Source organism: Dicentrarchus labrax, unplaced genomic scaffold (assembly GCF_905237075.1).
Source record: "Dicentrarchus labrax unplaced genomic scaffold, dlabrax2021, whole genome shotgun sequence".
Taxonomy (NCBI): Eukaryota; Metazoa; Chordata; class Actinopteri; family Moronidae; genus Dicentrarchus; species Dicentrarchus labrax.
Window position 1 is genome coordinate 5,384,800 of NW_026136722.1, and position 142,336 is coordinate 5,527,135.

The window sequence follows — 142,336 nt, forward strand, 5'->3', positions numbered from 1 at the left end:
GCATTCTCAGCCTTGTGGCCAGCACTGGGGCCGGGGCAACGTGGGAGGGTGATGAGGGCCGGGGGATGGAGAGATGGGATGGAGGTTAGGGTCAGTGTCAATGGCAGCCTTGTTGTTTCGGTCCCTGCAGACGGGACAGAGTTTGGTGTGTGCATGTATAAATGCGTGGTCTAGATGTGCGTGTCTGAGCAGAATTAGTGTGTATGTTAGAGATTTTCTGGGGGTCATGTTGTTGTGACAGTCTCACGCACACACACACACACACACCAAGCCGGAGCCAGAGTGAGGACCACCCTGCCTCAACAGAGAGAGAAAGGGGGGAAAAAATCAGCTTAATGTGGCATGGTTTCAATCTGACACGATCTAACATACGACATGGCTGGACTTCAGCAGTCTTAGCTTCCTAGTTAAATAAATATGACAGCCTCCAGAGATAATTACGGTGCTGTGACCATGTTGAGTCACAGCATCCGTTAATTATTAGATGGGCCGTGTGAATACGTGGATTCATTTTTCAAATCCCTGCTGCTTGTGAGTTTCTGATGTCTGTAATATTTCAGTGAGTGATGGTGTATTCAGATGTTGGCTGTGACTGGGGTCTGGCATCGTGCTAAAAAAATGAAGTAATCTTAGAATTTAGATTGAAAAAACATTGACGTTGCATTGATGTGCTTCATATCTGCAGGATCTGTTTGCACTGCTAAGCTATGAGTTTTAGTGTTTGGGCCCATTTAGACCCGTGGTTCCCTTCTGCAGTTGCCAGGGGTAGCTCAACTAATCTCAACAAAATAAAACTTACATAAAAGGAAAAAAAAAATCCATATATTGAGTCAACACCAGAATTTAATGATACAATTTCCAGTATGTGAAAACTTGTTAGCAAGTCAACTGTCTAAACAGTTAACTAAAAGTCATTAAAGGTCCAGTGTGTAACATTTAAGAGGCTCTATTGGTAAAGGTTTTATACAATATTAACAGGTATGTCTTTATTAGTGTATAATCACCTAAATATAGGAATCCTTGTGTCTCCGTTACCTTACAATGAGACTTTTTTATCTACAGATGTAACGGACAAACCAAACACTGGCTCTAGAAAAGGGAGTTCAGGTTTTTTTGCCAGGTGATCGTCCACCATAGTTTCTTATTTGGGCTTGGAACTACAACCCCTAGATGCCACTAAATCCTACACACCAGTCCTTTAACGGTTAGCCAACAGTAATAGTTGACATAGTTAGCTAACAGTAATGGATAAATGTTGACAAAGCTAAAAGTAGTGGATATATTATGAAATAGTTAGTTTAAATAATGGATATAGTATAGTGGAAAAACAAAAGGCAACAATAAATGGTCGAAACAGCTAAATGTAATGAATAAGCAGTGGAAATAGTTAGCTAACGGTAATGGATATATACTGGACAGAGTCACAGAGTCAGATAAACATTTGATATAGTTGGCTAAAAGTATTGGATAAATGGTGAAAAAGCTAAAAGTAGTGCAGGCTATACATGGAGAATGAGCCAGGGGTATTTGAGATGTGGTTGACATAGCTAAAAGCAATGAATAAACATAGTGTTAAACAACATCCTGTTTAAAATGAAATGAACATGACTAGTGGTGTTGATGAAGGGGTGCTTGAGTTCATCTAACAGAGCTGTGGCGCTGCATCAAACAAAGAAAAGGTTTGGAACCACTGCTCCAGGCCCTATTTTCCTAATACTGCTGTGTGTGCTATTGATAAAGAAATCCATCACTTCGGTGTAAAGTGACAGGCTGTCAGCATTCGCCCAGAGTCAGCCCTCCCATGATATGCAAGATACATATAGTAAAGAACAGATAAATAGATATGTATTCCTCAAAAAAACTAAAGAGTGGACTTGGACATATGGGGAGCATATTGGTGGCAGAGTTCTGATCACACAAGTTTCTTCTGAGGAGAAGAGAATAGAACAAGATTTAGATGTGGTAGAGGCTGTTTTGTTTCCCTTTAAAGGCGTGTCGGTTGTCTGCCCCGCTTGAGGATATTGGAGGGAAAAAACGTCTTTCTACTTCATCACTCCCAGTGATTGACATCTCGGTAGTCTGCACACATGAATGAGTGTGTGTAAGCCATTTGTAACTTATAGCACCAACCAGGCACACAAAATCCTACACACTCTTCTACTGTAGTGGTTTCTCAGAGAGACATTTGTCCTGTGATATTGCTTTTTTTTTCTCCACCTAGTATCTATTCTGAGGACCGAGCTCCGAGCGCACATCAAAGCCGCCACAATCTGTCTGTTTCTCTCACGATTTGTCTCTCACACACTCTCTGGCCCACGCCTGTGCACAAACCATGCACAAACTAAAACACATTTGTGTAAGAGTATGTTATGGGAGGGATTCGACATATTCTTTGATCACTGTTCATCTGACAGAAAATCCCCCCTCCAAAGTAGTGTTCAGAAACATTTGTGATTTATTTTTTGACATTGAAGCCCTTGATTTTAACATACTTACCATATTTATTTTTCCTTGACAGATAATATTGTTTGAGCTTTAAAAGAAATGATGAGATGTATGAAAAAAAAAATAGAAAAATCCCCATTTTTTGACACTATCTTTATTATTTCCACATTGATTCCACTGCCCTCTCTGGGACAAAGTAAAGCCACTGCAGCTGCACATCTTCATCCTATTTCTCCTCCATCCTGCCTGTCATGTTTACTTGATGTTTCCCTCTCTCCTCTCTTCTGCAGGATGCATGGTTTCAAAGGGACCACAGAACAAATCAGAGGCCCATCCCTGTGCACCAATGGCCTGTCTCTCATTTCAGATGGAGATTGAAGGGCAAGTCTTCCCCTGTGGGGGATCAGGGGGCCTCAGTAGCACCCGCCGCCCCGGGGCCTCTGTGTTTCCACTGCGTGGGAGCTGGACCGTGACACACACCAAACATCGAGCCCACCGCAAGTGCCGCTGCCCCACGTTCTGCTGTCTGGTGCGCGCAGTTGTTGGAAATGCTTCGCCTGCATCCCTTGTTAGCTCAAGGTCTTGTGTGAGTGGAGTGTGTGTTTTGGGTTTGGCATCCTTTGAAAAGATATGACAATAACGGGCCCTTGAGGAGGAGTTATTATGTGTTTGGCTGAGAGTGGGAGCTCGTGTTGCCGTGATGGAAGTTGGATGCTTCCCAGTGTTGTTTTGAGGTGCTTTGGGTTTGTTAGTCATAGCTTACTGTAAAGTGTCTTCTAAGACGCTCCTATTTAGAGATTGTTTTGTGCACAGCGACTCTGAAGTGGTGTCACGGGTCAGTTCCTCTGGCTTTTCCTGGCGAAGGATGTGTGGGGCTTGTGGATCTGTGAAAACAACAGGGAAACAGAAGATCAATTCCAGGTTGACGGGGCAGCACTGTATCTGTGCGAGACGTGGCTCCAATCTTCCCGCTCGTCTGTCTCCAGCTCTGGTCTTTCTAGGCCTCCATTAAGCTCCCTGAGCTTTTCATATGACACGGCGATACCCATCAGAAGCTGTATGACAGCATATGGACCTGAGTGACATTTGATGTATGTGGCAGGAGTGAGTGCAGCTCCTCTTTGTGTCTCCCATTCATGTGGTGAGGGCAGGATTAAGACTTGATCCAATAGAGCAGAAGTGGAGAAGAACGAGCTCGGGTCAGATCTGCCTTGAATTAAGTCAGTGTTGCAGCAGGAATAATACACCCACCTCCCCCCAAAACCTTGTAATAGTACTAAGGGGTAACGTATGTGTGTATTTGTTTGTGTGTGCTTTCTGAGCTCGGCCTATGCTGAGCCTGCGACCAAACCACAGACTGGTGTCCTTTACAGAGAAGAGTGGTCTCTGTTGACGGTTCAAACACAGCCCACGGCCCCAGCTTCAAACGGGCCCCCAATCATCGCACCCACTTACAGCCAACGGCGCATGTCACTTAATGTGGACCACACTATTCATCAATTATGGTGAGCTCAGGGGCCATCCAACACCCGCACCACAGCTCCACAAGTAGTGAGTTGTCTTCTTGTCTGACTGAAACCCCCCCCCCTTTACAGTCCTTAAAGCCCATCTGTTGCGAGAGGTGTGGTGTGAGACCGCTAACTCCTCAGAGCTGTCACACAAACAGAACTCCGGCTTTGCCTTCTTCTTTCATGCCGTGTTATCTCGCTCCTCATCCTCCTCCTGTGAATCTGGCTTCCTGAAGCGCGCTTTAAGCTTCATAATAGCTTACTTCTTCCCCCTTCCTAATGTAATTGCCACCCTCGTCCATTCTCACCCCTCCACTCATCCTGTGCACTTGCTTTGAAACATCCCGCAGTAGGCCAATACACACGCCTGTTAAGACACACACAAGTCCACGACCTTAGCCTCTTACTCGCTGTTTATCTGTCCCCTGGCAAGCGAACTAAGTCAAACTGGAACTCATTTAATGTCATTTGATTTTGACGTTTCGCCATAGGGTATTAGTTAAGCCCGAGTGCCTTTTTGGTATCCAAGTGACAGAACGTATGTTAAGGTTGTAAGAGTGAAAATAAATGACTGAGAATGAGAAATGTGGCGACCATATTTAGAATTCCCTTTAAACAGACAGCTGACGGCAGGGCGTGCAAACCTGAACCAGACCACACAACATTATCCAAGTCTCATTCCTCCTCTCCTCCTCCTCCTCCTCCTTCTTCTTCTTCTTCTTCTTCTTCTTCTTCTTATCCCCAGTCTCTGTCCATGAGAGAACTTCCTCCATCACATCTGGACAGGGCTCAGGTCAGGCCAGCCCGGTGTGAGGGGATGAAAGGTGACTCTCATGCTGGCCGGTTCACCCAGCGCACCTCCACTTGAGTTGTGTCTCTCTTATCCCCAAAAGCGGTTCAGCTGCTGGTACATGTGAGGCGGGTTCAGTGTGTGTGAGAGTGTGTCCATCGGAGCCCTAACCTCAGCAGCTGTGTGGGATTTTGTATTCATGTTATCTGGGGGCTTCTTTCCTGGTGTATTTTTTCCTGTCTGTCCTGACACCTTGTTTTCCGTGTGGTGGAGACACATTCTCGCAATAATGGAGGTGAGCTGCTTTATGTCAGCTGCAGTGCTTCAGTATCTGAATTTTCATTCAGAAGTCTGACCAGGCAGATGCAGATGCCTTTTCTTTTAGTCTTTAAAATTTTGGAGAAAAAATGCATTCATGCCTGTTTTTTTTAAGAATAAATAAAGATATTTTTGAGCAAGTTAATATATAAATCCATGTTATTTTTGCCTATTTGTTTTTGGTGTTATGTGGCAATACTTTAAATCAGTGATTAGGAGCACCTAAAGTAATTTGAAAGAAAAATATAAATTGTGATTTGATTTTAAAAAAATATATATATGTACACATATTCAGTCAGACACCCAAAAACCACATGTAGCAATTAATGGTGCATGCCTGAAAACTAGTTAGCAGGTGAGCAAAGAAGTCTGTAGATGCAGTTAGCTGGAAGTAATGGATGAATGGCTAAAAATGTTAGCTAAAAGTAAAGAATAATTGGTTGAAATTGTTAGCTAAATGTAATGAATAAATGCTTAAAATCATTAAAAGTAATGAATACAACCAGTTCAAATAGTTTGCTAAAAGTAACAGTTGACCTCTGTCACTAGTAGTACAAATGCAAACTTTGAACAAACCGGCCCAAACACTGACGGTTCAATTGTGTGGAAACAATTACTGTAACAATATCCGATACTGACATTATAATAACATGATATTAACAGTGTAATATAGTTAATAGTGTTAAATAACATATATTAAGATCAGCTCAAATGAGCACATTTGGAAAATGGCTGGTGGTGTTGATGGAAAAAGGGCTGTGTGGGTACAGCTACAAAAATAATTATTACAATTTTACATCTCATATTCTGGCTGTTTTAAAATGATTATACATTTGGACCACTTCTAAATGATTATCTTGTGCACTATAATAATTACATTAAATACAATTAAACCTACTTTCATTTTTCCATTTCCTTTTTTTTAAAAATGATATTCTGGGCAATTTGTTACATAAATCTACGTTGGACACACAGACATACACAAACACAAAGTCGGATGGGGCAAGCATTGCTTCATAAACAATTGCAGCCACACACGCTCACGCTAGGAAGGAACATGAAAACAGCGCTAATGGGAAAAAGATGAGAGGGCTCACAGCGAGCACACCCAGAGAGAGGAGGAGAGAGCCGGCTGTTGGACACCGCTGTCTCAGCCCTGCTGGCACACACTAACAGCCTGGGATCAGATAGAGAGATTGCTGCCTGAGGTCACATTGTTAACAAAGTCTACTTCAATTGCTAGGTTCAGTTTTATGGATTTTGATCTATGGCATTTGTGTGTTAGTTTAATTTCTGAATCCCATTTTTTGGGGTTTCTTTTGGGGTTTTATCTGTTATATAAATACAGTATATTCCTGATATTTTCTGTATAATTTCTTTTAAAATTAAACACAAAAGTTAAAACAAAGTTAAAAACTAATTATTTCAGCTATCAAAATTAGGTTTCTGAAATATTTTCATTTATTTATTTTACTAAAAAGTACTGCGGAGCATATCATTGTCCTTTAAAAAAAAGTCTTTATTTTGTTAGGAGTTTTTAATAGTTTGGACTCATTTTGAGGTTTTCTGTATTTTGATTAATTCAGTGTACCCTAATATTTCTATATTTATAAATTCAAGTTATTATAGTATTATGTTCCGATTCAGTTAGATTCATCAAACTAATTTAGTAGCTATAACTCCTCCTGTAACAAATAGTCTGAGTCTTTAAATGTTAAATATTTGATGTTGTCTGTGACAAACCAGGTCAGTAAAAATATGTTCAAAACTAATTCTGTTACCATCCCTCTTAAGACGCACAGTTTGGAGCCTTTAATGATAAAAGTGTGATGTCCGTGTAAACCAGCAGTGAGAGGAAACATCCCTGTGCTGTTAAGGAAAAAGTGTGTCATCTTGTTTATTTTCCTTTGGTTTTGCTGTCTTTTCCAGCCCATAGGGCGCGATGATAACAAAAAAATATTGCAGCGTCCACGTCTCACAAGCAGACTGCCCCTCCAGTCCGACGAGGAACCGCAAGGCCCTTGGAACAACATTTTTGCTGTGAGGGAGAGGAGCAGAAGTTACAGCCTGTGTGTTAATGATGGCTCACTGGTGATTCCCTCACATGTTTGTTCAGATTTTGTCTCTCCTTATACATACAGGCACAAATCAACCCTGTCCTGATGATGTCTCATCTTCCAGGACTGATATTTGCCATCGCTGTCGACGCAGTACTGGCCTTGATTTGTGCTATTTTCTGATCTCGGATACTTTTGTGTCCCATATCTCCCTGAAGAAACAAATTTGCCTTCCAAAAAAATTCTCATTATTTTTTTCTCCATAATACCAACTCTATCATTGCTCTCTCTGTGTTATCCGTGATGTGTATCCACTAAGACTGAATAATATTTGGACAGGTGTTCTTTCATATACATTAACTTCAAGGGGTCCAGTGTGCTATTTCATTGCAGTTTCATAAAGAGGGAAAAAAAGCTGCATATCCTGGCTGGTGGACTCTTAAGCCGGTATTATATACTGTAGTCTATACTGTATGTATAATCCCTAACAATAAAAAACTGTTTAGCACCAATTTTCCTTTACTTTTAAAACCTTCTTTTTTCCTGTTTCAGACAACTGCGGAGGCCACATCTGGAAGACAGATGTAGTCCCAAAGCTCTCTGCCTTTGACTCTCGCTCTCTCTCCTCTCCCTCACATTCACTGCTTCTCACTCACTCTCTCCCCGCTCTCTCTTTCTCATGTCTTTTCCTCCCTCCCCTCTCCTTTTGGGAAACTTGAGAGCTGGGCTAATTCTCCCTCTCTCTCTCTCTCTCTCTCTCTCTCTCCCTCTCTCCCTCCCACCCTGGCCGGACCACCCACATTCGGAAACGCCTAGCTGTTCCTGAGGCAGAGCCGCCGGCCGGCAGTTTAGGGAGACAGAGCGAGAGCAACAAGAGAGAGAGAGATGTAAGGATGGGTTATGACTGACGGTTTTAGCAGAGTATCAATTACATCAATGTCAGAGCCATAACCTGCCATTGTGTAAGGAGGAGAGAGTCTGGGAGAGACGTCTGCTTTAGTGCTCTGCTGAGTTTATGAAGCATGAATCCTGAGCTCTTGTTTCTTGCAAGACAACTAACTTTATCAACTCACTTGATTCTACAACATATTAGATGCTGCTTACAAAAATATGCAGCTAAGAAAATAAGTGCTTTTATGCTTAAAGCCTGCCTGCAGTAAACGCTGGACATCCTCAAATAAGATAAAAAAAATACTCCATTAATTCAAAGAACTCAGACAAATAACAGTACAACTTCCTTAAAACAGCAGCTTTTATTTGCTTGGTAAGCAGTAAATAAGTATCTCGCAGTTCACCTCAAACATTTAATCTTCTCCAATATAAAAGTCAATGTCTCCACCATGTGGACGTTTCGTAGTATTGCCTCTTTGGAAAAGTGTTACCATCTGCATTACCACAAAAAGTCTAAAAAAAGGGGTTTAAAGGTTGATACTGATAAGATTTTAATGGTTAATAAATAATGTATTTTTTCCTTAAGGGTCGCTTATAATCACTAAATGACTCATGTTGCCAAGTTTTGAAGTATCTATTTAGCTGCATTTTGGTTTTTAGTTAAAGCTGCACTACTCAATATTTGTATAAGAACAATGGATAAAACCACTACTTGTATGCAAAACGGTTCGCTCATAATGACGATCCCACCGACTCTGCAGTTGCTCTCAGCTCTATGGAGATTTTTGGTGTTTTTCAGCTCATTGTTTTCTTTTTTTGTGGCCCACAATTTTATGGTTTTGGTTCAATTTCACTGCTCTCACGGCTTCTTTTCTGGCCACAAAAGGCACTGAAAACCAACTGCACATTATCTGCTCAACACTGAACACCAAAAAAGCTAGCAGGTGGACAGAGTGGAGCAGCCATAGGGTGAATACTGTAATTACGTTAATCAGATGGCCAGAAACCCGACTCCAAATGGACGCTAATGTTGCTACATATCTGCTGAATGTTTTAATATGCAGCTGCTTACTAACAAGTCATATCAACATAAGAGGGTTATGTTGTGTTCACACAGCTTGTTTCTGCTGCCCCCAAGTGGCCAAGTCCAGGATTAGATCTGTGGACTGAATGGATTACTGTAGTGGAAGATGACATAATTAATCATTTACATTTATACCTTGTTCAGTAAGTTAAACCATAAAGATTAATAACTAAGCTGAGCAATTTATACTAGAGGAAAAAGTAAATTGTCAAACCTGTCAACCCAGCTGTTGTTGGGTTATTACTGATCTATGAATCATTATTTATTAACCATTAATAAAAAATATTTATATATATATAATTTTTATTATTTATTATTATTATTAAAAGCCATTATACAACACAGTATGCTTTATTAGAGTTCAACCCATTCTGAAAGAGAAAATAAGTGCTCAGTGGTCAAGCATAAACACTTCTTTGACATGTGTTAGCTTGTAAGCTAAAAGCTCATTGGTACACTGGTGCTCTGAACACAGTGGAATGACTTTAAGGTGCAACTTCATGCATGATACATTAATATGAGATTATCTCTCATTTATTTTTCTCTGCTTTTCTTCTCCCCACCTCAGTAGCCACTGAGCCCACAGTGGCCCCCATCATACCTCCAAATGGCCCTCCCACAAACAGGCCGACCAGTGCTCCCAGCAGGGCCTCTCTTCTCACAAGAGTGGGCAGCCACCTCAACCAGCCTGTCAGCCTTTCCCACAAGCCCCGGAGAAAAGAGGGAGCAGGGGAGGAAGGTGAGACACAGGCAGAGGGGAAGATACTATCTAGATCCACATTTAGGTCATCTACGCTCCTCTCTGCCTCTTCCCGGACTGCTTCCTTTTCTTCTTCCGTCACGTCTTCCTCTGGTGGTGAGTCTGTGGGAGACACCTGGTCATTGAGCTCCTTTCCTCTCCTCTGTCTCGCTATCTCTACCTGCCTCTCTCTCACTCTTTCCTCAGCCTCCTGGTACAGAGGGCAGCTGAAGTGTTGCATCCCGCTCTCTCCCACAGCCTGCTCAACCTTCTCCAGCAGCTCCTCAACAGCTTTCCTCTCCTCTGGTTCTCCGCTGCGGGTTTCCAGGGTGTGGTAGCGGTCGCCACATCTTTCCACCAGTTCCTTGAGGTCCTTGCGCCATGTGACAAGGTATTCCTCCAGCTGCTCATCCTCCTCCAGCTCCTCGGTGTGGGTGAAGAGTATGATGGTGTTTGTGCTGACTGCAGAGGGACCGAACAGCTCCTGCAGGACGTCCAGCGCCTTGGCTTCTTCATCAGCTGGCTGGTTCACAGGGACACACAGCAGGAAGGCATGTGGTCCAGGGCTGGAGAGGGTGATAAAGGAGGAGATGTGTCTTCTCCTTTCCTTTGGGTCGCAGCCTGAGCCGAACCAAGCTGGACTGGAGACCACCACCACCTAAAGAGAGGTGGCAGACGCATAAAATCAGGGTTGAATAACATTTGCACAACTCATATATTGCTTTTGAAATACATTAATGATATAGACTGTTAAAAGTAATAGAACATTGGATAAGTAGGACTTAGTATAGATCACTGATTCTCAAACTATGGTATGTGTACCACTTGTGGTAAGCATGCTCCCTCTAGTGGTACGCTGAGGAATCTCTGAATTTAAAAAGAAAATTCAATGAATTGATTTAAAAACATATAATTCTGTAAAAATACTACAAAATTTTGAAAATACATAAACTATAATATTTCTGCAATGTAAGCTTTGCATTTCGTGTAATATTATCTTTCAATATCAGCCTGCGATATAGGGACGTTCATGCACGTAGCACACGTATACATCCAATGTATAGTTACAAGCTGAAATGGTTAGATAGTAAGCGGAGGTAAAAGGAATAGTTCAAAAACACTTCAATCATGGCTCCAAACAGGAACTACTGGGAGGAGAACTGTGAACCAGGAGTACTCTTTTTACAACAAATTAGCTGCTTCTTTAAAGACAGGTATCTATAAAAAAGTGGGACAATAAATACTTGTGCATGCAGGTATGTTGATGTATGCATGTATGCATACAGATGTATAAGTACTTAAGTGGCTATACCTTTCTTTCTTTTGTACTTTTTGAACTTTTGTATTTGTGTATAGAGCAGAATCCATAAAATATGAAATAAAAGTACACGTGTATTGATTGCATATGATGTATACTCACAGTAGGCCCGTTAAAATAAAATAACATTATGTGAAGTTATTCACTTTTTAATTGCTCTGTAACTGTAATCATCACTTAATATAGGTCTGAGACCATTGACAGTGTATATAATGGACAGAGCTTCCGGGTCTGAAAAGTGAAGCCAACACTGAAGTGTCTTAAACCTGCATTCTATGTAAAGGCCAGCAGGGGGAGCTCCACTGGCTGCAATAAAAAAAAACAATACCATTCTGTTAATTCAAAATGGAGAAATGACTTTTCACTTGATTTATCAGTAAACAGTTTCCTAATGAGTTTATGGTCTCAATCTCTAGTTTCAAGTCTTCTTCCACACAGCATGATGTTCATTTAGTAAATGATGGTCCAATTTAGTGTAAAATAGACCACAAAGCTGTGTATGCTTTAGGGTGTGGCTACCTTGTCATTCTCAGTGAGTCCGTCCAGCACAGGGCATGAAACTCAGATCAAACTGTCAAACTAGGCAGTGCTGATCAAATAAGAAGCAAGATTCTGTTACTGTGTTGTCTTTTTCTCACCTAAAATATTTTCAGCAACATATTTCAGTGTACTGTTCAGCTGTAATACATTGTTTCCTGCTACGGACGAGTCGAAACTGCACAGCCAATGAATGCAGCTTCAGCTCGCAGTACGTCACATCTGCTGGCTCCGTCTAACTGTCATGGCGATGGCCAAAATGCAAAAACTGAAGCTTTCAAAACAGTACTTCACAAATCTATGGGTGATGTCACAGTAGGTTCACACTTGTCCCAGAGAGAAGATTTATATTGCTCATTGCATTCCTTTATTGTTATTAAGTTATTATTCTTGAGACTTTAATATCCAACATCATTTTTAATACTATTTCTGGCTGGCATTTATTGTTCTGTGGCCATTAAATGTTTTTACACTCATTAGTTACCACTCTGTACCGTCGTTTACATTGTCAGTGGCGGGGTCTGCCATTCCCACACTGGATTCAAACTGTCTGGAGAGAGAATTTACGCATACATGCAGGATTTTAACACGTCAACCAACCGGATAAGATTTTGTCTTTTGGCCCTTCTTGTTCGCAGTTCCCTCCACAAGTGATTGCACTCAGGATAAAGACAATGTTTATAAACTTCTTTATCAGAGATGGGAGTGATGAAGGGGTGATTGTTCAAGACAGATTCAAATCTAGCAGCATTTACTGTCACTATGATGGAGACAGTAAATATCCAAACTGACTAATATGATTTTCTGGCTGTTATACGTGAATTCCTGTATAGCCTCTATGCCCTATGAAACATTCACCCTTGCCTTACTGGCCTCAGTAAGGCAGTTCAACTTTTAAAAAGATACTTTTTCCCTTCAGTCATTGTCTCCTGATGTTTTCCATGTGTTTAATTCCCACCTGCCTGCCTGCAGCCTCTCCTCTGTGCTTGCTGCACTCCTGGGTGACGGTGGCATCAGCGCCCTGCTCGAAGTCTTGCAGGCCCAGGATGTTGCAGACTGCATGTCTCTTTCCTGCCCCAGACCGACCCAGCACCACCAGCCTCAGCTCTGCTCAGCAGGACACACACAACAGTAACCAGAAATAAAATACACAATTAAGGTTTTCATGAGAAATGACTGCTGTCCAGAGAGAGTTTATTTAAGTGCACTGGTGGCATTTGATGACAATAAAACTTGAATTATTATATCCACAAGTGACAGATCACTAGCCTCCTCTCTGCTGTTTACTTTGCGTGCTGTTTCTACTAATAGTGATCAGCTGATATGAATGTTATCGTCATGTGTGTCATCAATTTCCAAGCAGTGGCAGCGCCCTTTGCAGCTGCCGTGTCTTCTCATCTCCAACCGCACAAATACCGAAAACACGCACAAGAGGAGCCACCGCGCCTATGACTTCCCCCCCCGATCATGTGTCACAAAACACAGCTTTAGAAATACATTGAACAAGAACTACCCAGCCTACCCGACTGTGAAGCAGATGCGGACATATCTGCTCCTGTTCGCTGCCGTATTTAGTGTTGATTCAGGGATGATCGCACTTCCTAGTTCCTGCAGGCTGACTCAGTCCTGCTGCTGCTGCCTCTGATCCCGGACTCAACTTGACTGACTTCAGCAGAGGTGAACACAGCTCCATCTGTTGTGGTGGCTGATGAACGCTAGAGCTTCTCAAACCGTGGCCCCGGGGCCCGCCCAGGGTCTGCTGGGAAAGTGGCAAAACAGTTTTCTTATCATTTGAGCCCACCAGTGTTTTGTCACATTAGATATGAGTCGTTCGGACTGCACGGAATATTTTGATGCAGTGAGTTTATTAATGTGACTGTTGTATGCATTTATTATTTAATAAAACCAGTGGTGGAGGCAGTATTCACATTATTACCACACTGCTAAAATACTTGTGCAAGTAGAAGTATTGCATTGAAAACAAAAAGTGAGTATAATCAGGAAAATGTACCCAAAGTATGAAAAGTAAGAGAAAATGTGGCTTGTGACTATTAGGCTATATTACTACTCATGCATTCATTTAAAAGCAGAATTTTCTTTTGTAGTTGGTTACGGTGGAGCTTATTTTTAAACTATTTTTAAACTATTATTTTCATTATGGATTGTTCTGCTGATTATTTTATTGATTAATTGTTTTTGTTTTGTAAAAAGTCTGTAAATAGTGAGAAATGACTTCACAATTACCCAGAGCCCAAAGTGAGGCCTTCACGGTGCCTTTGTCCAACATTACAGTCCAGAAAATGACAATTATGATGAAAATAGTTATAATAATAAATGTTCTATTGACTGATTAATAGACTAATTGTTTCAGTTGTACCTGTACTGTTTGGTAGTTCAATCACAATAACAAAGCATAATATTTGATAAGCTATTGGTTTGTATGCAGGCACAGTGGCGCTTTATGAGCTGAATGCTAACATCAACATGCTAACACACTATAATGTTTATCATGTCCATCAGCTTATTTTAGCATGTTGCCATTTGATAAGTAGCACCAAACATAGAGTACAACTGAGGCTGAGGGGAATGTCATTACAGTTCATCCTGTGGGTGAACAACTGATGTGTGTACCACATTTCACAGCAATCCATCCATTGTTGACACATTTCCACTGAAAACCAAAGATGTCATGGTGGTGTTGCAAGAACACGCAGAGGATCACCAAAGTAGTTAGGATTCATCCTCTGGGGATCATCAATGTGTCAACTACATTTTGTGGCGATCAGTAGAGGTTGTTGAAATATTTCAGCCTGGTGATGAACCTACCGACCAGCATTAACCCTTAGAGCCACACTGCTAGCATGGCTAATTCATAAAATAGTAAGGGCTGAGTCGGCTGCAGCGACCCAGGTTCGATGTCCAACCTGCAGCCCGTTGCTGCACGTCATCCACCCTCTCACTCCACACTTTGCTGTCTCTCTTCAGCTGTTACTGTCTAATAAATGACATTTTAAAAAAGCAGAATTTTGGAACAGATCATATTTTAATGGTGCCATTTTGTTAAATGTCTGACAGTGATTTGTTTTGAACAGCTCCTGATTACAACAATATTGCACCTAAAGATGTTTTCATTCACTTTTGAAATTCTACAGTACAGTCAAAATCTAAATGCTGTATGCACAGCAAAATATCAAATGTATAAAACAGCAAGGCATGACAGCACCTTTTTACATGGTAAAAGAAAAACTAAGCAGGTGTCATATATATTATGTTATGTTGTTGATGACCAAAAGACAACTTAAATGATCCTGAACATTTCAGTAAAAAAATTTAGACATGTGCAGAACAGTCTCACACTAACAGTCAAACCCTCACAGCTAAACAAATGCACACAAACCTTCAGTAGAGCACATACAAGCATACACCCATTCATACAGCACACTGTACAGTAACAGTAAAACTAAGCTGACATGCCAAGAAGATTAACGTGTTCAGTAAAATGTTTCATTTAAAAATATAACAATTAGAAAATTAAGAGAACAAGGTTTTTAAAAAAATACTTTAAAAACATGTTGACGCTAGAAATATCCGAGTTTTCAGATGCCAAGCAGTGGCTTAAATTAAAGTCCAAGGGTCACTCCTGTAAGGGACCACTCAGTCAAACATTGTTGACTGCCGATGCCAAATCCCTCCACATAGATGATCATCCTTCACTCACAGCCCAGGCATGATGTAGGCAATGTTGTCCAACGTGTTTGACTGACAGAGAAAGAGAGAGGGCTTTGTTAGAAAACTGAAATAAAGATGCACTTCAATCACTGGCATGTGTGTTGAATGTACACTTGAATGTACACAGAGACACAGTTCATACAGTACAAACATTAAGCACTATTATAAAGAATTTATGATGCTAAAAACACAAACAGTTCATGACGAATAACACATTTATAAATACTAATACCATACCAGGACGTTTCGAGGACATCCGTTTAACTGTGGTATCTGTGCTGTGAGACATGTCAGCGGTCCCAGCGCACACAAGATGGAGTCCAGTAGTACAGATAGACTCCCAGACACTGCCACCATCCCCTAACACAAAGAAACATCACTCACAAGTGTCACTTATTCCACTGCATAGTAATAATCATGTTACACACAAACAGAGAAGGTGGTGCTAGACTCCTAAGCTTCTTTTATATTATGTCTGTTTCAGATATTTATTAATTTACTAATATGCTGTCTTTATGTTGCAATTGTTGTATAAATGTTAATAATATGCATGTGGAAATGTACCTCTGTTTCCTGTAGCCGATGCCCAATCAAGGACAGGGACTCTCCCAGTAGCTGCAGGTGAGCCGCTGCATCAATGGGATCCACATCTGGGATTCGGGCTGGGGATAGGGACACAGTGCTGGGCGCTCTGTTCGGTGACACCATCCCTGTTCCCGTTCCGGCAACTTTCATGACTAAACACAAACAGTAAGGAGAAAGACGGTGAGAGGACAAAGAGTTGATAGATGATTGAGTTGATAACATTTTCCTTATCAATCGGTGAAGACTTTCATGGTTCAGTCCAAGGTACCTTTGCTTTTGGTCTCAGTGACACTCTTGTGTTTGACTGTGGTGGCCACAGCTTTGTTCTGCTTGTGTTGCAGATACTGAGCTTTCTGTCTCCACACCTGCACGGGAGAGCAAACAGAAAACACAGGATGTCTCTGCATCACTACTCCAAGCTTAACAGTGATATTCAAAAGCTTTTCCAGCGTCAATTACAAACAAGAGAAAAAAAACCAACAACTTACTAATTTGTCTTTCTCGGGCATCGCCTTCCACACCTCGGCCAACTTTTTGCTTAGCTCACCAAAGACTGCAGATGAGACATACAAACATACTGTTTAATATGTGTATTTTAGTGATATTTGAGAAGACAATATGCCAACCAATGTGAGTATAAGAGTTATACTTAATACATTATAGCACCCACCTAGTCCTGGCTGCTCTGCATTTATGTTGACCCTGTACTCCTTACAAAATACGTGATATGCTGATGTGATCTTGGGCTTCTTGGGCTGAGAGAGGACGACAAAACTCACCAATAATGCAACAAACACAGATGCACAACGTAATACACAGATATGTTAGTTTTCTCAACAAAAACTGTTGGCTAGTAAAATTGGTCAAAGTGTGTTTGCATAGTCAGCGAAACAATACTGCTTTGACAGACGTTGGTCTCGTGTAATAGAATCCTAAAAGCAGCATTTGCAGGAGGTTCAATAGGGTGTTTGGTTTAATGCCAGTTACTCAACAATGCAAAGCTCATTTTCCAGTTCTGCAACTTTAACTACCAACACTGCAAGAAATGTGACAGAACTTTGTCTCACCTTATCTTTATCCTTCTCGTGTTTTTCTCGATCTTTCTCCTCTTTCTTCTTCTTCTTCTCTGTCACTACATCATTGCCTTGATGGTGGTGGGGAGGGACGGGCGTGCCCATGGCATACATTGGACCAACAGCGCTGTGAGTGACAGTGGGGTGGGAATGGCTGTGGCCCCTCGATGAGTCTGATGAGATATCAGAGTCATACAAAGATAAAGCAGTAGTAACGACAAGTATTGTACTGATACGTTCAGCTAATGGTTCAGTTTGATCTTTCATTCTGGGTTCAAAGAACAAAAAGCCCTTATTTGGTGGCCCCTATTTTTTTTGTTTCATATTTTAAAACTACGACTTGTCCTTTACACTTCACAGTATGAACACTACTGAATTCAGCTGGGCTCAGAAGAATGACACTAACTTGCAAGTCTCTAACTTTCTCTTGTTCATATCAAAAACTGAAATGTATAATTAAAACAAAACAAAATATTGTGATACTCAAGTGTACGGATATTTCCTTCCACCCATAATCAGCTGTAAAGACAACTACAACACATTTGTTAACAAACTGTAAACTCACCACCAAGTCCTTTGCTGTGCTTTTTGTCCTTTCCACTTTTCTCCTTGTCTCTGTCTTTTTCTTTATCCTTCTTCTTCTTGCTTTTTTTGCTCTTCTTCTTCTTTTTTGACAAGTGTGTGTATGAATCATCTATAACCAATTCACCAGCCTCCAGTTCACCCCCGGATGAAGAGCTATCATCTCCCATGCCACCTCCATAATGACCTGTATGACAAAGAACACAGCAATGAATATCAACATACAAAATATGTTTGTCTGAATAATTTATAGTGGTATGATACACTGGGACAACAGGTGTACCAATAGTATATATAGCAGCAATATTTGTGCCAATAAAGGTCCTTAGTACTTGTTTGATCGGCTAACAAACCAGCCTGATTCAGATACAACAAGTTTTAATGGAATTATCAATAATTGATCATTTGCCCCTAATAACTCACACAGAAACAGCATTATAATCAAATATTATAGTTATGCAGAGATGCCCTGGCCTACAAATCTTATTCTCCAGATTTCAGAAAACATACTACAGACCCAAAGAAATTTCACATCATCATGAATTTAATAGTTTTTTTCAGTGAAAATTAAATTCGTAATGCAAAAATGCTAATTCCCATCTGTCAAAATGTTTGCAATATGATATTTTACCATATATATATATATATATATTGCAGCCCTACTAATAATGCATGGGGTAAAAGCTGAAATGCACTTATTATTACTTCATAGTCAAGATTAAACTGCATCATTTTCTATCAATGGAAAGGTATACTGATTGTATTTTATACACTGCCAGTTTAGTTCAGTTTTATTAACTGGGGTATATACAGTATATGAATGCCTTTTAGCCTTACTAAGAGAAAGTTAACATAACTTGCATCCCCTGGAACATATCTTACCTTCCACTTCCACCTCTTTCCCCACTACAGGCAGTGGATCACGACTCTGCTGTAGTTTCTTCTTGGGCGACTTTGAGAGCTGCATCCTGTCTCTATCCTTCTCCTTCTTTACACCTCCTTTGGAAGAGTGGGGCGTGAACGGGAAGCTCTCTCCTTCCTCTTTCTCTGGCGACATGATGAGCTTCATCTTCAGCCCGTCAGCCTCGCGTAACGTCAATGGTTCCTCTTTGGGAGCTCCACCGTGGAAGAGAGACGACTTCGAGGAAGAGGAAGAGTGCTTCTTGGAGGACGATGACGATGAAGACACGGGACGGGAGTGTGAGAAGGAGTGGCTCCCTTTGCTTCCACCGCTGCTGCTGCTCTCACGTTTGCGGTCCTTGGAAGAGTGCGAAGAGAAGGAGGGGTAGGAGGGTTTCTTGTGCAAGTGGGGACTGGGGTCCGAACCTGTGGCGAGCGGAGAGGTGATAGCCTGCAGGAGGCCCATCGCTGTATCTGTCGGGTGGGAGGATGAGGGGGAGGACAGAGGAGGGGAGCGGTCTGTAGACTTGTGCTTTTTTTTGTGGGGAGGTGGACCTGAACCATCATGGTCTGACACAGGGAAAATGAAAGAAAAGAAAAAAGTAAATACAGCTGCAGAGTCATTTTTTGGTGAAATTAAAAGATTATTACAATATATCAACTTCCCACCTCTGTAATAATAGTCATCACTATGTTTCTTCTTCTTTTTGTGCGAGTCCCCTCCAAGCATGAACAGCTCTGAATCCTTATTTGGAAAGACACAATAGCTTTACATTTATCAATTCATAAACACATAGGTTCAAAATATTAAAATGTGTAATAACACCATAAGTAGCAGTACAATATATAAAAAGCTGGGACATTAAACCATGAGGTCACGGTATTTTGGGCAGATAATTTACCTTGGGCCGTTTCTTGGAAGACTTTCGGACCTGAGCTGCAATCTCTTCTTCCTCCCTTAGCAGGTCCTTGTACGACCTCCTCTTCTCTCTCTGGCTACGACCAGCCACAAGGCCCCTGTCTCCTTCCATTCCCACGTCTACAATACATGAAATGAGTATCTTAATTCTTATTTAAATATTTGAAAACATTGAGAACATTTGACATTGCATATACATGATGGTTATTACATCTACATCTCTTTGACAAGGAAGGGTTTAAAGTTACACTTAATGGTTATGTTATTACATATCATTATGTTTCTGAAACTGTACATGTTGGATGAGAATATATAGGTGGCAGACATTACCCAGTCCTTTACTCTTGATCTCCTCAAAAGCCATGGCTCCTCCTTTGTCAACACGTTTATTTATCACAGTATGTCACTGACAACATATGGCAGGATACTGACCTGTTAAGTAAAGGAAGAAAGAAAAAAAAAATCAAATAAATGCATGTTATGGTATTGAATATATATATATTCTGGACAAAAACGAGTGAGAGCAGTTTAATGTTACACAATAAGAAAGTAGAAACCTTCAACCATCATTCTTTCGCATCTTGTTACGTTACTTACACCAAAGAAGGTCTTTCTACCTAAATAGGTACTTGGTTGCTACAACTGTTCCTGCTAGTCCTACCCTGAGCAGTCCAAGCAGCACTGGAGCTGCAGGTAACCTGGACATCTACTCAAAAGTGGAGAAGTGCTCGCTTCTTGAGGAAAAATACAATTTAACGTTATATTACTATGATAATGTGGTCTGTCACCTACAAAAGACTACACAAAATTTGTGAGCTAAACAAATTCCCGCCTACTTTCATAAAGATACACAAACACACCCCCTCTCCATATACTTTGACTCCCTATCTTCCCAACATTTCCAGCACTCGAGTCAGTGTCGCCGAGCGTGCTCTTCGCTCGCCGGTGTAAGCGGCTGAGGAAAGCCCGAGGCTTTCACTCACAGCTAGGCCGCGGTCGCATCAAGTGCACAAAACACTGTGGCGAACATGCATTCAACTCTGCTCATGTCTTCATCTCCTCTGGGGTGGTAGCCTGAGCAGTTTATACACAACAGGAGGAGAGGAAAGAATGTGTTTATTAAATATTACTACCTCTATGGGGTCTCCAATTTACGCGGGTCCGGCCGCCATCTTTTATTATCGGCGAAACAACAATACGTGTCCGTGTATGGGAGGGGCTTCGGTAATGCAGCCAATCAGGGTAGAGGAAAAGTAGCCATATTAGCAATATATTCGTACACTCTGACACAAAGTATCCTACTATCCAAAATGACAACTACAAAAGGCCCTCTCATATCTTGATATTAATATTAGAGTACAAAAGAAAACCACACAGATGGACCATTCTTTGTCACACTGTATAAAAAGACAATATTTCACAAATATAGCCAAACATATTGATTTATTGATTCACATATATTCCTTTCCAACAACAGCCAGATCAATTTTTACAGTACAGTTCACATACAAATATAACATGCAATACAAGAGAAAAGGCAACGAGATACAAAGATGCTGTTGATAAGAAAACCAAAAATACACCAGTGAAAACTATGACTTTGTGAGAAATAGCCTATGTCTCATAATTATCACAGAATTTAGCTAATAATGGCAGGCAAAGAACATATCAGCACACAGCTGTGACTCCTTTTTACACACACGCACACACACACACACACACACACACACAATAGAAAGCCGAGGTCCCACTGCATTTCTGGGTTAGCTTCTGTTCCACTACCTTCATGTTCTCAATGCATTTGTCCCTTAGGGGGTTTCTTTTGTCCTTTTTCTGAAAAGCCAATGTGTGACACTCTTTCCTTGTCTATAAGCTCAATGGATTCTTACTACACTTTAGTCCTGGTCATTACAATTTGATTGTTTTTTTTCATTTTAAGCAAGATAATATTTTATTAGCATTTGTTTTAGCTACACACACACTATCAAAACCTCACAAGGTCTGTAAATGCTAACAAAATAATCATTGTTTTATCTTGATTAAGGTAACACGGTGTAGCATGCTTGTCCGGCCAAGGCTAGTGGAGCAGAGGCCCGCCTGTGAAGGAGCAAGACCTCCGCTCTCTATACACTTTATCTTCTACCTATCTCCCAAATTCTGTTTCTGTAGACTGAGTGATGTAAAACTGGCCAATAAATCGGTCACCTCATCCACCTGAAAAACACATACAGCCATTTATTAGTCAATTACATTAGTTGAAATGAATCTGAGTAAATGCATTAATAAATAATCAATGCATGCAAATCCAAAACATGTGAATCTGAGACTCACTCATTGAGTATGAAGGTCTCACCTGCTCTTTGGTGCGTGTGTGCTCCAGCTGTGTGGAAATGTGCTCCAGCCTCTCTTTAGCTTCACTCTGGCCCATTAAGTTCAGGTATTCCCTCAGCATTTGAATAATCTGAAAGAGAAAGTCAGATAAAAAAAATCTTCAGCAATACAACACACACAAAAATGAAGAATGCAGTTGATCTATCCAACGCCCCAAGTCTTGATTCCCTACGCCAGGCAAGTTAACACATTATCTACCTGTGTGACCTCCCCCCTCAGGGTTTCTAAGCTGCGTGAGTCTCCCTCCTGCAAAATATTAAGCTTGGAGCGTGCTAGATGAAGAGGGGTCCTGCCTGCACGGTCGAGGGCATCCACACGGGCTCCTTAATAGAAACAACAAACGCACAATAAATTACATTATAATATATATTATAATAAAATGATTAAATTGTTTTGATTAATCCTCGATTCTAACTGAATAATAATCATGTTGTCTATAGTTTAATAACTCGGATTAACAGAATCAATGTTGTTATATTCATATCTAGCAAAAAAAACACCCTGTTGCCGTGGTTACACTCTGAGATTACATACATTTATTTAGAAAGTATAACGTACAGGCTAGCTACAGTCACACACTTTATTTTTTTGCCATGGTCAGCGAAAATATTAGTTTCTGATTGGTTAACAGGTATCAAATGAGTTATACACAGGGCCACTGAAAAAATAGTGCCATGTAACAGTTAAATCACCTTTCTCAATCAGTGTTCATGGTTGCCTGCATCTACAAGCAACGAGGGCGACGCTACCTTTGCTTTATACAATGTTATACTCACTAACCTACAGTTAAAGGTAACCTGTGGTACGTGCTGGATTTTAGTTTCTTGGCAAGTGATCATGTTATGGGTAGAATAACCTTCTAGAAGAAGTCTGTTTGGGAAATTTTTTACAAAGAATAACCATCTTTTGTGTATTATGCCTTAGATATGATCATCAGGGTAGAATAACTGGGTGGGTATGGGAATGGTGGCAAACTGAGCAACATGTATACACACCTCCTCTCAGCAATGTGGTGATTACAGGCACGTGGTTGGTACAGGCCGCTGCAGAAGCACACAAGTTAAAATTGACAAGTTTTAACTAAAAATACGAGAATAAAACGGTTCAAAACACTTAAAACGACACAAAATCTTTGTTCTATGTCATCCTGCAGTATACCTGTTCATTTGAACACGTGTGAGCCTAAAGCAGCTGCACTGCTGTGTGTCAGAATGAAATATTCATCGCTGACCACAATGCTACAGGTTTCACAGCATGCTGATTGGTCTCTCTTACCCAGATGGAGGGGAGTATTCCCCAGACTGTCTCGCTGGTTGGGGTCAGCGCCGTGGCTCAGCAACAATTGCACTACAGTCATAAAAAAGAAGGACATATTACGGTTAAAATTTAGACTGAAAGGAACGAAAAAGTGCAGGAAAAAGATTAAAGATTAAAAGATTAAGGAAACTGACCAAAGTTAAAGCTGCATAGTGCATGACTTCTTGACTGATACATTAACTATTACTACTGATTCTCAGGGGCCGCTACAGAACAGAGTTGTTCAATGTATTGTTTAATGGCCCTATAGCAGGATGGATTGTTGCCAACATGGCGGCATTATACATGGTTTCCTATGACACTGTCATGCCATTCTTATCACCAACCTACCGATGCTCTCATTGCCGTTGCAGGAAGAGAAATGGAGCGCAGTCCTTCCCTTGTCGTCTGCTGCACAGGGGTCTATGTCCTCTTGCAGGAGCTTACGAACTGGAAAAACGCAACTTTATTAGCAAAACACGGTCTCCAATCATCCTTCCCTTACTCGCAAGTCATTTTACTGCATCCCCTCACTGTTTATACCTGTGTCGATGTCATTGCTGTTCGCCGCTTCCCTCAGTCTTTTCACAGCTGTGGAGATAAGACATTCAAAGTGACAAGTATGTAAATATTGATTTATTATTGGATGAATGGGGTCCAACTGCATGATATCACAGCAACAAACAAAGACATCAGTCACAAGAGCGCTAGCTTAACACTAGTTTGAACAGCAGCTGTATATAGACTGTTCATCAGTGTAAGATAGGAAATTGTGACAGTGATATTAGGACATGAGACCAGATAACTTTAGTTATTATAATGCTACATAGTTTAAATGTTGTTATTCACTGTATTACACTGTGATACAACTTTATCGCCTTTACCTGTTTGGTAAAAGTAGCCTATCTTTCATTTTGTATAAAAAGCACCACACTCTCACACCTACAATATTGTCACACTGACATATTGAGATACCAGCTCTGAATGTTACTGAATGTTAACTTGTGTTTTGTAGCAAATGTAGCTACCTTCACACACTCACTCACACACACACACACACACACACACACACCAATGTAACAGTCTCTTACCATAAATATCTTTACCAATAGGACCGAGGTTCCGTACAACTCTGTGCTGCCGTCTGGCCCTGCTCCCCGTCATCTTCCCCAGCTTGCTCGCCACACCACCTGCGCCGAGCTCTGCACGTCCGGGCTCCCACAAAAGGTGCAGGTACCTGAGTTCTTTGTCGTCTCTCTGTCCGACCCGACCTAACACCACCTTGCCTTCCCCAGTCCCACTTATCCCGAACCCGACAGCAGCGGTACCCCCGTCGTCCATCCCCTCCACGTTCCCCCGCTGCTCTCTGCCCACCGCCGCCGCCTCCCGGGTTTCATCTTCGGGTCCAGGCTCCACCATGTACTCCCCCTCGGAGCTGGAGCGGTCGTTATCCGAGGCTGTTGCAACGATTGGGCTCCACCCGTCCATACTTTATCGTGGCATATGGATGCTGTGTTTATACTACACTCGCTACATACGGTCCTTAATACTCCTGCTGAAGCGAAAAGGAAATAAAGCCGTCAGTAGTAGTATCGGGAGTCAACTTTGAATATGGCATCCGCTCCGTCAGCGACGCCTGGGGCCATTGCACGGCACGTCAACTCAGAGACGCCCCCATTAAAGTCTTTCCATCCTGGGTAATTTGCAGTGTTTTAACAGCAGAAGACACCCTACCTTTACAACACCAAAATGTCCCCCTAGTTCACATTTTCCATATCATCAGATACAAGTAGTAAAAGGCACACCCATTGTGTAGTCAACAGCTTCACAGCACTGAAAACCAATCAGATTCCGTTTTGTTTATTAGCCCCTGTCCAATAAGGAGCTACGCAAGCGGGCAGCCAATCAGTGCCCGTTCTGATCTGGACACATTTGCTCCGCGCATGCGCACAGTGGAGAACTAATAATATGGCACAAAACGTGACAAATGGTTGTTTGATTTAAATAAAAGACAGTATGTATTCCCTCTTTAATGTATGTTTAATTAGGTAACATCATGTAAAATGTATTATGCATAATAATTTTGTCACACCCACCCTCCACCTATATAGCTTCATATAATATAGATTTCCATGATATGAAAATGGCATATTATAATGTATATAAATATTTTGTGGGGTATAATTATAAAGGGAGCTTTCAAGGGACAAGGTGCCTCTCCAGTGATAAACAATAGTTTCCAACCTGAGGGGCCGTGAGATGATTACCACAAGCGGGAATACACAAAGTTATGCTTAGTCTTTCAAACTTTCCTCTACTCTTTGCTCATTTTTTGTGAATTACTTCTTTGGACACTATTAAAATAAAGAAAGTAAAATCACTCTTTGGTTGAAAAGGTCATGTGTCATGTAACATTTACATCTGGTGACAAGGTGTTGCAAGTAGAATATCTTAACGGGTCACAAGCCAAAAAAGGTTGGGAACTACTGATCTATAGGACGGCATTCTGTCAAAAATATTTGGTCTTGCGGAGGGAATTTTTATGGGTGCTGGAGGTAGCAGGTCTGAGGAACCTAAACAGCATTATAGGTATAGCTTTAACACACTTAAGTAAAACAATCAGAAGTCAAGTTTCAGTCCTGAAGACATGGAGGCTCCAGCTTGTGCCAGGTAGTTGGGGAAAGCGTGGTCAGCTCCTGATGTGCCTGCCTCTTGCTCAGTAGGCATCTGCACAGCGTCATGAACATGCTGCCACAGCTGACTGCTGTGAGCGACACCCTTCTGCTTCAAGTATCCTTGCTGACAAAACAGTGGCGGCTTGCGGTGAGTAAGGGATGAGCGGAAACATGATTCTAAAAGACACAAGAAAAGAGGAATGACTCAAACTACCATCTGCTGTACAATCAATACATTTCGGGTATTTCCATCAGCTGTCAAAGGCACAAAAAAACCCCTGCTGGGGTGTGGTTTAGAAGTGCAACTTAAATGTTTCACAGATAGCAGTGCAATAACAGTATTCTGCCCTGTGATTCAGCATGAAGGTAAAACTATGCTGAAATTCATATAAATCTGCACCAAAGGACAAAAACAAATGCTGCTGGTCAGGATATAACAAACCAAAAATGTTAAAACTTATTGCTACATACTAATCAGTAGTGTTAACCTTTATGATGCAATTTCCCACACTGCTACTTAAAGTATCTAAAATGACACCTACACCACAAGGCGTGGTTTGTAACACCTTAGAGTTCAGGTTAATAACAATAATAAGTTAGACGTATTAAAAACGTAATATAACTCAGATTCTAATGCTGTAATTTACCGGAGTTCCCCTCCTATTTGTATAGTCACAAAGAGAAAATAGGTTTTAGCTAATACACTGTGGATGAGATCTCAGGAATGTGTATGTCATTGTATAGGAATGTTTATTAGCCTAATTTCTTAGCACAGATACTGTAAGTTGCATTGGATTGTAGCATGTGACGTGTTAGTCAGCACAAATGTTCTTGATCTTGTGTTTCTGGGTCCACTTTGTTGTTTATAGCCTTTTTCTTAGTCCTGCTAATTACTTACTTTCATGTCTATTTTCAAGGAGTTCTATAGCAGAAATGCCCCATAGACCCAGATGGTCACCCACACAGGTGTTTTCACTTATTTTGACTGACCTCTTCTCAGCACTGTGTGGGTATGTAGCCCACTCAACAGGCTATGAATGACTGGCCTATTTGTTGTACCTATTAAGGCTGGACAACCTTTGCCAATTTACTAATAAAATAAATATAAATAAATACAGAAATTAGTGAAAAGTTTTATCTTTTCACTCTATCGCTGGAGGCATTTTCTGAGCTGAATTATGGGGCAAGGAAAAGCTCAGGTGGAAGATGTGACTTTACCCGCATAGAAGGCCCTGAGGTCAGTCTGAACACAGTGCTCCAGGAAGCGCCGCAGTGGCTGAATATGAGATACGGGACTCTCCCATTCTGTGAGGAAGTCCTCCACCATGTGATGAACTGCCTTGGGCCTTGGTAAAGGCCAGCCATAGGGACGGAGCTTCATTTCTTCCTCTGGGGGAAAAAAAAAGCTTTCATTTGAAGTTTGTTCCCTGTCAAACTGCAGGTATTTATACCTTAACAGTACAGTTACTTTTTAATGTGGGAGCGTTTATTCTCACCGGTAGGAAGTGTGTCATAGTAGTATAAAACAGGGTGCAGAAAGTTCGATTTCCAAGCTTTGGTCCAGTCAGTCTGAGCTCTGCTCCTCCCCAGATAGTCTATCTTCTTCTTCCCGTACTGCATGACTAGAACTATAAGTCCATGGTTGGAGATCTCATGGCCCGAGAGAGAGGAGAACTGAGGCAAGGCCTGGACTGGAAACTCTTCCACATATTCACAGTGGGAGCTTAGAGCAGAGGAGAGAAGAGATGACCAAAATATGAGGATCATAATAGGGATTAAATGTATTTTTTATTTATTGTGAAAAGGTCAGGTAATGTCATTTCCAGCAACATAATTTGATGATTTTATACCAATGAAGAGTAATGTAATGAGTATACACAGGAAGTAATTAAATAAATTACCCAGTGTAATAATAAGCTGTCAATTCTGGCATTGCCTGGACTCACTATCATTGCTTGTTAAAACTACAAATTTGAAAACAAATTCTTATTTTAATTCTTATACTTATCATTAAGGTAATGTGGGTAAAATATATTTCTTGAAAATGAAACACTTATATACAATAGCTTATACTGAGGAAGGATGTATTTTTGTCGAGACTGCTCACTGAGGATTTATCTCTCTTGGCGTCCAGCCACCGGCCTTTCACATTAATCAAAAGGAGCCAGGAAGAACCTCCTGGCCGGTAGCCACGTCCATTCAGAGGTGTTCTGGACAGGACCAACTGAGAGGAGACCCCTGAGCAGCCCCCGATGGCATGTAGGAGGGATTACATCTTCCAGCTAACCTGGCAGTGCGTCGGTGCTTTGGGATTTACCAGGAGCAGTTGAAAGAAACAGCACATTAAACTTAAAAAGGGTGGATAGATGGATGACCTGAACTCGGCAAATGACACAAACAAATGAGCTCAGCTGGGAAAAACAAGTTATTACTGGTGATAACAAAATAATGTGTGCTTACCCTCTAAGAACTATAACGTCCCCCAGCACCTCAAACATTTGGTACGGCCCAGAAGCCTCCCCGACCCGCTTCAGAATCCAGGACTGCAGCTGTGTTGTCAACAAATTTGTCGATGGCCACTGGTTGCTATGGTAACGTTGTTCAAGTACACGATGTACAACTCGAGCTGTGGCAGAAAATCCATACAGGTTATTCAAATATCACCTTGATTATAACACTGGCACAGAAAGGGGCTGCTTTACTTAAATGCACGGCTGTCAAAGTCCAATTTGTCTGCATTCCAACTGCGACCCATGAAGCTCAGTGTTCATACTCCACATTTGTGTACTATCAACTACACGACCACGTACACCCAGATGTGAAAGGATGCTTTGAACAAATGAGCACGAGCACAAATAAGAATCATTAGTTGAACTTTCACCTGTGTAACGGAACCCATGGATGAAGCCGCCAGCAGATGAGCGGTAGTCTCTGGAGTGGGCAGCGGTTCCCAGCACAAACAAGCCAGGGGTGTTCTTCCCTTCATACCAGGCGGTCACCCCCGGCAACCTCCCTTTTGCCTTTTCACTGTTGGGTGGGCAGGTAGAGCTAGGGAGATTTTTATAAGAAATGTTAACATTATAAAACAGCTTGTCATTAATGCACGGATACTGACACAACCCGATGAGCCAATGTTAAATCGATACCTGTCAAATATGCTGAAGTTGAATCGGAATCCAAGGCATCGAATCACGCGGTCGTAGGGCTTTCGGATGGAGAAGTTGTCAATGTGATACCCCGGCAGTTCTTCTCCTGTCACATCAGAGCTGTTCTTCTCTTCCTTGTGTTGTATGTACTTATTTAATGTCAGGTACAACTGTACCTTCTTCTCTTTCTTCTTTCCACCTGATCTCCTCTTGCTTTTCTCCTTTCGTCGAGCGATAACTATTTTCTCCAGACGTGCCTCCACCAACCCGTCAAGGGACTTCAGTTGGTACGTGTCTATTAGCTCATTATTCACAGCTCTGAAAAACAAAAACAGTAGGTCAGATTACGCTAATGGAGTTGATAGCTCCAATGCAGAAGAGTTTTATATATTCAGAGTGTCATTGTAGAACAGTTATTCACAACCGGGGTACTTGTCTAAACAGGTAGCTCACACATTTAGAAATTCTTGAATAAATGGTGAAATAGCTAAAAGTATTATGGATAAATAGCTAAAATAATTAGCTGAATGCTTTGGATAAATGGTTAATTAGCTAAAATTAATGGATAAACAGCTCAAACATCCACCCTTGCTACTCCAAGTGGTAGTAGTATGAAAGCAGATTCGACCAAACCAAAAAAACGGACAATTCAATAAAAAGAATAATATAATATTTTATACAATCAATACTGTAATAACAACTGGTTTAAAATCAGTTTAAATGAATGCATAAGGACATGACTGGTGGTGTTGATGAAGGAGAACTTGAATTAATAAGGCTTTGGAGCAACACCTAAAAACAATAAAGGTTGGGAACCACTGAACAACTCGAGCAAAATCATAGAGAGAGAAAAAATGAGGGAAGAAATCACCAGATCTTTAGCATTACCTGAGATCTCCAACATAATGTGTTTGCCAAGCCAGTCGAACGGGACTGGAACTGAGCATGTGCACCCGGCTGGCGGTTCCCAAGATGCTCTGGGCCGTTTCGAAAGCCGAGTTGCCCTTCCCCAGGATAAGCACAGCCTGGTCTTTGTAGTCCTCGGGGTTAGTGGAAATGGACTCATAGCCCTCAACCAGGTCAGAACCGACAAACTCTACCTTCTGAGGAACCCACAAACCCGTGGCTACCAGAAGAACACTGAGGGAGAGAGGACAACACGATGCAATCCACAATCCAAACAAATGAGAAATTATCATCTCAGGGTCAGTGTGAGGCAAAATACCTGCACGTGTAGTCCGACATGTGCTGGTCGGTCAGGATGTAGCTCCTGCCAGTGGCCGACAGCACCGCCCTGACCCTGCCGATGTCCACACCATACTGGACCCTCAGCCCAAGCTCCTTCACAAACATGGACAGGTAGAGTGGGAAGGCATCAGCCGGTGGGTAGAACTCACTGCTCACTCTCTTGAACAGGAGGTCAGCTTTATCGCTCAGCAGCGAGTTCCAGTCGTGGCGCAGGTTGAACTCTCGGTTCTGCCTTCCTGTGTGGATCTTGTTGATGCTGATGAGCTTCCGGTGCCTGGGATACCTTGACACGCGAAGCAGAGCAGAGGAGGCAAAGATGATTCGAGGGGGGGTTAAATAAGTGCAATATTCTTATGCCAATTCATGTGTCACATAGTTTCCTACTTGTTAAAGAAGCTGCCCGGCCCTGAGTTCCTCTCCAAGATGATGTAGTCTCTTTTAGCCTTGGAAAGGAAATATCCCATCTGCAGTCCTGCAGGCCCAGCTCCAAGCACACAGTAATCATAGCGGCGGGTGCCATTGTGGTGGTGGTTATCAAAAGAGCATTTGACACAGCCAATCAAGATGAAAAGGATATAACAAGGAAGGCTCGAATCCATAACCTGCTGGAGAGGAGTCAGAAGTGTGTGAGAAATGATATGAAAACAGACTAAATAATAATAATACATAAACATAAACATATAGCATATTGTAGTAACATAAAATCTGTGTGAGTATTGTTTTTAACATCTTGCTGCAAAGACATAAGATTTGGGAACATATACAGTCTAAAAAATAAAATGTAATCTGCTTTTACCATAACATCCAATATACCTACAATTTATAAATGATATATTTAATAGTTTAAATACACACTGATTTTGTTGTGTATGTACGTCATCATCATCATTGTTAGATATAAATCATGCACATACTGTACATATCCAACTACCCCCATTTAGCACCAATGACCTCTCATAGTCTTGTTTGATATTTACAGACACACTTGACTTTCATTTAGACATCGCATGCTGTTGTTCATTTATGCTTTCTTTATGTAGGCTATTTACATACGCATAAACATTTTTCACCAACTTGCATGCACATAATAGTTAAGTGTTTAAGTTGAAACTGTCTTTGTTCAGCTTTGTTGTCCTTGTTTTTTTTAGCTGTATGTCTATTTCTATCTATATTCCTGAAAATTATTATTGGAACTGTGTGTAAGAGCAACTTAGAGCCAGAGTTCAATTCCTTCTGCACACATACTTTACCAATAAAACAGATTTATGATAGTGTTGGGGTTACTGTGGTGAAAATAAATCTGCATTTCATCATAAAACAACTTTTTAAATGTGTCTGAAACATTCAAAAATGTCTTGCTTCACTTCGAGCCTGCATGGGTATTTGGGCCATGGTTAGGCAACTGGCAACACTGACTACATCCTGTGGCTCGATCCTCTGGAGCTTATACACATTCAGCACAAAATGATTACAGCGTCAAACCAGACAGGTATATAACCTGATACATGATCGACTTTAAAATATGTGTCGACGTGGTTAGAGACGGCAGGCTCAGGATAACCCCCCCGGCTCTCCATGAACTCTCCAGCCGATGTTATATCACTGTGCTGGGGATGCGGCGGCTGCAGATGTTATAAGACATTCATGAACGTGTAGATCTACGTTACCTTTTATATCAGTCGATCCCTCCCGCGCAACATCTGTGGCTCAGCATGTAGCAAAGCTGTCGAGATTGCTACATGTTTACTAGTTAGCATTTTAAAGCGTGTTATGTGTGTGTGAGTGTGAGTGTGTGTGTGTGTGTGTATGTATATGTGTGTGTGTACTCCCCTCGGAAAATCCACTAGCACAACCCACTTCCCCCTTTGGATAACAAAAACCAATGGAGGGCTGCTTGCATAAGGGGGCGTGATTAGAAAATACCATAGAATATGGTAGAATAGAATAGAATAAAATAGAAGAAAGCCACTGCAGGATTAAAGATGGCTCAAATTGTGAGGATTGTTTATGCACTTAGTTTATTTTACCTTAAAGACTCTTGGGAAGTATTCCAGATTTATGGTAAAATACAATATATTCATAATAATTAGTGATAAGACATGCATCCCCCCAAAAAACAAATTGACAAATTAAAATGTAATCTACACTTTGCCATTAAAATGAATTTGATTGCTTTTTAACTACTTCCTACTTCAATGAAAGATCCTTTTTGTGCACTGGAGGCTTCGAGCTTTCACAACACACTTAAATGTAAGTCGCATACTGGAACAGGATTGGTTTCTCTAGTTGTGATGTCACAAAATCCTGCTGATACATAGACATCTTTAAACTCAGTATCAAGGTGAGCACAGAGAAACGTTGAATGTGAAAATATGTGTCTAGTGTCAAACTCTGCGCAGACATCATTCTGCACGGTGAAGCTCAAACATCACACTGCAGGAGCAAGAAGAGAAACATTTTGAAGAAGAGGGGGAGGCTTTAATTTGCTTGAACAATTCAAACAAATCCATCTGCATTTTCTTTATGGCTGCTGAGAGTAGCAGACATATTTCTCAGAGAAGCCTATGCTGTATTCTCATTACAAACTTTAACAATTTAAACCTGATGAGTCTTTGCTCATTTCTTGCCGATAAAGACCCTTTTACTCACCTCAAAATGTGCCAGAGCCTGGAAGATCCTTCTATCTAACTGCTCAAATTAGTTGTTTTTAACGCCATCCAGTTGAGACAAACATAATTATTTGGTTGAACACAAAAACCTTCTATTAAGTGGTCTCTGCCGAAAACATAAGCCCTTCCTCCTCTGTGGTATGTCTGAAGACAAAATGTCAAGAGGCCTGTTTTAAAGTATCTGTTTGGACCTTTTACATGAACATTTTCTGTCAATTTTATCTGCAGTCACTGTGAATGGAGGAAACAAAGTGCTGACTTTACCCATGTGTGGCGTATCTCTTGTATTCTCAGCAGTGGTAGAAGTATTGAACTTAAATAAAAGTGGAAAAAACAGGCTCAAACAGGGCTCATCAGCAAAATGTACTTAGTATTAAAGTATTCCTCATGCAAGCGGGCTCTTATCTCTCTGTTTAATTAACACATTTACATTATAATACTGATTAGTACATGTAAGTAGAATTTTAATGTAGTAATCTGTCCATGCGGAGACAATTTTAGGTACTTTCAGCTCTGCGTCATATTATAAGATCATATGTTTTGCATGTAAACTCTGAAAACTAACTACAGGTGTCAAATACACGTAGTGGACTAATTCAATATTTCCCTATGTGACATAGTATAAAATGAAAATAGTCAAGTAGGAGAAAGTACTGTAGGTACTGTATTTCACCCATAAGACAGAGTGAGTGAGTCCCTTGGCTGTTTTGGAGCTTTTGATTTTTGCCATATCATGTTTACAGATTTTTCCACCATAGTCACATGTTTGCTTTGTCATGTTAAGCCCCAGCAGCCTGAGTAATGTGACTCAGAACTCTCACTTCCCATCTAAGCGTCCTCCGCTGTATAAAAGAGGCAGGACAGAGCTGAGAGGACACAACCGATCGTGAACTCAGAGGAGGTGACAACTGTCAGAGGACTGGCCAGCATAAAGAAGACTTCAGCTTATTACAGGTGTGTGATAGACATTTTTACATTCAGTTTTTTTGTATTAAATGTATTTAATTAAACCAAATCAATAATTTGTTACAGTCTGAGATGGAGACCACGAAGAGTGCCAGGAAATATGATGCAGGAGAAGTCGGCAGGTATGACAGTTCATCTTTGTGATGCTTTCAAATGGTTTTAAAACAGCTTTTGTTACACAGAACAGTTTTTTCGCTTTAACGCTTCCTTCTGATTAATTGTGTCCTTTTTGTGTTCCCCACCTTCCACCAGTGACTTATCAGAGCAGATTAAAGCAGCCACTAAGGACAGTCACATTAGAGCTGAAAACACACAGCTGATGCTGAGTTACCAGAAAGGACAGATCACCCTGCCACAGTACAAGGTAAAGTCTACCTGCCAACACATATCTGGGCTATAAGAAAGAAGCCACAACACTTTCTGCTCTATTTATGTTTGCATTGTCCTGAAAAGTGAATATTTGTGCTTCCATCAGGTCCTTTTGTGTTCCCTCTACGAGATCTACAAGGTACTAGAAGAGGAGATGGACAGAAATTCCTCCCATCCAGCTGTTGCACCAATATACTTCCCTCAGGAACTTGCCCGTGTGGAATCTCTCGAAAGAGACCTGGAGCATTTCTTCGGCTCAGACTGGAGGAAGAGGGTGATCGTTCCCGCAGCCACACACAGATACGGGCAAAGACTACGAAAGGTGAGTGGAGAGTTTAGACGTTGCGTTAATTCAGGGTAAGCCTGACCTGAGATTACAGCTGATATTTCCCTAAACGTTTCAGATTGGCAAAGAGAGCCCAGAGCTGTTGGTGGCCCACGCCTACACCCGTTACCTTGGTGATCTGTCAGGCGGTCAAGTCCTGGGAAAAATTACCCAGAAATCTCTTGGCCTGAGCAGCAAGGATGGGCTTGCGTTTTTCTCCTTCCCCGGCGTGACCAGCCCCAACCGCTTCAAGCAGCTGTACAGGAGCCGGATGAACAGCATCGAGCTGACAGAGCAGCAGAGGGCGGCTATGCTCGAGGAGGCCGTCGCCGCCTTCGAGCACAACATCCAGGTGAGAAAGGAGGGATTAAAAGAGCAGATTTACTAGACTGACAATGTGGCGCCAGTGAGCAATAATGGCTTCAGAAGAAGCTTTAAGTCACACGGAAACTAGTGAAAAGAGGAAGTGAATCTGTCTAAAAACAGCAACTTAATCATTCTTATGCTTTCTCCCCCGTCAGGTTTTTGATGACTTGCAGAAAATGTTGAGTGTCACAACAGAAACAGTGCATCAATCAGAGGTCAATGCTGTCAAAACGTCCATGTTCCCATCTTCACCCATCATGCAGTTCACCGTGGGATTATGCGTCGCACTGACCACCATCGGAATGGGACTCTATGCCTTGTAGGCTTTAACCAGCAATTGTAGTTGATGCGCACTTACAGCACTTTACTGATCAACTAACGCATCAGATGGAATCAAGACTGAAATTTGTGTGTAGAGATATATATAAAAATGTAATCACAGCTGAAACAGTGATTTCCTTAACTTGTCATTTGTATGAGCTTTATTAAACAACCCTACACTGTGAAAACTGCCTCCAGAACTCATCTTTTTTTATGATTTGTGTTAAATAAAACATCAGAATTAGAAAACACTTTAGTCCTAATATGATTTCAAATACTTTAATCCTTTACACATCATGCCGACACTTGAGATCTTTGTGTAACAGTGAGACCCTAAACATTTTTTCATTGTTTTAATACAAATTCTGTATTAAAGTTTTCACCATGACTGAGATCAGAAATTATTCAAAAGATGTCCATTGGCAAATACAGAGTAGCACAAAACAGGCAGACCAAAACTATTTACATCAACAATAATATGGATATGTATGAGAGCAGTTCGCTCTACTTGACTCTGTAGAGCACTTTCCTCTGCATGCGGTGCTGAAGTTCACCCCTCCTCAACATCAGGTGGAGGACTTTGTAGATGGCGTGCTCTGGATACTTCTGTAAAAAGGGAGGTACAGAGGGACAAACGGACAAACAGGAGGTTACTCATAGAACTTAAACCCTAGCCCATGATGCTAATACACTTTTGCTTTACAAGTTTATTCTGTGTTACACTTAAAAAAACAAATAGGAACAAAACCTGCACATTTTAGGGGTAAATGTATCAGCTCAGTATGGTCAGTTCAAATACTTAAACACAGGATTTGTTTCATTGTATAATAAAAAAAAGAGAACTGTTTTTATTTACTTTTAACTTTATGATTTTGTCTGACTGACCTGTTTGGTGAAGTCTTGGACGATGCTGTGCTCGGACACCTGGGAGCCGATAGCAAAGCGTCTCTTCAGCTGCTTCTCAACACGCGAGATCATTTCCTGGTCCTCCACAGAAGTGAAGCCCTCCACTCCTAGGAACAAAATGTGGTTGGAGAGACGTTAACATTAAATGAATTCAGTCCAGTTAAAAGAAATGCTTGGTAGATATAGGTAGATATTAAAACTACTCTTAACTACAGTAAGTCATAACCATAGACGTCTGTATGTTCAAATAAAATAAATTCATGATGGTTCCAGTCCCAAGGACTACACAACACACCTGAGAGGCTGCCAGACATCGCGGCGTCCAGTGTGGAAACCTGGAAGAGCCGGAGGGCCTCGTCAACCTCTTCCTCTCCAGCCACAGCCTGCAGCTTCATCTTGGCCAGGGACTCTGCGATACGCACAACGGCCTCCAGCTGCCTGGGAGCGCAGAAACATAAAATGACTTAAAAAGGACATTCAAGAATCAAAAAGGTGGAGTAAAAGATACGTGTTCATCAGCGATGTGTAGACGTGGAAGACGGCGTAGAAAAATACCTGACAGTGATGGGGATGGAAGGTCTTTTGTCTGTCTCTCTTTCATGCTCTCTTGCTCCGCTCCTCATCACCACATATCTGTTTTTCAGCTTCTCGGCAGCCGCAGCAGAGAGCCGGGGGCCACATTTACTGTAAGCAAACATTCAGATCAGATAATGAGCACAAAGTAACCAAACTACGAGTGAAAGAAAATGCCAAGTTTTTGTTTTATCAGCAGACAAATGTAGACTGACTCACGTTCTGGCATAGGCAATGTATTTCTTGAAGGTGTTCAGTGGAATCTCGCCCTCAACACCCTCCGTCTGTGTCTGAGCACTCAGGTGAACGTTCATCACGTGACGAGCCAGCGTCTGCAGACAGACAAGTATTACATTCAGCATTCGTGTTCGTGCTTTAATGGATTTAAAAGCAGCAGATTTCCAGTCAAATGCATCAGTCCTTACCATGTCCCTCTGCTGGTCATGGTGATCTTTGATGATGAAGATCATGTCAAAACGGGACAAGATGGTGGGCATGAAGTCAATGTTGTCCTCCCCCTTTGTGTCGTCCCAGCGACCAAACACAGAGTTGGCTGCAGCCAGCACCGAGCAGCGAGAGTTCAGGGTGGTGGTGATTCCGGCCTGCGAGGAGTCGAGACGTTAGTTTGCGTTGTTGACTACTCAGTACAGCAAGGACATTGTGTTTTTTCTTTTTAAAGAACACAAACAGGGTCATACCTTGGCGATGGAAATGGTCTGTTGCTCCATGGCCTCGTGGATGGCCACTCTGTCATCCTCTCTCATCTGAACAACAAAAGCAGTTTTGTCTTTAATCCCGGGACACAAATAAAGTTAAACATAAAATAAAAACTACACAAACTCCATTTACCTTGTCAAACTCGTCGATGCACACAACTCCGCCGTCGGCCAGCACCATGGCGCCGCCTTCCATGATGAATCCACGAGTGTTGGGGTCCCTCAGCACGGAGGCGGTCAGACCGGCTGCACTGCTGCCCTTACCGGATGTGTATACCTGCCGGCACACAACGGAGGCTCAGCATCAGAGGGTGAATCTACATGTTAGCACGACAGCTCCCACTGAGGTCTGCTTTGTGTGAATATAAAAAGGGAACTCCACAGTGGATAACTACCCCAATAGGTGAGCATCTCTCCACAAACTTGAGCAGCTGAGACTTTGCTGTACCAGGATCTCCCAGCATCAGCAGGTTGATGTCTCCCCTACGAGTGAGACCGTCAGGCAGCCTAAAAAAGGACAGGAGACAAAAGCATTACTACACACGTAAGAGGATTTACACTAAACCACAGATTCGGAGCGCAACTGCCGACAGCCTCACCTCTTCCTCGAACCTCCGAACAACAGACAAGTGATGGCCTTCTTCAGGTCGTCACTGCCGTAGATGGAGGGAGCAACAGAGCGGGCCAGAGAGTCATAGATGTTAGCAGTAGAAGCGAGCACTCTCAGTTCCTCCTCCTCCTGTGGAGAGACCGAGCCAGTAGCACCACGACCTGGGAAAAAAAAATCATCATCAGACTGGGTCCTATATAATCACTCCTTCAACTTTTCCGGATCGTATATATCACAGCAATTACATACAGCGTTTTAATGCACACGTTCATCTTTACCTGCCCCTTCTGTGTCCACCTGGATGCCAACCACCCGCAGGTAGGACGCACGAATGCCCACACCAGCACTTTTCTCCCTCCCTTTGGTCTTTGCAGCAGCCATCTTCTTGATGGAGTAGATACCCATGATGGTCACCCTGTTGCCTGGGACCACGCGGTCACAGAGATACCTGAGAGAGTAGGAGGAAGAGGAGGATAACAGTTACAATCCTTTACATTTCTAGTTATGTAAAAGCCCAGCTGCAGAAAACACTCCCCTGGGTTTAATGTGTTTCCTTCAGAACGTGATCCTCACCTATCACAGTAGAGCTGCAGGTGGCGGGGCATCTCTCCATGAGGCACAGCATCTGGAGATTCCTGCAGGCGGAGAGTCTGGAAGTCAACACAAACACAGCGGTCCGGGATGATGAAGTAGGGATCCACGGGACACTTCACCCTTCCAGTATTGTCACTGAGGACACAAGAGAAGTCGTTACACATGATGTCTGCATCCTTACGTTTAGAAATGCTCATTTATTCCTATTGCGTCCTCGATCCAGACAGTCATACTCACGAATTGCACTTGCGTGGCAGAGCGTAGCCCTGTAGGCCCGGAGGCAGGGGGATGTTGTTGATGACGGCACGGCAACCGCGACACTGCAGACACACCCTGGTGGCCTTTGCCTTCACCGGTGTGGCCGAGATGATGATGCCGTTTACCTTCACCAGACGAGACACCTGCTCGGACTGCAGGGGGGAGAGGAATGACAAAATGAGATCAAGCGGTCGATGGTAACGATGAGAATATGAGCGTTAGGGAATGGGTGTGTAGGTACCTTAAGGCCGCGAATTGAAGCGTGATGCGCGTCACTCTTCACCATGACCTGGATATCCTGGACCGTCTCCTCCCCTACAGGCCGGGGACGGGTCACTTCATCGGCGACCTCCTTCGCAGCTTCCTCCAGCTGTAAATTAGACCAAAATTGTAAGTGATCACAGTAAACATGGCAACAGCGGTGTGAAATTTAGTTTAAGATTTTTGTGAAGGGGTCAGACAACTTGAGGTAAGTGATGTTTCACGCTGTACGTTAGTTTTAGTCTCACCAGCGGCAGGTTCTCAGTAGGCAGCTTGTAGAGACAGTCCGACAGGTCCTCGTCAAAGCTGGCAAGGTCCTCCATCTCCACATCCACCCAGTACTCCCCCATGGTGTAGTGTCTCTTGAGCTCATCTCTGATTAACAAAATAAAAACATTAAAAAATGAACAATGTTCTCATACCCCAAGAACCAGGGACATTCTGAGGGCCTGAAAAGGGGGCGAGGATGCTTTAGTGTCACATGACAGGGGCACAGGGCATGTTTAGCCCAATTTCTGTGTATCAAAAACTAGTAGGATGATATAATAGTTTGGATGATATGGTGATTTAATTGGGTTTAACTAACTAGCAATCATGGGTTACTTGTATTTATGCACTCACAACAGCAAAAATTGAACAATTACTAATGTTTTTCCTCTCCGGAGGGGCCAATGAGGGAAAATGGGCTGTTGCTCTGGCAACATTAGTCTGGCCTTGTACACATCCTTGCTCAGAACAAAAGAACAGCAGGTATAAAGTCATGTCAAATACAGATACTGTAGCTTTAGCTTAAGTTTAGTGACAAAAGATCAGAAAGAACAGTAAAAATATTCAAAGTTAGACGTGTTAATTAGACAAAAGCAGCCAAAAGACACAGAATTAGCCATTTACTACTTACTTTTAATGGCAGATTATTAGCTAACAGCTCATAAGAGACAGACGATGGTATTATAATAGAAGCATATGAAGCAGAGATGTGACTTATTCTGTGCTGCAGCTCAAGCTCCAGAAATGCTGGATCCTACATTTCCCATAGTGCCAATCCATAGCTTCTTTCTTTAGACCCTCTGCTCTGTACTGTAGACCGAATGTTTTCAGTTTCAAGCCTAAATTAAAGCCATCATCAGGGTTATTTTATCACTTAAATGTCTCCCTTTAGATCCACAGGCTGAACTGCACATATAAAATAGGTGGGCTCTAATATGGGGTCTGCTCCATGAGGTCCACACATTCACACACTTGCACTCCCTTTTTAAAAACATCCATATTTTAAATGTTTTGTGTGGATGAACTCACCTGTATTTATATGTGAACCCGGTTCGGTCGGTGCCCACTCTGAACTGCCGGAGGAACTCACGGAACCGTTTCTTGATCTGGACCCTCTTCAGTCCGCCTTCATCCACACCGGGTCCCTCTCCCCCTCCGAAGCTGTCACTGTAGTACACTCCCGGGTCGTCAAAGCCAGACATGTTGAACCAGGTCGGTGGACGAGTTTCTCTTAGTTAAAAGAAACAAACACGATGGACGTAAACTGCCAGAGACAAAGCTGCTCGGAGGATCCGTTTCGCGGCAAAAACTGAACTCCTTCCTGTCTGTTTCGCGCGAGTCGCTTGTCGACACGCCCCTCTCCTGTCCTCTGATTGGCTGGAAGCAATAATCGCCCGATGCCATTGGTCACAACGACTCCACCGGGGGGGCGTGTCTTAGATGTAAAGGCGGAGTTTGTGAGCACGAATGGCGCGAAAAAGACAAGAGGAGGAGGAGGAGGAGCGGAAGTGTCAGCAGCAGTGTGCCACAATGAAGAAGCATGGACACAACGTTAGATTAAAGTCCTCACTGCGATCAGAGCTGAATAAAACACAGTTGTATCGCTCTCAATAAGTGTTCACGCTGTGTTTCAGGCGAGCTCTCTTTGTGGACAGGGTTTATAGAGTACTCTGTTTTCACAACCGGGAGTTAAAGGACAATAATTGTCAGATAGGTCAGTTTTTTGTTTGTGAAACGACAGATGGTACACAGCCATAGCTACAGATGATCAGACTGTGATTCAAAGTCCTGCAAGATGTTTTCAGTCAGAACCACTGGCAGTATATAAAGGTCAGAGCTCAGCTTTGAATAATAATTTGTGTACTGGCTTGTTTATATTTACCTTCTCTCCACTACAAAAATCTATGAATGTGCAAATATTCTTCATAACAAAAGTTTAACCAATAGATACAACATGTCAAAGGCCATTCTCAGTATATGCACACTGAAGGTTTCATATCTCCACATCACACTAAGTTTCATATATTGGACCACGATTTGCTTCCAAACTAGTTGTAACGTCTGTGGGCGCACGTCATAAACTCAGATTTAAGGTGAGCACAAAATGTCACAAACTTCTGGATTCAAAACCCACACATATATCATTTTGCACAGTGAAACTCAATCAAGTGAAGAAAGCAGAGGCAGAACATATTTCTGAGTGAAGGCGGACTTTAATATTTTATATTCTTCCATATCCAGAATTTACAAATGTGTGGTTGCATCTCTTGGGGGAGAAAAGGCAAAGCAGCTCTCCTACAGAGGAGAGCATGAGTTGAGAGACAGCATATGATATTTGGCTGCTTAAACGTTATTAAAGTCCATACTGTCAGATTCCTGAAATGTTGGGGATGAGAACATAAGCATTTTCCTTCACTCCTAAAAATCTTTTCTCTCACAAAAAAATTGTAAAAGCCCAACTAGACAAATGAGCAAAATCTATAAACTCCTGTTTTGGAACTATTCTAAATTGCATTATCCCTCTCAAATAAATACATTCACAATTTAAATTCAAATTAACTAGTAAACATAAGCAGAGTCCCAGTTCTCACTGGTTTTGATGGATGAGTTATTAGTTGATTCTAATAAAGGCTGATAATGTGAGTTATATCACTAGTTGCATTATTAACTTGAGACTATCCTCACAATCATTAAAATCAAAATCTGTTGATGAAATAACTAACCTAAAAAACTATCAAAAGCATTTGATAGAAACATTTTCTCGCTCTTAACAGCCCTTTTTCTCCAAATATAAACACCTCCACATGTTAGCAAAAGTGCTTTATTCAGCTAAGCAAACACAAAAATAACATTAACCTCTGTTGAGCTACAAATGTAACTAATATTTCCATCAGCGTGACTCGTAGGTCTCGTAGGTAACAGGCAACATGATCTGTAAGAGCAAGCGGTTCGGTGCTGTTCGGTAACTCATCCCGGTTACTGAATCTTTCTCATTCCGGATTGTTTGTCCTATTCAGGAGACGACTCCGTGCTTCCTGCCGGTCTGGATGAAAGCGTCGACACAGTGGTCGATGTCCTCGTCGGTGTGGGCGGCTGATATCTGAACGCGGATTCTGGCTTTGCCCTTCGGTACGACTGGGTAGGAGAATCCAATCACATACACTCCTGAGGAGGGAAGAGATGCGTCAGCAGAGCTTGAACATTTTCTATGGTAGCCAAGATGGTTCATCAGCTGTTCTCAAGTCCAGCACTGATGTTGAAGTCATTTAATGTAATGTAATCTTCCTCTAGTGGTTGATATCTAATTCAAACATCATTTTACCAATAATTGCTGTATTACCTGTTATGGGAAATAGATCTCTACTGCTATGGCTTGTAACCTCTAGTGGTAAACATGATTCACTTTTTAAGTAAGAGTATGTTTCATAGGTCTATATCTAGTAATAAACATAATGCAGTTGTAAATGCACTGAAGACAAATCAAAAATTTGTTGGAAATGTTATGGCCAAAGGCTCACTCAGAAGGATTATAGCTAGAAACTATATCTGTACAGCCTCATCCAAGCATCATATAACAACTGACTCTCCTCTGATGCGTGTCTCACATAGCTGCCATTCAGGATCAAACTAAAAGAGAAAGCGACTTCACAAACACAAGCACAGGAGACATGCTTGGCTGGACCATAGACTATATATAAACTATATTTCAGCCATTTATGCATTACCTTTTAACTAACTACTTTCACCTGTTCCAGTCATTTATCTAACTAATTCACTGGCTAACCAGACACACATCTTACTACCAAGTCTAAATGCAGTGTGTTTCAGTCACATCAGGACACAGTGCAGAGTAAGGCTGAATTTAAGGGCCAGGTGTAAATGGGGACACATAGGTTCAGGTGTTCTCAGCCCAGTGGATCCGGTTTTCCCTGCCGTCTCACCTAGCTTCAACATATCATCGGCCATCAGAGAGGCCAGCCGCGCATCGCCCAGCATCACAGGACAGATGGGGTGAGCTGAGCCTGCAATGGTGAAGCCAGCCTGCGTCATCCTGTTCCTGAATCTGAAAGGATGTCATACAAGAAATATTACAGTGACAATTACAGGAGGATGGCTGTGTAACTATACACGCACCAATCGCATTGTTCTTTTGTGTGTGAGCAAACCTGAATAGTAGAATGTTTTGGAACAGCTAAACAGGGATATGTCCAAGTTTAGGTATAGGCGCTCTGTCTCAGTATAAATAAACACATGAGGCAGTAACATGTGTGCTTGTTCCTTGGGTACAATTGATAAACATGTGATTTAATATGTGTGCTTTATCTACGGTGTAGAAACTGCATAATATGGCCAGAAGGCAGCATGTGGGCGTTACTGAACAAGGTCAAAAAAACAAGATGGGAAACGCCTATTTAACAACCCTGCTGCCAGAACAAATGTGATTGCTGTTCAAGAACAAGATAAAGACCTTTGATAGGCAGTAGCTCAGGCAGTAGGGACTTGGACTTGAAAAACCAGTGGGTGGCCAGCAAAGACCACAGTATGGAGAATGTACGCTACGTGGCAGCTCATCACTTTTCCATCTCTCCACATTTACTTGTCTATAAGCCCTGTGTGTGTGTGTGTGTGTGTGTGTGTGTGTGTGTGTGTCGGTGAGAGATTATATTTCAGGACTACGTGTGTGAAGAACAGTCAGCGCTGGCTATAAACAAGAAGCCTGCTAACTGACACGTGCATGTTTTCAATAAAATCACACAGGCAGATAACCCTCACCCCCCCTCCCTTAGAAGAAATGCACCTCATGGTTTTCGCTGTCATACTCTGTGCGATCTCACTGGAGGCGAGCAGCAGCTCCACAGCCCGGGTGGCACAGCCCACCACAGGAGGGGGGAGGGAGTTGGAGAACAGGTACGGCCGCGAGCGCTGCCTCAGCAGGTCAATGAGAGGCTTAGGGCCGACTGTGTAGCCACCTGAATGAAAATATTTATATGAAAGAAAGACTGATTTGGCATGGAGCAGTTACATACTGTGTAGTAGTACCATAATAGCACTTAGTTTGACATTTTGGTAAATTCAAGTTTTGTTAACCCCATTTTCAGCTGATAAACCCACTGTGCGCCACCCGCCCAGCACCAAACGGCAGATCGTCACTAGCCACTCGGAAGTGAAGATATTGTGTTTTTTGTCTTGTAGTAGAATAATCAATGCAGCTTTAAAGCTATAGGTTATATATGTACATATGTATATGTTATCAAAGTCACACAGATGGAAACATACCAGCTGCTCCTCCCAGTGCTTTCCCCAGGGTGGAGTTAACAATGTGAACTCTGTCCATCACTCCCAGGAGCTCATCTGTTCCTCTGCAAATCACAGAGAGTAGTACCATTAGTTTATCCCCTCATAATGACAGTAAAGTATAAAGCTTGATTTTACTAAAGCCCCTATGCTTAGGACTTTTTACTTTGGTGACACCTACTGGTCGTATCAACACACTGTTACAACTGTGTCAGATGGCAACTCATTTTCACTGGGCATGACCTTTTTCATGCTGTTACAATAATTTGAAAGTTGTTGTAATCACAAATATCTACAAATGGGGATAGAAAGCAAACAAGCATAAGTCTTTTTTAATTTAATTATGAGGTTAGGGTCATTATTTTTATAACAAAAAGATTGAACTTAGACATGATGTCATTAACGAACTTAAATAAAACAGCATTAAAAAAAGGCAACAGAGAAATTGATCTTTCGCATTGTTGGGTTAATCGGAATCTTACCCACCTGCCCCGGGGTCCCAGGAAGCCGGTGGCGTGGCATTCATCTATAAACACCATGGCTCCATACTGTTCAGCAAGGTCACAGATTCCTGTTAAGGGAGCCACGTCTCCATCCATAGAGAAGACTCCATCCGTCACTATCAGGCGCATACGTGATGACTGAGGAGGACAAAACAGAGTCCTGATGATCTCTCTACACACACACACACACACACACACACACACACACACACACACACACACACACACACACACACACACACAGGTCCTGTCACAGTCTAATCAATACTGTAACCCTTACCTGACCCTGTCACCTCAGTAATATGGGATTAATGCACCGTGAACCTCAAACGGACATGCTATGACCTATTGACCTGTGTGAACTCTTCTGAGTCCATAAAATACTGTTGGTGGTGAGCATGGATCATTACTGCTGACACGTCTTATTATCTAATATCAGTGCTTCCTCAAGGTGCAGCAAATGATGCAACGTATGCTAATGAAGAACTGGGAATTATCAAGCCAGAGTAAGTCAGTTACTGGTTGCTATGCCCTCTAAGTCGCTGTTGCTATGTCTGTTTGTTTTCTGTTCTTGCAATGCACGTAATGCAGTTATAGTAACAGTGGAATCAAAATTCTTAGTAATGTGCACATGATTTAATGCTTAAAGGGACATTGTGTAGTGTTTTAAGTATTTTATTAGCTAAAATCAATGTCTTCATTCATAAATGTGTCCTCATTGGTGTAAAATGACCTCTGCCAATGATCTGACTTATCCTCGTAGAATTTCTTATCTGTATATACATTGGACGGGCAAGTCCATGGAGGCTTCCACGTCGTTCCGCCGTTTTGAAAAACTACAATCGCCGAGAGGGACATAAAGCACTAGCCTACCTGTCTAGCTAATCCACAACGCGTGTGCAGAGCCAGCGTCACAGGACTGAAACCAGCTATAACGGAGAAGGAGATCAGTGAGAGGCACTTGTCACTGCCCCGGCACATTTGAAAGTCTGCACTGCACTTTAGTTAATAATCGAGGATCATACTTATGCCGAGCCACAGGAGAAGGAATCCTCGTCGCAGAAAAAGGGAAAAAGGGAATTAAAAAGGCAACGTGACCGGAGAATTCAAAAAACGAAGGTAAACATCGGGGTAGCTTTTCCCAGGTGGAAAGAGCTAATGAAGGAGAAAGACTTTCAAAGGGACGCTGAAGTTGCCTGCTTTCTCCTCGACAGGCAGGCTTCTTGGTACATAACAGCTACCGTAGTTGCAATACGCATTTGAAAACCCGAGGCATTAGAGAGCACTATTCGTTTGAATGCAAAATACAATTTCACCGCTAGATGGGAGAAACTCCTACACAATGTCCCTTTAAAGACTGAAGCTTAAACACCTCCCATAGAACACACTCACAATAGTTTTCTAAAGTCCCTGCACACTGCGAACACGTTTGAATATTTGATTAACACAAGGATAGAAATATGACTCACTTCTGTCAAAGACATTATATAAGCAGCATAAACATGTAATAATATTCCAATAATATTGGTTCACGTTCTTGTGCTACTGCACAGGAAGACACACCTGAGACTCTTTGAGCTGTTTCTCCAGATCACTGAGGTCCATGTGTTTGTAGCGCATCCTCTTTGCCCGACACAGACGTATCCCATCGATGATGGAGGCATGATTTAGCTCATCAGACAGCACTGCGTCATCTGGGCCCAAGAGAACCTGGCGTGAGAGTAATATGATACTTTACTGAACGTAACAGGGGGATGCTTTCTCTCTGCTGGAGACAGCGGCGCGTAAAGTATGACATACCTCAAACAGTCCAGCATTGGCATCAAAACAGCTGGCGTACAGGATGCAGTCCTCCCTCTGATGAAACTCTGCTAGCTTATTCTCCAGATGTTTGTGTATATCCTAGAAGTAACAAGAGTCAACTCTGTAACACAGGCACGTACATGTTGTTATCTGTACGTGTTAACATGCTGATGGAGTGGCGAATCAGCCATCATACCTGTGTGCCACAGATGAATCTGACAGAGCTCAATCCAGCACCATATAACTTAAGAGCATCGATCCCCGCCTGCACCACTTCTGGATGACTCGACAGTCCGAGGTAGTTGTTGGCACAGAAATTCAATATGCCTGAGGGAGAGAGGGAGTCACACACACACACACACACACACACAGATTGAAGCATGCTTTCCAATTCAAATCACAGACAATAACCACTGTGAGCAACTCAAACCCTGCAATAGAAAGTGGAAAGAGACAAAAACAATACAATGGAGCCAACACACCAGAACAAAGAGTGACAGAAATAACAATGCACGGGACTGCGAGGTAGTCAATTTCACACACGAGGGGTCCTGACCCAAAATCAATGGCTCGTCCATAAATCAGCAGGGTCAACCTTTGGCAAAGGTTCATTCTGAAGTGTAAACACTGGCTCTCTGCTTTGCTGGCAGAACAGCAAACAAGTTCGAGATTAGCTGCTTCTGTGTGCAATTCATTACACATCTGAGCATGTTCCCTGTTTTTGTAATGGAAGTCAAGGTTATAACTGTTTTCCTGTGGATGTTATAAGCATTACATCACATTTGCATTGTGCTGTCTCATCATTAGCTTGAATCTTATGTTTTCTGAAAAGTTGTGTGTTGCATTCCTGGAGAGAGTTCAACCCTGTCAATAACCTCAGCGGTGTGTAACAGGACCTCAGTGAGCATGCGTCCTCCAATACCGTTACAACCACTGAAGTTTGAGTCAAGTTCAACAAGATAATAACACCGTGGAGAGCGACCTAGCAACAACAACGTTTCTAGGTAGACTTTCTACCTCGTGGTGCGTTTAAGGACAGTCACTTAGGTCTCACTGCTACCACGTATTTATACCAGCTGTTACTGTAAACTACTAAACTACCACTCACTGCTCCGACTGCCGTCCACGTTGATTTGAGGACCCTGCTTTGACGTGATGATCCTCTCCGCTTTCCACGTCCCCGCCGCTCGGATACCTTCGAGCTCATTCTCCAGCACCGCTCTGGCTTCAGCGGCAGCGGCGTAGCTCCGGCTCACAGCGGCGGCCCACGGCCTCAGGAAGCCCCGGACCGGGTTCACCAAACTCCGGGCAGCTTTTCCGAGAGACATGACGGTGAGGACGTGTGTTTAAAAAGGTGTCAAACGTGCAGGAGCCCCGGACGTAAAGATCAGCGACGAGGCGTGGCTACGTCATGTAACAAGTGGAGGCGTATGTGCGATGGGCCAATCAGAGGGCAGAGCACTTGCCAGGTGGCTTGTTTTGTCCAATCAGAGTTCAGAGAGTATTTACTTACTGGTTTAGTTTTACTATGGTGGCATGTGTTGCCTAATATAAACTGCTACAATGTTTTACTTCCTTTCAGCCTTATTTATTTAATCAGAACTACTTCACCTCTAACTAATAACACCTCTAAGACAAATACATTGTGTTTGGGTGCCATTGTTACCCTTTCCACACACACACACACACACACACACACTGACCCTGAGGGGTGGTTAAAAAATGCCTGGCTACCCCAGCTGCCAACCCAGTTTAGTGTCAAATATTTTTTTTATAAAGTAATAAGTGTTAGAAATCAGAATTTTTTTGCCACATTTTAGACTCAGTAATAGGCTGAAATTCAGTTTTTAAAAGACATGTAATTGGATGTTCAGTGCTTTACTTATATGCCACAATAATGTTGTTTTTACAAGAGCTCATCTTTATTTGAGGGCGTGTCCAAGCAAATATTGATATTGATATTTAAATCAGCATATATTTCTGCCACCCCTTAAAAGTCTCCATGCCACCCCATGAATATTTTTCTAGATCCGCTCCTGCCAGGTTCAACTGCAGTGGTAGACTCTGATAATCACAAATCGTTTAACATAGAATTGTCCCCTCATATGAGTATGTGATGTTAAAGGTGTTGTGCACCTTAATCTATGGAGGTATGTCTATTGAAAATGTCTCTTGTGCCATTTAAGTAAAACCAAAGCCATAAGTCCAATATACTTACCAACAGACAGGAATTAAAAAGGATTTGCAGTGTGCCCATACCTGCAAAGCCATGAATTGGATTATACAGTAAGAAAGCGTAATGCTCTGCACCTTGAGGTTAGAATAATAACAGCCAGACTTCCAGTTAATAGTTTTAGTTTAATATCTGACAGCAGTCTGTCATGACTTCCTGTTAAACTTCAAGTAAGACGTCTTCACAAGGGAATAGTGGATGTAAAAAAACAAAATCCATTCAGTTTTCTTTGACACCCTACATCAATAAACACGTGAAGCATCAAACTATTTCATTATGTAACAGCTGAGCTTACAGGTTTACAGTGTTTGCTACTTTGACAGGGGCGTTTTCTGTAACCCATCACCACGTTTGACAACATATATTTTTCAGCAATATAATACATAATCTGTTGCAAAAGGTTTCTGTAACAATATGCTCTTTCTCTTTCAACAGCAGGAATGTAACCATATAAAATGTGCAAATGTTTGCATTCCACACATGGACAAACCCTCATAACAATGTCAAGTAAAAACCTCCGTCCTTCATCAAATAACAACAATTTTTATCAGTTATAAAACAACATTGCTCCCCCAGTAAAGAGCAGTTTACACAGCAATGACATCCTTCCTCAGATATGGGTTGTTATTCCCATGTCAAATGTGCCATTCAACCATTGAGCTAAAAGAACTTCTCAGCCGATGGCGCGAGAGCTTCATGAGTATTGTTAGTTTGGCCGGTTTAAAGTGAGGCTTAAGACTCTGAGTGGTTGGTATCCTGTGAGGAAGCTCTCACCGATGGCAGGCGCTCAGCGGCTTTTGCTCTTTCAGCCAAAAACCTGTCGAACTCTGTAGAGGGAGAGAAGCAGGGTTAGATAACGTATTCATGGGATAAAGGAGTAGGAAAGAAAAAAATGAAAGCAGCGTACGGACTGTATAAAAGGATGCTAGTGTTCATCATAAATAAATGAGAAAAATACCAGAAGAGAGTTTTCCAAGTTACAACCTTGGACTTATACTGATAACGTGGATTCAGACATCTGTGAGTTGTGCCTGTTGTTTACAGTAGTAGGTCACAACCTTTTTTGTCTAATGTATCCCCACAATCCTGTCAGATAAGTTCAAGTACCCTTTATCAACACCAGCCGTCATTTTCCAAATCTGTTATTTTTAGCTATTTAACTGTTCATCCAATACTTGAAGTTGTTTATTTCAACCATTAATCCTTTTAACTGTTTAGATTAGCAAACTAGTTTTTGAATACTCTCAACTGCACCATGTAGTGTTTAGTTGTTAAATATAGTGAAGTTAGTGGTTCTCGTAGTAGTAGTAAAAGGAGTAATGTAAAAGTAAGTAAAAGTAATGCTGAACTGATTCATTACCAGAATTACTTAATTTCTGTTCCGTCACATAAAAAAGGCAGCAGTCTCAATAGTAGTAATAGTAGAAAGCTGTGTGTAGTTTATGTGCTGGTCTGAAGAGGGGTAGTATATGGCACCACATGCCCAGTTAAGGCTTCAGTGCCACCTATGGCTCAAATGCAGAAATAGCTAGCAGCAGATATGAGACAGATGGGTAGAAATTAGAGTTTAATATATTTATGTAAGACAAAAGTAGTGCAAAATTCAGCCTGTAGCTTCAAGTACAGCTAGTCAGTTCAGCACAACAAATTGCCCAAGTGTGAACACTACACTAGCAATGTAATGTATAACAAACACACCAAATATACAGTAGGTTTAACATTAACAACTCCTCGGGTGCTTCAGATGTTCATGAATGCCAAATAATGCATGATAAGCTGCTCCTTTTAAAAACATGTATACTGCAAAGACTCTCACCTTCACTGGTAACACCATCTGAATCCTCAAAGTCATCATACTGTGCCACAAACAGAAAATATATATTTTACACACACACATATATATATATACACACACAACTTGTGCAGTTAAAAGACAAATATAGTTAAATGGTAATTTCTTTGTTTGGATCAGATCATTTTTATGTATTGCTTGATATTTTTCACCATCTTAGTTTAGTGCATTAGCATGCTAAATTATCTAATTAGTATGAAACACAAATTACAGCTGAGCTATATCAAAGTATTGGCCAAATAAAAAGTCTGACCTAATCATGACACAATGAATGTTAATGAACCACCAAAGTTATTACAGTTAATTTTTAAAAGGAAATGAGTTTCTCCTTTTCAGGTTTCAGGCAATGGATAATCAAAATATGCAGTACAGAGACGTTTAATTCAGTTTCTGGGATCAACTGTAGAGCAGAGTTACAGGAGAGAAACTCAGAAGTGAAAATGTGTTGAAACTAACCAGAATTATATTTTTGTGAATTAAGAAATTAACACAAATAATACAGTTATTACATTTATTTACTTATTTTAAGTAAAGTTAGTAATCCAGCCATTTACCTCATCATCCAACGCTAGCCATTTCTCAATATCATCCATTACAGTGGACTGGTTGATAGGAATCTAAAGAAAGCAGAGCACCAAGATGGTCAGCGCAGTAAAATATAATACCTGGTAAAACTGTATGAAGATGTAACAAAGCTACCAAACCACAAAATGCATAAACAAACACAAAAGAACAACCACAAGTCAGAAAACAAAGCATGACAGATATGATGACCCAAACATTATCATGCTCTGTGATGGGCATAGGCACAAAAGTAAACTCCAAAAAAACCAAAACAACTTCACCCCATATAAAAGCATGCAAACCATTGCATTTCATCACCACAACTGAACCACCAAACCCAAAAACGGATTCAAACTAAAGAAATCCAGACCAAAAAGTAAATTGCAACCTCATGACAAAACCAAGAGACAGAGAGTATGGGAAGGTGAATCAATAACAAAAACCAGGACACATTTTGGACACAGACCCACCATTCCCCTTTTAATCATCCAATCTAACTTTGGAGAGGAGCTGCAGGTGGAGGCTGGGCTGCCATCCTTCATGCACAGACAGAAAGTTAATTTAAGAAAAAAACAGTTACTGAGACAAAGCAACATACAAACTCACTCAACCATGGTTGCTTTTATATGCCGTGCTATTGTACCATTGTACTATTTCTCGACTGAAACTCACGGAAACTCTCTCCTCCCTCCTACAAATAATACTGCTCAGACATTGTGTAAAATACCTTGAATATCTATACAGTGAGCTTTGTTTTTTATTGCAAAGGTGAGAAACGTTTCTTAAGCCAAATATGCAAATTCCACACCAATTTTCTAGTGGGTCACATTACGCATGAGAAATATTCAGTGATGTCAGCCAATACATTTTGTGACTAAACTGTGTAAAACCTGAACTACTTGGCATCTTTGCTTACCGTTCCTGTGTTCAGTAGTCTGCTGTCCTGAGCCTGAGCCAGGCCGTCGAACGCAACGTCACTCCGCTCGCTGAAACACAAGATTTACACATTGGTTAACTGACATGTAAGCTAATAATGTCAAACATTGGCACATATGTTAAAAAGTAATTAGAAGGAATGAGTTAGAATTAAACTCCAAAACAAAGATCAACATCTTTCCAAATGCCATTCCTGAGAATTTGCTCGGGCTGCATGACTGCTGCGTAAGATTGTGACTGTAACTTGTGATAAAACAAATCAGAGGAATTTGTTTCGATATCCATGCATTCTTACATTCCTAACATTTCTTTTAGTTCAGTGGCTCCAAATGTAATCAGATGTACCGCACCAGATCAACTCAAGTGCCCTTTACACCACCGTGAACAAATTGTGTTCCTGTTACTGGATATGTAAAAGTGGATATTGTTACAACAATGTGTTCAAATAATTCATATAACTTAACTAACAATTCCAAATGTTTATTCATTACTTTTAGCTAACCAATACAGATACCGGTATCGGGTATTGGGTCCAATGCTGTGCTCATGTAATAGTACTGTAATTGTAATCACTCTGATACCGCACCCAATACCACTTTACAGTGTGACCTTATGTAACCTTATGTAAGGAGATATTTTAAGCAACTTTTACAACATTAGTAACATTTAATTTGATCCAGTCAGAAGGTGAGGGACATCTGATGAATGTTTTCAAAGTCATTGTTATGTTATGTTATGGTTTCATTACTTTTAGCTATAATTATTTCAAATATGTATTCATTATTTTTAGCCAACTGTTTAGACTTCTCTGCTTGCTTGCTAACTAGCTTCCCTAATATATTTTCATGTACTCTCAATGGGTTAATATTAATTTGCAACTTGTGTTAGTGCAAGTCTTAGAAGTCATTTAAACTATCATTTATAAACTTCCTTTACCTTGGTCTTTGCTGAGCTGGGATATTGATTTTCTGCGATAATGTGCCATCTGATTCACTTGTACCTGCAAGAAGAACAGCAACAAGTTTACAGTACACAGAATAAGTACAGGTGCCGAACACGTGCAGTATGTAGGTATGTATTAAGACTGGAGCACTTACTCAGTCTTGCCATCTGACTGGACAAACTGTCAGCTTTCGACTGACTGAGTGAGTTGTCATTGCTAACTGATGCAACCCTTGACTGGCTAAGAGACTCAGCTGTCAAATCGAGCTCCGTTAGGTTGACGTATGTGTGGTTCTGAGAGACAAAGAGTAATAAATTGAGTCCATGATGCAACCATTTCATAAAATTACAACAAACCAATTTAAAAATGATTGCCTGCTTTACCTTTTGGGCTGTGTTTGGACCATTTGTTAACCGTCTTTCAAACCTGTAAACAGCAGGACAAAACGATATCATCATAAAATAGACAAATAGAACCTGTTGGAAGATTACCATCCATGTATTTTATTCATAAATAAGGCAGTATAATGATAATAAATGTAGTTGACCTATGGTAACGAGTAAAGGCGGTGTTCATCTCATCGTTGGTTGCCAGCAACTCTTCAATCAACTTTTCCTCACTGAGTCTGGGGACGATCTTCACTATCCTCTCTTGCATGTCCTTACATACTGTGTATAACTGCTAATGACACAATTAGACAAAGAATGTGTGGGTGGGGGGGGGTTGAGGGGGCAGATGCAACACAAAATATACAAAGTACTAGATCAGTTAAGGGTAACGCACTGTTACTCAATATGGATGGATGGATGGATGGATGGTTAGATTTTCTTGCATAAAGTACTTTACATTAATAAAGAGTCTGTGTTTTTGTTTTTTTTACCTCCAGCAGCTCCATGTCTGCTTGTTTTACCGTGACAGGATCCAGCTGACTCATCATGTCTGACATCATAGTCAGGTTGCTTCGCACCACTCCCAGCTCTGTCTTCAGCTTTTGAATCTGGAATATCAAGATAATTTACTGAATACAAACAGGTAAAATGCAAATGGCGCACATTGTTTTCATATGTGTTGGAGGCCAAAATGAATAGAAAAACATAGATAGAAAAAGGAGTCGTGGAAAAAACATAGAAAAATACCAGTGATTAATATTAATACAGTGCGATTTAAACACTAAATATCTGTCTCAAGTGCAGCAAGACCATCACCTGGCTGGGAGTGAAGGCATTGGTTCCTTCTAGGGCCAGTTTTAGCTCTGAAGTCTGGGGTGGGATGAGCGGAGGTTTAGAAGATAGGCGCACAGCAGGCAGAGTAGTGACAGTAGGACCGTTCCCAGGCAAAGTCTGGTAAGCAAAGGCACCAAAATGACCCGAAAAGAAAAAGTGCCTAAGATGATAGAACTAGACAAAGTAGCACCCCAATATCAGCAGTAAGTGTACCAGCCATGTTTGTACCTTTTGTGTGGCTTGGACGGGTGAGTAACCATCAAGTTCTGTCATGGGGAACTCAAGTCCTTTCCTTCGCAGGTCTTCGTACACCGACACCACACCCGTCAGGTCGGGTGAGCTACGGAATGCATCAGCCCACGCCTTGACGAGAGCAAACCACAAATTATTACAGTAGAGCAATATGACAACACCAAGACTGATTATAACATGACAACAACCAGAATATTTCCCCATGGTGCTACAGAGTTGACAAACATGTAATGTGGCATTTTTTACCTGTACAATACTAAGCACTCTGTCATGCAGGACTAATGGAGGGTTGTTTCTTGGGATTATTGTCCGGACCAGAACCCCCTCTACAAAATCCCGTGTCGTTACCAGGATGTGAAACCTGTAGCCGCAGTTCTTCACACAAGTCTCCAGGACCTAACATCAGAAGGAGCAGAAAGGGGCTATATTTTACCACTCAAACCATAAAATAAGAACATAATCTGAGTCAAAAAGGGTGAATGACACTCACGGTGAGCGCAAGCATAACCTCCTTGAAGTTCTTGTTCCCCATAATCCTTTTCTTTATCGCTCTGACTGCATCTTTGGGTCTGTAATCAGAAAATTTTCAACAGTCACAGGCATGTATCCTCCAGAGGACTAGTCTGTTCCTGATGCTAGATAACACACACACAGATGAACACACACCCTTCCTCTGAGCTGTTGACCATGTCGCAGATTTCCATATTGAGGGCCCAGTCTTCTGATGGCAGGCTGGAACTGGTGGCACTCTCTGTAAAAAATAGGTCACTGCTAAGTAATATAAAACAACTGACTACAAGAAATGGTGTAGTAATTCATAGTTTATTCAGGATTATAATAGCTTGCCTTAATGATTATTAAAAAGATGATTTAGTCATTTACTAATGATTATTATATGTTTCTCACAATGCAATAATCAACACTTCACAATAGTTACACTGTATTTTGACAAACACACAAAATAGTCTACAAATCAAGTTTGTGGTGACGTGTGGTGTTCCACATGGATCAATCTGAGGTCACTTATACATTTTAATATATGTAAATGACACAAAATCTGAATTTTATTGTGAGCTCTTTCTGTAAGCTTAGGACTAGTTAAACAGGAGTAACAAGGTTCAGTATTTAGCAACAAGTAATTTGTATAAATGCCCAAATGTCATGTGTTTGAGTGCACTAGAGATAAATATAGGCAATAAATATAGGGGAAAATAAAATAGATAGATAGATAGACAGATGGATAGATAGATAGATAGATAGATAGATAGATAGATAGATAGATAGATAGATACTACTAAATCTAAGCATCCAGTATCTTACAACACATACAAAAAAGGGATACACACAGGGATATATTATACAAATGTCTATTTTTTTTTATCTAAATCCTTTCACTGTGTGGGGTCCTAAATCTGAGACCAAATGATGTGAGATACTATCATTTTGTTACAAAATACTATTACAGTTTTAAAAATGTATTTATAGATATGGAAATAGGACAGATGGGTAAGTGTACTTAGTATTTTTAAATAAAGATGTAGGCTACAGTTTGCATACTGAGTAATACTGCGGGCCTAAAACCTGCTTATCTATTTATTTAATCCCTCACTCTTGATTTCCATCAGTCAATGAAAACACATGTGCAGTCGTTAGGCTTGTCCTATCTAATTTAGGTCAGGAGGATGTCGGCCACTTTGTGTCCCACCCAGCTATTGGCAGGTTAAACAGAGACAGTAACAGCCAATCAATTTGCGCCTCACAGCCTGTAAATCCCGCCTCTGCCAAATCATTGTTCAGCGGACGCGTCAATCAAAGCATAACCCGTCGCTCCACTGTCAGTCTAAATAAATGTACCTCGGATCCATTATTTTAATGTACTGACATTAAATTCGTATAACCCCTGCAACGAAAACCCCTTATAATAAAAAAATGAAGAGGCAGCTCGATCGAGATGTGAGTGTCGGAGGCGACTCCAAAGCAAAATCTGACTGAGCCTCACTGATCACATTTGCTTCATACAATGTAACGATTTGTGTGATGGCTATGAAAACTAGCTCACCGATCCGCTGTCCCAACGGCGTGCTGAACGGATTCCCCATTAAAAACTCCATATTGAGAGCGGCGAGGGCACAGCAAACCACCGACGTCCCCGGGCAGAGCCGTATGCAGCGACAAGCCCCGCTCACGCCTGCAGACCGCTGCTGCTGCTCGCACAACAAAGTGGGGCACTAGTTGAGCTGCGTCATAGTTTAAAGGGAACGCAGCGGATCGCACACCCGGTGCAAGATAATGTGCTCCTTAGGTAGCCTCGTTTATATCTTTATATCAACTGTTCTGAGGCTATAATCATATTTGCTATATTCCGAGATGATGATAACCGCATAGTGCCATCAAGACTGGAGTAATACGGGTCAAATGTATGCTTTCATATGAATTATGTTTTGTATTTATGTACAAAACTATATAAAGCTGGAATACAAAATCTACTTGTATTCATTTCTCAATTTTGTGTAAAAATAGTAAGTTCAAATGTACCACCTGCAATTCTATGTAGGCTATTATACACTAATGAAACATACCTATGAAAATTATATTCAATTTCTGCCAATAGACACTGCACCTTTAAATCCTTACTGTCCCTATTAAATCCCATATGTAGAAAAGTCCTTCAGTGGTTACAGTTCCCATTGACACCAACGGAGCTTACACATATGATGAAACATGACAAAATAAATGCACAGAAAAAAAGAATTTGTTTTGTGTTTTATATGTCATGTAGCTAGCATGAACACACACACACACACACACACACACACACACACACACACACACACACACACACACACACACACACACACACACACACACACACACATATATATTCCTTTGGTTTCCAATAGTTATTCACAGACAGTGTAGAGTATGATATATCTACTTCCTGTTAGACCTCTTATAAATAAACTTGTATAATAACAGAAATAGAAATAGGCATATTTTGGATATAGGAGGAGTAATTCTGTGTAAAAAAGTACTGTCATGAGCAATTACAGATATAGAGCAAATGAAAATCCAAGTTTTACAGCTGTTTTTTCTGTGATAGCAAACAGAAGTAATGTTTGTAACCATGTTTGTTAGTAATTCTCTAAAATCAAGTCATGAAGCATTGAAAAAATGTAAAATTGTTTTACAAGCTGTTTAATAGGACCTGGGGTCTCAAGGACTACAAACACAGCATTATGTCTAAAGGAGTACTCCAGTGATTTACTATTGCACCTTTATATATTTGGGGGACTCAAGCCTGTAGGAGAAACTATGGTGACTGCAAAACTTGTGTGTTTTGCTCCTCCGCATCGATTAAAACAGCTCATTCTAAGGTAACGACAACACAATTATTCTTTATTTTCAGGTGATTATACACAAATTAAAACATTCCTATGAATATTATATTCCATGTCTGCCAATAGAGCCGGTAAATATAAATGTTTAAGTTTGTATGGGTCAAGCTCCAAAAACCTGGATCTTACATTTCCCATAACACAACTAAAAAGGGCCTTTTGTTATGATGACATAATCAGGGTTCTTCATCGGTAGAGTGTCATTTAGCACTTGTGAAGTACATTTATACAGTATGTGCTGTTGAAAAAGAAAAGTCTTGAAGAAAAAGCCTATGAAGTCCACTTACTGTACTTTCTTCTTGTTCCAGGGCTCTCAACCATATAAAACGATCGTTGTGAAAAATTCCCGTCTCACCCATAGTTATTTAAAGTTGAGCATGACAGCTCATTGTTAACAAAACAATCTCAACTCAAGGTCACCTTACTCACCTGCTCTGGGGCTTTTGACCGTATCACACTGTATCATATCAACGATGCGACATCTGCTGATGAAGACCATGTGATGTGGTTTAAAACTGCTGTTTCTAAGACTGAACTGTCAAGCTTGACAGAAACATTTGTTTTGTTGGCAAATATTTACCCTCATTATGCGTGACTAGGAACTTACAGGTGTTCTCCAAACAAATCTCCACGATTATGTTGTGTGGTTCTCTGCCACATGGGTGCAGTGTTTGATTTCACATCTCACAATATCAGGTTGTACTGCCTGAAGCTTTCTGTTGAATCTCCTGATTACCAACCAGGCAAAGCCAACAGCTGTCCTGGGTCCTCAGAAGTCCCCGAAAGCTCTGGGCTTCCTTGTGGTCTTATTTGTGCTTGTTTAATTAAAAAAAATATTGAGAATATGCTACATTAAAGCACAATACAAACTAATGATTTACTACCTGATCGTGAGGCCTTGCCTTAAAGTGTTTTTTTTTTTTTTTATCAGAGTTTAATTAAATTGCCACACACTAAACCTGGGAAAGAAATACAGTACACAGTGCACAGATAGTTTGGACAAATGGGGGTTAATAGGTGCCAAAGCAGTTCCATTTTTGCCCCAGGTTAATCCAGCCTTACTGTGTAATATTTATATCCACGTCACACATTAATTATTACCTTCCAGACCATTTATAGTTGACAAGAAATTACAGACCATTTACTCTCTGAAATGTTGCTCTCAGTGACACTGGCACATTTGTTGTGTTTGATCAAGGCCTTGATGTGAGTGTGTGACTCAGACAGAGTGACTCACAGCCCAGTACGCAACAGAGAATCTCCTTTTTGCTCTCACCACTGATGCACATCCTACTCGTCTGTTTACACCAGCAGACGTGGTACAGTTCTGCCCATTAAAAAAGAACCGTATGTGGGTGATCACAGAGCAGCTAAAAATGCAGGCGGTTTCTGATCGCAGATCTTTCCTTCAAGAAAATATGTATATAGGTTTTCCCTTAAGGTCTTTTCAAAGAGATAATTGCTTGATCTCCTTGCAGGAATCCAATTTGTTTGAGGTGACTGCAATTATATCTCTTTTATAGTCTTCTAAGTAATGGTTTCTTATTTGTATGTGGGCAAATATACTGTCTGTGCAGTAATGCTGCTGCATGTTGCACAACAGGCATGCTTTGCCTCAATGCTATGTTATTGTACAAAGTCAAATGCATGTAATAACTTATCACTCAAACATTTTAATGGGAATAAGACAAGTATAATTATTATAGTCAGTGCAGTCATAATCACAAGTGTTCAGTGCCCCCCTGTGGTCACAGTTAGGGAACTTCAGCACACAATTAACCCACACTTTAAGTTACACTGATAATCAGTGAAATCTGTATTAATAGTGACTTGTGCAACTAATTGTTGCCGTAATTATTACATACTAATACAGAGAGCTTTTTTAGCAACAGCTTTTTAATGTTTCTAACCTGCTAGAACTGGTGATACAATCGTTAAGGCAAACATGATAGCATTAAATTCCAGTAAATACATTCAAAATAAAGCAACCAAACTGACACAATGACAAACAGAAAGGATATTTTTTATTGTTCTCTAGTGGTCACAGTGAGAGGCAACAACTGTACGTTCTTAGTTGGAAAAAAACTAATGTTTGTACTGATTATCAATATTTTCTTAGAGGTATAAATAAGATTATATCCAACACACATGAGCAACTGGAAATGTCTGTGTAGTGTTCATCCAATAGGCTGAAATGTCACAGACATGGCATCATCACTGTCAATTTGATAAACATCAGCTGGAAACATAAACTAATTCTGTGCAATTGAGAAGCTGGTCACTGTCTGTCAAATCTGATTTCTTCTGCAGGAACTGAACAAGAGTCCTTTGCTGTGAGACAGTGGGGGACACATGCTGGCTATCTAACTTTAATACCACTCATACATGTTTTCATTATATAAAATAAGTTAAGTTCTTGCTGTTAAGCCAGAGCAACTTCCTAATTCTCCAGAATATCCAGAGAAAAATCCTTGCTGATTGTATGAGAGACGGTGATGTGCTTTCAAATAGTTGTATAAATGCATGCATGTAATAATCAAAGGTGCCACAAGGCACCAATCCGACAATGCAAGCATAGCCATCATAAGACATGTAGCATATTAAAGCCATTTTTCAGACATCAAAACTCCTCTGTGTGAAATGTATCAGATATGTGAAAAAAGTCAGATTAATTTCTCTGCATCCTTCCCACCATATTTCTCCTTCTTTGCCATCTCTCTACCTTCACCTCACACTTCCTTTCCCCTCCATCTCAACCTTTTATCACTCTCTGTTGTGTTCCCTCTCACAGCTCAGAGTGGCTGACATGTACTCACACAAAAATCTCTCATTTACTCTCCCTGGAGTAAATGTCAGAAAATATAAAAGGGGATGGAAGGGCTATGTAGACCTAACATACATGTACAATACCATTAATTGATTAGTCTGCTCCAAGACTGGGATTGTTAATTGCTTTCAGAAGTTAGAGTCAAAGTTGTGAAGATGGAAGGAAGCACAAAGCCTTTAATTGGTGAAGCATGATATCACCTTTCCAGGGACCGTTAAATGTCTCAGCCAACGCTGCATTCAAGAACAAGCAGCTTTTTCACTAGCAGCCAATTAGAGTGGGTTGGCAGTAACTTGTCTATATTCACAGTATGTAGCCCCCTGATTATTCTTCTCAGCCTACAAATTAAATACAGTGGAGAGCGCGGCTCGCCTGTACACAGGTCTGTTAATCTGCAACCAGCTGTGACAGCCTTTATCAGCTGCCATGAGAACGGAACCACGAAACACACCACACTACTGCAGGAAAACAGGCTAAGGAAAAAGCCTTATGGACAATGCACAGTACTGAATGTGAATGTATTTCTTCCACCAGGTAAAAGTAAATACTGAAGAAAACATGTTTACCAATCAAGCTCCTATTTGGCTTCACTTGTCCAAAAGACAAAATGCTCAATGAGGAGCCATTTAAAAGACAAATTAAAGACATCGGTCTTTGTATTGGAGGAAATGCATCTCTAAGTCTGCTGTATGACTCATCCGTGGCTGCAGTGTGTATTATTTTGTGTGTGTGTGTGTGTGTGTGTGTGTGTGTGTAAGGTGAAGGCAGGCAGCTGAGGTAAGTTATGTGGAACTGAAACCATCTGGTTTTCTCCTCACCACAGTGAACAATAATAACCGCAACCACAACCACACACACACACATACCACCATCTCATCCCGTTGTCATGGCAGTGTGGCAGCAGGATGCTCCTTGGAGCAGGTCGGGTATTTAAATTGTGGCCTCCACTTATATCTGGATATTGTAGAAGTTATGCAACATTAAGGAGATCAGTCTTTGGAGACAATGGCCTACACTTTCTAAACAAAACATCTGGTGTATAGCTTTTATTATCCCTTAGCGGTATTGGGCAGAAGTGTGTACCACAATAAGTACTACCCCTGGAGGACTCCAGCTCCAGACTCTCAGCTACAAAAGCTGAAAATCCATATTTAAAAAGTCATACAATCAACATTAATCATTAATCAACACAACCATCTCTTCTACTTTTGTCCACGTTGCAACACAATAGGGATAACAAAATCAGCTATCACACACACCCATGAGTAGAACATCCCCACAGAGGATGTTAGACTTGAGTGACCTCTGTTGACGTTGTTCAGGTGGGTTTATGTGCTCCAGAGTGTGACTGCAACCAGCTGGTTTTCCCACCAAGACAGCAAATACAAGAACTGCAATCAAACCTGTTGTCATGGCAGTTACACATACTGTAGCCTAGATATGTGGTTTGGAACAGGTCAGAGAGTCCAGCCTCTTATAACACTTAGATTTGTGTGTGTGTGTGTGTGTGTGTGTGTGTGTGTATAGAAGTGGTACGGAGAGCGTTGAGACCAGTGTGTAGCAGCAAAACGTGAAAAAAACAGCCCTATCTAGAGCCAATGTTTGGTTTGTCCCTAACAACAATTATGTAAAATGCAATATACCAGGGTGCAGTAATCACTGAAACTGGTAGTTTGCCATTAATAAACATCAAACTTCAATAATCCTCCACCATCCATAATTATTAATAATTATTAAATTGCCAAGATATATGTTTACTATTAACAGGAAGTGTTGATTCTAATAAGGTCCAGTTATAGAACAGTGTAGGTTACAATGACTTATGTATCTAAGAAACTGAAAGGCACCCTGAAAAAGGAAGGAGGGACATAAAAATCTTTATTATAACAGCATTGCAAAGATGATACATCATAGTCACACAAAATGACTGACACAAAAATACAAGTAGTAGACACATTATGACAGCGGACACATTATGTTTTTGAATTGTTTTTGATCAATGTGAAAATGTGTACAAAACACTGGCTGTAAGGCAATCTTACTTAATGACTACTGATTACATAACTGATTACATCCGGTTCAGACAAAGACTTTGGTTTAGGTTGTGGGCTGCTGAATATCTGAGTAGCAACCAAAGTTATTAATGTATAACATTCAGGCAGTAGGAACGCCTTGTGCATAAATTCTGGACCACTTTTGTTCAACTCTGTCTACATCTAATGACCAACTGAATGAAAAAGGTTTTCTGAATTTGTATTCTCTTCATAACATTGTCATCTTACATAAAATCTCTCCTCTGTTGTACAGCTACTGTTCAGTCCAGTTATTATAATACTTTGCTACAGTACTACAGCACGTGCAAAAGGGAGTTTGTTCCCTTAGAGACGTCTACGATAACAGTGTCTAATACATCACAAATGGATAGTCAGAGCAGCCATAATAATATCTAATTACACTAATTGGACAGAAACCATTAGTTTATATATAAGCCAGTCAGCCTCCCCGCTGCAAGACATATAAACACAGTATTTCACAGTAGCAAATGAGATCCTATAATACACATGTCTTACATTATATGCATATGAGCATTTGAAGATTAATGCAGATAATTACTGATGAGGCTCGCATGTGCATCCCCCCCCCCCCCACACACACACGCACACACACACGCACACACACGCACACACACACACACACACACACACACACACACACACACACACACACACACACACACACACAGTGTTACATGATAGAGCAGGTGAAGCCACAGCAGTCTTTCAGTAATGTGATTCCAGTTTTAGTGATAAATGGTGCTGATGTCTGCTGGGATTTGGACGCCACCTTTTGATCTTCCAATGCACCTGATTGAGAAGGACAGGTGATGGTAAAACTGTTATTCACCACAGCATTTTCACGCTCTCATCCTCTACATCTTCACTTAAAGTTATAATCCTTGAATGAGAGTTGTGACGGTTTTGGAAATATGCCTCTTGACTTTCTTGCCGTCTGTATGCTACATTTGAAGCTACTGCCAGCAGCTAGTTCAAACTCAGTTTTACCTTCAGCAATGAACTATGTATTTAGTGAACTAACCCTGCCAATTACATAAAAACACCCATGACTGTTAGCTGGTGGGCTACAGTGGCTAGCAGAGCAATGCAGGGAGTATTGGAACAAGAAGGAGCAGCCACAGAATGCGTGTGAGGAAAACTACTTGTGCTGTGTAAAACACTGTGAAACCAGATCTTTTTCAATTATTTTTGACTGAGTCTTTCATTAAACGTGGGTTGGGCTGCACTGTCAACAGATACACCAGCTGCTCCTGTGTTTTTCTCAAGGAGTGTTTGTCCTATTGAACTCACTTGCTGTTACGACCGGTAGCTACACAGGTGGATTTCTTCCCAAGTATTAGATATTGTTACATGGCAGCCATAGCAGCCTGTTTCGCAACTATTTTCTCATCTAACTTGGTATATTAAGAGTTTATTTCAAACAAATCAGCATTGTTGATTGTTGGAACAGTGGAAAGATTAACAAATAAGTGTGAGTAAGATTGTTGGATGTGTGTTTTACGATTATCTGCAAAGTAATATTACAGGTTCTGTCAATGGAGTCTGGTCAGTCGTTGTTTTAGTCTCAGATGATGATGCTCTAGTGAGACATCTAGTGGCAAGTGAATTATATAAAACCTTTAAAAAACGTTGAGGAATTTTGACTGACATGCTCATGCAGAGTGATTTCAGTGAGCCAGCGATTGGGTGAAGTCATGAAGGTGCGCAAAGATTACAACTGAACTACCAGAGAAGGTATTCACACCTACAGTAATTCATCCTCTTACACACAAATGTGTGAGCAGAGACAAACTGTGGCTACAAAGATAACTGACCTCCAAGATTGCTTTTTAATTGGACGCTTGCACATGACAGCCTCATGGTTAAACTCACCTTTTGCAGCCAATGTCTTGGGAAATTTAGACTGTAAGAAGGCAGCCATGTCTCTGTCTTCCTCCCGTTCCCTGTGGAGGAGAATATTTCCTTGTGTTGTAGTTGTCAAGTATGTGGTTTTTGCACTTAAATAAATGTCACTGGGCTGCATTTGAGAGAAGCTAAGGCTACAAGCTGGACTGACAAATCCTCAGGAAGTGACTTCAATTTGTACATGGTGTGAATTCACCGCTGCACCTACACACAATCCTCTCCTCAATCAATTTTCACATGCACGTGGAATATTGAAGGAAGATGGCCTCTCACGTCCCTGCAATCTTTCTGAGACCAATCAAAATGTCACTCAAAGACTCACATTAACAGTTGCCTGCTTATCAGTGATGACAGCTAATTTAACACCACAAACAAATGATCTGAGTGATGGTGGACTTGCTATTATTATCCAGCGTAAATATACAGAGAGGATTCATAGAACACAGAGAGGAAATGCTTTATAAAAAGGGTGTTATGAAGATCAGAGAATGCCTTAAATATTCACTGGATAAACAGCCTGAGATGGACATTTAATTAATTATATTTGTGCAGGAGTTACTGAACTAAAGTGGTTTGGGAAAATCTTCACACTGATCAACATAAAAGATAAGTGTATAATTGCACACATTTGCCTTAATCAAAACATATTTACTCCCTCAAACCTAAGTCTTGTAAACAGACAGCACTGTAATGTCTGCTGAGCCTGTGTGTGAGAAGAACATTACTATGAATACATACCTACTCAAAGTCTTTTCCAATCACTTGATTTAATAATCTCACCTCAGCCTTTCAAACTCCACATCATCCACGAGGAAGTCTCTGGTCTCCACCAGCTTGTTGATCTGCTGCAGCAGCTCTTCTTCCCTCTCCTTGTCCTCCTTGGACTTGTCCTGTTCTGTTCAACAGTCACATGACAAGCCTCACATACACAACTATTATATTTTACGACTGTAAAAGAGTCATTACTAAAGTTATACTTGTTGTGGATTGTTTCAGACATCGTGCCTTATGCTGCTGTATTTATGGTGCCATGCCATTATTTTGAAACCCCAATAGTCCAAAAAATGCCCAATTTGTCTGACAGCCCGACAGAGTCTTTGGAGCAGTGGACTTTTTTGGGATAAAGTGCTGCTGGACAAATTGGTATTCGGTCCAATGGGACATTTTTCGGACTATCAGAGTTTTGGAGTAATGGGCCTTTGGAACAATGGGCAGTCCCTGCAGCTTTAAAGACTCGGTTTCAATGTGTTAACTGCTGTGAATGTAGCCAGAAAACATTGAATAATTGCACACAAAATCTCCAGCCGTGTTATCAGCTCTGTGAGGCTGTAGTTAAATACAAAACAGTGACAATACGAACATGCTGAAGTTTGGCAGCTATAATGTTTACAAAAGTCAACACCTTAGTTTAGCATGTTAGAATTGTTAAAATTGGGTGCCATTTGTTTCTTTCTTTTGGTAGGCTGGCGGGGTTTTATCAATCAACTCAGAAATCCAGAGAGCCTTTGACTTGTTTGCCGACTTGCCTTTTGCTGAGAACTGTTCAGCTGACTACCTCCAGAAAACAACCACAGAACAACCAAAACTTGAATGTCTTTGACGGACGGCATTTTGGCTAGCCGCTTATGGGGCCGCTGCTTGAGCTGGCCACTGATGGCAATTCGATGTGAGCAAACAACTGCCAGCCAGCCCTCAATTTCTTTTCATTAGTCATATCTATTTTCTCTCACACACTTTATGTATGTATAAATAGTAAGTCACAAAAGTTAAAATTAAATTAATCTTGAGGGGGACATGAACGTGTGTATTACATTTCTACACAAACAAACATTGCTAGAGCATGGCTAAAAAACCCCACAATAAAAGGCACTTTATAATTTATATGTTACTTAACACTTGTACTGTACTACAGCTTCTTATCTTTTTAGTTGCCACAGCAACCTTTTATATTAGAGATGTCATCTAAACTTTATGAACAAAGGAATGTGATCTGAATATCTTCAGATAGAAGTTATATTATATAACCACAATTCAGGTGGGATGGGGGGAAGCTTGGAGAAGCCCACTGTTATTAGTTAATTATATTATATATATATACATAATATTATTTGAGGTGACAACAGGTGAGGTCATAAACACAAATAAAAACCATATGCGGCCCATCAACCAAAGAATCTCTGCAGAATAAATAAAATGTGACAAACACCACACAGTAAGACAGTGACTGCTTTTTAATTTACCTTGGACTGAGACAAGTTTCTGCAGCTCTGTCTTCAGCCTTGTGATTTCTTTGCAGAGCTGGATGTCATCCATCCTGTAAAACAAACCAACTGTGAATAGGTGTTTTGCAGGAAATCAGCTGATGCCAGTGTAAAAAAAAGTATAAACTAGACTTCCAAATCAGCTTATTTAAAGAATATATTGACGGAAATAACTAGTTATCTCTTCAAAGGGGCTTTAAAAACATAGAATGCAAAGTCATTTCCTTCCTGACTTTACTTACAAGCATCAATGTGAAATTGTACGACTGGACACTGGACTCTGACTTTAGGCTCTGACGACAGCGAGGTCTGTGACTTTATTAGCTGAAATAACACTGCCATGCTGCCCTTTGTGAATGAATTACACCTGACTGTATCAGATCTAATTTCCGTCTGACACTGGTGCAGATTTCAAAACATTAGGGGTCGTTCACTCGAGTGTTTGTGTGTGTCCGTGGGCTGCTATTACAGTGATGGCAAAAAGAGGAAAATGACTGTGCTATAAATAGACTCGTGGTTTAATAAAATAGGTTTCAGCGTACTTAGGAAGTATACAGTATATTCAGGATGACTCAGATGCTGCCACTCAGGAGTGTTAATTCAAAATGTATTTGCATGAGTTTATTTTGCTTGAACTGTATCAACTGCCTAAAGCAGGATCTCAGTAGAAAAACAAGGGTCTACAGCTCTGTGCAGACTCTGGCTCCAAATGACAGCACCAGCACAAGATGGCAGCAAGCATATACAGGATATTTTGGCTTCATTTTTTTTTGGGAGGAAGAGGAGTATAGTATTAGTAGTAATACTGCTCGCCTTTCAAGCGTGTAGTAGAAACTATGGCGACAGTGTAACTCGTAAAAAATGTAAGGCGCCCTATCTAGAGCCAGTGTTTGGTTGTCCGTTCTGGGCTACTGTAGAAACATGGCGGTTCAACATGGCGGACTCCCTCTGTAGACACAAACGGCTCATTTTAAAGTAAACATAACAATTCTCATTTTCAGGTGATTATACACTAATGAAAACATACCTTTACATATTATATTCCATTTCCGCCAATAGATCCACTTAAATGTTACACACTGGACCTTTAATGAGACAACTGGTTAAAGCTTTTCAAATACAACCTCACCAGTACAGAAATACAAGTAATTTGTTTTCATATGATAGTTTTGTTGTTTTACCAAGTCTGCCCGCAGTGGCTGAGCTTCAGATGCCGTCTGTGTTGCTGTTGATATAATACATGTCAACACATGCAGGCCCGTGGAGATGAGAAGGAAAACAATCTATTATTGGGAGTGGGATTGAGCATCACTTTTCACCCTCTGGATACGTGGGATCATGGATGGAAGTGAAAACATGATAGGAAACTGATGTGTTTCATCATGAACCACAACACTTATCAGTGTGGTAATTTTGAAGGCTCGCACAGCAAAACAAAACACTGACCAAAAGTCGTTATTCTCCGTTTCTCCGATTCATCATGTGGACACATTATGCAGCACTGGTTGCTGTTCGTAGTCCCCGCTCCCCCAACACCATCCTCATGTGTCAAAATAATGAGGAATTCAAGGTCTCAGCAGAAAAAAGTGAAATACTTAAAAGCAAGGATGAGAGAGAAAGGAGAAAAGGGCATCTTTTGAGATCTGAAAAAAAAAAAGGCGGATGTGTGTGTGTGTGTGTGTGTGTGTGTGTGCTGGTAGTCTGCTTAGACCTTAAATAGCACTGCTGTTTTCTTCACACATTTTTTGCCATCATGCACATGGCTGCTCCCAGTGTTGGCTGACAGTCATCTCTTATTCCTGAGGGGCTGTTAAAAGTATCTCAGTGTATACAGCAGAGCTTTACTGTATATGTGGGTGCAGTTGCCCAAACAGTGGAACGTCACATGATTGGTGAAAAGCAACAATTGTCCTCTTGGGTCTAATGTCATCATGTCATCACTGTCAGTATCCAAACCATGAAAAACCCAAATACGGCTCGAGTAATTACAGTAAAATCTCCGTTCTGTCTTTGTGTCTGCGTTTGAGATATGTTTAAATGTAGTGAACACGAGAGGTGCTGTTGAAGAAGCAGATCTTACATGTATCTCAGCTCTGATTCTCTCCGTACGAGGATGTCTCTTATCCGCTCAATTTTGCACAGCTCTCCTTCAATTTCCTCAATCGTAATTGTGGAGTCAGCCATCGAAATGACGTCGTCTGCTGAAAGACAGACAAGACCAAAACACAGTTATTTGCTTGTTTATTGCTTTATAATGAAATTGTTTTTACAGACACACTATTTTAGATTCAAAGACATTATGTTTGACGTACCTTCTGTAAACTACAAGCAACAACAAAAAATACAGAGAAAATCCAAGAGCAATACATGTTGCACAGCAACGTTATAATAGTTAACTAAAACTGTTTTTAATGTTGTTTGTTCTGCCCTCTTGGCCATGTCACTCTTGAAAAGGAGATTATATATATCTATGAATCCTTTAAATAAAGGATATATATATATATAAAACTAAAAATATCTTTAGATTAACTGTTTGTTCACACAACAAGCATTTGGAGCCATTGGTACGTATGTTTAATGAGACTGGGGTGTCTACATGAATGTGAGTCAGTGTGTTATATTGTAATACCTTATCTGAACTTCTTAAATCTTGCCTGTGACAAATACCCCCCATATTAAAAAAAACAAACAAAAAAATAAAAATAATACTTAAAATAATAAAAAACTAAACTAAAAGTAAATATTTTTTTAAACAATAAAAACTATAATAGAATTATATATAGAATAGAACAAACCCAGTCTGGAAACTAACTGGAAAAAAACTCAAAAACAAAAACAAAAACTGATGAAACAAATACAAAAATTATAATAACTGGTGAGCAGACCCTAACTAGACATCTATAGTTCATTTAAGGTGCCTAGCAATTCCTCCTGTCACATCACGTTACTGATACTGCTTATCGAGAACTGCCACTTTAACAATAAGCAGTTATCAGCTAATAGTTCTGTAATATTTCAAAGTAAACCCATCAAAATGCTGCAATTCAGTCGACTTCTCACTTACGTTTGGATTATCCTCGGCAGAGCAGAGGGAAATTATGAAGCGTGAACAGCCTTCACAGTGAATTGGTGATGGCATGTGAGAAGGGATGTTCACAGGCTAAACATGGACTGTGTCTATAATAAACTGTTACAGCAGACATTTTTGACGTTAATCTGCAGGGAGAGCACAGATGTAACTAATAACCTTATTAATGACAGCAATCTATTTAAGTGATCCAGTCCCAGGCTCTACTGTGCGTGCTGACTCGCTGGCTTCACTTACAGGAACAGTTATAGGAACATACGACAATAATTACACCTGTGTTTGAAATAACGGTTCTTTCTAAGTTCCACTGGTGAACTAATTGATCCTATATGGAGAAGATAATGCACATTAGTATACACTAGTTGAACATTTTGGGAAATGTATTTGTTTTCATGCTGAGAGTTCGATGAGAATAGCGATACCACTCTCATGCCTGTGCAGTACATATGAGGCCACAGCCAGAAGCTTAGCTTAGCACAAAGACTTGAAACATGGGGAAACAACTAGCCTGCTCTGTCTCAAGGTAACAAAATGTGTCTACCAGCACCTCTAAAGCTCACTAACACATTTTATCTTGTTTGTTTGATACCTTTTGACAAAGCCAGGCTAGCTGTTTCCCACTTTTCCCAGTCTTTATGCTAAGCTAAGATAGCCAATTGAGGGCTGTAGCTTAATAATTAGCGCAAAAGCATGAGTGGTATTAATCTTCTCATCAAACTCTCGGCAAGAAAGCAAATAATCCTGTTTCCCAAAACCTCAAACTATTGCTTTAAATTGTTTTTACTAGGTAAAGTCTGCTTTTTGCCACATTATTATAAGACAAGATAAGATAAACCTTTATTAATCCCCACAGGGAAATTCAGGTGTCATAACAGAAACAGCAAAAGAAGAATGAAACACAGGAGGGGTAAGAGTACAGGACCAAACCAGGATAATAAGGGTGAATATAAATTAAAATAAGATAACATAAGACAAGATAAGCAAAACACTGGGCAACTGGCCCAAGATATCTGCACTTGATCTCTGAATGAGGGAGAATTGTCTATCAATCTTGGCCTATCGATAGATTATGACTGTTAGCACATTCATTTGGCAGTTCTCAGTAATTCTTATCCGCTCAGTTTTGCCCAGCTCTACTTCCTCGATTGTAATTGTGGAGTCAGCCATTGAAATGACATCGTCTGCTGAAAGACAGACAAGACCAAGACAGTTATTTGCTTTTTTATTTTGTGTGGATTAATTGATTCTCAGAAAAATGATTTGTGGTTGATTTCATCTACTTAAAAATCCAAAAGAAAACACAAAAAGCACTCTAAATTATGAATTAAACAGTCAAACTTACAATGATCATTGTTCAACTCCATTAATAGTGCCCTAGATCAAATTCACCATCCTGTTATGATCTGATCTGAGCTCTAGACTGTGGATACCCCCCAGTAATTCTTCGAGCATCACTGAATAATGGCCCCCGCCCTCCCAGCCTCGCACTCCTCACTAGGAGCGATGAGTCATCCAGCAGAGCCTGAATTGGCTTTTAATTACCCGACCTTGTGTGAAACGACATTACAATCATACACACTGAATCGCTGGGGATATTAGGGCTGCACAAACACACAACCTCCCAAAACACACTGGTGATTCCACAACTTTATTCATTGTATTACCACATGTATGCACACACATTAATTATCAGCTGGTGATTTGGTGTTTTATTGTGAAAACAGCCTGCATGCGTTCCTCTTTTTGTTTGCATTATTCTGCTCCAAGCCATCTGACAGTGTTAGAATGATTATTTTCCTCTCACGCTATCACTTCCAATTTTGGTTTATTTCTTAAAGCCTGCATATAATTTCCATACAATACAGCTGTAGTAATACTGTCACACCCTTAAGTCACTGTTAAAGTCCACTATGTGATCCGTGTTGAATATAATAGAAAGTATTAAAATAAATGTGTGCCTGTTTGTGTCCTTGTGATAAAATATTGCATACATGATATTACAGCAGGAGAGGAAAAAGCTTGTACAGTGGGAATAGCAGAGAACCAAGAACTGAGCCTTGAGGAATGCCAAAAAATAAATCTCACAATCAGGCTAAAGATAGTAGCGTATTTTCCTAGGAATTTACCTGGAAAGAACCATGTAATTTGCTCCTATAGGGAAAACATAGGTATATTGTAAAAAAAAAAAAAAAAAAACCCAAACTGCCTAAAACAAGTTAATAAAAACTTAATTTATTACTGAATGCCCATAGATACATTTTACATTCTTGCATGTTCAGCTGACCTGTTCTTCACTAAAATTAAGACTCTCTGCATCAATGAATTCATCGAAACTGCAGCTGAAATGAGTTGTTGATGAACTAAGTTGTTGTCTGAAGTTATTTGGAACTATTTTGATAATCGATTAATCATTTAATTTCTCAAGCAAACATAGCAAACATTCTCTAGTTCCAGCTTCCTAAATGTGAGGATAAGTTGCATTTCTTTGTCTGATGTGACATTAAACTGAGTACCTGTATATGTTGGACTGTTGGGACAAAACAAGCAATATGACGGTTTTGGGCGTAAGGACATTGTAACCTACATCTTTCACTATTTCCTGACCTTTTATAGACAGGTAGTTGCAGCCCTGATTGGATAAATTAAAAGGACCAACTGAACACCGTGTAGATTTTTATATAATTATCAACAATTTCAGGAAACGTCTTGAAAAACTTAATGAAAAAATTAACCAAGCAGAAGCCATTGTGAGGATTGTTATTTTTGCAGATGGCTCTAAGAAAACAAAATTCAGACCATGGATACAAGTAGGAAAACTCTAAGTATGACCTTTAAATGAATAATAATATTCCCAGACAACGTAAATAAACTGTTAAATTCATTGTAAAAAAGCTTCACCTCCACAACATACTAGAATCACTGGGGTTTATAAATTTAAGCCCCACCACTGACACCCTTCAGGATTTGTAAAATCCTGTCTACGGCCCTGCTGACAGATAAACTTTAACATGCTCACAGTGAGGATCTGCAGGGACCCGAAGCTTTAATTCTCTCATCTGGAAGTTGGTGCATCAGCTTCTTTTGCTGAGTACTCCATACAAAACACTTTCCAAGCATGCACATCCAGTTCAGTTTTAAACACAAAACCAAAACGTGTGCGGTGGACGCTTCGCAAAACTCACTTGATTTCTCCGTCTCTCTGTCCACCTGCGTCTCTTCCAAAGAGCCGTACTGTTTAGAGGATTTGCTCTCTTTCTCCATATTCTTCAAAGACGGTCAGACACTCTGGGCAGAAAATGTGAAATAAATATTTGTGCAGCCTGAAAAAAATTACACTACCGAGTCCATGCAGCACTGGCCTGACGTGTGAGGGGATATAACGGGGAGGAGAGCTGCCAAGAGAAGCTGAACCTGGATGTCAGCACGGAGGAGCTGATCTGTGCTGAGAGGCGCCACCTGCTGACAGATATGACACACAGCAACAGCCCGGAGGATAACTGCTGCATTAATGTTGCATTTTACTGTTTTAAGGTTGAGCTCATTTTAACTACTTTATATACTGTTGGGGAGTTTGTTTTACAGCAATGCATCATATTCTTCAAGAAGTTCATATGTTTGTAGTGTCACTGTCCTTTAGGCTCCACGCATCTCTGAAAAGCTTCATAAGAGAATAAAAAATAAAATAAAATAAAATAAAATAAAAATGAGTTTTCTAGCTAATTTGAGAGGAGTTTTAAATTGTTTATTTAGCTTAGGAGACATTTTCTGAACTCTTAAAGGAACACTTAATCATTCAATTGTTTAGAAACATTCAAAATCACCAAATTTGGGGATAATAAGGGTATGAAAAATAACTAAAGCTTTGAAATAAAAAGTAAATTTTTTCCCTCTGAGATGTAGTGGAGTAGAAGTATAAAGCTGCATAAAATGGAAAAGTATTTGCAATACAGTACTAAATGCACAAATTCTAAGTGGCCAAAATCAAAATAATTTTTTTCTTATATGTGACTCAGATCTTTTTTTTTCATGACAGTGTGAACAGCACAGATCACACTGATTTTGATCTTTTCTGTTTATGAATTGGACGACTTTTATATGTGGTTCAAACAGATCAGATTTTTTTTGCAGTGTGACCTTTTTACAATTAACATAAAGAGTACTACAAACCTGAATTTCATTAAGCAACCCTGTGTTGTAAAAGGAATTAATTACCTTGTATCCTTGTATTGAACCGAATCAGGGTCTAAAATTATTTATAGCTTGTAAAATAATACAAAAAATTCAAAATATATCTGTAAGTATGTTAAAAAAACAAACTATGAAATATTAAGACTTAAGTGGTTCTGTGAATGTATGAGATTCACAGCAGAAAACTTTAAAAAAAATATTTCAAAATAAACTTAGCCACCCTTCCTATCTGCTATTTAATAAAAAAACATAAAAGACAACTTTTTAAAGGGTAACTTGGCAACTCTGGCCATTTCTTCGCTGGTTTTCACTTTTGTCGTCGCATGTTTTCTCAACGAGCTCCCCCTACAGCTCTGGGACGTATATTTCACAAAACTGTCGTAAAAAAACTCACTTGTGGCACCCTACTCCCCCTTTCTACTACTGCTGATGGGCATTTGTAGCTGGGCAACTTTTTCGTGTGGAGCAATGTCTACCGAGGTGGGTAATACATTATACACAGTATCATAGAACATTGCGTTCTCGCTTCTCACGATTCTTCCTATTTCCAACTCAACGGGACAGTAGTCCAAAAGTTGCAAGGTTGGTTTTCTGACTGGGGACACTAGTGGGAGTAGGGAAAGTCACCATTAACACGGGAACAGGCCAAATGATTTCTAAACGGGTTTATTAAGTTGTTATAGTTGCCAAATTCCCCTTCAATGCTTCGCTGCGCTCTAACCACTACCATAGCCCTCTCCACGAGAGAATCGAGCTGTCTTTCATCATGAATTTTCCATCCCACCTGATTGAGTTCAGTTGTTAGTGACAAACTGGGGATGACTTGATTTCATGCCATTAGGCCCTTGAGGGCCTCGCCAGATTTTTTTTTTTTTTTGGGGGGGCAGCGTGCATCTGTCTGCATGCAGGAGCTGCCACTGTGCCATGGGTAGCAGTGTCCCACACCCTGGTACATCTGTGTGTTAAAAGCAGAGGGAGATCCATGTCTTTAGATCACTTGGATCTAAAACAAACATTTATTTTGGCTGCTGGTATCATATGAAATGTAAGTGGCAGCATAAATATTTGTATTTATTGCAAATACTCAAGAAGAGCCGATGCTGGAGTCATGCATCAGATGCTTCGACAATACAAAGGGGTTAATTCTGTTAGCGTGGTTAGATTACTCTTCACAGTACTCCGGTAACATATACATACAGAAACTTTCTGCACAAAAGAAAGTCAGGGAGCCTTTTATATCCGCATTAATTTGACCTCACTGCATGAAATTGCATTAAACATTATCCAAATTTAGCATTTCAAACTTCAGACATCTGTCAAAATGGACCATTTGACATGAGGTATGTTCAGCAGACTCACTTTGAAATACGGGTTAGACAAACACAGTTGCTTCCTGATGTTCCGCATGCATCAGCTCACAACTGCATAACACAGGGCTCTTTCAAATCAGTCAAATCATTTTATCAGCTCTCACAGTCTAGAGTCAGAGTGAAGGCACAGACACGGTGAATGGCAAAAAGTCATTGCAGTGAATGTAGCAGAAGATAAACAAACCGGGTGTGGTGGTTGCCAGTCTAGTTCAGCCTCACCTTGTGCACACGTCTTGTGTTTACATTCCTAGTAAGAAGCTTCTGTGTTTCTATTGTCATGATGCATACAGTAAGCTGCTGAACTCGCCTGGTGGTACAGAGTCCTTCTTCTGCCCACCCATAATCCTGCTCCTTTGTTTGCTTTATAAAACAATGATTGCTTATGCAAATGTGCATAAAGGCTCAGGTGGCTCGGAGAGGAAGTCCATCAGTGCAGCTGACACTTTAACTGCAGACTGATAAAATGGCAAGACAGCTGGAATGCCACAACATTCAATTCTGATGAAAAGTCAACGCTTAGATTTTAATTAAACCTGTCAGAGAAGGAAATCAGCGATCCCACTCTGGAGTATGCTACTTGATGATAAAGAGTGACATGTCTGTAACTGAGAGTTTAAACCTGGTGGGGAATGATAATTCTTATTTCCCTATTGATAGAAATTATTCTATGATTTGATTTTGTGAAGGAACGTCCCTTCTATCTAGGGACTATCTATCTGCTCTCTTTTAGTGCTTTATCCTCCGTCCATTGTTGTTATTGCCTCTGTCTTCTTCCATTGCTTTATCAAGCCAGTCTCTCTCCTGTTCAGACTCAGAGTCACTGGCTTCACTTGCATCAGCCGCCAAAAGGCGAGAATAGTTAATCCTGCGCTGGCGAGGGGCTTTCCACTGGAGCAGAGGCAGACACACACACCACAGTAAAAGACCCACTGCTGCTCCTCTGAACAGCCACGTCAGCCCGAACCTCTGCACCACAAACCCACCTACAAAGCTCCCTAAAGCGCTCCCCAGGTGCAGAGAAAGCGCACTGTAGATCCTCCTCACACTCCTCTCAGCCCCTGGTGTGGCAACATCCTCACACTGGACCTTCACAGCCCACCAGAGGGCCCCACTGCTAAAACAGCTCAACACCTGAGCAGGCAGCGCAGCCCACGGCCCCCAGAGGAAGGAGTAATAGAAGCACTGAAACCCGAGACTCGCGGCCCCCACAGCAAGCACCCTTCCCGGGCTGAGGAGCTTGGACACTCGGCCAGCCAGTAGAGGGAAGGCAGCCTGTGAGAGCAGAGCGAGGGCTAGAGACAGTCCCATGTGCAGCTCGGTGCTCCCGAGATCCTGCATCTGCCACAGGAGGAAGTTATCCACGGCGGACCCTGCCACCCCGACCAACAGGGTTGTGACTGCGCAGAGCAGAGCACGGGGTGAGCCACGCACCAGCTGCATGGCTTTGAGGAGCCCGTTGGCCCTGTCTCGCTTCTTATTCAGGTAGAGAGGGAGGTAGGTGGCTGCAGGCAGGGCCAGAGCTGCCACACCGGCGTAGCAGTAGAAATGCACCGCGCTCCGGGAGGTCTGCCCAGCTATGACACAGCTTAACTGGCTCACCAGCAACCCCGCTCCTCCAACCCCGCAGGCTCCTCCGAGTAAACCCCAAACCCTGGTGCTGCTGTAGCGGTCCGAAGCATCCGCGTAGTCTAGATATTCGTACAGCCCGTCGTCTGCCGTCCACTCCAGAGGGGCTGACGAAGACTCCCACACCGACACAGTGATGAGTATCAAGAAGAAGAGCTGGTGCAGAGGGTCCATCACCTTCAGGCTGCCCAGAAAGTCAAAGTGGCCCTCCCTTTTCTCCCCCTCTGTTGTCTTTTCTCCTAGCTGTTCTCCTGACCCTGATTTGGACTCGGACCTCTTGTTTCTCAGTGGAGCCGCCGCAGAGCTGGTGGTCCGGTGTATGACGGAACCACTGATCTTTGGTTCCCCCGCACTGTTGTTGACTGTGTTCTCTTGTGACAGCTGAGGATGCGATTTATCTCCATCAGGCTGATGAAGTGACATTTTGCTCGTCACAACAGGAGCAGATTTAGTGTCAGGAAGCGTCTTTGCAGGCAAAGTGACGCCAGACTGGGACACAAGAGCTGTGTTGGCTTTAGGTTGAGTTGTAGGGGACAATATGGACGGTCCAATGCTGCTCATGAGCAGGTTACCACCCACATTTGGGGTTGGGCCGCTGCTCAGATCAGACACATTGCAGGCGCTGGTCTGTGTGTTCACATCTGTAGGTGGGATGAGCAGAAGAACCAGAGCGACCGCCGCCGAACACACAAGAGAGCCGTTTATCACCACTCGTCTCTTGTTGTAGTGTTTGGAGAGCGCGCTTGCGACAGGGCTCCAGACCACCGATATGAGATGTTTAGTCCCCATGACGATGCCCGTCATCGCTGGAGTTAGACCCAGCTGTCTGAAGTACAGGGTGAGGAAGGGGAGCAGGCAGGCTCTGGCACAGGAGCACAGGAAGTTAAAGGTGCCGGCCAGCGCGAGGGCGTGCCTGATGTCAATCTGTTTGTTCCTCTTCATGACTGCGAGCAAGTCACGGTGTCTCCTCACATGGAGCACCTAGATGGAAGATAATACATTAACACACAGCACAATAGGCGTATAAGACTAATCAGTACTCCTGTCCTCAAATCATATTTGGTAAACTAATGATAGTCTATATACTATCAATGGTGTTTATTTGCAGTTGCAAGGTTAGAGCTACGATTATTTTCATCATCAATTAAACTGTTGGTTATTTTACAATTAATAAATGAGTTCATGAAATGTAAAAAAAAAAGTGAAAAAAAGGCTCACCACAGCTTCCCAGCATTGAATGTCTCTTTGTTTGACCAGCACCAAAAGATACTCAATTCACAGTGATGTATGATCATTTTTCAGAGGAAGCAAAGAATATGTGGCACTTTATCCACTGTTGTTGCTTGAAAAACAATTTGATTATCAAAGTAGATGCAAGTTATTTTTCTGTCAATCAACTAACTGTTTCAGGTCCAGTTCTTGATTTTTTAAATGTACTTTAAAAAGAGAAACCAATGGACAGACCCTGGTGATACAGCAGTCTCCAGAGGCAACACTGCAGTCCTCCTTGTTCAGTATGTTATAAATATATTGATTTCAATTTTTTTCTGATAAATTGATGGATTAAGTATTCCTTTATGGGTTCAGACATGTCTCAGCTGAATCCCTCTTGGGTTTGCTGGAAAATGCAATGTCCCATAGCTGAAAACTGGGCTGTTTTTCTGAGCTCAAGAAACTTTATAGAGATACGTGGTTCTCACAGGACAGCAATGCTCCAAACATGTTGTGATCCTACAGCACAGGATGCAGTGCTGTAGATTAACAGCATATAAAGGAGTTAAAATTAGCTCAACCTTAAACATCTACAGTGATATTAAACATACATTTTAATATTTTGCTGATATTACTCACATACTTTTACTTAATTAAGGGTTTTGAATGCGGGACTGTTACTAGTAACCTGGTAGGGTGGTTCACAGTGTAGCATTAGTACTTTAAGTTCTCCACCACTGCATATATATTCACAGTATATACACAATACAGTTGCTGTGGTGGTAAAATAAGATAGATGCACATATGTCAGCGTTTCAGGCTTCCAGTCTATTGAATTCTGTGTTTTGTTTGACTCATAATGCCATCTTAGCTTTTACTTTTTATTATATTGCGCATTCAGTAGAAGAGTTTCGAGCGTGTCTTCATTTATTTCCTTGTAACTCCAGTTTAAACAAAGAATCTGGCTTTATATTAACTCGCTCGCACAGGCATAGGAGAGGAATATCTTGTTTGAATGGCACAGCGCAGATAAATGCCGACAATATACATTACTATATAATGAAGTGAATGTATTATTCTGTCCAGAAACAAGCAGATGAAAGCAGGAACATGTCGCTCAGTAACACCTGTCAGGCTCTACCTGTACCTGCGGGATATCAAGATGTGGAGCACTAGTCCACGTCACGTCAAGTTTGGGAGATAAGGAGAAAAAAAAGAGAGACAACGTTAAACTTTTACCTTTTGAACTCTGCCACAAAGTTCTTTAAACTTTTCTACCGGTCATTTTCCACCTGGAATTCCTGCATTTCATCCACGAGTCGGTCTTTATGTGGGGGGGGGTTTGGGCGGAGGGCACCTGTTGCTGCCTGAACGATGAATCCCTCTCAACTGTAACCAAGTGTACACCTGGAGAGCAATTCCAGTGACTACAGCGCCTCCTAGCGGTGCGGATGCCACTGTGCGCCATACAGAGCACAGTCGCAGGTCATATTACACACTGAAACTAAATCTATTAAATCTTTTAAATCTTTTTAAAACTAAATCAGTTATTAATAAACTGCTTTGCCCTAATCTGAAATTAAGATGTATGAACTACTTTATTGCACAAGTCGTAAATGTGCATTAAATTCATTAAGGTGCAATAATAACACACTGGATTATTCCGCCATTCTTTGTAATTATTACGTCATTCTTGTAATTAGTACGTCATTCTTTGTCATAATTTATAACTTCTGCATTAACACAATCTTTAAAAACTCACTACTATTCAGTTCATTTCTGCAGTTCACATACTGTGGCATACATTACTTTGTATATATTGTTTATAATTTATTATTATTACTATTAGGTACATTGGCTGCTATTATATTTCTATTTCCATTTTTAATTATATGTATATACCTATATATACATTTATATTGTATACATATTGTATTAGATTGTAATATAAGTATTTTTATTCTTTAACATTGTGTGAGCAACAAATATCCCCCCGGGGATCAATAAAGTATTTCTAATTCTGATTCTCATAATAGACAGATATTAATACAAATAAAAGACAACAGTTCTTTCAAAAAGGAGAAGCATATTCAGTAGAAGGTTATTTACTAAATCAAATTCAACACAGATCATGAATTCTTGCCATGTGGTTTTGATGCTCATATTTGATCCCTCATTGCAATCAGAGAACTTGTAACAGAAAATTAATTCTCATTATTAAGACTTCACAATAATGGTTTTACTTAAGTAAAAGTACATACGTATTTGAAGCTAAATGTACTCAAGGGCCCTGTTCACAGTGTTATATACCAGAGTTAATAATCAAAAGCACAAAGTATTTTTATCTTAGACTTAGACTTAGACTTAGATTTAGACTTCTCTTTATTGATTCTTTTGGGATGACTGCCGCAAGGAAATTGGATTTACAGCAGCTTACAAAACACTTGTGTAGAAAATAAAGAGGTATAAAAAATACAGTATAAAAAAATACAGTATAAGATAAACAATAAACTCTTAGCTCAATATAGAAAGTTGACAATAAACAATAAACGATAAACTCTTAGCTTAATATATAAAGTAGGGATAAGAATAAAAGTGAAATAAAATGGAAGGAAAAAAAACCCCAAATAAGATAAATGTAGAGAACTGTATAGAGGACAAATATAGATAAATAAAGATAAATATATAGGACTGTATATGGCATTGTGTTATTATACAGTGGATAAATGACATTTAGCAGAAATAAGCAGTTAAATTAAATTATTGCACTTAAGTGGTGGATCAAGTTATTGCACAAAAAAAGAAGAAGAGTGTCCAGGTAGGTATGAGTAGATTATTAATTGCACAGTGAGTGGCTACCACTCCTTCCCCTCTGTCCTCTTTACCCTATTTCCTCCTCCCCCTGAGTGAGGAGTTGTAGAGTATGATGGCATGAGGGACAAAGGAGATGTATTAGATATATATCAAATCTATTATACAAATGAGCCCCTCCCTTACAAACTGCCAATGCAAATCCAGAGCTTTCAGAACAAACTGTCTGTACTGCTGACAGCACTCTGTCTGCCCTGTACGTTGCTTCATGCTGCAATACTGATCAGAGAATGCACACATTTAATGTTCTGCTGTTTATTTTTCTCTCGTTCTCACTTGTGTCCTTTAATATCTATTTCTTTGGTAGGTTTGAATGGCCAGGGATTCGAAAGCACCAGCTGAGGCTGTGGTTTGTCACTTCCTCTTTTTTATGGTTTTATGTGCTTATCTACCACAATGCACTGGTTAATAATATCCCCATATTTTATTCTGTAAGGCAGGAGTGAAACAATTTCTCTCATATTTCAATAATTAAAGGTCCCATATTGTAGAAAGTGAGATTTCCATGTCTTGTGTGATTATAAAGCAGGTAGGTGCTGTATAAATACTGTGAAAGTATCAAAAAGCTCATTCCACAGAGAAATGCACACAGCCAGTATTCAGAAACTGTGCCTTTAAACCAACTGTCAGAACTACCATAAGGTTGTGATTGAACTATACAGACCGGCTACAGGTTGGCCTGTTACTGAGAAACAGTCAGCCAATCAGAAGAGAGGCTCATTAATTTTCATGAGATGAAATGCAACACAAAATGCCCTGTTCGTTTTTTTTGGTACTTAAAACCACAAATATATCTTTGTATGGATATCAAATTTCCTTTAAAAGAAGAAATTGTAACTACTAAATAATGATTGAAATGACACAAATTAAACACATAATGAATAAAACAACAAGTGTTAAACACATAACTGACTATATATAAATGAGGTCTCATCCAGGAGGGAAAAACAGCTGACTCTGTATGCTTGTAGGAGAGGCATAATTAACAGAGGCTAAGATCATTTCACCTCCTTTTAAAAAAGCTTCTGTTAGACGGTTGCTATGAGAATAATTTCCGTACATGTATACAGGTGGATTTTACATCTGATTTCTTTCCACAGGTGTGAAATATAAAATGCTGAGTTAACAAGAATCTGTGACAGTACATGAAGTCAAACTCCAACCTTCACCTGCTAGGTCTCTTACTCTGTTAGACGCTTCACACAACTGTGGTTACAGAACCTGCAGTAAAGACTACAGAGGATGGAGACAAAAAGGATGGAAGTTATAAAATATACTGACTACAAATAGTGAAGCACAAATGAAGTGTGTGGCTATTTGCAGCAAAGCAATTCATTAATGTATCACTGGATTACTCAAATAATCCAGTAACAATAACATTATAATCTAGTTCTGAGTCTTGTACTTGTGCTGACAGTTGATCCTTCTTTTATAGGCTGTCAGTGTCCTTCTCTATGCAAAGTGAACATCCTCACAGTCTGCTATAAAGACTTGATATCATGCTGTCAGATGCAGCAGAAGAAGAGAAGCTCCCATCAGATCACCTTCAATACCAACCATGTTCTCTGTAGCTCTGCTGCTGCTGGCTGCTGGATCCTGTGAGTCTCACTGAGGCAGAGACACTGACAGTATGATCACAGCACACTGACCGTTCACTGTTATCACACTGATTCAATATTCAACATGTTTTCCTCCACAGGTGTAAAGTGTGAACAGTTGACACAGCCAGCCTCTGTGACTGTGCAGCCAGGTCAACGTCTGAACATCACCTGTCAGGTCTCTTATTCTCTGAGCAGCTATCGCACACATTGGATCAGACAGCCTGCAGGGAAAGGACTGAAGTGGATTGGAATGAAATATACTGGAGATTCATTCTACAAAGATTCACTGAAGAATAAGTTCAGTATCGACTTAGTAAAACTCTAAACGGACAGAATGTGCAGCCTGAAGACTCTGCTGTGTATTACTGTGCCAGAGAGAGACAATAACACAAACCATCAGTAGACCTGAACAAAAACCCCTCAGTGCCTGAACACTTGTAACATGAAGCCACCAGAAGAGGAGCCCTCAGACCACTAATGATTTCAACACCAGTTCACTGTTACAGTGAAGAGAGAAACAGACATGATAAGATTTGAAAAAGGTAAAGAAATATAAGATGGTTCATTAAAATATAGAATAATAAAATCAAACATACAGTGGAGGCATTTTACAAAATTTTATCTGTCTGTCTCAGAAATATAAATCATAGAATTTCTTCGTATTGACTGAAAAATATGGGTATTCATGGCATCCATGGACTGGATGTTATTCCTGTTTAATGCTTAATTAATATTCTCAAATGTATTCTTCACTATTATTGCTACTCAGTTTTTTTTTCCCCTGAAATATTGAAAATGGTATGACTTATGAACACTTGACAGACATTTTCTTGTGAGAAAATCACTATTGTAACATAATGAACAACATTTTTTAAGGTGTTGATATTTCTTTACATTAAAATATAATTAAAAATACTCACACTCACAGGTGTATGGTAAAATTGACAAACTATTGTCGAGGTCTTCACATGATGCAGACTGTGGTCTATAATGTGGTCTTTAATAAGGGTCAACCAACTTAAATAATGTGTTTGTCAACCTGTTGCACAAATTATACTGAAACATGCAAGAGGGACTCTTGGAGGAATGACTAATGTACAGTAAACATTCATTCTGCAGTTCCATCAAACATCAACTGAGATCCAAGTCAAATCCAGTTCCACACTGTGAGGAGGAGTCAATGCAAAACTCAGATGTCTTCCACCTCTACTTATCTGACTGCAGAGAGGATGACAGAGAACAGTGGACACACAGTTTAACATGATGGACTATAGGACAGGACTGCTGCTGTTAACTATCTGCTGGGCAGGTGAACATCTTCACTGATGTTCTATATAGCTGTAATTTATGTAATCTGCTTATTTCACATGATTTGTATCTTCTTGACAGGTGTTGATGGTCAGACTCTGACAGAATCTGAACCAGTGGTTAAAAGGCCTGGAGAATCTCACATATTGACCTGTACAGCCTCTGGATTCACATTCAGTGACTACTGGATGAACTGGATCAGACAGGCTCCTGGAAAAGGACTGGAGTGGATTGCTATTATCAAATATGACAGTGCTGATATCTACTATTCTCAGTCAGTTCAAGGCCGGTTTACCATCTCCAGAGACAACAGCAGACAGCAGCTGTATCTGCAGATGAACAGTTTGAAGACTGAAGATTCTGCTGTTTATTATTGTGCTCGAGACTCACAGTGACTGGAGTTGGTTGAGCAGCTGTACAAAATCCTACAGTACTCATCTTTACTTTACTTTAGAAAGATTTGTATTTGGCATCTAAAGTAGCTCACAGTATGAGAGTGAAAAATAATGTCACAGTTCGAGTTATAAAGACACTAGAGGGCAGTCAATGTCAACTTTCTCTCTTCTCTGTTACTAAAAGGAGACTCTCAGATCTGACTGACACTTGAACTCTGGACTGAACTAAAGCACAAAACAAGAAAATCTCACTGTTTCCATCACATTCTGTAGATTCATTAAAACCGTTTCTGAGAGACGACAAGAAAGTGGAGAAAACAAAATGCATTTACTTTAATACATATATTGTGTATGTAAATAAATACTTTATATTAAAAATATGTTATATCTCAATAAATGATATAGGAATTAATTAATTATTGTCATGTTCACTAACTATAACTGCAGAAAAATATCTAAAAGTTGTGGAGAGAATATTGACAATTTACTGCAATAAAACAGCTGAATTTGTAAAAAGAAAATGGTGGATTGTTTACTTATAACTCAACTTTAGCTTAAAAATGCACAAACTACTAAAGGTTTATATTTTTCTGCAGTTTGTCTCACAGGTTTCAGTTCCTGAGCAGCTGTTTTCCTCTCGAGGCTTTAAGTCATCTTCAAACATCTGCAAACATGGAAACTGTTAAATGTCTTTAATGCAAACCTGCAGACAGTTCTCATATTATTTACATGGCCCTCACTGCTGTCACTGTATTTCTGTTTGAAGCAGATACAGTTAGTAAGTACAGTCAGTGAGCAAATTAATGAATAAATTAATGCTGCGATATTACAACAGCCATTTTGTTTTTTATTATCCTCATACTGTACGTTTGAAGTTAACAATGAATGTGATGAAGGAGGTGTTGACTGTAAATAAATTCTTTCAGGAAAAAAACTCACGTCATATTCAAAGTGTGTCATCATGGTTATTGCAATGTGGATTTGAATAAATATTTTTTCCATTATCCATGATTCATGTTAATATTCACATTAAGAATAATTATCCTGGTTATTGTTTGTAATTATAGAAAACATGACATAATGTTTTAATAGTCAACATTTAGACAGTAATAGTTTATAATAATAGCAAAGTTTACAGTTGTTTCATTTCTGTAACTCTAAATGTGAAATCTAAAAGTTTCATTTTAAAAAAGTTACAGTTGAGTGTGTAATGAAGTTAAAATATCATATGTAAAGCAGAGGTGATTTCAGACATGTTTTCACTCTGCAGATATAATAACAGTCAACAGACTCTTCTACTGGCTCCAGTTAGACCAACATTGATGCTTCATATATTTGATTCTATGCAAACTCAGTGACTTTCCTTGTTACTCAGCTATAAAAACTTCCCATCAGGCTGTCAGTGGAGTTCACAGCACGTCAGTTTCAACATAAACCATGTTCTCTGTAGCTCTGCTGCTGCTGTTGGCAGCTGGATGTGAGTCTCTCTGGATTTGTCAAAGTCAACAGTTCTTCTTTTGCAGTATAACTTGATCATTTGTTACAAAACATTTTCTTTTTTGCCAGGTGTGAAGTGTGAACAGTTGACACAGCCAGCCTCTGTGACTGTGCAGCCAGGTCAACGTCTGACCATCACCTGTCAGGTCTCTTATTCTGTTAGCGTCTACTACACAGCTTGGATCAGACAGCCTGCAGGGAAAGGACTGGAGTGGATTGGAATGGCAGCTGTTGGATACACAACATATTACAAAGATTCACTGAAGAACAAGTTCAGTATCACCATAGACTCTTCCAGTAACACAGTGACTCTAAACGGACAGAATGTGCAGCCTGAAGACTCTGCTGTGTATTACTGTGCCAGAGAGACACAATAACACAAACCATCAGTAGACCTGAACAAAAACCCCTCAGTGCCTGAACACTTGTAACATGAAGCCACCAGAGGAGGAGCCCTCAGACCACTAATGAATTCAACACCAGTTCACTGTTACAGTAAAGACAGAAACAGACATGATAAGAATTAAGAAAATAATATAGAATAATAATATCAAAAACACAGTGGAGGCATTTTACAAAACATTTTTTCTCTGTCTGCCTCAGAAATGTAAATAATTTATTTGCATTGACTGAAAAACATGGTTATTATGTCAAACACATATTGAAAAGTTACATGTTATTCCTGTTTAATGCTTAATTAATGTTCTCGAATGTATTCTTCACTCTTATTGCTACTTAACTTATTGGTTTTTGGTCCCTTGAGTCTGGAAAATAGTATGATATATGAACACTTGAAAAATATTTTCTTGTGAAAAATTCAACATTGTAATGTAACGAACAACATTTTTTAGGGTGTTATTTGATATTTCTTTACATTAAAATGTAATTAAAAATACTCACACTCACAGGTGTATGGTAAAATTGATAAACTATTGTCAAGGTCTTCACATGATTGTGGTCTATAATGTGGTCTTTAATAAGGGTCAACCAACTTAAATAATGTGTTTGTCAACCTGTTGCACAAATTATACTGAAACATGTAAGAGGGACTCTTGGAGGAATGACTAATGTACAGTAAACATTCATTCTGCAGTTTCACCAAACATCAACTGAGATCCAAGTCAAATCCAGTTCCACACTGTGAGGAGGAGTCAATGCAAAACTCAGATGTCTTCCACCTCTACTTATCTGACTGCAGAGAGGATGACAGAGAACAGTGGACACACAGTTTAACATGATGGACTATAGGACAGGACTGCTGCTGTTAACTATCTGCTGGGCAGGTGAACATCTTCACTGATGTTCTATATAGCTTTAATTTATGTCATCTGCTTATTTCACATGATTTGTATCTTCTTGACAGGTGTTGATGGTCAGACTCTGACAGAATCTGAACCAGTGGTTAGAAGGCCTGGAGAATCTCACAGATTGACCTGTACAGCCTCTGGATTCACATTCAGTGACTACTATATGCACTGGATCAGACAGGTTCCTGGAAAAGGACTGGAGTGGGTTTCCAGGATTGAGAGTGGTAGTGGTAGCAGCAAACTCTACTCTCAGTCAGTTGAAGGCCGGTTTACCATCTCCAGAGACAACAGCAGACAGCAGCTGTATCTGCAGATGAACAGTCTGAAGACTGAAGATTCTGCTGTTTATTATTGTGCTCGATACCCACAGTGACTGGAGTTGGTTGAGCAGCTGTACAAAATCCTACACTACTCATCTTTACCACAATTATTTCACTAAAATGATTTTAATACCTTGAATTGAGAGAAATAACTTTTTAAAAACTTTTTTGCTCTGTTTGCTCTTGTCCTATAAAATATCATGTTAATATGCATTTCAGTCAGACGACTCATCTTTGAAATGGTCATTACAGCAGTATAGCATCGTTAGATTTTGGCGTCAAGGCTCCGACTTCTTTACTCCTTACCTACCTACTTTAAAACAGAGGGAGAGCTGGGACATTTTGCAGCTTAAATAGACCACCAGATTGGAAGGGTGCGCTTTGTTAGTGATTAGAGAGAGTGAGACATGTCATGTGTATAGCAGCGCAGCTCAAGTTGACTGCCTGAACTAGCTCTCAGGCTTCGCTCCATTTGCTTTTTTTGCACATCACACAAGTTTAAGTTCCTAACTAGTTTATTTCCTCTTGAGAAGTTTTTCCTGTATGTCTGTGACTTCAACCAGCCACAGTTTAAATGCTGAATCCTTTAAAATTAAACAAAAGAAGAAGTCCAGGCATTCAACCAGCTTCAGCAAACTCAAATTCAATTACATGATCTTGCTTTTACTACACTTGTGTCTGCATTAAGTTAATACAATGAAACCAATAAGTAAATCAGTCAATCTTACAATTTTTCATGATCTGGGGATTTCTGAATTAAACCGTTATGAAACCAAAGGAAGTGGCTAATATGTAACTCATTTGAGTTAAATTTTATTACAACAAATCAACATCTTGTCACGACCGAACTATGGACTAGAACTCAATTGCACAACTCAGACAAAAGTACCAAAATAAAGTTTTATTAACAAAACAATAAACACTCTTGCGAGGTAATACTAGGACTAAAACAACAAACAGAAAATCACTCTTGCGAGGAAATGCTAAGACTAAGAAAACAAACAGAAGATCACGAGCAAACAAAGTAACAAAACAACAAGACCTGACAATTGGACATGGATCGATAAAGCGCTGGTTCTCTGGTGCATGGGACAAGACAAACTGGCACAGGACAAAAGGAGACACGGACTATATATACACACACACAAGGTAAGGGCACAGGTGGAAACAATCAGGGTGGAGACAGGTAATCCCAGGAGCGGGAAAAGAGACAAAGGGAGAAAGTAAAGCTGGTGACAAGAGACAGACAGGAAGTAGAACCAAAATAAAACAGGAAATTACAAGACAACATAGACACGTGACAAAACAGAATAAATAAACTTAACAAAGTTTCCCGGACATGACACATCTGTCTATCTATCAACACTACAACTCTAAAATGTCTGACCATTAAAATGCAAATTCACATACTGATACACAATCCCCACCCATTCTGGCTGCACAATATATATCCTTCATAATAACCTTTGCAGTTGCAGACTCAGCCAAGTTCCCACCATGACAGCTGTACAAAGTCTCTTCCTCTTGGCTCTCATTTCAGGTGAGTGAAGTCGGTGTCCAGCGGAGGAGAAAATGAGCTTTGGATGTCTGCTGGCCCCCCCTCATCTAAACTCTGTTTCTCTTTCAGCTGCTCAGGGTCAGTCCCTCACCTCCTCAGAGCCAGTGGTCAGCAGAGCTGGAGAACCAGTCACTCTGTCCTGTAAAGTGGAAGGACTCACTCTGGCTTGGCTGCACTGGATCGGACGCATTGATAGCGGAACTGGCACAATATTTGCCCAAAGTCTCCAAGGCCAGTTTTCCATCACCAAAGACACCTCCAAAAACCTTGTGTCCTTAGAGGTGAGGAGTCTGAAACAAGAAGACTCTGCAGTTTATTATTGTGCACGAGAGCCACAGTGACACACCAGACTGCAACGCTGCACAAACACTGAACAACACTGATCCCTGTGTGAGAAGCACTGAAACATGTCAGCCCTTTGACAACAGTTTACCACTGAATGACTGATTATCACTGAGATATATTTATTCAATTTAAAAATAAAAATTCTGTGTGTGCACCTGCATTTAAAAGTAGACAACCCTATTTAATTACAACATTATAATATTATTATTACAACATCTTTTAAAAAAGCTTTGCATCATTCAAAATTCAATTTTCTATATATTAACCTCCACTATCTTCATGAGTATTAAAAGTTATTTTTACAGCAAGTTCATCAAGTTTGTTGAACCAATCATCTAAGTGGTGACATTTAAGTCCATATACACTCTTCACGTCTCATGTCTTTACATTTTCATTTGATTTTTATATAATACAAAAGATGATCAGAATCAGAATGTATTAATATGTGTGCGTAAGTAGGCTTTATACGTATGTGTGTGCTTCAGTATATGTGTATAGTAGCTATGAATACTTGGACAGGACAGTTGATCCTCCTTTTATAGGCTGTCAGTGTCCTTCTCTATGCAAAGTGAACTTCCTCACAGTCTGCTATAAAGACTTGATATCATGCTGTCAGTTGCAGCAGAAGAAGAGAAGCTCCCATCAGATCACTTTCAATACCAACCATGTTCTCTGTAGCTCTGCTGCTGCTGCTGGCTGCTGGATCCTGTGAGTCTCACTGAGGCAGAGACACTGACAGTATGATCACAGCACACTGACTGTTCACTGTTATCGCACTGATTCAATATTCAACATGTTTTCCTCCACAGGTGTAAAGTGTGAACAGTTGACACAGCCAGCCTCTGTGACTGTGCAGCCAGGTAAATGTCTGACCATCACCTGTCAGGTCTCTTATTCTCTGGGCAGCTACTACACAGCTTGGATCAGACAGCCTGCAGGGAAAGGACTGGAGTGGATTGGAATTAAATATACTGGAGATTCATTCTACAAAGATTCACTGAAGAACAAGTTCAGTATCGACTTAGACTCTTCCAGTAACACAGTGACTCTAAACGGACAGAATGTGCAGCCTGAAGACTCTGCTGTGTATTACTGTGCCAGAGAGAGACACAATAACACAAACCATCAGTAGACCTGAACAAAAACCCCTCAGTGCCTGAACACTTGTAACATGAAGCCACCAGAGGAGGAGCCCTCAGACCACTAATGATTTCAACACCAGTTCACTGTTACAGTGAAGAGAGAAACAGACATGATAAGAATTGAAAAAGTGAAAGGAATAACACACAGTTCATTATTACATAGATAAATAATATCAAACATACAGTGGAGGTATTTTGCAAAACATGTCCTCTCATTCTTTCTCAAAAATATTAATTATGGAATTAGTTACATGTTATTCCTGTATTTAATGCTTAATTAATATTCTCAAATGTATTCTGACTATTATTGATACCCAGGTTTTGTCAACCTGTTGCACAAATTATACTGAAACATGCAAGAGGGACTCTTGGAGGAATGACTAATGTACAGTAAACATTCATTCTGCAGTTTCATCAAACATCAACTGAGATCCAAGTCAAATCCAGTTCCACACTGTGAGGAGGAGTCAATGCAAAACTCAGATGTCTTCCACCTCTACTTATCTGACTGCAGAGAGGATGACAGAGAACAGTGGACACACAGTTTAACATGATGGACTATAGGACAGGACTGCTGCTGTTAACTATCTGCTGGGCAGGTGAACATCTTCACTGATCTTTAGTTGAAGTTGTTTGTAAACTGCTTCCAGCTTAAAGCAACTGACCACTGTATATATTTTTTCATTTTGACAGGTGTTGATGGTCAGACTCTGACAGAATCTGAACCAGTGGTTAAAAGGCCTGGAGAATCTCACAGATTGACCTGTACAGGCTCTGGATTCACATTCAGCAGCTACTATATGAACTGGGTCAGACAGGCTCCTGGAAAAGGACTGGAGTGGATCGCTTTCATATACACAGGCAGTTCTTACATCCATTACTCCCAGTCAGTCCAGGGTAGATTTACCATCTCCAGAGATGACTCCAGCAGTAAACTCTATCTGCAGATGAACAGTCTGAAGACCGAGGACACAGCAGTGTATTACTGTGCCAGAGAGACACAGTGAGAGACAATAACAGGAGAGTCATACAAAAACTACTTCCTCTATTTACAACCACTGAGAAGATTCACTTTCTACAGTATCACAGATCTTAACTGTGATAGTTTCAAGGTTTAATTTAATTGTCATTGTAAAATACAGGATTGCACAATTAAAAGCAATTGAATGGAATTATTTAAAAATAAAGTAGAACAAAGTTTAAGACTAAATTATATTTACAAGGAAGATATACAGTTACACACACACACACACACACACACACACACACACACACATACACACACACAAAGTAGATATAAGTAAGTAAAGCGTTATTTATAAAGCACTTTACAGTTACAACGTTTTTTCACACACAAACAACAAATAAAAATGAGTAAAATGAAAAGTTAAAATAAAATGGATGGATGGATAAGGGCCAAGATTTTAAGATCGGAGTGGTCGTATAGTGGAATGAGGGACAGACGGTGATCAGAAGTTTAATTGGAGACAAGGTCATGAAGTGTCTTCTGTGTAATTTTATGGGAAGCCATGCAGTGAAATGTATAGATAGTTTTTAATTAAGCCGTGAGAAATGGCTCTGAGAAAGATCATCATCAACCAACAACAATAACCATCAAACAAAAGTTTTACTGTGATGATCACTTCCTCACAAAACAGCCAATGACAGAACAACAATCTGCTGAAATCACTGAACAAAATAAAATAAATGAATTAAAGAAAGGATATGAACACATGAATGAATTAAAAAAAATATTATTCTACATGTATACATTTCAGCCACATTAATGTTTACATAGTTTGGCATGAGAGTGAAAAATTAATGTTGCAGTTCCCGTTATAAAAACACTAGATGGCAGTCAGTGTCAAGTTTCTCTCTCCTCTGTCACTATAAGGAGACTCTCATATCTGCTTATCTCACTGATCTCAACTGACTGACACTCAAACCCTGGACTGAACTAGAGTTTTATACTCACACCCTTTGTGAGCTCGCTTCACCACAACACTAATAGAGCATTTGAAGTGCTGGATCAGCAGTGACTGCAGCTTCATGTGTTCATTTAGTTTGGAGTTCACCATCTCACCATCTCACCATCTCAAGGAGATTTCAAGATAAACTGCTGGAAGACTGAAGGAGAGACTGTTTATTTATTCAAATGCATGAAATACACTGAACTAATGCACGAATGAAAACACACCTATGGATATTATATTCAATTTCAGCCAATAGTTCCTCCTAAATGTTAAACACTGGACCCAAGCTGAGTTTTGATGAAAGGTTGAGCACAGTACACTGCTCAGTTCAACAAGTAAGGATCAATTACAAAAACTCCAACCCAGCTCTCTCCTCCCTGTGAGGAGGAGTCAATGCAAAACTCAGATGTCTTCCACCTCTACTTATCTGACTGCAGAGAGGATGACAGAGAACAGTGGACACACAGTTTAACATGATGGACTATAGGACAGGACTGCTGCTGTTAACTATCTGCTGGGCAGGTGAACATCTTCACTGATCTTTAGTTGAAGTTGTTTGTAAACTGCTTCCAGCTTAAAGCAACTGACCACTGTATATATTTTTTTCATTTTGACAGGTGTTGATGGTCAGACTCTGACAGAATCTGAACCAGTGGTTAAAAGGCCTGGAGAATCTCACAGATTGACCTGTACAGCCTCTGGATTCACATTAGGCAGCTATCATATGGCTTGGGTCAGACAGGCTCCTGGAAAAGGACTGGAGTGGATTGCCTGGATTGAGAGTGGTAGTGGTAGCACCAACATCTCAATATCAATTTCAAAAAGAGTGTAATTCAAATTCAACACTAATTTTAAATTCAGATGCATGAATTAATTTAATTTGGCTCAAGTCACAGCTCTGAATAAACAACAAGCACTGACCAGTCTGGTTCTCTCCACAATGTGAGGAGGAGTCAATGCCTAAACATATGAGTTATGGAGTTAAACCAGGGTTGAGCTTTGATTTTTGATTCTTTTATCTCTGTATGGGGCAACTGGATATTTGTGCAAGAGCAAAAGCTAAAATGAGGTCAACAGTATGACATAATGACGGTAACATTTCATGCAAATTCAATTAAACTGACTTCTAAAAATTGATCCCAGTGTCACCAAAATACTGAAAGCCAAGTCCAATCTCATTCTATCCTCCCTGTCAAATACGTATTCAAAAGTTACATGTTATTCCTGTTCAATGCTTAATTAATGTTCTCGAATGTATTCTTCACTCTTATTGCTACTTGGGTTTTTGGTCCCTTGAGTCTTGAAAATAGTATGAATTATGAACACTTGAAAAATATTTTCTTGTGAGAAATTCAACTTTGTAACGTAATGAACAACATTTCCTAGGGTGTTATTTGATATTTCTTTACATTAAAATGTAATTAAAAATACTCACACTCACAGGCTAAAATTGATAAACTATTGTCGAGGTCTTCACATGATGCAGACTGTGGTCTATAATGTGGTCTTTAATAAGGGTCAACCAAGTTTGTCAACCTGTTGCACAAATTATACTGAAACATGCAAGAGGGACTCTTGGAGGAATGACTAATGTACAGTAAACATTCATTCTGCATTTTCACCAAACATCAACTGAGATCCAAGTCAAATCCAGTTCCACACTGTGAGGAGGAGTCAATGCAAAACTCAGATGTCTTCCACCTCTACTTATCTGACTGCAGAGAGGATGACTGAGAACAGTGGACACACAGTTTAACATGATGGACTATAGGACAGGACTGCTGCTGTTAACTATCTGCTGGGCAGGTGAACATCTTCACTGATCTTCATTTGACATATTTTCATTTTTACTACCAATGTAACAAATAACATGCATCTTTCTTGGTTTAACAGGTGTTGATGGTCAGACTCTGACAGAATCTGAACCAGTGGTTAAAAGGCCTGGAGAATCTCACAGATTGACCTGTACAGCCTCTGGATTCACATTCAGTGACTACTGGATGCACTGGATCAGACAGGCTCCTGGAAAAGGACTGGAGTGGGTTGCTTGTACTTATGACAGTAGCAACATCTACTACTCTCAGTCAGTTCAAGGCCGGTTTACCATCTCCAGAGACAACAGCAGACAGCAGGTGTATCTGCAGATGAACAGTCTGAAGACTGAAGATTCTGCTGTTTATTATTGTGCTCGAGACTCACAGTGACACAGGAAGGAGCAACGTCATACAAAAACCTCCTGTACTAGTGCTTTTTTCTGAAACTGAAAGATTATTATTCACCACCAACATAAATCATAAAAAAATAAAATGTTTTAATGATCAGTTCCTCACAAAACAGCCAAGGGCAGCACAATAATCGGTTAAAAATGATTGTCCAAAAATGAATCAAATAAATATTACATGTAAACATTTCAGGAATATTAACTGTCATTCGAACATATCAGGAGTACTGACTGGGGTCCCTGGGACCCAATAATAAACTACTCTAAGAGACAGCCAGAAAAATGTTAACTTTCTTTTGAAAACATTAGTTATGCAGTTAATGTCATCTGAAAAGAAACAGATAATTATTATTTTGGGAAAGCTACAGTTAACTGGCATATTGGATATTACTAAAGTGATACTTTAAATCAGAACCCATGGCACAAATTAAGTTTATTGAAAATAACATAAAATAACATAAATACATACAATGAATAATATAAAGTCAATAAATAAAAATTGATTAACAAAATCATGAAAAATTGGAATGATAGAATAAAGCTTGATATATGACAACAATTTTACCTCTTGGATCAGTGGGATTTAAGGTTAATGTTTATATGATTTGGTTAAGTCACAATTATGAGAGTGAAAAATAATGTTGCAGTTCCCGTTATAAAGACACTAGATGGCAGTCAGTGTCAAGTTTCTCTCTCCTCTGTCACTATAAGGAGACTCTCATATCTGCTTATCTCACTGATCTCAACTTACTGACACTCAAACCCTGGACTGAACTAGAGTTTTATACTCACACCCTTTGATAAACAGCTGGAAGACTGAATGAGCGACTGTTTATTCATTCAGGCGTGAAATGGTGTTCTTATATCATGACACAAATGACATCATAAACGACCAATGTGTGGGATTAAGTGGCATCTCAGGTAAGAAAAACACAACAATTCTTATTTTAAGGTGATTATACACAAATAAAAACACACCTATGGATATTATATTCCATTTCTGCCAAAAGATCCTCCTAAATGTTAAACACTTGACCTTTGAAAAAAGTTTTAATATTAATGAAGATTTATAATCAGTAGCAATATTTGATTATTTGTATATTGCATTGGACAGAGGCATTCATACATTTATTCAAATGTTACACAAAGACTTACAGTAAAACAAGGATAATGATAACATTAGGTTAAATAATAGAAGGAAATCAAAATTAAAAGAGATACAGTGAGATGATACTTAATATAAAAAAAACACGCTCAGTCAGGAGAAAGCCAAAATATCAAAATAAGTCTTTAGGAAAGAGTTCACACTGAAGTGAAGACACTGAGAAAAGGAGAAAGACTGAACATCTTTCTTGTTGGTGTTTCTGTCTGCTTTTAACTCTCTCTCTCTCTCTCTCTCTCTCTCTCTCTGATTCCAGCACTCCTCCTTCTCTCACAGATTTAGTCTTTATGTATCAACACTGGAACTCCAAAATGTCTGACTGGTAAAATGCAAATTCACACACTGATACACAATCCCCACCCATTCTGCCTGCACAATAAATATCCTTCATAATAACCTTTGCAGTTGCAGACTCAGCCAAGTTCCCATCATGACAGCTGTACAAAGTCTCTTCCTCTTGGCTCTCATTTCAGGTGAGTGAAGTCAGGGTCCAGCGGAGGAGAAAATGGGCTTTGGATGTCTGCTGGCTTCCCGTCATCTAAACTCTGTGTCTCTTTTCAGTTTATTATTGTGCACGAGAGCCACAGTGACACACCAGACTGCAACGCTGCACAAAAACAGAACAACACTGATCCCTGTGTGAGAAGCACTGAAACATGTCAGCCCTTTGAAAACAGTTTACCACTGAATGACTGATTATCACTGAAATATATTTATTAAACTTAAAAAAAAAAAATAGTAACTTCATGATTATTAAAAGTTATTTTTACAGCAAGTTCATCAAGTTTGTTGAACCAATCATCTAAGTGGTGACATTTAAGTCCATATACACTCTTCACGTCTCATGTCTTTACATTTTCATTTGATTTTTATATAATACAAAAGATGATCAGAATCAGAATGTATTAATATGTGTGCGTAAGTAGGCTTTATACGTATGTGTGTGCTTCAGTATATGTGTATAGTAGCTATGAATACTTGGACAGGACAGTTGATCCTCCTTTTATAGGCTGTCAGTGTCCTTCTCTATGCAAAGTGAACTTCCTCACAGTCTGCTATAAAGACTTGATATCATGCTGTCAGTTGCAGCAGAAGAAGAGAAGCTCCCATCAGATCACTTTCAATACCAACCATGTTCTCTGTAGCTCTGCTGCTGCTGCTGGCTGCTGGATCCTGTGAGTCTCACTGAGGCAGAGACACTGACAGTATGATCACAGCACACTGACTGTTCACTGTTATCGCACTGATTCAATATTCAACATGTTTTCCTCCACAGGTGTAAAGTGTGAACAGTTGACACAGCCAGCCTCTGTGACTGTGCAGCCAGGTCAACGTCTGACCATCACCTGTCAGGTCTCTTATTCTCTGGGCAGCTACTACACAGCTTGGATCAGACAGCCTGTAGGGAAAGGACTGGAGTGGATTGGAATTAAATATACTGGAGATTCATTCTACAAAGATTCACTGAAGAACAAGTTCAGTATTGACTTAGACTCTTCCAGTAACACAGTTAGAATGTGCAGCCTGAAGACTCAGCTGTGTATTACTGTGCCAGAGAGAGACACAATAACACAAACCATCAGTAGACCTGAACAAAAACCCCTCAGTGCCTGAACACTTGTAACATGAAGCCACCAGAGGAGGAGCCCTCAGACCACTAATGATTTCAACACCAGTTCACTGTTACCGTGAAGAGAGAAACAGACATGATAAGAATTAAGAAAATAATATAGAATAATAATAATATCAAAAACACAGTGGAGGCATTTAAAAAAATAAATAATTCTGTCTGCCTCAGAAATGTAAATCATTTATTTGCATTGACTGAAAAACATGGTTATTAATATCAAATACGTATTGAAAAGTTACATGTTATTCCTTTTCAATACTTAATTAATGTTCTCGAATGTATTCTTTACTCTTATTGCTACTTGGGTTTTTGGTCCCTTGAGTCTTGAAAATAGTATGAATTATGAACACTTGAAAAATATTTTCTTGTGAGAAATTCAACTTTGTAACGTAATGAACAACATTTCTTAGGGTGTTATTTGATATTTCTTTACATTAAAATGTAATTAAAAATACTCACACTCACAGGTGTATGGTAAAATTGATAAACTATTGTCGAGGTCTTCACATGATGCAGACTGTGGTCTATAATGTGGTCTTTAATAAGGGTCAACCAACTTAAATAATGTGTTTGTCAACCTGTTGCACAAATTATACTGAAACATGCAAGAGGGACTCTTGGAGGAATGACTAATGTACAGTAAACATTCATTCTGCATTTTCACCAAACATCAACTGAGCTCCAAGTCAAATCCAGACTCTGACAGAATCTGAACCAGTGGTTAAAAGGCCTGGAGAATCTCACAGATTGACCTGTACAGCCTCTGGATTTAACTTTGCTGGCTACTATATGGCCTGGACCAGACAGGCTCCTGGAAAAGGACTGGAGTGGATTGCTTCTATCAGCAGTGGCAGTGGTAGTGGCAAATACTACTCTCAGTCAGTTCAAGGCCGGTTTACCATTATTATTGTGCTCGACACCCACAGTGACTGGAGTTGGTTGAGCAGCTGTACAAAATCCTACAGTACTCATATTTACTGACTGATAGATTCAGACAAAGAATTATATTTTCATTTTATCTTGTTTTTAATAAAACCCTGAAAATTGGTCCAGAGAAAGATCATCATTAACCAACAACAAAAATCATTAAACACAGAAATAAAAGTCTTAATGGAGGAGGAGAAAATTAACTTTAAATGTCTACTGGCTTCCTGTCATCTTAACTCTTAGTCTCTTTCAGGGTCAGTCCCTCACCTCACTGGAATACTGGAATTAGTGTCACAAAACAATAAACAAATAAAAAATAAAATAAAATAAATTTGTTCATTAAAGGGCCAAAGACAGCACAACAGTCTGGTTGCTTTAATTAAACTACAACAAATACGCAGCATTTATGCAAATTAGAACAGAATAATGTCAGTAAATCATGTGGAATATGAGAGTGAAAATAATGTTGAGTTTCTTGTATAAAATCAGTAGAGGGTAGTCAATGTCAACTTTCTCTCTCCTCTGATACTAAAAGGAGACTCTCAGATCGGATGTTCTCATTGATCTTAACTGACTGACCCTTGAACTCTGGACTGAACTAAGAGGAATACTCCTGCTGCTCATGTACACTGGATATTGTGAGAGTTGATACTTTCAAATGAAAGTCCTGTGTTAAATTGATTCAGCAAATATTATTAAGTATGACAGCATATTCAATTTAAATATTTACAAAGTGAATTTACTTGAATCCTACATACAAACATACAACAATGTTTTTGATTTCTGACACAACCACAGACAAAGGTAACTAATGAACTACAGTAGTTTTCATCTCAGCTAAAGGTTTTAGTTGTTTGTATTTTGTCAAACAGGTTTAAGATCTGAGCAGCTGTTTTCCCCTCGAGGCTTTCCAAGTATTTTATGCAAACCTGCAAACCACCAGCATCAGACTATTTACATGATCCTGACTGCTGCTATTTCTGTTTGCAGAAAATACAGTCAGCAAGTACAGAAAGGTAGCAAATATATGAATAAATAAATGCTTCAGTTACAAAAAGGCTGTGCTCAGGTTTGAAGTTAATCATGAATGTAATGTAGGAGGCAGGCTTGGGGGTAATGGATTACATGTAACTAAGTTAACTAATCAGAATAAAAAGTCAAAAGTCACATTGTTCTGTTGTCTTGTAGAATACACTTGCATCAATATGTCTTATTGATCTTTATTTGCATAGTTGGTGAGGTAATCCAAAAGTAACAGAAATTAATCAAGTTGCGTTACTTTAATATTTTGATACTTTAACTAGGTTACTGATTACATTTTTACAGGTAATCAGTAATCATATTGGGTAACACTTTATAATGAGTACACACTATTAAGCATTAGTTAAGCATGAATAAATAATGAAATCATCATTTATAACGCATGAATACACATTAGTATGTAGTTTATAAACACAGTTAAAAATGTTTTAGTCATCATTGATAAGCACATTAGTTATGGATTAGTAAATACTGAATTCATCATTTATAAAGCATGTTTCTGCTGTAAATAGTCATTACTATGTGGTTTATAATCCCAGTTATAAATGTTTTACTCTTCATTGTACTGTACATTTCTGCATGCACTTGCACATCCACTATTCAGACATGTATTAATGATTAGTGACTGTGATAGCAGATGTTCTATAAAACTCACAGCAAATTCATTTTCTAATGATGGCTTATAAACAGTTATTAATGCAGGAATTCATGAATTGAGGCAGTTACAAAGCACTTACTACTCGTTAATTAAGTATTTTAAGTATTAAGTATTGTAAAGTGAGCACTATCTATGGCTTATTTAAGCATTTACAAATGAGATATAAAGGCTGACAATGCATCGAGTCCCACAAAATGTTCAGTTATCTTAACAGACGAAGGAGAGACACAACACAAAGGGATATAGAACATATTGTATTGATATTTACTGCAACTTCCCAACATATTGTATGAAGACGAACAAGGGTGGTTTATGAAGACATGCTATTGTTGTGATCTTATCTGTTTGGGACGTGTACGTTGAGCTTGCAATCCCGCTCTCAGCACGTCATCAACGTGATGACGGTGGGAGGTGGGATGTTACGTCATGAGCGTTTCAGTTGTATGTGTGAGAGCATTTCAGTAGTGTGTATAAGAGCGTTTCAGTTGTATGTGTGAGAGCGTTTCAGTAGTGTGTGCGAGCGAATAATCTTCCAGTTGTTTATGTGAGAGTGTTTCAGTAGTGTATGTAAGAGCATTTCACATGTGTTTGTGAGAGGTAATTCTGAATAATGTCCCTGGCGGCCCCTCATACCATGTGTTTGTATTTGCATTGAGAAGCTACACTTTTATGGAGGACTGAAAGTGCCACAATTAAATAAATAAATACACCATTAAATAATTACTTAAATGTGTCATTAATTAATTGAAATTGGAATTAAATACATAAATATGATATTAAATGTGTCATTAATTAATTCAAATACCGATTCATTTAATGTAAAATACATATATAACTATTTCACTATTTACATTTACATTTTATGGTCCTGCGTTGCAGTGCTTCATGAATTACTTAAAACTGTCAAACTCACCCATCAAAAGTTGGTAGGCGGGGAACCTAACGCCTGATTGGTTACCCTGCGCATCAAGCCAAGACAAATCAATTCCAGATAATGGATCGATGCAGAGCTAGTGAACACATTCCAATACACTGGGTGGCGCTATTGGACTACTTCTTCTAAATCTGCAGTCACTCTGTGGTCAATATCTTGGTCGGAAAGTGCTGAAATAACTCCAAGAACTTCAATAAGTTCCTCTGCTTTACTCGCTACATGCTCTGGGTCAGCAGCTCCTGCTTCCACATCCTCTGCTAAGTCTAAAAAATAAAATAAAGTGTTTAACTTTGAAAAATAAAGTGTAGCAGCAGCTTGAGTTTCCCTTTTTCTTTGTTAACTGTTTCATATCTTGATTTACAGTCTCAACAAATTTTATAAATGAATATCAACACATCTTTACAATTGAACAGTTTCTCTTTCATTCCCTTTTATATCTTTCTACACACTTTCTGTTGTTCAGTGAGAGAATTGAGCTCTAACCTCTCTCCCTCGTTGGGCAGTGAATGAATGGGTCAGGATCAGTGTTGGTCATCTTACTTTAAAAAAGTAATTAGTTATAGTTACAAATTACTTATCCCAAAAAGTAACTGAGTTAGTAACTCAGTTACCACATTGTAAAAGTAATTAGTTACTCAGCAAAGTAACTGTGACATTATTTTTTATGGTCTATAATTACATTCTGTAACGTTAAAGATGTTTATAATCACTGAATAAAGAATAAAAACACTATATACAGTATTTTAGAACATTTGGTATTTATTTGAACTCAATAGATTGCAGCCGGCCATATACATAGAAATAAAAATATATACAAAATAAATATTGAAAATAAAATTCACACGTTACATAAACATTCTTGCCTTTAACTTCAGTAAGCGAGTAGTAGTGTCGGTACTTCCAGTTTGATATCGCTACCTTTGAATTTCCCTAGCTCGTCGCCATTGTCTCTGTCTTGGCATCCGCCCACCCAGCCAATCATCATCACCACCCTGCCCTCTCCCGGCAGCTGATGTGCGGCTGTCAGAAAGCCTGACACCGCTGCGCTTCATTCACCACATTGTAGGAACGCAAGTAACGCGCCACTTTACATTCTCAGTAACGGTAACGGCGTTACAACGATGGGAAAAGTAATTAATTAGATTACTCCGTTACTGAAAAAATAACGCCGTTAGTAACGCCGTTATACTTAAACGCCGTTACTCCCAACACTGGTCAGGATACTGGTTGAGTGATCATATTGGGATCTGAGCCTGCTTATTTTCTGAGAGCTTGTTCAGACTCGAGTGGGTATGTTTGATGAAAACTTTGTGTTTTGTCTCATAGTGGCGTTTCACACTGGCACTTTTAATCAGCGTCTCTGAACATATGAGACACACTGGTTATGTGCTCCCAGTGGGAAGAATGAATGTGAATGAATCTGTCCATTAAAAGCTCGATTTTCTATCCACTTTTCTCTTCTTAGAGAGCGCCATAAATCTTCTGTTGTCTCTCGCTCACTCATCTCTCCGTTTCCTCTCCATGTATCTGTGACTTCTCTTTCCGTCTGTCTCTCCTCTCTCATTGCTCTCATCTCTGTATTCAGTCGCGCTGTTTAAACAGATTTGATTGGCTGAGCAGCATCACGTGGGATGGCTTAACTAGCATGCGATTGGTCTGTGAGCTTCCTGATCTGCTAAACAAATACCGTAAAGACTAAAAAAGCTGTGCTGGTTAAAATAGAAGCTCCCCATCAAAATTTAGAATCCTCAATAATGAATTGATTATAGGTCTGGGTCCGCATAGGACGGTGTCTGGGTCCAGACTCGCCTGTTAGCGACCTCTGCCCTAGAAAGTTCATGAAGATCTTCCTGGCACTCTACTTCAGACCAAAGCAATGGATCAGGCTAGATTCGCGTTGGCCCCACCCACTGAGTTTGATGGGTGGCTTTGACAGTTTTAAGTAATTCATGAAGCACTGCAACGCAGGACCATGAAATGTAAATGTTAATAGTGAAATAATTATATATGTATTTTACATTAAATGAATCGGTATTTGAATTAATTAATGACACATTTAATATCACATTTATGTATTTAATTCCAATTTTAATTAATTAATGACATATTTAAGTAATTATTTAATGGTGTATTTATTTATTTAATTGTGGCACTTTCAGTCCTCCATACACTTTTGCTGGCGCCCCACTTGCAATGGACTTGAAATCTGCTAGTTATACTGAATCCTCACAAATGGACTGAAACAAATGAGGACTTTATGTATATGTATGCTGATGTGTGTTGTGGTGCTGGAGTGTATTCTGTTATAATTGCAGAGTGGGGTAGTGTTATTAGAGTAGCGTGGCTCCTTTAAGGGGTAGAGCAGTGTGCATGTGTGGAGATAACGTGTGTGGCAGAGCGAGAGCAAGCGAGCGGGAGTGTGCGAGCGGGAGTGTGTGAACGAGTGCGACGGTGAATGGCAGCAACAGCGAGAGACTGGTTAGCAAAAGCTATTAGAGAGTTTAGCAGTGAATGTACAGTTTATGTCACAGTTGTCGGTGAATAAAGGCTGTCACTCCTCAAGGACAAAGTGGAGCCTCCGTGTGAGTTGTTTGCCAACTGCTGGAGATAAAGTGAAGGGGGTTAGCCCCGAAGTTAGCCTCAAGTTAGCCTGGAGGAAACTCTCCCCTGTGCTTCCCGACTACGGTCTGGGAGCCGAACAGGAATGGTTAACACAGTGTTATACAAAATATGCAGAGTTAAGAATCAAAAGCACAAAGTTTTTTATCTTGGAGATGTATTTGATATATATCAAATGTATTATACAAATAAGCCCCTCCCTTACAAACTGCCAATGCAAATCCAGAGCTTTCAGAGGGTTTACTTCTGCAGCATCTGAGTTCACATCTTCAGTCTCAAGATGATGGACAAACTGTCTGTACTGCTGACAGCACTCTGTCTGCCCTGTATGTTGCTTCATGCTGCAATACTGATCAGAGAATGCACACATTTAATGTTCTGCTGTTTATTTCTCTCTCGTTCTCACTTGTGTCCTTTAACATCTGTTTCTTTGGCAGGTTTGAATGTCCAGGGATTCGACAGCCACAGTCATCCAAGTGAGCATAAAAGCTTTACAAAAACCTCAAACAACTTATCTTCCCAGTCACCAAAAGGGGGCAGCAGGAGATCTTAAAACCAGTGTGGCATTGTACCTACACATAGAGAGAAACAAACACAATGTGAAAGCACCAGCTGAGGCTATGGTTTGTCACTTCCTCTTTTTTATGGTTTCATGTGCTTATCTACCACAATGTACTTGTTAATAATATTCCCATCTTTTATTCTGTAAGGCAGGAGTGAAACAATTTCTCTTATATTTCAATAATTAAAGGTCCCATATTGTGGAAAGTGAGATTTCCATTTCTTGTGTGATTATAAAGCAGGTAGGTGCTGTATAAATACTGTGAAAGTATCAAAAAGCTCATTCCACAGAGAAATGCACACAGCCAGTATTCAGAAACTGTGCCTTTAAACAAACTGTCAGAACTTCCATAAGGTTGTGATTGAACTATACAGTCGCCACCATCAGCCATGCTCCCAGTGAGTGAGTATGTGTTGGACAGTTACTGCCTGATGGACAGAGAATTAAATAACATGAGAATTTAAGGCACTAAATACAGATAACACATAGAGTCACATCACAGATCATAAATGGAATTTTCTTGTTTTATGTTCTAGTCCTCTACTTAACATTAATACATTTTTTTAATTGTGCCATCATATATTATTCGTTTCTCAGAGACAGTTTCTGGTTTTAGTTTGTGTTGTTGAAAAATGATTCAAAAAACAAAAAGACTTTCAACTTTTGAAGACCACCAAATAAAACAAGTATTACATTCATATTTGTCTGCATCATATTTATTTGGCTGATGTCACAACTCCTCCATTATCGTTTCTCAAGTGCAACAAACTAAAGACCAAACTCTGTCCTCCCTGTGAGGACGAGTCAATGTAGAACGTAGTTTTTTTCAACCTTTAATAATCTGACTGCAGACAGTGACAAAGCTTTTAGTTTTTACTGCAACTTTTGTTTTACTCAAGATAACAGAGTTTATATGTCTGAGTGGACAATTTATTTCTATTGACTGAAAACGGTTCTCAGCAGTTTTCTTAACTTTTATTCCGAATGGGGTTTTAATCTGTTAAAGTGTTATATTTCTGTCAAAATGTAATTAATCGATTGATTGTTTCACGAAACAGTAACTGAGATCCAAGTCAAATCCAGTTCCACACTGTGAGGAGGAGTCAATGCAAAACTCAGATGTCTTCCACCTCTACTTATCTGACTGCAGAGAGGATGACAGAGAACAGTGGAAACACAGTTTAACATGATGGACTATAGGACAGGACTGCTGCTGTTAACTATCTGCTGGGCAGGTGAAGATTTTATCTGACCTTAATTTTACGTTACTTTTATTTTTATCATCAGTTTCTTTTAGTTGATGTTTTTTTATCCTCTTGACAGGTGTTGATGGTCAGACTCTGACAGAATCTGAACCAGTGGTTAAAAGGCCTGGAGAATCTCACAGATTGACCTGTACAGCCTCTGGATTCACATTCAGCAGCTATCATATGAACTGGGTCAGACAGGCTCCTGGAAAAGGACTGGAGTGGATCGCTTTCATACATACAGGCAGTTCTCACATCTATTACTCCCAGTCAGTCCAGGGTAGATTCACCATCTCCAGAGATGACTCCAGCAGTAAACTCTATCTACAGATGAACAGTCTGAAGACCGAGGACACAGCAGTGTATTACTGTGCCAGATGAGACACAGTGAGAGACAATAACAGAAGAGTCATACAAAAACTACTTCCTCTATTTACAACCACTGAGAACATTGACTTTCTACAGTATCACCGATCTTAACATTAATAGTTTCAAGGTTTATTTTATTGTCATTGTAAAATACACAATTGCACAATTAAAAGCAATTTAATGAAATTAATAAAAAAATAAAATACAACATAGTTTAAGACTAAATTATATTTACAAGGAAGATATACAGTTTCACACACACAATATATATATGTAAGTAAGTAAAGTGTTATTTATAAAGCACTTTACAGTTACAAAGTTTTTCACAAAACAACAACAAATAAAAATTTGTAAAATGAAAAGTTTACATAAATTAAGCACAATAAGAGAGAGACCAAACTAAAACACACCAAAACAAAGACAAGGCAGGAGATCTATAAATAGATTAATTTCAGCGAGTGGGGAAGATGATTCCAGAGGGCTGGAGCTAACACAGCAGTCATCTTTTATTTTGCAGTTGGAATGGGGGATGGATTAAGGGGCAAGATTTGAAGATCGGAGTGGTTGGAAAGTGGAATGAGGGACAGACTATGATGCATGAAATGATGTTCTTATATCATGACACAAATGTGAACTTAGAGGACCAAAGTGTGGGATTTATTTGGATCTAAGGGAAGGAAAACAATTATTTTTATTTTCAGGTGATTATAAACTAATGAAAACACACCTATGAATATTATATTCCATTTCAGCCAATAGATCCTCCTAAATGTTAAACGCTGGACCCAAGCTAAGTTTTGTTGGGAGGTTGAGCACAGTACACTGCTCTGTTCAACAAGTGAGGATCAATTACAAAAATGTCCAACACAGCTCTCTCCTCCCTGTGAGGAGGAGTCAATGCAAAACTCAGATGTCTTCCACCTCTACTTATCTGACTGCAGAGAGGATGACAGAGAACAGTGGACACACAGTTTAACATGATGGACTATAGGACAGGACTGCTGCTGTTAACTATCTGCTGGGCAGGTGAACATCTTCACTGATCTTGATTTGACATATTTTCATTTGTGTTGCCAATGTAACACATAACATGAATATCTTTCTTGGTTTAACAGGTGTTGATGGTCAGACTCTGACAGAATCTGAACCAGTGGTTAAAAGGCCTGGAGAATCTCACAGATTGACCTGTACAGCCTCTGGATTCACATTCAGCAGCTACCCTATGGCCTGGGTCAGACAGGCTCCTGGAAAAGGACTGGAGTGGATTGCCTGGAATGATAACGGTGGTAGCAGCAAATTCTACTCTCAGTCAGTTCAAGGCCGGTTTACCATCTCCAGAGACAACAGCAGACAGCAGGTGTATCTGCAGATGAACAGTCTGAAGACTGAAGATTCCGCTGTTTATTATTGTGCTCGAGACTCACAGTGACTGGAGTTGGTTGAGTAGCTGTACAAAATCGTTGTGACAGTTGATCCTTCTTTTATAGGCTGTCAGTGTCCTTCTCTATGCAAAGTGAACTTCCTCACAGTCTGGTATAAAGACTTGATATCATGCTGTCAGTTGCAGCAGAAGAAGAGAAGCTCCCATCAGATCACCTTCAATACCAACCATGTTCTCTGTAGCTCTGCTGCTGCTGCTGGCTGCTGGATCCTGTGAGTCTCACTGAGGCAGAGACACTGACAGTATGATCACAGCACACTGACTGTTCACTGTTATCACACTGATTCAATATTCAACATGTTTTCCTCCACAGGTGTAAAGTGTGAACAGTTGACACAGCCAGCCTCTGTGACTGTGCAGCCAGGTCAACGTCTGACCATCACCTGTCAGGTCTCTTATTCTCTGGGCAGCTATTGCACAGCTTGGATCAGACAGCCTGCAGGGAAAGGACTGGAGTGGATTGGAAGGGCAGCTGTTGGTTACACAACATATTACAAAGATTCACTGAAGAACAAGTTCAGCATCACCTTAGACTCTTCCAGTAACACAGTGACTCTAAACGGACAGAATGTGCAGCCTGAAGACTCTGCTGTGTATTACTGTGCCAGAGAGACACAATAACACAAACCATCAGTAGACCTGAACAAAAACCCCTCAGTGCCTGAACACTTGTAACATGAAGCCACCAGAGGAGGAGTCCTCAGACCACTAATGATTTCAACACAGTTCACTGTTAGAGTGAAGACAGAAACACACTTCAGACTTCATGAAAATGTTCTTAATTACACAAAAACAACAGATTTCATCATTTTAAATACTATTCAATATTAAATATAAAAATGTTCAAGTAATGCAATACATTTATCTGACAACTTTGCTTTTCATACTCGTCATCTGACAAGAGTCTCTGAAAAAAAAAAAATCATTATCACAATTAAAGCTGCATCATGAAGTGAGTCAGGAGTCTTTACACAACTTCATGGAGATGTTAATTAGTCAAACTGGAATCAATAGTGAGTTCATCAGCAATCTGTAGTGTGTTTGTCAGAGATGAAGAAAAGAGAAGAAGTTTCACCTTCTGTCTGCATGAATGAGGACAAATTCCTAAAGTTTTCATACTAATTTTGACTTATTTAAATACACGTTAGTCAGCTGCAGTTGGACAGAGAATCAAATAACATGAGAATTTAAGTGTCAAATTAAATTATTTAAAGTCATATCACAGATAAAAAAATTGAATTTTCTTGCTCTATGTTCGTGTCCTCTACTTTACTTGAATGCATTTTTTAAAAGGTGCCATATTTTAGATGTCCTTTTTCATAGACAATCTTTGATTTTAGATCATATAATATAAAAATCTAAAGAAAAAAAAACATGTCACCTGATGTTTTCAGTCAGGATTTTGTCTCATGATAATTCAGTTGTGAATATGTTTAATAATGTTTGTTGGAGGATACTCTGATAAACCTTAAACACAACATTCAACATTTGAAGACATTTCAAATAAAACAAGTATTACATTCAGATTTGCCTGAATCAAATTTATTTGGCTGATGTCACAACTCCTACATTATCGTTTCTCAAGTGCAACAAACTAAAGACCAAACTCTGTCCTCACTGTGAGGACGAGTCAATGCAGAACATAGTTGTCTTCCACCTTCAATAATCTGACAGCATACAGTGACAAAGCTTTTAGTTTTTACTGCAACTTTTGTTTTACACGAGGTAACAGAGTTTATACGTCTGAGTGGACAATTTATTTCTATTGACTGAAAACTGTTCTCAGCAGTTTTAAAAAAAGAAATAAAAACAAAATAAAAATAATTGAAAAAGTGAAAGAAATACAACATGGTTCATTATAATATAGAAACATAATATCTAACATACAGCGGATTTTACAAAACATGTCCTCTCAGTCTGCCTCAAAATTATAAATTATGGAATTAGTTACATGTTATTCCTGTATTTAATGCTAATTAATATTCTTAAATGTATTATCACTATTATTGATACCCAGGTTTTGCACAAATTATATTTAAACATGCAAGAGGGACTCTTGGAGGAATGACTAATGTACAGTAAACATTCATTCTGCAGTTTCACCAAACATCAACTGAGATCCAAGTCAAATCCAGTTCCACACTGTGAGGAGGAGTCAATGCAAAACTCAGATGTCTTCCACCTCTACTTATCTGACTGCAGAGAGGATGACAGAGAACAGTGGACACACAGTTTAACATGATGGACTATAGGACAGGACTGCTGCTGTTAACTATCTGCTGGGCAGGTGAACATCTTCACTGATGTTGATTTGACATATTTCCATTTTTACTATCAATGTAACACATAACATGAATACCTTTCTTGATTTGACAGGTGTTGATGGTCAGACTCTGACAGAATCTGAACCAGTGGTTAAAAGGCCTGGAGAATCTCACAGATTGACCTGTACAGCCTCTGGATTGACATTCAGTAGCTACTATATGCATTGGATTAGACAGGCTCCTGGAAAAGGACTGGAGTGGGTTGCCTGGATTGAGAGTGGTAGTGGTAGCAGCAAACTCTACTCTCAGTCAGTTCAAGGCCGGTTCACCATCTCCAGAGACAACAGCAGACAGCAGGTGTATCTGCAGATGAACAGTCTGAAGACTGAAGATTCTGCTGTTTATTTTTGTGCTCGAGACTCACAGTGACTGCAGTTATTTGAGCAGCTGTACAAAATCCTACAGTACTCATCTTTCAGGCTGCTGGAGCCTTAGCATTTTTTTTTTAGATCAATTGTTCTATATTCTACATGACATTTTATCTTAACATACTGTATATTTTTGTGAATAATAATTATTGTCTATGCATTATACAAAGTCCCCAAAAAATGTTCCTTATATTTTATTTCTAAATATCAAACACATAAAAAACACAATAAAGGTCACTTGTTGATAAAAGACAGCACAACAATCTGCTGAAATATTACAAATACTAAACATTTCTAAAAATAAAGACACAATATAGTAACGTATTGTGAAATATAAAGTCAGTGATGATATGAGAGTGAAAAATAATGTTTAGTCTCTGGTATAAAACCACTGGACGGCAGTCAGTGTCAAGTTTCTCTCTCGTCTTTTTTCTAAAAGGAGACCCTGCACTGTCTCACCTGATTAATGTCCTCCGGTCAAACAATTCAAAATCACACAACACACCACACAATGATACAATTACTGATTTATGACTGGATTTAAATTCACAATTCATGACAAATTGTTGTTGACAAATTTAGTTATTTAGGGATGAAAGGTAGCTACATCTCTCCATGATTACATATAAACTTGTGCCTGTCCCATGTTACAAATTCTCAAGATTCTGTTTAATTTTTATTTTATTTGGAAATAATAAGATAAGATATTCCTTTATTTGTCCCACAATGGGGAAATTCCAATGTTACAGCAGCAAAGTGGATAGAGAAAAAACGGTATAAAAAATAGTAAGAGTAGGAAATAATAAATAAAAACACTGTACAAGAGAAAAACAGTAAGAATCCATAATAATAATCCATAATGATATTATAACAAGCCAAGAACAAAAAAATCCAAATAAACCACACTGCATGCTGTTCAGGGTTTAGTAGCCATTACTAGAATGCTTGGATCAGAGAGGCTGCTGGAAAAGGACTGGAGTGGGTTGCTACTATCAGTGATAGCAGTAGCACTTACTACTCTGAGTCATTTAAAGGCAGGTTTACCATCTCCAGAGACAACAGCAGACAGCAGGTGTATCTGCAGATGAACAGTCTGAAGACTGAAGATTCCGCTGTTTATTATTGTGCTCGACACCCACAGTGACTGGAGTTGGTTGAGCAGCTGTACAAAATCCTACAGTACTCATCTTTACTTTACTTTAGAAATATTTGCATTTTGCTTCTTTTTTATTTTTAAGAAAACATAACAATCTGTGAGGAAGATCATCCAACAACAATAACAATGTATCACCTAAATAAATACAATGTCTTCCTTTAATGATCACTTCTTCACAAAACAGCCAATGACAGCCAAACAGTCTGCTAAAATCACTGTCCAGGTCTGAATAAAAGAAAGACATGCAGCTACACATTTCAGCCACATTAATGTTTATATCATTTGGCATCTAAAGTAGCTCACAGTATGAGAGTGAAAAATAATGTCACAGTTCCAGTTATAAAGACACTAGAGGGCAGTCTGCATTTTGTCTCACAGGTTTCAGTTCCTGAGCAGCTGTTTTCCTCTCGAGGCTCTAAGTCGTCTTCAAACATCTGCAAACATGGAAACTGTTAAATGTCTTTAAACAAACCTGCAGACAGTTCTCATATTATTTACATGGTCCTCACTGCTGTCACTGTATTTCTGTTTGAAGCAGATACAGTCAGTAAGTACAGTCAGTGAGCAAATTAATGAATAATAAATGCTGCGATATTACAACAGCCATTTTGTTTTTTATTATCCTCATACTGTACGTTTGAAGTTAACAATGAATGTGATGAAGGAGGTGCTGACAGTAAATTAATTCTTTCAGGAAAACAGCTCACGTCATATTCAAAGTGTGTCATCATGGTTATTGCAATGTGGATTTGGATAAATATGTTTACATTATCCATGATTCATGTTAATACTCACATTAAGAATAATTATCCTGGTTATTGTTTGTAATTATAGAAAAAAATGACATAATGTTTTAATAGTAAAGATTTTGACAGTAATAGTTTATAGTCATAGCAAAGGTTACAGTTGTTTCATTTCTGTAACTCTAAATGTAAAATCTAAAAGTTTCATTTTAAAAATGTTACAGTTGAGTGAGTGATAAAGTTAAAATATCATATGTAAAGCAGAGGTGATTTTCAGGCATGTTTTCACTCTGCAGCTATAATAACAGTCAACAGACTCTTCTATTGGCTCCAGTTAGACCAACATTGATGCTTCATATGTTTGATTCTATGCAAACTAAGTGACCTTCCTTGTTACTCAGCTATAAAAACTTCCCATCAGGCTGTCAGTGGAGTTCACAGCACGTCAGTTTCAACATAAACCATGTTCTCTGTAGCTCTGCTGCTGCTGTTGGCAGCTGGATGTGAGTCTCTTTGGATTTGTCAAAGTCAACAGTTCTTCTTTTGCAGTATAACTTGATCATTTGTTACAAAACATTTTCTTTTTTAACAGGTGTGAAGTGTGAACAGTTGACACAGCCAGCCTCTGTGACTGTGCAGCCAGGTCAACGTCTGACCATCACCTGTCAGGTCTCTTATTCTGTTAGCAGCTACTACACAGCTTGGATCAGACAGCCTGCAGGAAAGGACTGGAGTGGATTGGAAGGGCACGTGTTGGATGGAGCACATACTACAAAGATTCACTGAAGAACAAGTTCAGTATCGACTTAGACTCTTCCAGTAACACAGTGACTCTAAATGGACAGAATGTGCAGCCTGAAGACTCTGCTGTGTATTACTGTGCCAGAGAGACACAATAACACAAACCTTCAGTAGACCTGAACAAAAACCCCTCAGTGCCTGAACACTTGTAACATGAAGCCACCAGAGGAGGAGCCCTCAGACAGCTCATGATTTCAACACCAGTTCACTGTTACAGTAAAGAGAGAAACAGACATGATAAAAATTGAAAAAGTGAAAGGAATACAACATGGTTCTTTATAATATAGAATAATAATATCAAACATACAGCGTATTTTACAAAACATGTTTTCTCAGTCTGTCTCAGAAATATAATTTATGGAATCAGTGACATGTTATTCCAGTATTTAATGCTTAATTAATATTCTCAAATGTATTCTCACTATTATTGATACCCAGGTTTTGTCAACCTGTTGCACAAATTATACTGAAACATGCAAGAGGGACTCTTGGAGGAATGACTAATGTACAGTAAACATTCATTCTGCAGTTTCACCAAACATCAACTGAGATCCAAGTCAAATCCAGTTCCACACTGTGAGGAGGAGTCAATGCAAAACTCAGATGTCTTCCACCTCTACTTATCTGACTGCAGAGAGGATGACAGAGAACAGTGGACACACAGTTTAACATGATGGACTATAGGACAGGACTGCTGCTGTTAACTATCTGCTGGGCAGGTGAAAATTTGATCTGATCTTAATTTGAAGTTCTCTTCAAAATGCTTCCAGCTTAAAGCAACTGACCACTGTATATTTGTTTTATCTTGACAGGTGTTGATGGTCAGACTCTGACAGAATCTGAACCAGTGGTTAAAAGGCCTGGAGAATCTCACAGATTGACCTGTACAGCCTCTGGATTCTCATTCAGCAGCTCTTATATGGCCTGGGTCAGACAGGCTCCTGGAAAAGGACTGGAGTGGATTGCTTATATAAGCACAGCTAGTACTCCGATCTATTACTCCCAGTCAGTCCAGGGTAGATTCACCATCTCCAGAGATGACTCCAGCAGTAAACTCTATCTGCAGATGAACAGTCTGAAGACCGAGGACACAGCAGTGTATTACTGTGCCAGAGAGACACAGTGAGAGACAATAACAGGAGAGTCATACAAAAACTACTTCCTCTATTTACAACCACTGAGAAGATTCACTTTCTACAGTATCACAGATCTTAACTGTGATAGTTTCAAGGTTTAATTTAATTGTCATTGTAAAATACAGGATTGCACAATTAAAAGCAATTGAATGGAATTATTTAAAAATAAAGTAGAACAAAGTTTAAGACTAAATTATATTTACAAGGAAGATATACAGTTCACACACACACACACACACACACACACACACACACACACACACACACACACACACAAAGTAGATATAAGTAAGTAAAGTGTTATTTATAAAGCACTTTACAGTTACAATGTTTTTTCACACACAAACAAATAAAAATTAGTAAAATGAAAGGTTAAAATAAAATGGATGGATAAAGGGCCAAGATTTGAAGATTTGAGTGGTCGTATAGTGGAATGAGGGACAGACGGTGATCAGAAGTTTAACTGGAGACAAGGTCATGAAGTGTCTTCTGTGTAATTTTATGGGAAGCCATGCAGTGAAATGTATAGATAGTTTTTAATTAAGCCGTGAGAAATGGCTCTGAGAAAGATCATCATCAACCAACAACAATAACCATCAAACAAAAGTTTTACTGTAATGATCACTTCCTCACAAAACAGCCAATGACAGAACAACAATCTGCTGAAATCACTGAACAAAATAAAATAAATGAATTAAAGAAAGGATATGAACACATGAATGAATACAAACAAATATTATTCACATTTATACATTTCAGCCACATTAATGTTTACATAGTTTGGCATGAGAGTGAAAAATAATGTTGCAGTTCCCATTATAAAAACACTAGATGGCAGTCAGTGTCAAGTTTCTCTCTCCTCTGTCACTATAAGGAGACTCTCATATCTGCTTATCTCACTGATCTCAACTGACTGACACTCAAACCCTGGACTGAACTAGAGTTTTATATTCACACCCTTTGTGAGCTCGCTTCACCACAACACTAATAGAACATTTGACGTGCTGGATCAGCAGTGACTGCAGCTTCATGGTAGATTGACATAAAATAACAATGGAAAGTGTACATACCTGGGAACAGGTTTTTGTATGTAGTGGTTAATAGTTTGTTGAACTGTGACTACGGCTTTGACTACTGGGGAAAAGGCACAATGGTCACCGTCACCTCAGGTATGTAATTTTGATATTTCTGATTAGAGAATACATTTCCTGATCGCATTACTAAAATATATATTATCATTTTCCTGTACCCACAACTGTTGGCCAGTGATAAGACAGGGGACAGTATTTGGTAACCTGAGCACAAATAATTCATCAAAACTTCTAGCTATCTAGTTCAGTTGGAAAGTAAGTTTATCAGCAGGTGTTTTTTTGTTTTTATTTTAATTGTCGCTGCAACCAAACTGTATAACTTGAAGTAATGGGATATTACAGTCATGAGTTTTTGTGAGAAGTGTGAATTGACTCTCTTAACTGTGACAACTGGGCTTTCGACTACTGGGGAAAAGGCACTATGGTAACAGTGTCATCAGGTAAGATTTGTACCATTTAAAGTACGGCAGAGTATGTTTCAGACTGTAAATGTCATATTTAAGTGATTCTGTAAGTCAAGTGTCCCTTCAAAAGTAAAGTTTTAATACAGTGTGTACTGTACAAAGTCAAACAGCAAATATTCTCAGTAGATTCAACGGTGGATATTTTTATGATTAGAGTATTTTGAGTCAGTTAAGTGGATTTTATAGTGGTGGGAATAATTAAATGTTAATGTAGACTTTTTGCGCTCAGCATTAGTAGACGTAGACTTTTTATACTAACAACTAAGTAGATTCAGCACTGTGCTACTACAATGCTTTTGACTACTGGGGAAAGGGTACAACGGTAACTGTTTCATCAGGTAAGAATACTCTTCAACCTCAAACACAGTTGCTGAATTTGACCAAAAGTAATTCTTTATGGATGTTTACTGACTTTACATCTTAATTCCTTCAATTTAAAAATTTGCTTATGATTATTGTCAAAGTTGTCCATTTAAAGCATTTCACCTATTTGTATTTAGAATTATAAAAAAACTACTTAAAAAAATATAATAGAGGAAGGTTAACCTTAGTGCAACAAACAACATCTAAATAAATAACATAAGAAAACAAAGGTCTTTGTATGGAGGGCACTTGAAATTTTCATATTCAACATTTTAAGAGGTAATGCCTTCAGTGCTGTGTTTTGTTACACTATTAAACTGTTGAACTTTAGTTTTATTTTATTATATTTATTATATTATTATATTACACGTTTGTTTTTGCTTTTTTAGGCACTCCAATCAAACCAACTGTGTTTCCTCTGATGCAATGTGGTTCGGGGAGTGGAGACACGGTCACTCTTGGCTGTCTTGCCACCGGTTTCACACCCTCCTCACTGACCTATTCATGGACCAAAGGTGGGACTCCATTGACGGACTTCATTCAGTACCCTGCAGTACAGAAAAACAACGTTTATACGGGGGTCAGTCAAATCCAAGTGAGCAGACAGGACTTGGACGCAAGGCAGACTTTCCAATGTGCCGTGACACATGCAGCGGGAAACGCACAGACTGGTATCGTATCGACGATAATAGGTAAGGACTATGCGAAGTGATTTTGAAATGCCTTTTTAGTAGTTGATTTGAATCTAGGATGTTTACATGGTGGAGCAGTTAACATATTTTATAATTGTGCAACAATTTTAAGGTTTTTAAACTATATGTATTAAAGAAAAGTTAATGGTAACGATAACTGATAAATAATTGAATACATAATTGGCCGTCAATTGCCAGTACCAGTATACAATACCCTTAAAGAAAGCTTTACATTTTACAGTGTAAACATTGTACTGCAAGTCTGCTACTAGTATTTACGGTGGACAAGGATAAGAACAGCTTCAATTATAAAATATCTTGTTGTAATAATTTAACAGTAATTGTATTCATATGGCACAATTCATGCAATGCATGAGGTTAAAAAAACTGTATGCAAAAAACAGGGCCAAAATCATAATTTAAAAATAATAAAATACAGTCATAAATAAGTGTTATTTATGTATTACATCAACAAAAAGTTAATCTCTATTACTTGGTTTTGTAGATTTTTCAGATAAATTTTATTAAAGGCAGACTTGATAAAATAACCTATGGAAAGTGTAGATATCTGGGAACAGGTTTATGCATGCAGTGGTTAATAGTTTTTTTAACTGTGATTACACTTTTTGATGACTGGGGGGAAGATACTATGGTCACCGTTCAATCGACACATGCAGCGGGAAACGCACAGGCTGATTTCAGGAAGCCAAGTAAGGCTCATGCTAAGTGATTTATAAATGCCTTTTCAGTAGCTGATTGGAATCTAGCATGTTTACATGGTGGAGCAGCTTTGTAAATGTATTTCGAGCTGCCACTGACACAGCTTAACTAAATATAAAAGAGAGCAATAATTGGTTTAACTGTTTTAGAAACAAATATACTCCAATCTGTCTTTTCGAAGCTATACATAAACAGAGGAGAACATAAAAATACAACTCTTACCAAATTAAATAGTGTGTCAAATCCTTAAATATTTGTAGTTTTATTATTAGTCGGCCTTGCGGGCAAACCTACGGAGCCCCTCTGATGACATGGTCAAAAAAAAAAATGAAATTGTGGCCATATTATAGCTATAACGTGGCCACGAAATAGATATAACGTGCGCACGAAATACTAATTAATAATATTAATATCATTCCTAGACAGCTGGGTAAGCAAATCGAGCGCACCTTCTCTAGAAGCTACAATAGCCTACGGAGCCCCGTACCTACGTGATGTCCCTAAGGTGAGGGTTATTCTGTTCTAGTCAGTATCTTGTTATCTCGCATTTAGGCAGTTATTTATTTAGGCCTATGTTTGATACTTTGTTATAACGGGTAGCCTATCTGCTGACGTCTCACCCGACTTACAAACTTCTTATCCTCAACCTGTTACTACACGTTACACGTTGTTTTGTTGTGCTAATATGTAGACTAATTAAACTCATTTGTGCCTGTAGGAGCTGCAGCCCTGCACACACATCAGGACACTTTTAAAGTAGAGCTGAGGGGTGTAGGCATACTACCAAGCGAGGTATGTTGAGCATAAAACCAGAGTTTTCTGTGTCACGAAGGTGTCTCTCTTTTAACCTGGCTAGATCACCATGCTAACTTATGCTGCAGACCTAACCTGGTCCGGACCAAATTCTGTTCACAGTGAAATCAGTTTAAAAAGTGCCTTTTTCACTGATCATCTCCTTTGAAAGTAGTATCATGTGTGTCAGACTCTCAGCTGAGGGAATACATAGGCTATATGAACCGCAGCGTTTAATGATGCCACCGGACGAAGCTGTGCAGTTACAGTAGCGCTCACTGTATGTATCACGTTGCCAAGGGAACCTGTAGCCTATCAGTGATCAGAATCTAGTTTGTATTGATTTGCAGATTGTTGTTGCTCTGACTGAACTACTGAATGTGTCTGTAGTGTTCTCTGGACATTTGTCCTTCAATAAAATCACAGAAGATTAAAAGTTCACTGTATTATTGATCAGTCTGACGTTTACCTGCAGATGAAATGTGCTATATTTCCTTTAAACCATTATGTTAACACTTTGATGATGTTTTTACGCTTGGTCCTGATTTGCTGAAGTCGTTTTACACTGCTGGTATATTACAGCTGATAGAACCCTGATTAGAAAATTGCTCCAGCCTTTATTACCACAGATAATATCTGATCAATAAAAATCATTCCACTTTGATTTGCCAAAGACTAAAGTGATTTCATAGGACAGTGTCAGAGCTTGAGCATAATGTTTAAATCAGCTGCATCAAGTTTAAAGTTTCAGAGCTCTACAATGTGCAGCTGTCACCAGAAATATGGGAGGCATTGAGAGTAAATAAATATATTAATTTACACTGTAATACAGTGACTGTATTTGCAGCAATGGTGTTGCTTTTTGCAACATAATAATAATAATAGCAGGGACATGGGGCAATATGTGATTTGGAATCATAGATCCAGAATCTGGAAAATCTACTACTTGTTAATTAATTTTGTTTTCCTGTGGTTTAGAAGTCAACTATGGATACTCGGTTGCGAGAATTTTTCATCGAGCGCAAACTTGAAGAAGATGTGATCCAGAAACTTGAAGATGGGAATGTAAGCCACTGCAGCTGCTGTCTGTGCTTGCCTGGTGTGTGTGTGTGTGTGTGTGTGTGTGTGTGTATTATGTATTTTTTTCCAAACAGAAGATTATTATTTACTGAAAGTTTGTATAGAACACGTCACACCAGAACAGATAGGCCCAATGCACAAATTCAGATGCACACTTAAAAAATGTTATATGTTTTAATTTTGAATCTAATCAAATACATCAACTGTGTTTACAGAATAATTTAAAATAATTCTTGGTCATCTTAAGTTGGGAAAATATGTGCATCATTACCAAAACTAAATGTTATCAAAAGTAGGCTGCATAAAATGAAAAACTAATGATGTGAGTAACTACACCCTTATACCACCAATATAGCTATATTCTTAACTTCCTTTAGATATCCATTGGCATTCTATGTTATGCATTTGTATGTATTAATTAATTTTTTTATTGACTAATTCATTTATTTATCTTTTTATTTTTTTCAGATTGATGAAACTGTCATTCCGTTAATGACAGACAGTGACGAGGCATCTCTCTATTGACAAAGACGAAACAGTGGCAAATATCAAACTTATGGCTGAAAATCTTTTTTTCCCCAAAGGCCTTTCAAAAAAAAACAAAAGTCTTTCACACTGTTCAACTCATATTGAGAGCTCACAGATACATGTTGATGTGTCCAATACAGTAGACGAGTTGTATAATCTAAGCAAGGTCAAAATTCTGCGACTTTATCTGTGCACCAAAAAGAAAACAGGACAGCAGCCCTCAGGAGTGGATTGTGATCACGCAATAAGCCAGCCCTCAGTGGTAGATCTCACTAACAATGAACAGAATCAGGCCGGTGAGGATCTGTTGGTGGAAAACAGAAATTCAGAATCACCAAACCACTGTGGAATTAATGATGGAGCTTCCAGAAGTGGATATTTGGAACTGAGTGACACATTACCATGGGATGGTCTGCTAACTGTGGGCGTAAGCGAAGATTCTGATGTAGTTTTTATTATAAGTGGGGATGACAGGCTGGATGTAAGTGTGGATAAACCAAACCTTGAAACACTCTTTCCAGAAAAAGAGGATGATGCAACTCATCAAACAGTGGATCTGTCACCGGTGCTTGCAGGGGAGGCCAATGTTCCAGACCAAACACTTCCTGAACCACAATCTTGTCCTGTAACGCCGATTGTAAGAAGAGGTCACTGTCTCACTGACTTGATCAGTGCCTTCAAGGACCCAAACATTATTGCATCTGAGGTCAACATCAAAATGCGTTTACCAAATGGAGAGCTTGAACAGGGGGAAGGAAGTGGTGTTTTGCTAGACTGCCTGACAGAATTTTGGATGGATTTCTATGACAGCTGCACACTGGGAGTTGAAGTGAAAGTCCCTTCATCACTTTCAGTGTGAAGAATGGCAGGCTGTAGCTAGAGTGTTTGTAGTAAGGTGGAAACAAGCTGGTTACTTCCCAGTGAAGCTTGCAATACCATTTCTGGAAGAGGTGCTGTATGGCTCGACAACCAGTAGTTTCAAGGATTCCTTTTTGCTGTATGTATCACAAGAAGAAAGATCTGTCCTCCTGAAGGCTTTGGAGGACTTCAATTCAGTGGACACAGATGAATTGCTGGATGTACTCGATGCACATGAATGCAAGCAAGTCCCTACCAAGGTCCCCTGTTTTGGCACAGATTGGACACAAAGTAATAGTTCAGGCAATGTTTGTAATTAAGTGCTGGCGTCCTGTTGTGTGTTCTGTAGCTGGTTTACTACCACCAGAAGGACTGCATCATTTCATTGCACAAAAAAAACCAACTGCAAAAACAGTGAAGGAGCTTCTAAACTTTCCAGAGGAGATGACAGCAGCCCAGTCAACAGTTTCTCGTTACCTGAAAAGGTACATTGGGGAAATTGATTTCAACAATCTTCAGCTTTTCCTGCGGTTCTGTACAGGATCTGATCTCTTGGATAAGGCCATACTAATTGAGTTCATAGAAACCACAGATTCTCTCCACAGACCACAATCATACACATGTGGATGTGTACTAAAGTTACCCATTGGTTACTACAGCTATCCAGATTTTCGCAGCGAATTTAACAGCATTCTCACAGGCTCAATGTGGGTAATGGATGTGGTGTAGGTAACAATACAAACAATAACATGAAGGATGTGACAGCTCCTTGCTAGACTGGATGGTTTTGTTATCTTAACTATGTAGCCCGTTGTGCCTTTTGTATGTGCAGCATTTTATTTCATCTGCTTTTAAAGTGGTTGCTTTGTTCTTTCCCAATCAAATGGTAAGCTTAAAGGGATAGTTTTGGTACGTGTGCTTAGTCAGTGTATTACCTGTAGTAGACAGCACTCAGCACTCTCCGAGTTTGCAGAAGCAGAGGGGAGTGCTGGGACAGAAGCAGAGCAATACATTGCTGGGTACGGGGACAGCAACACAGCAACAAACATATTTTAGTCACCTAAAAGAAGTCCCACCTCAAAAGAATACACCAGGTTACCTGTACACTATATTAGGAATATTTTCAGTGCTTCACCTGGTGGGAAGACTGACGTTTCCTTTGACACTAACCATAGAACTCCCATATGCCTACGCCTAAAGTGCATCTGTGCTTGCTGCACACTGTATTACTCCGGTTAGTGCCAAAAGAAACGACTACTTTATGAGCAGGCGAAGAGCTGAATATATTCCAAATACAGCGTACAGTTACAGTTCTACAAACTGGGAGAGTGCTGAGCGCTGTCTACTGCAGGTACACTGACTAGGCATAAGTACAGCTCCACTTCAAATACCAAAATCCAATTGATTAAGCATGTTTTATATTATTACAGTTGTTTGTAGCAGCCCCAGTAGAAACAAGAATGTGAGTCTTGGCTGATGTTTCAAAGGTGTTTAAAAATAAATTAGTCCTTTACAGAAGTTGTTTACACTTTAAAGAAGTTTGAATAACTTTATTTTGTAACTTTCAGTATGATGCTGGCTAACAGGAGGTTTGAAAACTGTTCTTATCCTGTTATTATGTACAAAATACAACCTGTTCTGTTTTTGACTATGGTGTATTTTGAAAAAGACCAGTAAACCATTCAAGTTTGTACAAAATGTTGATGTCCTCTCTGTTACATTCTATACATCTTTACATTTTAACATGTCTAATGACACCACCCATAGTTATTTTACGCCTCACTCTCTAGTGTTATAAATGTGCTGTGATTTGTTATGAAAGACAGTTCTTTATCAAACATTGGATTGTTTTAATCTCCTCCACAAAAACAAAAAAACAGAGGCTCAGGAAACATAGAGAGCATTGATGATACAACCATTATAATAATACACTACACAGTAGCCTACTTGGTCTTCTTGTCTAATTGATCATAACATTAGATTTATGATATCATTGCCAGTCTGTGTGGGTGCTGTCCAGGGTGATATTGTCCTTGTTAGAGATGGATACATTTCTTTGACAAGTTTAATATTAATTGGAGGATAACCTCTAGCCCAAAAAGATTAATTGTGTCTAACTTGTGCAACTATTTGAGTCAAACAGTTCTTATTTTCTAGCTAACAATAGCTATCGATACTTAATGATGAGTTAATTTACTGATCGCTAAAACTGAAAACAGTAAGTTATACAGTCTTTTCTGATTATTTTGGTTTAAACAAAGACACAAGATAACCACACAAACATGAAAAGTAATGTGTACATTATGCTGTAAAAACATGTGCTAAAGTACCAAATATACTACACGATTTGTATGCTTGTGTCCATTTAAATAGCCTCAAATAACCGGACAAACCGTGTCCCTCAGATGAAAATACAAAACAAGTGCCTGGGACATGGTAGATGGGAACTCCAAGCTTGATTCAAGCTTGGTTCAGTCCCACATCACATGGGACTGAACTGACAAATGTGCAGCTGTCTTTACATGTGGTCAAATCTTCAGTCAGTGGAACAAGACAGTCTTCTGCACCCCAAAGGTGAGGGGCCATGTACATGACATCAGGTATCCCACTTGGCACGTTGGTGTTCTTGGAGGGCCTTATACGGTGAGCATTCCAAACACCCCGGATGTCATTTAATACCTCCTGTTGGAGCAACAAGAGCAATTAAGTCACAGCTGGCATACAGTGCATTTTTAAACAGTGATTAGGGCCTATAATAAGTGAAATATAGTCCTCTTTATTCTCTGCCTTTGCAGTGGGTAAGGAAAAACTAAAGTTTGTGTTAAGCAAATAAAAGTAGCTTAAATTACACTGTGATGTGTCTTATTTCCACAACAGTCTAAAGAATCAATACATCACACACATTACATAAACTCAGTGGCTTAAATCTCTAAGATTACATGAAGGTAATGTAGAGTTGATGGTACAGTTTCTGGGTTTCTTGCTGTGATCATAATATAAGCTATTTACCTGAATGATTGGCATGAAACAGAACTGTGACAGAGCTTTGTCAATGAAATCCCCAGCGAAGAATCCCTCATCCTTCAGTTCTGCGAGAAGCGTGATCCAGGGTTCGATTCCTTCTTTTCTCATCACTCCCCACCAGCTCTCAATTCTCTGGTTCGCGGTACTTGCTCCTGTGATGTAGCTTCTCTCCATGACGTCATCCACGTCATTTCTCCGTAAATACCGCTGAAGGTCTCTGACCACCACGTTCTCAGTGCCCCTGTCAGTTCGTACGAGCCTGGGGCAGCCCCCACGGCGTTCCACTGCTTCCACAAAGTACCCCCGATAACTTTCGGGTCGCTGTTAGTCAGGGCGGCCCGCAGCCAAATGATGTTGCGTGAGAACCCGTCGATGCAGCCATTAATGCATATCCCATATGGCTTCAGTTTGTCATATGAGTCTATGTGCCACACAAAGTTAGGTCCCTGAGCAAAATATTTCCTCCTTCGGAGACGTCTGCTCTGGTGAACTTGGGAACCGACGGGGTCCAGTAAAGAGAGGAGAATCCTGACGTCTTCTTTTCTGATAGAAATACCGTGTTGTTTACACTTTGTAAACATCCACCGGTAGCCGTGATCCTTTCCAGGGCCCTGCAGTTGGTCAACAATGAAATCTATCCCGGCGTCCAAGTCGTACCCTCGCCGGTGAAGCAACCCGGCTCTCAATATCCTGTGTAAATGTCTCTCGGTAATGATGGTTCCTTGCAATGCCAGGCTTTTCAGAATGTCTTTGTAGCTCATTCCCAGCCTAAAATAAAGTTCTATCATACTGTCCCTGTCCATCGTGTAGCTTTAGCCCCTCTAATGCCTCTACCTTAGACCTTAGAGAAGGTGCGCTCGATTTGCTTACCCAGCTGTCCAGGAAAGATATTAATATTATTAATTAGTATTTCGTGCGCACGTTATATCTATAATGTGGCCACAATTTAAATTTTTTTTTGACCATGTCATCAGAGGGGCTCCGTACAAACCAAACAGTGAGGTGGAATGAGAAGGCTGAGCCTTTCATGTATATTCAGCTGCTGAGTCTAATTTATTCTTTACTAATATACTGTATGTCCTCTGCACCTGTCTAAGAACTGATTATTGCTATGTGTTCTGCTTCTTTCACCATACAGTTTCCATCTATCTGCATACCAGGGATTATGCAGGTACAGGGCTCCAGACTAACTTTTTGCATTGGTTGCACTGGTGCGCCTAACTTTTTTTTTTAGGTGCACCATCACAAAATTTAGGTGCACCCAAATTTTTCATTGCGTCGCCTTTAACGCCGTAAGGTCACCTTTTTATTGCTCTCCATAACTTTCATATAATGTGAATGATTTTTAAACAGGAATAAGGTATAGAGAAATGCTTGTCTTTATTTGAAGCACAATTATATATAAAAAGAAAAATAAAGTGTTTAAAGTGCTTCACCGAACTGAAATTGAACATTTCAAACTCAAACATTTCAAGTAAAATAAAACATTTCAAAATAAAAAGTGCTACTTTTTAAAGAGCTTGACTGAACTGAGACCTAAAATCATGTCTAAAAATCTTATAGCAGGTCTCCCCTTGCTGTCACATGCCCCTCAGTTCCGAGTCTGATGCTGTCGCCGAAGGACCCGGGCTTGGTATCTCATCAGGGACCGAGGGCTCCGTGTCTTGACGGGATGGACTCTCAGTAGTGGGATGGATGGGATTATAGTAGTAGGGCTGGTTGTAGGCTTGGTTTTCTTAATGAAAAAACTTTCAATATTTCTCTTCATTTTCCCTCGTTTTGTCGCGTTTATTTTATTTTTACGTTTCAGTTAGTCAGCTACTCTCGCACTCAGGTCGCTTAGCGCGGTGAACAGGACCACAGCCAATCAGAGGCAAAGACCCGCCCGAGCTCTGTCTCTTATTGGTTTAGAACACGATATGATCCTACCATGAGTGTGTGAGTTCGGTCACAGGCAGGGGTATATGGTGCGTTCGTTTTGTACGGAATATTCAGATATCAAACTGTGTGATATGATTAATATGTAATGAACATGTGAAATCCACGGTGGGTGCACCGTAAACCAGATAATCACTATAAACGTTACGAAACGTCCAAACTGCCTATTGCAACCAAGCTCGTCGTGTTGTGTGCCAAACAGAACGCAAAAACCCACGGTTACTCGTTTCCAAACACGGATGTGACGTCGCTCTCGAGCTGCAAGTCGTGATTACAAGTCAAAACGAACGCACCAATAGTATACAGTATAGGGGGGAAAAGTTAGGACAATTCCAAGGGCCCATGACTGACAGGGGCCCCAAAAAATAGGTAAAAACTAATATAAAATTATTAAACCATCATCATTCAGTATATATATTTCAAATATAATAATAAAATTAATGATCTCTTTGTTTTTACTTGTTTTTGGCAGTAAAAGTTAAATATTCCCATTGACCAAAAAGTAAACATCCATATTGACCGACCACCCCCCTGTATCTGCATGAAATGGTTTCCTGCCTTAGCGCACTTATCAGTGACGTGTTTAGTTGCAGTCAGTAGATGCGCCAGAACTACAGTGATCACAATGTTAACTAGTAAATCAAAATCAGGTTTTCAAAAAAGGAAAGAGAGAAAAGAGAGAGAGGAAAGACAAAGGAAAGGAAGTCAATCTGTAACCCAGTTTTTCACCAAGAAAGGTGGGTAGCCTATAGTCTGTGAGTGGTATTAACCTGTTGGCTTAATGTCCATAGGGAAATAAGATAGCCAGCCACAGACTAGGGTCAGCCTACATTTAAACACCATTTAATCAGTTCAGGCAAACGTTTAGCAAGATATTCATATGGCTGTAAAAGATGGCCTTTAGCAAATTCTTTATGGTTGCTTTTAATCTTGCATCAAATAGTGAACTGCATACTGTATGCAGACTTGCATGCATGTACTAATCACCAGCAGTAAATATTGTGCTAGTACTAGTATTGAACTACAAGAAGCAAGACAGTTGCAAGCCTTTAATTAGAGTTATGTAAAGCTTTTGATGGGACAGTTAGGTCCTAGAGATGTGGTGACAACAGCTGCGCAGAGGGGGCCCAATTTGATTTTTTATAAATATAAAAATAAATTTATGTTTTCACCCAGGCAATGTCAGGTACACCAGTGCGACCTAGAACAATTATTAGTCGCACTCTTAAACATTTTGGTCGCACTCTGGAGCCCTAAGGTAGATGAAAACTGTATGTTGATCGTTAACATTCCTGCAAAGAAAATCTGTGTTCGCTTGCCCGAGCAGTCGATGTATATGCAGAAGCGAGCCCTGCTGTTCAATCATGTAATTTTCTTTAAATTATGACAATCTTATTTTATTTTTTACTCTTTCCGCACACTGTAGTAACAAGTGTTTATTTGAGGAGCAGAATCATTATGTATATTTGTGTGCAAGTTGTATAACATACAGTAGAAAAGTGATCAGCTCAGTTATATTGTAAATCTATAGTAAATGTGGATTACATGAACAGTGTAGCACATTGTTCACCTCTGCTTCTGCATATATATATTATACCCTGCTTCTGCATACATACATATTTGTGTGTGTCAGTGTTTTTTTTCAGACGTGGTTTATCAGTTGTCAACTCTTAAAGTGTTCGCTTCCTCTGATGAGGAAGACGAGGCTTCCTTCTCCTGCTTTGCCACCGATTTTTCACCAAACAGTGGCTGAAAAATGGTAAGGACTTCAACAACCAAACAGACAAGATTGAAACAACTTCCGTGGAGAGAACGGACAAGAATGGTACTAAAGTGTACAGTACAGCAAGTTTTCTCAAAGTGAACTCCAGTGAGTGGTCTCCCAGTACTGAGTTTTCATGCCTGTTTGAGGGGAAAGGTAAAAATGGCATTCCAGCCTACAAGAATTCATCTGTAGTCTACAAAGGAAATACAGAAAATGGTGAATAAATTGATACTTTTTTCGTAATGTTAATTTAATTTCACTTCTCATGGTTTTGCAGCTATTTCTTTTTAATAATTGTTCATTAATTCCTCACCCGATAGGTCATGTATGTCCTGAACAAATGCAAATAAAGATCGATGGCCCCTCAATGGCGGACATGTTTTTAAACAACAAAGGATCTTTAGTATGTACAGTCCACCTGGCGTCTGTGATGCCCCGTTGCTCTTTGTATTGTTTCACTTCTGTATTTTGGTACTTTTTTGGGACCTGGGTGTTACTCAATGCTTCTGCTTGCTGCTAGCGCTGATCACTCTGCCCTGTCATGCTGCAACATCTGTGCAACAGGCTTCCAGCCCCATCTCCACCTGACTCGAGCAGACATTATAAAAGTACTCTGCCATCTAGCCTAAATACAAAGACATTACACCTAGAATTGAGACAACACAGTTGGTTAGTTGACAAAAACTTGAAGGTATGTATAACTGAAGAGATTAAATCAGTGCATATTGTCCACATCCAACATTTAGAATGAAACAAGTAAAAATAATATAACCTCTTCTCTATCTCAGGACTGCGAGTTGTGTCTCCAAACATCACACTATACCCTGTCTGGGAAGGAGAATTAGGGTCCTCACCAGTCAGACTCATCTGCACCCTAAGTGGCTTCTTTCCAGACAAACTGAGTGTATCCTGGCAACAGAACAACCAACGTCTAAACATTGTACCAATTCAAAGAAAGCTGCAGAGTGTGGAGGGAATGGAGAAAACCTTCAGTCTAAGCAGTGAGATTGAGCCAAATATGAAACAGTGGTCAGATGGCTCAAGTTTTACATGCAAGTCCAATCACAACAACAAGGAATCCATAAAAACAATAAGTTTTTGCCAAAGAAAGTATGTGCAGCTACTGTCTCATTGCACAATATGTAACAGATATATCATTCATGTTTTAAGATTAAAAAATGTTGTCTTAAAATAAGTACTTTGAATAAGATGTATCATTTCACATTGAACATTTATGTTTTTTTTCCTGCAGTTCATGCAAGAACTACTCCTTCTATGCTTGTGGAGATTCCAAGCTTCAGGACAGTAATGACAGCCAAGACTGAGGTGAAGGCAACATGTTCAGTCCTCCTACTGTGTTTGATGCCAAGGTGACCTGGCAAATAGACGGGACAGACCCAATCAAAACCCAAGTTAATCTGGCCAGAAACGCATCTCATTTAATAAGCATGACGGTTTCCTCAAGTAAGTGGAAACAGCTGAGGGTTGTAAAATGTAAAGCTGAACATCGCTGCTTCTCATCCACTGAGGAGACCGTAAATGTTTCAGGTAAAAGGATTAGACAAAATAATAAGTGTGGAAATGCTGTGTTAGTGAAGTGACCAAAAATAAATACCTCTTCTTGTCTTTCTGCATCATCCAGAAAATGTCATTCGGACTCCATTGGTTGAGATCAAGAGATCTCTCCCAGATTTGCTGAAGGGAAACAGTGCTGTGCTGGAGTGTGACATCACAGAACTCTCCTCCAGTGACCTCTATATCACCTTTCAGGCCGACGATACTGACATCTCTGAAAAAATTGATGTTGATCTTCCTGAAACGCCAGGCCCCCATTCAATCAGTAGACGATTCCTTGTCCCCCAAAACCACTGGAATAATGACACAAGTTTTTCCTGCAGAGTAAATCAAGGCCTCAACATGACTTTCAAGTCAAGAGCAACAGGCCATATTTTTGGTGAGTGTTGTACTTCTTTTTGTTTAAAAACTGTTGATTTGTTACTGCCATTGCATTTTTTGTATTTAAATTAATTTAAAATGTGCCTGATTCAGTTTTAATTCATTTATTCATTTGTTGACATATAGGGGACCCATCAATGGAGCTCCTTCTGCTCCCCAGTGAGGAGGAAGGACCACAGAGACTTGTATGCTCTGGATGGGGCTTCGACCCTCAAATTAAATGGTTTTCTGAGTCTCAGCAAAGATCTTCTTCAACCGATGAGATCAGCATGAATGCAGATGGTCGTGTGGCAGTAACCAGTCAACTTCATATCCCTCAAACAGAGTGGAAAACAGGACAGGTCTTCACTTGTGAAGTATCTGACAAGTCTCTGAACATAAATGTCAGGTAAAATTAAAACATAAGGAGAGTAACAATGTCAAGCCATGTGCCTAATGACAGTACTTTGTCCATGTGACAAGTATTACAGTGTAAACTGAGAGCTTCATTAATCATTTTTTGTAAACTAAAGAGGGCAGAAGAAGCTCACAGACACACAGCCACCACCATATCACCTCCAGATGAACAGATTTGTTCAATCTGTCCTGCACAAAAAAACATATAACTACTTACATGTAATGTTGGAAATCATACGTATTCAAACACTTCAAAAGCAAGTTTTCCCACAATTAGAGGGTGTAGAGAAAATATATTTTAGAATAACATTGTCCACTGGTCCCCAACTGTGGTAGGTGTAGCAGAGATAGTATTTGAGCTCCCTCTAGTGGTACACAGATGTATCTCTAAACTTTTTCTTTTTTAGTGAAATACATTCATTTAAAAACATAATACTATCAAAATAATAAAAACCTTTGAATAAAAAAAACTCTACTTAAACTATTAAGTGTCTGAAATGTAGTTTAAAATAAGTTTTGCATTTCCTGTAATGTTTTGTGTCAATATCAGCCTGCTACCTAATCACATTCATGCATCTAGCACATATTTACAACCATAATTAGTCATGAGCTAAAATATGATGTTAAGCTAGTAAGCAGAGGTAAAATTAATGGTTAAAAAACACTGCAATCATGGCTCCAAAGGGACACAACTGGAAAGAGAAGTATGCATCAGGCGTACCTTTTTTCCCACTAAATTACTGATGTTTCTTGAACCGGTTGCATTACAGATTCAACAGCAATGGACAATAAATAATTTGCTTCTTAGGAATGAACCTGCCTCCTGCATGACCTGTACATAGCTGAATAGGGTCAGGCTACGCTACTGTATTTTCAGGTTGGTCATAATGGTAGAAAGTGAAGAGCCAAATAGTTCCTGAGGGGGTAGGCAGTGGGAAAGGTTTGAGAAATAATGTTGTACTTTATTGATGATTGGATGTTGCTTCATAATTCTTTTTCTTTGTATTTTCAAGTGTCAGTTCATTCAGACTCCCCTCCTTCCATTCATGTGGAGATTCCCAGCTTCAAGACAGTAATGATGGCAACATGTGAGGTTAAAGCAACATGTTTGGTCCGCACTGTTTTTGGTGCCAACATCACCTGGCTTATGGGTGGAACGGTTTCAACCAGTAATACAGTGAGCCGGGATACAAACACGACTCACATAGCACCCGCAATCAGTATATCAAATGCTATGAAAAAACAAAACAAAATCAGGTATGTGTGGGTGTCCCAGGCCTGTAATAATCCCACCCAGTTTTAGGGTTAGGATTATTGGTTAGCTTTAGTTCATTCCGCCCAAATGAAAAAATTAGCTGTCCTACCTGCCTGTCTTCCTACCTTCCTGCTGGCACTTTGCCTGTACAGTCTTTGCTCATGAGCAGAGTCTTCCACAAGGTTGGGCAGATATATTGCTAAAGTTACAGAGCTAGTCGTACAAGAATGGCAGAGAAAATGCAGCCGAAGTTTCCACTTCCACCTATACCTACAACAGCTTGAACTGCTACACAAAGCAAGAAAAGAAAGACAGAAAAAAAAAGAGAGGCTACAACCAGAAAGAGGTTGTCAAGAGATCAAACCAGAGTCAACATCGCTGTGGTTTTGTAACAATGGTGAGAACTGAGGGAGTTGGAGTGCCTGAAAAGTGACTCCATGGTATCTTTATTTCTGTTGGACAGGTAGTTACTTGGTTTGTTTTGGGCGAACTTTTTATTTTCGTACACTATGTAGTTTGTAGAATTATGAGACATTTTACAGTTAGCAATGACAGCGATGTGGTGCGCTCCTCTCTCCAACGCTCTCTCGTGGACTCGTCCTCCAGCAGCACTCACGCTGCGTGTTATCAGTTGGGGGAGTGGCTTTGGAGGGAGGCCTGGAGAGAGAGAGGATGGGTTTTTTCTTAGTTGGATACTTCCAAATTCCAGTCTCTAACAATACCTACATGTGCTTTAATGATACAATGTGCATCATCGTCATCATCACAATATTATTATTGTGCTTTAGAGCCAAAGTGACCGGAGTTGGTTGAGCAGCCGTACGTATGTTCATTCATACTGGACTGTACTAAAAACCATACATGTGGACATACACTTACGCCTGTTCATGTTGAAAATCACATTTGATATCTGTGCTAAACCATAATCAACAATCATCAATAATAATCATCCATAAATCATTTTTCTACAGTTTATTTTACCTGTTGAGTGTATCCCAGCATGTACTAGCAGAGAGGCAGGGACAGGTTTACAGAGTATGGCAGAGCTTCAAACACAACCATCTTTCTCTATTTTAAGTTGTCTGTTCAAAGTCTGTTCAAATGGAAAATAGTTGCAGTCCCTCCTTTAGAACTGAAGAGGGCAGTCAAGGACCGACTGTGTTCTTAATGCTGATCAATGTTCAATGTTAATGTTAATGATAATATGGAACATAAATGTATAATAATGTTATATGTTATAATGTTTTCATCCAAATCTGATGGCTTCCCTACCCTGTCAGAACATATGCAATTTGGGTAAAATGGCTATTCCAACTTTTTCATGTGTTATATGTGTGAATGTGTGTGTCTCTAAACATGTTTCAGCCTTGTTCAGTGTGCACTAAGAAAAGCTGAGACCATGAAGAATACAAGTGGTTTGGAAGATAGATACTATCCAAATCATGTGTTGCTTATACTGTCTGTATGTTACATACTGTATGCTCAGAATCTTGCACCAAATGTTGCATCCAGTCGTTTCCATTTATGGTCTGTGTCTTGTCCAACCAGCCTTGAAACCTCAATTAAAAACACATAAGAAGCAAACACTGGGATAACACTCGTCTAATGAATATCTTTATACAACCAACAAAAAGTATTCCCTCAGTAGGTAGATCAGATCCCTTCAGTCAATAAATATCACTGTTATCCTTTTTATTTTTTCAACACCATGAGGAGGAGTCAATGCAAATTTGGATCTCTTCCATCTTTATTATTTAGCTCACTGCAAACTGGAGACACAGCAAACCATCATCCAGACACACAACACATTTTCACTATGACTTTAACAGCATGTATACTGTTTCTGGTGGTATCACTCATTTCTGGTGAATACACAATTCTGCCCTCTTCTTTTTCTGTGTCAAGGTTTCTGTTTGGCTGTGTTCTGATCAAACTGCTGTTCTCCCCAGGTGTTTGCAGTCAGACTCTGACCGAGTCTGAACCAGTGGTGAAGAGCCCGGGAGAATCCCACAAACTGACCTGTACATATGCAGGAATATCAGATAGTAGCGCTGATATCGGCTGGATCAGACAAGCTGAAGAAAAAGGACTGGAGTGGGTTGCCTTTATTTCTGCTCCGAGTGGAGCCACTAAAGCTTATTCCACATCAGTCCAGAATCGCTTCACCATCTCCAGAGACAACAACGTGGACCAAGTGTATCTGCAGATGAACAGCCTGACAACTGAAGACTCTGCCGTTTATTATTGTGCTCGAGAGCCACAGTGACACAGGAAGCCACAGAGCCGTACAGAAACCACTACAGACAGTCACTGATAGAAAATAAAACCACTTTGTACAAGTTTTTAAAATAATAAAAAAAAATTTATTCAATCTCCCCATTAATTCTTTAAATATTTCATTAATGTCATTAATTATATCATATTTGTCATTGTTTCTTTCAATCTGTTTTTTTCAGGGTTTTTCAAGTTCCTTGACAAGTTTACATTTTTTTCTTAAATATCTTGAAAGATACAAAATACTGTTGTTGACGTTGTTTAAACAAAATATTTTTTAAAACTAATTTAAAAGATTTGAATGCCAGTTTTATCGTACATTAAAGTCCATTTAATCAGTCGGTGCATTAAAAAATAGAAAATTAAAAGGAATAGAAAAAAACTAAAAACACTGATCAACTGGTTGAAAAACAAAGGTACACTCACACAAAATATTTCTATTTGGAATATGAGGTAACTATTGTGTTTATATTTTTTAATGACCAAATAAATGTGAGTTAATTAGTAGTTTAATGCAACAGCACAGATGCAAATGTTATCTTTGAGTAAATCTTTCTTTCTTAAAAATATTGTTTTTACATAAAACATTCTCTCTACCATGTCTGGTCTCTCTAGACGACACAGTGTTTACATCTTCAACTGATTTAAATAAAAGATTATTCAATATGCAAATAAAGGTTATTTATAAGGAAGTGAAGTGTGTGTGTGTCAGTGAGAGGACAGAAGAGCTCACATCAGTTCAGCTTCAACATCAACATGTTCTCTGTAGCTCTGATACTGCTGCTGGCAGCTGGATCCTGTGAGGAGCTTTCAGTGGATTCACACTAATAAACACATTAGCAACACTGAATAGTCAGATGAATGATGGAGATAATGTTGATTTCTGTTTCCACAGGTGTGAACAGTATTGATCTCATCCAGTCAGACTCAATGGTTGTGCAGCCTGGACAGTCTTTGACCATCACCTGTCAGGTCTCTGGTTATTCTTTGACTGATAACAGCTATGCAACAGGTTGGATCAGACAGTGTGAAGGAAAATCAATGGATTGGATTTCCCATATGTGGGGTGGAGGTAGCTTTTATCAAAATAATGCTCTGAAGAACAAGTTCAGTTACAGCAGAGACACTTCTGCTCAAACAGTGACTCTAACAGGACAGAATGTGCAGCCTGAGGACACAGCTGTGTATTACTGTGCACGTCGGCCCACAGTCATACAAACCACCAACAGACCTGCACAAATACCCAGAAACATATGTGATCAACCAGTAACACATTCTAATAGAAGAATTGATAACTGAATTCACCCTCACACTATTTTCATTTAATTTAACACAAATAACAATAATATTAATTGATATTTAAAAATATTAGCTTAAGATTCTGCTGTTTATTATTGTGCTCTAGACTCACAGTGACTGGAGTTGGTTGAGCAGCTGTACAAAATCCTACAGTACTCATCTTTACTGACTGATAGATTCAGACAAAGAATTATATTTTCATTTAATCTTGTTTTAATAAAACCCTGAAAATTGGTCCAGAGAAAGATCATCATTAACCAACAACAAAAATCATTAAATACAGAAATAAAAGTCTTAATGGAGGAGGAGAAAATTAACTTTAAATGTCTACTGGCTCCCTGTCATCTAAACTCTCAGTCTCCTTCAGGGTCAGTCCCTCAACTCACTGGAATACTGGAATTAGTGTCACAAAACAATAAACAAATAAAAAATAAAATAAAATAAATTTGTTCATTAAAGGGCCAAAGACAGCACAACAGTCTGGTTGCTTTAATTAAACTACAACAAATACGCAGCATTTATGCAAATTAGAACAGAATAATGTCAGTAAATCATGTGGAATATAAAGTGAGTCAGAATATGAGAGTGAAAATAATGTTGAGGTTCTTGTATAAAATCACTAGAGGGCAGTCTGTGTCAACTTTCTCTCTCCTCTGATACTAAAAGGAGACTCTCAGATCTGATGTTCTCATTGATCTTAACTGACTGACCCTTGAACTCTGGACTGAACTAAAGCGTAATACTCCTGCTGCTCATGTAAACTGGATATTGTGAGAGTTGATACTTTTAAACAAAAGTCCTGTGTTAACTTGATTCAGCAAATTATGAGGCATTGTTAATGCTTTAATGGTAACATGTTCTTATTACATGTTTTACTAGAAACCCACCCAAGATATATTGTTTTGGTTCGTATTCCTTTTTGCTCTTTTCTTTTCTTCTCATTTTTAGGGGGTTGCTATCCAATACCACACACACTTTATTACCCACTTAAAATATGATGATGATTTTAGCTTTTTGTATTTTGTCGCACAGGTTTAAGATCTGAGCAGCTGTTTTCCCCTCGAGGCTTTCCAAGTATTTTATGCAAACCTGCAAACCACCAGCATCAGACTATTTACATGATCCTGACTGCTGCTATTTCTGTTTGCAGCAAATACAGTCAGCAAGTACAGAAAGTGAGTAAATATATGAATAAATAAATGCTGCAGTTACAAAAAGGCTACGCTCAGGTTTGAAGTTAATCATGAATGTAATGTAGGAGGCAGGCTTGGGGAGTAACGAATTACATGTTACTAAGTTAACTAATCAGAATATAAAAATACATTTTTGGAATCCATTTCAGGTACAGAAAAAGATGTAATCAGATTACAGTTACATTTACATTACTTTAATATTGTGATAATACGACTAGGTTACTGACTACATTTTTACAGGTAATCAGTAATTATATTGGATTTAATTTTCAAAGTAACCCCCCAACCCTGGTAGGAGGTGCTGACTAGGAGTGATAAACACACTGTAAACATGTCTTATAGAAAGCAACATTATTGGTGATTGTTCCTTTTTTTTCCATGGGTGCACATTATCATTGTTACATTAATGTATATGTTTTGCACAATGATTAATGTTAATATTCACATTTAGATTAGTAATAATGATCCTTATCATTGTGAACAGGTATACAAAAAATACAAAATGTTTCAATATTAACTTGTTTAGATTTAGACAGTAATAGTTTACAGTAATAGCAAAGTTAAAGTTGTTCCAGTTCTGTAAATGCAGAGGACATTTTCAAAATGTTACAGTTGAGTGTGTAATGAAATTAAAATATCATATGTAAAGCAGAGGTGATTTCCAGGCATGTTTTCACTCTGCAGATATAATAACAGTCATATGTTTGATTCTATGCAAACTCAGTGACCTTCCTTGTTAACATAAACCATGTTCTCTGTAGCTCTGCTGCTGCTGTTGGCAGCTGGATGTGAGTCTCTCTGGATTTGTCAAAGTCAACAGTTCTTCTTTTGCAGTATAACTTGATCATTTGTTACAAAACATTTTCTTTTTTAACAGGTGTAAAGTGTGAACAGTTGACACAGCCAGCCTCTGTGACTGTGCAGCCAGGTCAACGTCTGACCATCACCTGTCAGGTCTCTTATTCTGTTAGCAGCTACTACACAGCTTGGATCAGACAGCCTGCAGGGAAAGGACTGGAGTGGATTGGAAGGGCAGGTGTTGGTTACACAACACATTACAAAGATTCACTGAAGAACAAGTTCAGTATCGACTTAGACTCTTCCAGTAAAACAGTGACTCTAAACGGACAGAATGTGCAGCCTGAAGACTCTGCTGTGTATTACTGTGCCAGAGAGAGACACAACAACACAAACCATCAGCAGACCTGAACAAAAACCCCTCAGTGCCTGAACACTTGTAACATGAAGCCACCAGAGGAGGAGCCCTCAGACCACTAATGATTTCAACACCAGTTCACTGTTACAGTGAAGAGAGAAACAGACATAATAATTATTGAAGAAGTGAAAGGAATAAAACACGGTTCATTATTATATAGAAAAATAATATCTAACATACAGCGGATTTTACAAATCAGAAATATAAATTATGGAATTAGTTACATGTTATTCCTGTATTTAATGCTTAATTAATATTCTCAAATGTATTCTGACTATTATTGATACCCAGGTTTTGTCAACCTGTTGCACAAACTATACTAAAACATGCAAGAGGGACTCTTGGAGGAATGACTAATGTACAGTAAACATTCATTCTGCAGTTTCACCAAACATCAACTGAGATCCAAGTCAAATCCAGTTCCACACTGTGAGGAGGAGTCAATGCAAAACTCAGATGTCTTCCACCTCTACTTATCTGACTGCAGAGAGGATGACAGAGAACAGTGGACACACAGTTTAACATGATGGACTATAGGACAGGACTGCTGCTGTTAACTATCTGCTGGGGAGGTAAAGATCATCACTGATCTTGAGTTGACAAATTTTTATGTGTACGGCCAATGTAACACTTGACATGAATATCTTTCTTGGTTTAACAGGTGTTGATGGTCAGACTCTGACAGAATCTGAACCAGTGGTTAAAAGGCCTGGAGAATCTCACAGATTGACCTGTACAGCCTCTGGATTCACATTCAGTGATTACTCTATGAGCTGGATCAGACAGGCTCCTGGAAAAGGACTGGAGTGGATTGCTTGGATTGTGATGGAGGATTTAGCTTCTCTTCTCGACAGTGATAGTACCACTTACTCCCAGTCAGTCCAGGGTAGATTCACCATCTCCAGAGATGACTCCAGCAGTAAACTCTATCTACAGATGAACAGTCTGAAGACCGAGGACACAGCAGTGTATTACTGTGCCAGAGAGACACAGTGAGAGACAATAACAGGAGAGTCATACAAAAACTACTTCCTCTATTTACAACCACCACAAGCAATGTTCAGTTCCTTCAGTGCCTGTTCCCTGTCAGTGTTTTCATGTAATACTAATTGTGATGAATTAATTAATTCCAATTAATTACTTAATTAAGGACTGCCTTAATATTGAAGTCTTATTTATTATTATTATTTATTTAGACATTTAAAAAATTAAAACCTTGATATCATCAGATCACTCACTGCTCTCATTGGTCTTTCTCTAGTACAAATTAACTATGCTGGTCTAGCAATCAGTATATCAAATGCTCTGAAAAAACAAAAAACAAAATCAGGTATGTGTGCGTATCCCAGTCCTGTAATAATGCGTGTTATCAGTTGGGGGAGTGGCTTTGGAGGGAGGCCTGGAGAGAGAGAGGATGGGTTTTTTCTTAGTTGGATACTTCCAAATTCCAGTCTCTAACAATACCTACATGTGCTTTAATGATACAATGTGCATCATCGTCATCATCACAATATTATTATTGTGCTCAAGAGCCAAAGTGACCGGAGTTAGTTGAGCAGCCGTACGTATGTTCATTCATACTGGACTGTACTAAAAACCATACATGTGGACATACACTTACGCCTGTTCATGTTGAAAATCACATTTGATATCTGTGCTAAACCATAATCAACAACCATCAATAATAATCATCCATAAATCCTTTTTCTACAGCTTATTTTAACTGTTGAGTGTATCCCAGCATGTACTAGCAGAGAGGCAGGGACAGGTTTACAGAGTATGGCAGAGCTTCAAACACAACCATCTTTCTCTATTTTAAGTTGTCTGTTCAAAGTCTGTTCAAATGGAAAATAGTTGCAGTCCCTCTTTTAGAACTGTAGAGGGCAGTCAAGAACCGACTGTGTTCTTAATGCTGATCACAATAATGTTAATGTTAATGATACTATTGAACATGAATGTATAATAATGTCACATGTTATAATGTTTTCATCCAAATCTGATGGCTTCCCTACCCTGTCAGAACATATGCAATTTAGGTAAAATGGCTATTCCAACTTTTTCATGTGTTATATGTGTGAATGTGTGTGTCTCTAAACATGTTTCAGCCTTGTTCAGTGTGCTCTACGAAAAGCTGAGACCATGAAGAATACAAGTGGTTTGGAAGATGGATACGATCCAAATCATATGTTGCTTATACTGTCTGTATGTTACATACTGTATGCTCAGAATCATACAGATAGAATCACAGGTAGATTTTGGACTCTAAATGAGATATTGGGGAGTGATGAGCAAAAACCTTAAACCCCCAGCTGGAGCCTACAGGTGGATGCTGAGGTGGTGGTGGGGCTTACAGAGCAGCAGGCAGCAATAGCTTACACTTAGTAAATAAAAGGAAACCAATCAGTAAATCAATTAATCTTACAATTTTTAATGATTTAGGGAATTCTGAATTAAAAACCAAAGAAAGTGGAGCCAATATGTAACTCATTTGAGTCAAATTTTATTTGAACAAATCTTCTGGGTCATTTAAAAGAAATAAAAGTCAGATTTGTAATTTAATGATGTCTTTGGCTCATGGTCAGGTTGTTTAAATGCTGTTAGAGTTCTGTACAAACCCTAGAATTTCACTATAAAAAAATATATATAAAAAATGTGATGTTGATGTTATGGTGATGTTTAATATTGATTCAAGGCTTTGAGAAGCCTCAGTCTAACAATAATTTAAACTGAGGTTGAAAAAATGGTTCCAGATGATAATTTCACATCAGCACTTTTGGCAAAATAAATCCTAAAACGTTGATTTAGACTCCAACATGAACATCAGTGAGATATTAAACCTGAAATTACAAGTTGATTACAATTCAATGCAGTTACTCCTTCTCTTCCTTTGAGGTTCCTTTCTTCTCTTCCTTTCTACGCGGTTGAACAGACCTACAAACAGCCAATAAATGAGACAAATACCCAGCATCCTTCATCACATTATATGCTGACAGGTCAGGTCAACGGTATTATTTAATTTTCCTTATTTGTTCATTGTTCTGTTTGTTGTTTGTTTGTTTGTTCCTGTTTTTGGATGTGATATTGTATCCTATGTGGATGGACAATCAGCTACATTAAAAAACTAACAAATAATAAATGATATAATGAAATGAAACTCTAACAGAGAGTCTGTAAATGAGCCCCTCCCTCCACATGATATCCTGATGCAAATCTTCAGTCTGTGCAGTGTACTTCTGTCTGCTGACTGCTCTTGTACTTTGTGTGGAGCATCAGAGGTCACATCTCCAGCCTCAGGATGATGAACACACTCACTCTTCTGCTGGTTGCTCTCTCTCTGCCCTGTGAGTTCTCCTGCTTCTTGCTGTTTTATCTTTTATCAGACAACATGGACTGATGGTCAGTCAGTGATACCAGAAAACTTCCCAGATGACTGTCTCACTTTCTTCTGTGGTTCCTCTCTCCTTTCATCTCATCAGGTTGTACAGGTCAGAGTATGGAGTCCATTCCTTCCAGTTCAGTAGTGAAAAAGCCTGGAGAGACTGTCAGTCTGTCCTGCAGGGGATCTGGCTTCACATTTAACTGCTGTGTTATGAGCTGGATCAGACAACCTGCAGGAAAAGGACCGGAATGGATAGGGAGCGGCTGGTCTGATGCCAGTAGAAACACATATGCCAGCAGTGTGCGAGGACGTGCAGAAATCAGTAGAGATGACAGCAACAGCATGGTGTATCAGAGACTGTCCAACTTAAAGCGAGAGGACTCTGCTGTGTAGTACTGTGCCAGAGACTCACAGTGGTTAAAGGAAGCAGAGAGGCTTTACAAAAACTCCACAGAACATTTGTTTACAAAGACCAACAGGTGGCAGCAGAAGATATAAAGTCAGATAAGTTCTATACAATAATATTGGTTAATAATGATCCCATTATATTATTATTATATTTTTACCAGCAGGTGTTGAGAATGTATTTGGACATTAATGCTATAATTAATGATATATCCAGTATATGGATGTAAATGCTGCAGAACAATATAAATAAATACAATTGGTATAAACATCAGGTCAAATAACTTGATGGACATTATTATCATTAAAAATGATCATTATAATATAAAATGATCTAAATCATGTTTTTTCAGAGATGTGTGAGATGTGGTGTGTTTCTCTGTGAGGAGGAGGAGTCAATGCAAAACTCTGATCTCTTCCATCTCTACATATGTGTTGCAGAGTGAAGGACAGAGACTAAATCATACACACTGTAGACTGGACAGAGACAACTGGCTTTTACAATGATCAGACCGGATTATTTGGTTGTTTTTCTCATCCTGTCTATTAACTGTGCAGGTAATAACAATCATTGTTTGTCTGAATAACCTCCTGATACAAAGACAATATGGCTGTATTACAGTAACTAATGATGTGTTTAACTGTCTGCAGGTACTGAGGGTCAAACACTGACTGAGTCTGAACCAGTGGTTAAAAGGCCTGGAGAATCTCACAGATTGACCTGCACATATTCAGGGTTTAGTGGCCATTACACAAATGCTTGGCTCAGACAGGCTGCTGGAAAAGGACTGGAGTGGATCGCTTTAATCAACTATGACAATAGCTACATCTACTACTCTAAGTCATTTAGAGGACGGTTTACCGTCTCCAGAGACAACAGCAGACAGCAGGTGTATCTGCAGATGAACAGTCTGAAGACTGAAGATTCTGCTGTTTATTATTGTGCTCGACACCCACATTGAGACAGGAAGGAGCAACGCTGTACAAAAACTTACAGTACTCATCCTCA

At 39.6% G+C, this 142,336-nt stretch overlaps 11 protein-coding genes, 1 pseudogene and 8 gene segments (V, D, J or C); 11 read left to right on the forward strand and 9 right to left on the reverse strand.

Moving 5' to 3' along the window:
• Positions 1–8,352: 8,352 nt before the first annotated feature.
• si:dkeyp-69e1.8 (uncharacterized protein LOC100001340 homolog) lies at positions 8,353–13,415 on the reverse strand. The gene is made up of 3 exons (XM_051387223.1): positions 13,210–13,415; positions 12,646–12,794; positions 8,353–10,490 (listed from the first exon to the last, which is right to left on the reverse strand). Exons 1-3 carry the CDS (start codon positions 13,232–13,234, stop codon positions 9,624–9,626), a joined length of 1,041 nt encoding a protein of 346 aa, XP_051243183.1. The 5' UTR covers positions 13,235–13,415; the 3' UTR covers positions 8,353–9,623.
• Positions 13,416–14,711: 1,296 nt separating this feature from the next.
• hmgxb4a (HMG box domain containing 4a) lies at positions 14,712–20,709 on the reverse strand. Its single transcript, XM_051387222.1, has 13 exons — positions 20,609–20,709; positions 19,806–19,907; positions 19,459–19,595; positions 19,226–19,301; positions 18,539–19,126; positions 17,640–17,843; positions 17,069–17,247; positions 16,672–16,756; positions 16,490–16,554; positions 16,270–16,366; positions 15,981–16,153; positions 15,654–15,776; positions 14,712–15,446 (listed from the first exon to the last, which is right to left on the reverse strand). The coding sequence occupies exons 2-13, from the start codon at positions 19,837–19,839 to the stop codon at positions 15,402–15,404; spliced, it is 1,806 nt and encodes a 601-aa protein (XP_051243182.1). The 5' UTR covers positions 19,840–19,907; positions 20,609–20,709; the 3' UTR covers positions 14,712–15,401.
• A 190-nt stretch (positions 20,710–20,899) lies between these two features.
• On the reverse strand, positions 20,900–25,093 carry ankrd54 (ankyrin repeat domain 54). Its single transcript, XM_051387224.1, has 8 exons — positions 24,254–25,093; positions 23,706–23,753; positions 23,514–23,612; positions 23,142–23,213; positions 22,862–22,909; positions 22,065–22,189; positions 21,829–21,936; positions 20,900–21,689 (listed from the first exon to the last, which is right to left on the reverse strand). Exons 1-8 carry the CDS (start codon positions 24,648–24,650, stop codon positions 21,615–21,617), a joined length of 972 nt encoding a protein of 323 aa, XP_051243184.1. The 5' UTR covers positions 24,651–25,093; the 3' UTR covers positions 20,900–21,614.
• A 90-nt stretch (positions 25,094–25,183) lies between these two features.
• On the reverse strand, positions 25,184–32,074 carry foxred2 (FAD-dependent oxidoreductase domain containing 2). 2 transcript variants are annotated; one of them, XM_051387220.1, is made up of 10 exons: positions 31,899–32,074; positions 30,616–30,833; positions 30,209–30,514; positions 29,872–30,123; positions 28,984–29,301; positions 28,719–28,885; positions 28,298–28,463; positions 27,334–27,560; positions 27,056–27,226; positions 25,184–26,014 (listed from the first exon to the last, which is right to left on the reverse strand). In XM_051387220.1, exons 2-10 carry the CDS (start codon positions 30,828–30,830, stop codon positions 25,782–25,784), a joined length of 2,055 nt encoding a protein of 684 aa, XP_051243180.1. In that variant the 5' UTR covers positions 30,831–30,833; positions 31,899–32,074; the 3' UTR covers positions 25,184–25,781. The 2 variants fall into 2 exon arrangements, with proteins under 2 accessions (XP_051243180.1, XP_051243181.1); XM_051387221.1 differs by having other exon boundaries at positions 30,616–30,836.
• A 1,625-nt stretch (positions 32,075–33,699) lies between these two features.
• On the forward strand, positions 33,700–35,435 carry hmox1a (heme oxygenase 1a). Its single transcript, XM_051387225.1, has 6 exons — positions 33,700–33,854; positions 33,933–33,988; positions 34,119–34,230; positions 34,342–34,557; positions 34,640–34,912; positions 35,082–35,435. The coding sequence occupies exons 2-6, from the start codon at positions 33,939–33,941 to the stop codon at positions 35,247–35,249; spliced, it is 819 nt and encodes a 272-aa protein (XP_051243185.1). The 5' UTR covers positions 33,700–33,854; positions 33,933–33,938; the 3' UTR covers positions 35,250–35,435.
• A 77-nt stretch (positions 35,436–35,512) lies between these two features.
• Positions 35,513–40,753, reverse strand: mcm5 (minichromosome maintenance complex component 5). The gene is made up of 16 exons (XM_051387219.1): positions 40,462–40,753; positions 39,414–39,540; positions 39,146–39,274; positions 38,884–39,056; positions 38,626–38,781; positions 38,331–38,500; positions 38,042–38,213; positions 37,838–37,949; positions 37,576–37,719; positions 37,425–37,490; positions 37,152–37,328; positions 36,946–37,058; positions 36,709–36,837; positions 36,449–36,591; positions 36,133–36,260; positions 35,513–35,853 (listed from the first exon to the last, which is right to left on the reverse strand). The coding sequence occupies exons 1-16, from the start codon at positions 40,632–40,634 to the stop codon at positions 35,752–35,754; spliced, it is 2,214 nt and encodes a 737-aa protein (XP_051243179.1). The 5' UTR covers positions 40,635–40,753; the 3' UTR covers positions 35,513–35,751.
• An 872-nt stretch (positions 40,754–41,625) lies between these two features.
• On the reverse strand, positions 41,626–48,431 carry gcat (glycine C-acetyltransferase). Its single transcript, XM_051388054.1, has 9 exons — positions 48,142–48,431; positions 47,230–47,360; positions 47,031–47,132; positions 46,794–46,940; positions 45,214–45,368; positions 44,710–44,792; positions 44,231–44,402; positions 43,374–43,495; positions 41,626–42,597 (listed from the first exon to the last, which is right to left on the reverse strand). The coding sequence occupies exons 1-9, from the start codon at positions 48,359–48,361 to the stop codon at positions 42,446–42,448; spliced, it is 1,284 nt and encodes a 427-aa protein (XP_051244014.1). The 5' UTR covers positions 48,362–48,431; the 3' UTR covers positions 41,626–42,445.
• A 940-nt stretch (positions 48,432–49,371) lies between these two features.
• On the reverse strand, positions 49,372–57,264 carry tom1 (target of myb1 membrane trafficking protein). 5 transcript variants are annotated; one of them, XM_051388049.1, is made up of 16 exons: positions 57,096–57,264; positions 55,703–55,787; positions 55,527–55,605; positions 55,283–55,432; positions 55,013–55,147; positions 54,767–54,901; positions 54,442–54,558; positions 54,109–54,239; positions 53,945–53,987; positions 53,716–53,854; positions 53,555–53,618; positions 52,599–52,668; positions 52,153–52,218; positions 51,673–51,735; positions 51,083–51,122; positions 49,372–50,093 (listed from the first exon to the last, which is right to left on the reverse strand). In XM_051388049.1, exons 1-16 carry the CDS (start codon positions 57,145–57,147, stop codon positions 49,999–50,001), a joined length of 1,464 nt encoding a protein of 487 aa, XP_051244009.1. In that variant the 5' UTR covers positions 57,148–57,264; the 3' UTR covers positions 49,372–49,998. The 5 variants fall into 5 exon arrangements, with proteins under 5 accessions (XP_051244009.1, XP_051244008.1, XP_051244012.1 ...); XM_051388048.1 differs by having other exon boundaries at positions 54,109–54,242; XM_051388052.1 differs by lacking the exon at positions 54,767–54,901.
• Positions 57,265–63,900: 6,636 nt separating this feature from the next.
• Positions 63,901–75,635, reverse strand: zgc:171844 (uncharacterized protein LOC100151763 homolog). Of its 2 annotated transcripts, none has more exons than XM_051388769.1 (6): positions 73,770–75,635; positions 69,580–69,697; positions 67,479–67,552; positions 66,019–66,133; positions 65,206–65,276; positions 63,901–64,122 (listed from the first exon to the last, which is right to left on the reverse strand). In XM_051388769.1, the coding sequence occupies exons 1-6, from the start codon at positions 73,846–73,848 to the stop codon at positions 64,004–64,006; spliced, it is 576 nt and encodes a 191-aa protein (XP_051244729.1). In that variant the 5' UTR covers positions 73,849–75,635; the 3' UTR covers positions 63,901–64,003. The 2 variants fall into 2 exon arrangements, with proteins under 2 accessions (XP_051244729.1, XP_051244728.1); XM_051388768.1 differs by having other exon boundaries at positions 69,580–69,700.
• A 795-nt stretch (positions 75,636–76,430) lies between these two features.
• On the reverse strand, positions 76,431–80,381 carry mfsd6l (major facilitator superfamily domain containing 6-like). Its single transcript, XM_051388767.1, has 2 exons — positions 80,223–80,381; positions 76,431–78,752 (listed from the first exon to the last, which is right to left on the reverse strand). The coding sequence occupies exon 2, from the start codon at positions 78,711–78,713 to the stop codon at positions 76,872–76,874; it is 1,842 nt and encodes a 613-aa protein (XP_051244727.1). The 5' UTR covers positions 78,714–78,752; positions 80,223–80,381; the 3' UTR covers positions 76,431–76,871.
• Positions 80,382–86,485: 6,104 nt separating this feature from the next.
• LOC127356821 (Ig heavy chain V region 5A-like) lies at positions 86,486–87,082 on the forward strand. The segment is given in 2 exon segments: positions 86,486–86,635; positions 86,725–87,082. Coding segments are annotated over 2 exon segments (348 nt in total).
• A 638-nt stretch (positions 87,083–87,720) lies between these two features.
• Positions 87,721–88,520, forward strand: LOC127356774 (Ig heavy chain V region 6.96-like). The segment is given in 3 exon segments: positions 87,721–87,938; positions 88,019–88,328; positions 88,502–88,520. Coding segments are annotated over 3 exon segments (378 nt in total).
• Positions 88,521–90,817: 2,297 nt separating this feature from the next.
• On the forward strand, positions 90,818–91,392 carry LOC127356813 (Ig heavy chain V region 5A-like). The segment is given in 2 exon segments: positions 90,818–90,893; positions 90,995–91,392. Coding segments are annotated over 2 exon segments (366 nt in total).
• A 14,802-nt stretch (positions 91,393–106,194) lies between these two features.
• Positions 106,195–106,714, forward strand: LOC127356819 (immunoglobulin heavy variable 3-21-like). The segment is given in 2 exon segments: positions 106,195–106,289; positions 106,378–106,714. Coding segments are annotated over 2 exon segments (354 nt in total).
• Positions 106,715–108,159: 1,445 nt separating this feature from the next.
• LOC127356825 (Ig heavy chain Mem5-like) lies at positions 108,160–122,925 on the forward strand. The gene is given in 7 exon segments (XM_051388847.1): positions 108,160–108,323; positions 108,425–108,742; positions 115,758–115,808; positions 116,947–117,249; positions 118,688–118,761; positions 119,740–119,826; positions 120,310–122,925. Coding segments are annotated over 7 exon segments (933 nt in total). The 5' UTR covers positions 108,160–108,280; the 3' UTR covers positions 120,367–122,925.
• On the forward strand, positions 113,068–113,618 carry LOC127356822 (Ig heavy chain V region 5A-like; annotated as a pseudogene).
• Positions 114,003–114,694, forward strand: LOC127356815 (immunoglobulin heavy variable 3-48-like). The segment is given in 2 exon segments: positions 114,003–114,222; positions 114,316–114,694. Coding segments are annotated over 2 exon segments (363 nt in total).
• A 6,462-nt stretch (positions 122,926–129,387) lies between the features above and the next one.
• On the forward strand, positions 129,388–130,767 carry LOC127356807 (Ig mu chain C region-like). The segment is given in 3 exon segments: positions 129,388–129,502; positions 129,597–129,908; positions 130,037–130,767. Coding segments are annotated over 3 exon segments (678 nt in total).
• A 2,538-nt stretch (positions 130,768–133,305) lies between these two features.
• LOC127356812 (immunoglobulin heavy variable 3-48-like) lies at positions 133,306–133,861 on the forward strand. The segment is given in 2 exon segments: positions 133,306–133,426; positions 133,511–133,861. Coding segments are annotated over 2 exon segments (366 nt in total).
• A 602-nt stretch (positions 133,862–134,463) lies between these two features.
• Positions 134,464–137,551, forward strand: LOC127356810 (Ig heavy chain V region 5A-like). The segment is given in 2 exon segments: positions 134,464–134,634; positions 137,205–137,551. Coding segments are annotated over 2 exon segments (375 nt in total).
• Positions 137,552–142,336: the final 4,785 nt, after the last annotated feature.

Bases quoted from the DNA above. Each gene is read 5' to 3' on its own strand.
- si:dkeyp-69e1.8 (XM_051387223.1), bottom strand. From the start codon at position 13,234: ATGTCCGCATCTGCTTCACAGTCGG. The intron at 12,795-13,209 runs GTAGGCTGGGTA...CCTGCTGAGCAG, and splicing joins CGCATCTGCTTCACAGTCGG to AGCTGAGGCTGGTGGTGCTG. The intron at 10,491-12,645 runs GTGGGAATTAAA...ACCTCTCTTTAG, and splicing joins GAGAGGCTGCAGGCAGGCAG to GTGGTGGTGGTCTCCAGTCC.
- hmox1a (XM_051387225.1), top strand. From the start codon at position 33,939: ATGGAGACCACGAAGAGTGCCAGGAAATATGATGCAGGAGAAGTCGGC. The intron at 34,558-34,639 runs GTGAGTGGAGAG...TAAACGTTTCAG, and splicing joins ACGGGCAAAGACTACGAAAG to ATTGGCAAAGAGAGCCCAGA. The intron at 34,913-35,081 runs GTGAGAAAGGAG...CTCCCCCGTCAG, and splicing joins CCTTCGAGCACAACATCCAG to GTTTTTGATGACTTGCAGAA.
- ankrd54 (XM_051387224.1), bottom strand. From the start codon at position 24,650: ATGGACGGGTGGAGCCCAATCGTTGCAACAGCCTCGGATAACGACCGC. The intron at 22,190-22,861 runs GTGTGTATACAT...GTTTCTATTAAG, and splicing joins CACCACATTGCTGAGAGGAG to GAGCCCGTGTGGATGCCCTC. The intron at 21,690-21,828 runs GTGAGACCTTCA...TGTGTTTTTCAG, and splicing joins ACACACGCACCAAAGAGCAG to GTGGATGAGGTGACCGATTT.
- zgc:171844 (XM_051388768.1), bottom strand. From the start codon at position 73,848: ATGGAGAAAGAGAGCAAATCCTCTAAACAGTACGGCTCTTTGGAAGAG. The intron at 69,701-73,769 runs GTGAGTTTTGCG...TCTGTCTTTCAG, and splicing joins CAGAGAGACGGAGAAATCAA to CAGACGACGTCATTTCGATG. The intron at 65,277-66,018 runs GTGAGATTATTA...TCTCCTCCACAG, and splicing joins GTGGAGTTTGAAAGGCTGAG to GGAACGGGAGGAAGACAGAG.
- tom1 (XM_051388048.1), bottom strand. From the start codon at position 57,147: ATGGAGTTTTTAATGGGGAATCCGTTCAGCACGCCGTTGGGACAGCGG. The intron at 54,559-54,766 runs GTGATGGTCTTG...TTGATATTCCAG, and splicing joins ATGCCTTCACTCCCAGCCAG to ATTCAAAAGCTGAAGACAGA. The intron at 50,094-51,082 runs GTGAGAGTCTTT...CTCCCTCTACAG, and splicing joins AGATGGTGTTACCAGTGAAG to AGTTCGACAGGTTTTTGGCT.
- mfsd6l (XM_051388767.1), bottom strand. From the start codon at position 78,713: ATGAAGAGGAACAAACAGATTGACATCAGGCACGCCCTCGCGCTGGCC.
- mcm5 (XM_051387219.1), bottom strand. From the start codon at position 40,634: ATGTCTGGCTTTGACGACCCGGGAGTGTACTACAGTGACAGCTTCGGA. The intron at 37,059-37,151 runs GTAAGGACTGAT...GTCTGTCTGCAG, and splicing joins ATGACCAGCAGAGGGACATG to ACGCTGGCTCGTCACGTGAT. The intron at 36,592-36,708 runs GTATTTTTCTAC...CTGCGCTCCCAG, and splicing joins TCCATCCCCATCACTGTCAG to GCAGCTGGAGGCCGTTGTGC.
- hmgxb4a (XM_051387222.1), bottom strand. From the start codon at position 19,839: ATGGCTTTTGAGGAGATCAAGAGTAAAGGACTGG. The intron at 17,248-17,639 runs GTGAGTTTACAG...ATATCTCATCAG, and splicing joins GCACAGCAAAGGACTTGGTG to ACTCATCGAGGGGCCACAGC. The intron at 16,757-17,068 runs GTGAGACAAAGT...GTCCTCTCTCAG, and splicing joins ACGAGAAGGATAAAGATAAG to CCCAAGAAGCCCAAGATCAC.
- foxred2 (XM_051387220.1), bottom strand. From the start codon at position 30,830: ATGGATTCGAGCCTTCCTTGTTATATCCTTTTCATCTTGATTGGCTGT. The intron at 29,302-29,871 runs GTAATGCTAAAG...TTTGTTTTTCAG, and splicing joins CATTATGTTGGAGATCTCAG to AGCTGTGAATAATGAGCTAA. The intron at 28,464-28,718 runs GTGAAAGTTCAA...TTTCTGCCACAG, and splicing joins CCATGGGTTCCGTTACACAG to CTCGAGTTGTACATCGTGTA.
- gcat (XM_051388054.1), bottom strand. From the start codon at position 48,361: ATGTCTCTCGGAAAAGCTGCCCGGAGTTTGGTGAACCCGGTCCGGGGC. The intron at 47,133-47,229 runs GTATGATGGCTG...TGTTACTTCTAG, and splicing joins GATTCATCTGTGGCACACAG to GATATACACAAACATCTGGA. The intron at 45,369-46,793 runs GTGTGTCTTCCT...TGTCCTCCTCAG, and splicing joins AACAGCTCAAAGAGTCTCAG to TCATCACGTATGCGCCTGAT.